This window comes from Protopterus annectens, chromosome 2.part0 (genome assembly GCF_019279795.1).
Source record: "Protopterus annectens isolate FY-2018-M chromosome 2.part0, PAN1.0, whole genome shotgun sequence".
Taxonomy (NCBI): Eukaryota; Metazoa; Chordata; order Ceratodontiformes; family Protopteridae; genus Protopterus; species Protopterus annectens.
In genome coordinates this window covers 633,190,909-633,335,087 of record NC_056728.1, presented here as the reverse complement: position 1 = coordinate 633,335,087, position 144,179 = coordinate 633,190,909, and positions in this window count along the sequence as shown.

The following is a 144,179-nucleotide window of genomic DNA, read 5'->3' as shown; positions in this document are numbered from 1 at the left end:
CTTTTGGCCAAGACAGCCCTGGTTCCCCCTCCTTCTGCATTTAGCCAGGGGCAATCACCACAAGTTACCTCACAGAGTGGACCTTCTCACACAGGACAAGGGATCCCTAATGCACCCACAGCTACAATCTCTGAATCTTACCCTGTGGCTGATAGCAGTCTCATCTGTCACAGACACCTTTACTATGAGGATGTGCTCTCAGCCCAGCAGGATGCCAGGAAACCTAATACAAGGAGATCTTTTATGTCTAAATGGAAAATATTCTTATGATGTCTACAAAGACATTTGGACCCTTTTCAGGGTGATGTCTCTTTGGTACTGTCATACCTGTGTGAACTCGTACAGTCAGGCCTGGCGTACTCCTCTATTAAAGCCCACCTTGCTGCTATTTCAGCTTGTCTGCCTCTGGATCCCCCACTGGCTTCTTGATTGCCTGCTAAACTGTTCTTAAAGGGAGTTTTGCATCTCAGGCCCCCAGGAAACCCATTCCTCCACCCTGGGACCTGAATTACATTTTGAAAATCTTGCAGTGGCTCCCTTCGAACCAGCTTCTAGGGCCTCCCTGAAACACTGCACTTGCCCTGACTTCAGCTAGTAGAGTGTCAGAGTTACAGGCCCTCATTGCCATTCAGCCTTTCCTCATCTTTCACAAGGACAGAGTAAGCCTTAGGACCAACCCTTCCATCATGCCCAAGGTGGTCAATGAGCTATCTTTTAACCAAGCTATTCACCTCCCCACCTTCTTTGGTCACCCTCAGGATGACAGTGAGAGAGTCTTACATTCCCTTGATGGCATAGACAGCCTAGGTTCTATCTGGACAAACCAAACTTATCAGAAAATCAGACCAATTTGTCTCCTTCTTAGAGCTCTGGTGAAGGCTGTCACAAAGCAGACAATTTCAGCATGGATTTCCAGAGCAGTCTCCTTCTGCTATGCATATCATGGGAAATCCTTAGGGTCAACAATCAGAGCACATTCCACTAGGGCTATGGCTTCATCTGGAGCTTTCTTTAAAGGTTTGGACACTGACAATTTTAGAGGCAGCTACATGGACCTCTTTACCAAGCACTACAAATTGGACATTTCCAAATCCAGGGCTGGATTTGCCAGGGCAATCCTGCATGGATTCATAGAAAATATTTCCAGGTGACCACCCTCTTTTTCACAGTGAGCTTTGGCACTCACCCAAGTGTTGAGAATACTGCAACATGAGAATAGAAAGACATAGAATAGTTGTGCAAAATCTTACCGTAACCATAGATGTCCTCTTCCATGTTGCAGTATTCCACCCCCCCTCCTTCCCCTCTTCTTTCTCTTTCCTTTACCGGATGGCATTGGACTTGCACAGTTTCTGGGACTGGGGTCCAACTGGTGTGCTCAGTTCTGAGGTCTGGTATGTGCAAACATCACTTTTATGGCCCACATTCTCTATGCAAATTTCAGATGTCTCATGTACCCAGCACTGACTACAAGCTTTTGTATACTGGCTGGACGTTCGGGTAGTAAGAGAGGAGGACCCAAGTGTTGTGAATACTGCAGCATGGAAGAGAAGGACATCTATGGTTATGGTAGGATTTTACACAACAATTCTTTGTCACAATTTCTATTTTTCTTTGTCATTTACTCCTACCCTTTTCTAAAGATCCCCCCAAAGGTCTAAATGTAAATATGTCTATTGCTTGAGATTGTCACACTTAGAGGAAGAGTGTGACATGTTCTTCCTATGGCCCATGGGCCCTTTCAGACTGCTGCTCTAAATTCAGCCTCAAGAGCCTTCTCCCTGCCACCATGGGAGAATTGGCTTCCTCTCAGATGGGCTGTCCACAGTCTACAAAGTCCTTGAAGAGAACTACCAATAAGTCCAAAAGTGAGAAGTCTAAGGAAAAGGACAGAGATAAGGAAAAAAGAAAAAGAGAGAGATAAAACAATGGAAAAAAAGATATTTCCAAGGATTTGAGAAAAGATCCCCAAGTCAGTCAGATTCTTCTGGCCTTGTTCTGCTGAAAGTTTTGAGAACTTTGGACCTTACACCTTCCTTACTGTCACGGTGTCCATTTGTATAGATCCGATCACTGATGCTTCTGATACTCTTGGATCCTAGTTTCTCTCCTGAGCCAACTCCTCCATGGCTCTGATCCCCCACCTTACCACGGGAGAGACCTCCCCATAAGTCTTCCAGGCAGTCTTTGATGGCTACTTCATTCAGGTCTGTGCAGTTGATGACAATACTTTTGAAAGTGGATGTGGATATAATGATGTGGAAGTTCTTGTGGGCTCATATCCAGCTGGGGGTCACTCCATTCCCCATCTGATTTCTCTTTCTCCTGATATGACTTTCGGATCAGGTGGTAGATCCAAGTGCTTCTTGCGAGGTTCATTTGTTGGAGCTGATAGTGGTGATGTCTTTGACTTCCACAGTGTCTCTTATCCACTCAGCTCCAGTGGTGTTGGATCTTAGGGGTCCCAGAGCCAAGTGCTTGGTATTGGGAGATAGGGATCAGGTCAACTGAGATTGAGCAGTCCTTTCCCCTTGGAGCTTGATAGCTTGGCTCTGGTGTCTGCTTTGGATCCCAACCAGTCCACATCTCATGAGGGTGTCATATATGAGTCATTAGACCCCCCCCCCAACTCCTTCAGGAATGGCATCAGCTTTGGCCTTCAAAGCATAAGAAAGAGCTGTCTGCCTGTCAAGTTTGGATCCATCCTGACCCCTTCTGGCCTCTGGAGATTCCAGAAACCTATTCCTTTGGGAAAGCCAGCTCCAACCAGCCTTGATTGAGCTCATAGGGAAAGCTTTCCTTCTGCTTCTGACTCTTTCCCACACTGTACACAGCAACTATTTTCCCTAATTCCCCATGTGGAGCAGTCCCCAAGGGATGTTTTATTCCTGACTTGGCCCCTTGGTTTCCTCTACACTTATTCACCAACTCAGCTAACCAGATTTTTTCAGAAAGTGGCCTGATGCAGGCATAAGGTTATTTTTATTGCCCCTCTTGGTCTTAACATGTTTTGTTCCTCTTCCTGTGGCTTCATCTGATATAACCATTGGGGGTGCTAGATCCCCTGCTGGATCTGATATCTCACCCATCTGGCAAGCCTCACCCAGATATCAAATTCCTGAGTATGACTCCTTGGTTTCTCTTTTTCCAGTGATGGTAAGAAATTCCAGGCTTTCATCCAGTGTTATTCACATTTTATCCTCAACTCAGACGTCTTCTACCAGGAAGGTATGTAGGATGAAGTGAATGAGATTTTCTATCTGAGCTTCAGCAAAAGGTGTAGATCCTTTCTCTGCTACTTTACCATCTATTCTCACAAACTGTTTTCATTCAGGACCATGCTGCTCCACAATTAAAGTTTGTGGCAGCTATTTCAAATTTTCATGTAGATGAGAGCAGACCCCTATTACATCTCTAAAATTCTGTAAGGACTTTTTGAAGAGTACGTTTTTCCTTCTCCCTCCTGTTCTGCCTTGGTATATTACTTTCTTGCTACAGGCTTTGCTAGACCCCCTTTTAAGCCTGCTTCTATGACACACCTGCATTTTTTTCTTGGAGAACTCTATTTCTGATGACAATTACTTCGGCAAGAACTACTTCAGAAATGCAGGCTTTGTCTTGTAATCCCTCATATCTGATATTTCATAAGTAAGGTTGTCCCTCCAAACAAATCCAGATGTTCTTCCCAAAGTAGCCTGAGAAATCTCTTTGAATTGGACTATTAATCTAGGTACATTTTTTCATAATTTCTCAAATAAAGGGGTGTATCTCTTGTATTTGTTGGATCTTCATCACCAGTTACATTTCTGCTTATATCATACAAGGTATTTTAGGAAATCTGAACAACTTTTTTTTAAGGAGATTACATTCATTTTTTAGCACCTTTATTGAATTGTCACTTAAAACATAGGCAAACATACATTGGTATAAAAGAATACAAATCATGTTAACATTCACATCTGTACAACTATCATAAATCTAACATAACAATTGATCAACTCCTGCCTTCACTTAAACCTCATTCCTCCTCCAAGATATTATTCTTCATGTATTGTTCACACAATTTCCATTTTTTCTGTGCAGTTTGCCCCTACCCTTGTATAAAGATTCCAGTTGCAGTTCTTTTATCTCTGTGATAATGTTCACTACTTCAGATATAGTTAGTTTAGACTTTGATTTCTATCTTCTACTAATTGCTTTTTTGGTATCCACCAGAATTAAACTTAACAAGGCCTTACTATGTGTAGATGAAATCTGACTAACTTTTTGTGTCCTTTTTCTAAGACTAAACTAGGAACCAGTGTCTACAAGGTTACTTTGCCCAGGTGATTGTCCAATTGCATCACATTTGTCTGTAGGCACAAGGGGCTTTCACTGTCTAACAAACCTAAAGCACATTTAACAAGACCGGTAGTAACCTCTGTGGTTTTCTTTTCTAGGGTCCCTATTGATGGTAGTTGTGCTGTGGCCATTTGATCCACAGTTCACATTTCTGTCTCTCATTACAAACTGGACCTGCAGTGTAAGTGAAGGGCTTTGTTTGGTTCCACCATCCTCTGTAATATCCTTCCACAGTACCTGCCAGTGTTTTTGGTAGCTGTGGACTTTTTCCCATAAATAGAGGGTGATAGAAAATATATTGGAAATGAAAGTTATGTACTTCCCATAGTATTAGAGCTGTGTTGTCTTTCATCCAACAGAACCTAACCATCTTCCCTTATTCCCTCTGTCTCCTATCCAAATTGTCACCATCTTAGGCTGTCAGTTGCCTGTACTGGACCTGTTTGGAGCTTTGTCTTACCTGTGGTTGACTAAATTTTGCTGTCATTCCTAGTTCCTTTCTATAAGTGGCACAGATTAATCTGTTTGTAAAGGGGGATAAACTTGATCTGAGGAACTCTTAGGGCAGATGGGTATTATGAGAAGGGGAGGAACTTGAGCCTTGGATCCAAAGTCTGAAAAATGCCAGCATTGGCTCTATTTAGATCCGATATACCAATACATTGAGACAGAAGAAGACAACATGGCTCTAGCATTATGATACATATATTTATTTATTTTATTTATTTTATTTTACATTTGTTAACCGGGAAATTCCGACTGGACCAGGTCCATTTTCAGCGGAGGCCCGGGGAGAAAAGCTCCAACATCAAGTTATACAAATACAGTACATCCAGCATAATACACAAAACAGGTTACATCATGTATGCTGAGCATAGTAATATAACAAGAATTAATAAAAACACTCCAGGTAAAAGATATAGAACATGGGTAAAAAGACAATGTCAGTCATACTTTGGTAAGAAAAGAAAATATATCAAGTAAGATTCTACAGTTAAAAGTACCCTTTCAGATGACCAAGCCTACAGGGGATCAGAGCTCCAGCATATGATCAGAGAGGAATTTGGGGAGTTAATAGTAGTATGGGTAGGGTTATGTGATACAAGGGCATAACCATGAAGGTGCGATTTGAGGGAGTTTTTGAATATGGATGTGGAGGGGGCAGTGGACACAGATAGGGGAAGAGAGTTCCAATTTCTGGCAACGGTGTGGGAGTAGAGCGCTTTCCCTGCATTATTGTTAGCCTTGGTGATGGAGAGGAGAGATTCTTCACTGGATCTTAGGTATCGGTTTGTAGTATAGATAGTAAGTAGGTTGGATAATGAGGGGGGTTTTTCAGGATATTTGAGAATATTGTAGGCTGTGCCCAGCTGGTGATAGTTAAGTAGCTGTGGTAGCTCAAGCCATTTTAGTTCTTTTAGTGCAGCACAGTGATGGGTTCTATAGGTTGAGTTAGTAGCAAACTTGGCTATTTTATTGTAGCATGATTCTAGTTTGTCTAGGTCACATTGTCTGATTTGGGTAAAGATTGGTGGAGTTGAGAGGAGGTGGCTTTGTGCAAGAGTGGCTCTTGCTTTTTGTGTGAGACAGGACTTATGCCTGTATAGGAGCCTAGTTTTTGTGTACTAGTTTTATGGTATGTGAGATGTGAACATCAAAGTGGAGATTATTGTCTATTTCAATGCCCAGAAGTTTGGTGTGGTTAGAAGGGAGATGGTGGTGCAGAGGTTATGGTAAAGGAGAGGGTTTTTTTTTGATCTATTAGGGGTAAATAGTAGCAGTTTTGTCTTTTTGGGATTTAGAATTAGTTGGATCCCAGATATCCATTTTTCTACTGAGATAAAGGTATCTTGAGTGAGTGTGAGGGTGGTGGAGATGAGGTGGAGCAGATCAGAGTTGAATCATCTGCATATTGTATGAGTGTGGCATGTTGTGTAGAGCATTTGAGGTTATTTGTGAAAATAGAGAACAACAGCGGGCCCAGTATAGAGCCCTGTGGGACACCTATGGTGGCTGGAAGTTGTGTAGACAGAGTTCCTTTCCACTGGACTGATTGTTGCCTGTCAGACAAGTAGCTTCTGAACCAGGCCATAGTAGAGGAGGTGAAAGATAATGATGTTAGTGAGTCTAGTAGAATGGAGTGGAGACCATATCAAATGCTTTTGAGAGGTCTAGGAAAATGGCTGATACATATTTGTTATCATTCCTGTGAAGGTTTATATAATTAGTGAAAGATAAAAGGGCTGTGGTAGTGCTGTGATGTGGACGGAAACCGTGTTGTGTGGTAGATAGTAGATTGTGTGTGTTAAGAAATGTCATCACTTGCAAGTGGATGCATTTCTCAAGAATTTTGGATAAGGGGCAAAGGATGGCAATAGGTCGGTAGTTGGAGAATTCATAAGAATTACCTCCTTTATGGAGAGGAATGATGAGATACTTTCCAGAGTTTGGGTATGTATGATTCTAGTATGGAGCGTTGATAAGGATGGAGACAGGATATGATAAGGAGTCACTAGCCATTTTAGGTATGCAGCAGGTATGTTATCAGCTGCTAGTGTGTTTAGTTTTAGGAGGAGTTTTTGATAGTTGAGGTGGGCACTGGTGATAGGCTGAAAGAGGGTGGTGTGGAATAGGTTATGTTGTGACTGAGGTAGAATGTTTTTGGTTATTTGACTGGACAGGGCCAAGATGGATTTAGTAAAATGGTTATTAAATTGAGAAGCTGTGTCTAGGGTATTGTTAGTAGAGAGGGGTGCTGGGGTTGTGGTTTTGCCTGGCTTTAGTAGGGAGTTAATGGCATGCCAGAATTTTTGTGGACTATTTGAATATTTCCTAAGAAAATAGTTTTGTTTGTTTATTTTGGATTCAGCCTTGGCCTTGTTTCTAAGCTGTTGATAGTATTGTCTGGAGCTAGGGGTTTTGTCAGTTTTCCAGATTTTCCAGGCTTTATCTCTAGCTTTTAGTAAGGCTCTGGTGTCTCTATTTAGCCAGGGTGCGTAGTTGGCTTTAACTCTGATCTTTCTGCTGGGAGTTAGACTATTAAGGATGTTAGAGAAGGTTGTATTGAAGTAGTCTACTGCCTGGTCTAACCCCAAGTGTCCGTAGTGGTTCCCAGTTGCAGTGGCTTAGGACAGTATTTAGGTATCGTGGTGTAAGGTTACGGTCATCTCGTACAAATTTGTAGACTACTGGTTTGGGGTGATTGGAGTGTTTCTGGAGTAGGAAGGTGGGGAGATGATCACTTAAGTCATCTGGGAGGCAGCCTACTGTATAGTTTTGTTTGGGATAGTTGGTTAGTGTCCAGTCCAGTATGGATTCTCTCTTTGTTTTCTCATCTATTCTAGTTGGTTCTTTAATTAGTTGAGAGAACCCATATAGATTGATATGTGTAGAGGGGCTGCTGGAGTTACAGGTTGCCCAGTCAGTGTTAAGGTCTCCTAGTAGGATCGCTCCCTGAGGTAGATTCTCCTTTCTCCAGTGTACGATGTTTTCTATTATGAGAGTTGTTGCCTGGAGGTATATAGCAGCATATTATATTAATCTTCTTGGTGTTTCTTCTGGATAGGACAGAAAACAGGACTTCAGCAGTTTGAAAAGTGGGTGGTGTGGTGTGCAGGAGCTGGAGGTTAAGGGTGTTTTTAAAGAGAATGGCTACTCCTCCTCCTTTCCTGTTTGTTCTATCAGATCTAAGTGTATTATACCCTGGGGGAAGAAAGACTTCATCTTGGATACTGGGTGTAAGCCAGGTTTCTGTAATGGCGAGTATATCAGGGTTGTAGTGGGCTATGAATGCATGTAGGTCTGTTAGCTTATTGGTAATACTTCTTATGTTGAGATTTAGGATTAGCAGGTCAGATGTTTGTCTAGCTGAGAGAGGACCTGGATTTGGGAGAATGTCACCAGAGGTTAGCAGAATTTGTAGGAGTGTCAGTATGTGTTTTTTAATATTAATTGTTAGCTTGGTCTATGAGAGTTTTTCTTAGTGTGATGAGATGGTGTAATTTTTGTTAGTGAGTAATATGTAGTTGTAAGATTTATGATTGTAGGGCAGATGTAGAAGTCCGAGTGAGTTTGAGAGGGTGGGCTAGTGTGGGTAGTGTGATAGCAGTTGTGCAACGGTAGATCTGTTTGTAAGGAAGTTAGGAAGGTTAGCGATAGTAGAGCTAGTGATAGGGATGTGAGTGTGGGCAACATGATACTACTTTGAGTGAGAAGTACAACTAGGATTCCTGGTTGGTTGTGTGTGAGGGTAGAGTTGTGTTGCCTGGGAATGTGTTTTGGGAGTGGGACATAATTGGATTGGGGGGTGGGGGAGGTAGGATGAGTGGGTTGGGCTAGTTGTTAGGGAATTAGGGGTTGGACTACTGGTCAGGTGATTAGGGGTTAGAATAAAAGGAGAAATAGTGCGGGCGGGTGGGAATAGGGGGCAGGAGGGAGGAGCAAGCCAGCTTAGGGCGAAATGGCTGGCTAACACCGACTCTAAGTGTTTCTTTAGGCTTTGGTAAGTATGTAATGTTAGCTTAAATTGTAATATGTTCAACTGAAATTTTAACTGTAATTTAATATGTTTGCGTTATAGGCTATGTTATGGGCACAGAGTATAATTTTCTGACATTCTTAAAAGGATATAGAATTAAAGCTGGGGTTAGTTACAGAAGAAACAGGAGAGGAAAAGAAATGCTCTTTTATAGATTTGAGTATTTCTCAAAAGAAACTTGACTTTAGTTGGGGGGGGCACTAACTGGAGAGCAATATACAACTGTTTAGTCCTGGTGATGTACTCATCAGTACAGAGGTTTGACTAAGGAACTATACAGCAGAAATATTTAACACCGACTCTAAGTGTTTCTTTAGGCTTTGGTAAGTATGTAATGTTAGCTTAAATTGTAATATGTTCAACTGAAATTTTAACTGTAATTTAATATGTTTGCACGAAGTTATAGGCTATGTTATGGGCACAGAGTATAATTTTCTGACATTCTTAAAAGGATATAGAATTAAAGCTGGGGTTAGTTACAGAAGAAACAGGAGAGGAAAAGAAATGCTCTTTTATAGATTTGAGTATTTCTCAAAAGAAACTTGACTTTAGTTGGGGGGGGGGCACTAACTGGAGAGCAATATACAACTGTTTAGTCCTGGTGATGTACTCATCAGTACAGAGGTTTGACTAAGGAACTATACAGCAGAAATATTCTAACACCGACTCTAAGTGTTTCTTTAGGCTTTGGTAAGTATGTAATGTTAGCTTAAATTGTAATATGTTCAACTGAAATTTTAACTGTAATTTAATATGTTTTTATAGGCTATGTTATGGGCACAGAGTATAATTTTCTGACATTCTTAAAAGGATATAGAATTAAAGCTGGGGTTAGTTACAGATGAAACAGGAGGAAAAGAAATGCTTTTATAGATTTGAGTATTTCTCAAAAGAAACTTGACTTTAGTTGGGGGTACTAACTGAGAGCAATATACAACTGTTTAGTCCTGGTGATGTACTCATCAGTACAGAGGTTTGACTAAGGAACTATACAGCAGAAATATTCATAAGAAGGCTAACACCGACTCTAAGTGTTTCTTTAGGCTTTGGTAAGTATGTAATGTTAGCTTAAATTGTAATATGTTCAACTGAAATTTTAACTGTAATTTAATATGTTTACTGAAGTTATAGGCTATGTTATGGGCACAGAGTATAATTTTCTGACATTCTTAAAAGGATATAGAATTAAAGCTGGGTTACAGAAGAAACAGGAGAGGAAAAGAAATGCTCTTTTATAGATTTGAGTATTTCTCAAAAGAAACTTGACTTTAGTTGGGGACTAACTGGAGAGCAATATACAACTGTTTAGTCCTGGTGATGTACTCATCAGTACAGAGGTTTGACTAAGGAACTATACAGCAGAAATATTCCTAAGCGGCTAACACCGACTCTAAGTGTTTCTTTAGGCTTTGGTAAGTATGTAATGTTAGCTTAAATTGTAATATGTTCAACTGAAATTTTAACTGTAATTTAATATGTTTGCACGTTATAGGCTATGTTATGGGCACAGAGTATAATTTTCTGACATTCTTAAAAGGATATAGAATTAAAGCTGGGGTTAGTTACAGAAGAAACAGGAGAGGAAAAGAAATGCTCTTTTATAGATTTGAGTATTTCTCAAAAGAAACTTGACTTTAGTTGGGGGGGGCACTAACTGGAGAGCAATATACAACTGTTTAGTCCTGGTGATGTACTCATCAGTACAGAGGTTTGACTAAGGAACTATACAGCAGAAATATTCGCGAAGCGGGCTAACACCGACTCTAAGTGTTTCTTTAGGCTTTGGTAAGTATGTAATGTTAGCTTAAATTGTAATATGTTCAACTGAAATTTTAACTGTAATTTAATATGTTTGCACGAAGTTATAGGCTATGTTATGGGCACAGAGTATAATTTTCTGACATTCTTAAAAGGATATAGAATTAAAGCTGGGGTTAGTTACAGATGAAACAGGAGAGGAAAAGAAATGCTCTTTTATAGATTTGAGTATTTCTCAAAAGAAACTTGACTTTAGTTGGGGGGGGGGCACTAACTGGAGAGCAATATACAACTGTTTAGTCCTGGTGATGTACTCATCAGTACAGAGGTTTGACTAAGGAACTATACAGCAGAAATATTCGCGAAGCGGGCTAACACCGACTCTAAGTGTTTCTTTAGGCTTTGGTAAGTATGTAATGTTAGCTTAAATTGTAATATGTTCAACTGAAATTTTAACTGTAATTTAATATGTTTGTTATAGGCTATGTTATGGGCACAGAGTATAATTTTCTGACATTCTTAAAAGGATATAGAATTAAAGCTGGGGTTAGTTACAGAAGAAACAGGAGAGGAAAAGAAATGCTCTTTTATAGATTTGAGTATTTCTCAAAAGAAACTTGACTTTAGTTGGGGGGGGGGGCACTAACTGGAGAGCAATATACAACTGTTTAGTCCTGGTGATGTACTCATCAGTACAGAGGTTTGACTAAGGAACTATACAGCAGAAAATATTCGCTGGGCGGGCTAACACCGACTCTAAGTGTTTCTTTAGGCTTTGGTAAGTATGTAATGTTAGCTTAAATTGTAATATGTTCAACTGAAATTTTAACTGTAATTTAATATGTTTGCACGAAGTTATAGGCTATGTTATGGGCACAGAGTATAATTTTCTGACATTCTTAAAAGGATATAGAATTAAAGCTGGGGTTAGTTACAGATGAAACAGGAGAGGAAAAGAAATGCTCTTTTATAGATTTGAGTATTTCTCAAAAGAAACTTGACTTTAGTTGGGGGGGGGGGGGCACTAACTGGAGAGCAATATACAACTGTTTAGTCCTGGTGATGTACTCATCAGTACAGAGGTTTGACTAAGGAACTATACAGCAGAAATATACTAATACACTCACTAACATTTGTTTAAGTTAATGCAAGTAAGGTATTTTACTGTCTAGACACTTGGAAGTTAAGCACCTACATTAGTATTTAGTCGTTTTAGTTGCAGGACAAGTGTCTGTGGGTGCCCAGTGCTCAAGAGAAACAACTGAAATTTCTACTGCTTGATATGGGGCAGAGACCTGCTTGACCTGAAGGATGGTTTGGATTACTGAAAGAAAAATAGAAGAAAAATGTAAGAGAGCATTAGGTTAAGGCAGCACATTGTGTGACCAGTCAGATTGGATTTTTGTTTAGCAATAGTCAATAACAAAAACATCAGGCAATGGTTAATCCTGCTTCAGCACCTGATAACATAAAATATTTTCTTATGGCAACATACAAATATAAAATGTAAATATAGAAAGCAGTCCTCTACTAAATTAAGCAAGATACACTTTCAATGTATTTAAAAACTAGTCAATGCAGTTAGACAGAGCAGTGAAATGCAGCATGTGAAATAGCCCTTCTGGCTCTATAATAGTAAACAAGGAAAACAGAACATATCTAGGTGCATATGTGACAGCAGTTCAGTAAGCAGAATTATCTAAAGGCATCCTGCAGTGTTAAACATAACAGAAACATATAGTATAAGCTGTTGTACTAAAGCATTAGGAATTAAACCACAATATACAGCATACCTTGAATGCAAAAACCTTACAGTAGGATGATGACACACCAAGGGAGACAAACAGCTGCTGTTGGATTTGAAACAAAAAAACAAAATGGCACCCTGGGTTTAATTTACCTCAGGTTATCCAATACAGAACAAGAGCTGGAGGAGGGAGGGGTAAAGACTACAGGGAAGGAGAAGGCTAGCCAATGGTTAAATGAACTCTGCAGACACTCACTGTGAAGTGCAAAAGGAATAGAAACCACTCATTGAACCTTAAGAAAAGGTATGCTACTTTGCACAGTCACTCTACTTTATACTATAAAATCAAGGCAAATGTAGACATTATCCAATTTACCCTGACATTCTTAAAAGGATATAGAATTAAAGCTGGGGTTAGTTACAGATGAAACAGGAGAGGAAAAGAAATGCTCTTTTATAGATTTGAGTATTTCTCAAAAGAAACTTGACTTTAGTTGGGGGGGCACTAACTGGAGAGCAATATACAACTGTTTAGTCCTGGTGATGTACTCATCAGTACAGAGGTTTGACTAAGGAACTATACAGCAGAAATATACTAATACACTCACTAACATTTGTTTAAGTTAATGCAAGTAAGGTATTTTACTGTCTAGACACTTGGAAGTTAAGCACCTACATTAGTATTTAGTCGTTTTAGTTGCAGGACAAGTGTCTGTGGGTGCCCAGTGCTCAAGAGAAACAACTGAAATTTCTAGTGCTTGATATGGGGGGCAGAGACCATATATGGGGGGCAGAGACCATATAACTTTCATATCTATATCTATGGTATATATATATATATATATGTATGTATGTATGTATATATATATATATATATATATATATATATATATATATATATATAGATATATATTTATATATATATATATATATATATATATATATATATATATGTATATATATATATATATATATATATATATATATATATATGGGTGTGTGTGTAAATGGCATTTACCTGAGTGATGAGCACATCTGTGCAACAAACAGCCAAAATGCAATGACTGAAAGTGTTAAATACTTAATGCTGAAAAATCTTGAAGCAGTTCAAAACACGAAGTTTAATGCCATACTGTATATTGCTTTAGCAAATACGTTCTTTTGCACTGTTTTTTTACTTCTCTCCATACTGTTTTGTTTGTTATAAGACATTACTACTACTGCTATTCTGTGTGCTAGAAAAACAAAATTTTGCTGAGGGAATGCACTACAGTCTGTGCATATTTGTCTTGCAAACAAGTTAAATTACTGCCTGACAAATTGCAGACTACTTACATTTGTTAAACTTTATGTACCATAGTACAATAAAATACATAGACATAATTACTGTCATTATGCATGTCTCCAAATAAAATCCAAAAAACATTTTAGGTGTAGAACATGGAATGAAACAAACCTATATTTACATTTAGAGATGTGTAATCCGTACTGCATATCCATGGGAAGCTGGGTCCCACATTTATATTCTAATTCTGTTTGTTTTGCCTTATACTCATGAGGAAAATACTGTGTTCTTGTAAAACAAATATGTTTCCTTCTTTTAAACTTACCTCAGTGTCCCCCTGTCCATCACCGGGTCTACCAGCCTCTGCCACATATTCTGAATTATCTCAAGTTTAAAAGTGGGGGCCAGCATGGAGCTTATGAAAATCCTGGGAAGTCATTCCATTGACTGCTTCTGCCATGGAGTTTATACATTTATGACCTGCCCCTTGACATCCCTCCCATGTTGTCCTGTTATGTCTGAGGGATGCTCCCCTCTGTGGACCACATCTCTGTACTAGAAACACCTACATGAATGCCAATCCCTTCTTGCCAGCTCCTCAGATGCCAGAGCTAAGTAATCAAACCATGGGCTGTACTTAGGGCTTTATTCCTCTGTTCTATGACACTGCCTTCCTACCATGTATATATTAATAGAATACTCAGTTTTACATTATGAATCAATTTTCCCTCATATTCAGTCATATTTGAGCTTCACTCACATGTGCAGAATTTGAATCTTCATTCTCTGATCTCAAGTCATTTTGTCTTTTGTATCTCAGTTTCTTTTTTTTCTTTTAAACAATCAAATTATATTGTAAACTACTTTTTTGGAAACACAAACTAAAAGACTGAATACAATAGTACAATAAAAGACAACAGAAGACCACTTATTAACAAATGAAACATTCTCTTAAAATAATAAGCTGATAAAACACCAGTCCTAAGTGAGATCTGGAAATGATAGTCTTAATTATGCTATGAGTTCCTATTGGTAAGGAAATCCCATAGAAGCCAGATCTCATTGGCTTATGAAGGATGTATACATCATTCAATGGAGTCCAAAAATTAGGATAATTTTATTTTAATCTACCTTCCTGCAGCTGTCCATCAGCTGTCACTGGCTCCTCACATAATACTTGACCTACCAGGCCTGCTTTAGCCTCTCCTGGGCTCAACCCTACCTATCTGTGAGGTCAGTGAGGAGATCAGGGACAATGGTGCAATATCATAATGCTGCTGGGGAGTCTTCCTTATGCCCACCATCCTGCAGTAGTCTTGTGAACATAGCAATGGCTGCCTCCAGAAGATAAAAGTGTACTTCCCTACACACACACACACAGTTTCATTACCAACAGGTATACCACTTGCAGAGTGTAGCTCACCCAACTCTTGATGTTATTGCTGAGAGTCTGGGCAGCCTCTCTCCGTCCTTCCAGAATGGATAAACCACCTTCAGCCACTCCCATCAAAATTAGGATATTCATTAATGAGTTTGATGTAATCTTGTGAAAATTTCCAAGAGTTTAATGCTTTGTCAATAAATATCTTCAGTTCTTCATACATCTGTTCATCTAATGTTTGACTATAAAAAAGTTACTCATACAGATATCACGAAGAAAACAATATGACTTTCTGGCTAGTATTTAGCTAAAGAACGTTTTAAATGCAATTCAGCTGGCTGCAGTTTACTAAAACGTTTTCATAGAAGGAGCAGCAATTTAAACCAAATGGGTTTAATTTTGAACAGGTTCCAAAAATATGTAATAGGTCTGTCATTTTGTTTGAGCAGAATTCCTTGTTAAGGGATAAAGTCATGCTAAATGGGGCTAATTTATGCCAAGTATAATACATTATGGCAAAATATTATATATTGATCCTATTCATTCAGTCCATCCAATCTGACATGTGGGTCCTCAAGCTGCTTGACAGATCTGATTTAGCAGCATCAGTGCTCCAGCCTTGAGCTCCTTTAATAATTTTCCTTTCCACAATGCACCACTTCCCTTAGTTACCTCAGCTCTTGTTTGCCACCTCAGCAAATGAACGTGAGCATGCTTTACAGCTGAGTGCTCCACCTCAGATTACTTTAAATTTTATAGATATTTATGTATTCTTCAAGTATTTATCTGTTTCCATGCCCTACAAAGTAATTATTGCTCATCACTCATTTCGTCAGGTAGTTTCAGATTTTCTCACTTTCTTTTTCAGTATTAGGCCATTTCTTGACTCTTCTCTAGTCACCATTATATTATCTTTCTAATATTAAAAACAAAAGCACGGAAACCATATGAGGTGAGATAGATTTAATGATTTAGCGCTTTCGTCAGTTATTCACAATGACTTTGTCAGAATAAAATTCAATGTAGCTAACACATTATATATGACCCCAAGTTCCTAGTTAATCAATTAATCAATAAATTCTGAATCTAACATTTAAAGTGACAGTGCTAATTTACACATCTATACTAAAAACCTATGCTAACTATAACAATTTTATAAAATTGTCTTAAATCATCCTGACTACACATATGTATATGTGTTCTTAAAATCCTACACATACATAACCCATAAAAAAACATACCCTTAAAATCCCAGTAGGTGTTGAAAAATGTTATCGAAGAAGAAACTCTGATTTTAATTTTAAGTAACTAGCCAGGGACATGACCTCATTCAATCCAGGGGGGTTAGTGGCATTTACCCTCAATTGCCACATCAATTCTTTATATTCTAGGAATGTATCACTCGGACCCCCTCTTTCACCAATTTCTACATGCTCTAATACAAAAAATCTGAAATCGTGTTCCGGAAACTTACTAAGATGTTTTGCCAAGGCATTGTTATTATCTCTACCAGTGTCATAAGTATGTTGATAAATACGTGTTCTGAAGGTGTTTTTGGTTTTCCCAATATAGTATATTTCACACACTTGGCACAGTACAATGTACACCACATTCTTGGTGCCACAATTACTTTTGTGCCAAACCCGTACAATACCATAAAATGGTATTTCCACCCTGTCACCTTCCAGTATATACTTACATTGAGAACAATGGCCACACTTTCTTGTAAATCCACCATTTTGGGTACCCCACAATCATTTTTACATTCCAACATGTTTTTAATACAGGTGCTTTTTTTATATACTACTACTGTTTTTCTCCTATCTTATTCCCCACCTGTTCATCATTTCTTAATAGGATCCAGTTCTTATACAAAATATCTTTAATTTGTGAAAACTGGGGGGTGAAAGTCAGAATCATTGCTCTCCCAAAGGTATTTTCATTGTTGTTTACATTACTTCTTATATTGTTCTCATTGTCAACCCGTCCTTGTGGGACTACCTCCATTCCCAACCCCAACAGTGGGAAAAATACCCTGACACACTCTTGTCAGTGACCTCCTTCAATATTGGTCCCAAGAACTCATGTGGGTACCCTATCTTAACCAACATATTTAGTAAAACGTCCCTTTCTTGATAAAACATATCTAACTCACTGACCATCCTTGCTAGTCTAACATCCTGTCCCTTCACCAGGGTTTTTTTGATATATAGGGTGATTACTTTCAAAATGGAGTAGAGTATTTGAGTATGTTGGTTTCCTAAAAATGGTTGAAGTGAATTTCTTCAGCTCTTTGTTTTTGTTAATCCGAATATCAAAATATCAAGATAGTTCATATACTCTAAGTTGGTGTCCATTGTAAACCGTAAAAATGTAGCATTAGTATTGAGATAGTTGCAAAACTCATAATCTTGGTCCTGACTACCTCCCCACAAAATCAGGATATCATCTAGGTACCTGCCATAAAATTTACACAACTTGTACCCATCAATTGGGAAGACCCTGGTCAACTCCCATTGTGTCAACACTATGTTTGCAAACACGGGGGCACAAGCTCCATTAAAATCCTAAATGTGAGTATTCTGTTATGTGATAATGGAGTATTATTGCACAAAAATTTGTAAAACCATTCCACACCTTTAGAATGTGGTATGACATTGAAGAGATCTTTCACATCTATTGTCACCCATATACTGTTGTCACAGTATAGATCCTGCTTAATCTTTCTGAGGCAGTCCCACAAATCTTTTATTATATGGGAACATTTATTCAAACTATTTTTTAACTGGCAATCTAGAAACTTAGCTATAGTCAAGCTCTTCAAAGCTTTTGCATCTACTATTGATCTTGGGGGGGGTGTCCTTGTGGATCTTCAGGATCCCAAATATTGTGGGGATCCTCGGGTTGGTCTGTTCCATGAACTCATAGTCATGTTTCTGAATCTGGTCATTCATCAATAACTCATACAAAGTTACTTCAATGATCCTGTAAGCTATGTTGAGTTCATTGATTGACACCTGTTCATACCCATCACCATACAGATGGCACAGCATACTGCCACATATCTCTGCTGGTCCATCACCACCAACCCACCCCCTTTATCTGGCGTCATGACCCGAATAGATTTATCATTAGAAATCCTTAATAACAAGTTCCTTTCTGCCTCTGTTAAGTTACCATCATCTCTAAAAGATCTCCTTTGTTTACAAACTGCACTGATGTCATTAGTGCACATCATATCAAAGAGTTGCAACGTGGGGTGCAAGGAGGGATTATAAACACTGGTCTTTTTACACTGTGAAACTTGTTTGTTAGAATTAATATTCATTACCACACTTAGGTTTCCTAATATATATACCATAAAGTCTAACAGTGTTTTGTCCACACAGGTATTTTTTGTGGGTACAAAATTAAGTCCTCTTTGGAACAGATTAGCCCACTCCTCAGTGACCTAAACACTATTCAAGTTAAATATTTTAAAATATTGGTGTTCGTTTTGTACTATATTACAAGTATTCAGATTTGTGCCTGTGGCATCACTTTGTGTCTCTACCAATTCCCAGCATTTCCCTTCCCTCTCCTCCTCCTCATCATCCCATATGCCCCTCTCCTTCGCCCATGACCATTCCAGGAACTCCTGGGATATGGCCGACTGTTGTTGAAATTGTGTTGTAAATTCTGGATTCTCTCCGATCTCCTGGGGGGTGAGTCTCTAAAGGGACATTCTCATAGTTAACATTTTCATAATTAACATTGTCATCCTGAAAAATTTCAGTATTGCCCCTTCTCTCCCCCTCCTGTAAAGAACCATCATCCATAACATCCAATAATTCAGGGTTGTTAACAATGTTACCTTTGGGCAGGGGATAAGCCTGCCCCAACTCATATTATTGTCTGCCCCTTTCAAGCTTTTTACTTTTTTATCTTTGATGGTAGAAATAATCTTGTCAACATTAACAAAAAGAGCTTTGTATTAATTGGTTTTCATTGTAAAACAAAGATCTTGCTTAATCTTCTCATCCAACCTAACAGCTTCCTTTAAAACATTAAACTTTCTATCATTGTACTTTAATAGGAGCTCTAAAGCTCACATCCATGTCTATTAAACATTGTCAATAAATCTGTATGGAGTTCAGAGCCATTGACTAAACCATTGGGGAACATCCAGCACCTAAGGCTCTTTGGGATTTGTTCCCATTTCAAGCATTCCCTTAAGTAATGATTTTCAACTTGCAGTTTCCTTAATTTCAGCACATCCTTCTCTAACACTTTTAATTTTTGATCAACAGTACCTTGCATGACAGCCAGCGTTGAAACACCAAAGTCCCAGTGTCCATCTGTATTAATCCAGTCCACGATGTTAAATCCTTGTTGTGGTTCACCACTGTTATTCAAAAAGCTACTCTGAGCCTGTCCGTTGCTCATCATCGCATTTTCAGCATTCCCTGAATGCTGACTGCCAAAATTTGGACTCCTCTGCCCTAGAAGAATACTTGCTGTTGAATCTACTTGTAAAACAAATGTTTCCTTCTTTTAAACTTACCTCAGTGTCCCCCTGTCCATCACCGGGTCTGCCAGCCTCAACCATATGTGCTGAATTATCTCCAGTCTAAAAGTGGGGGCCAGCATGGAACCTATGAAAATCCTGGGAATTCATTCTATTGACTGCTTCTGCCATGGAGTTTTTACATTTATGACCTGCCCCTTGAAATCCCTCCCATGTTCATCTGTTATGTCTGAGGGCTACTCCCTTCTGTGGACCACATCTCTGTGCTAGAGACACCTACATGAATGCCCATCCCTTCTTGCCAGCTCCTCAGATGCCAGAGCTTAGGGCTTTATTCCTCTGTTCTATGACACTGTCTTCCTACTATGCATATATTAATAGAATACTCAGTTTTACATTATGAATCCCTTTTCCCTAATATTCAGTCATATTTTTTTTAAAAACAAGTTTATTGTTTTTAACATACAAGAGAAATATCATAACAATTTTATACAAGTAATTTAAATAGATATGATTATAACATTCAATAAAATAACAAAAGTATTTACAAAGACATCCACTACAATCAAATCAATTAATTAAACTAAAATACCATGCTATTGAAGTTAAGATTTTTTTAACAAGTTTTGTAAAGTATCCCATATAATATAATAAGATGTTTTTCTAATAGTTCTTGATTTTATTGTCATCAATTCCATATGGCACACTATAGTCATAACATTTTTAAATTCATTGAACGAAGGAGATGTATCAGAAATCCAATTTCTGGTTATTATTTTTCTAGCCACTGCTAGAATAGACCATAACAAGGGAAGCTTAACCTTTTTAACACTTTGAGGTACAGGAGTGTTGAATAATATAAGAGATTTAGAAATAATGAAATTATCTGTAAAAAGAGCCTGCAAAAAATCATTGATTGACTTCCAATATTCTTTCAATTTTATACAGTCATAAAACATATGAGCCCAGTCAGCATTAATTTCTACATTACATCTCTTACATAGATTATCTTTATTATTTATTTTATTCATCATCAAAGGTGTATAAAAGATCTATGTAAAAATTTCCATGTAAAAAGTCTCCAGACAATGGAAGAAGTAGTTTTATAGGCAGATTCAATATATATTGTTTATCTTGTTGATTTGGTGAGTCACCATTAATGGAAGTGAAATAATTCCAGTAGGTATCTACACTGTAAAAAGTTTCTTCTCTGATAATTTTATGTATTTTATCAGAAACTTTATGTTGTAAATTTAATATCAAGTAATCAATCAGTGTTGGAATAGATTCTTTAACTGTTATAGACATTAAATCAATTTTATTAATGAGATGTTGTCTAAAGGTCTGAACTTCTAACCAACAAGTTTCTCTCAGATCAAATTCTTGTTTTAAGAAGTCTAGATTTTTAACTTTATTATCAGATAGCAACTGATACTAGTACTTTAGATCGTTATCTGTAGCTGAATGAGTTCTTTCAGAAGTGGATGACAAAAGCATACCTCATGTATACATTATAGGGAATATAATAAAATTCCATTCCTTATATTTAGGATGCATGAATATAAAATTACGATAACTAATAATAATGTTTAATGGATAACTAACTATATATTTTGGTGTAATAGGTGAAGTACAAAATTCTTTTAGTAACCATAGCATGGAGTTATTTACAATCATATTTTTATGTGTTAAGGAGATTTTCATGAAGTGAATACTAATTAGTTCCCAGTAATCTTTCCATTTTGCAACATATGACTGATCTATTAACAAAGTAATAACTTTTATAATAGAAGAGATAGTATATAAGTTAAAGTCTGGAAAAGAAATACCCCCTTGAGACCAGCTATTAGTATGTTTCTTTAATGCAATCCTAGGTTTATTAGGTGCCCATAGGAAATTTAACATTAGTGTATTCAATTTCTTGATAATTATTTTTGTAGGTGGGAGTATTATTGATTGTATTAAGTATAATATCTTGGGGAATATTATCATTTTAATAATTGTAAGTCTCTCTTCCATAGTAAAAAACATATTATTCTAGGTATTGAAAAGATTTTGTATATTAAGAAGACAGGTATTATAATTATTATGTATAATAGATTTACTATCTTTAGTTAATATTATACCTAGATAAGTTATCTGGCCTGAATTTGGTACATATTTACTAAAATCACTAATGAGAACATTTTTTCGTGTATATATAGGTAGTATTTTAGTTTTTTCTTCATTGAATATTAAACCAGAAATACTTTTAAAATTCATCATTTTATCAAATAGAGACTGCATAGAAGAATTAGATCCTGCTGATGTAATTAGAACATCATCTGCAAAAAGTTGAATTTTAGATGTATTTTCATCTATTTCAAATCCCTCTATATCAGTACTATTTCTGATCAGATTAGCCCAAGGCTCCATTATTAAAGTAAATAATAGTGGAGAGAGTGGACACCCTTGTTTTGTACCTTTAAAAATGGGTATTTTTTGTGAGACATATGTTTCTATCTTAATGTAAGCCAATGCTCCTTTGTATAGATGCTCAATTAGATTTACAAATGCATCTGAGAAGTTTGTGCACTTCAGTAAGGTAAATAAGTAGTCCCAACTTACTGAATCAAATGCTGAACTTATATCGAGACTAATAAGTGTTAAATCTTTCTTTCTCCTATTTGCAAAATCAATTAATGTTAGAGTCCTCCTTATATTATCAAAAGTGTTTCTATTTACAATGAATCCTGTCTGATCTATATCTATAATGCCTGGGATGATTGTCTTCAATCTATCAGCAAAAATACTCATAAACATTTTATAATCAACATTAAGTAATGAAAGATATGAAGTACATCTAGTTGGGTCTTTATTGAGTTTTAAAATTGGCGAAATAAATGTGTATTGCCAAGATGGGGGGGTTATTAGCTCATTTTGGGCCAAAATAAAAACCTTATGTATTAATGAGTATATACTTTTAGAAAGAATTTTATATATCTCTGGTATAATACCATCATTACCTGGTGCTTTGTTTGATTTAAGCTTGTTTATTTGTGTAACAACCTCTGTATATGAAATACTTTTATCCAATAGTTTAATCTGTTGTTTATTAAGTTTTTTATTCATGTTTGTAGTTATAAATTCCTTTATTTTATCTTTAGGTTCCATGTTAATGTTATTATGATTAATTTTGTGAAAGTGATTTCTAAATTCATCTAATATTTCTGGTAGACTAGAAACATTCTTCTTTTCCTTAGAGAAAATTTCTTTGATATGATTTTGCTTATTCAACCTTTTTGTTTTGTTTTTAAGTCTATGTAAGTATTTGGGGCTTATTGAGTAAGACAAAAGCTTGTATTTCTCTAAAGTTATTTTAACTTTATGGGTTAAAATTTCTTTGTATTTCTCATTTAGTTTGTTTATTTCTTCAATGACTTTCTTGTCCATAATATTTTCTTTATTATTATGTTTATAAGAGTCTAATTTACTTTGAATATCTAACAATTCCTTATCCCAAGATTTCCTTTTATTATTATACCATCTGATACTTTGTCCATATAGATATGATTTTAAAGCATCCCAAACATAAACAATGGAGACTTCAGGAGTATTATTTATGTCTAAAAATGTTGTACTTCTGAAAGTATATATTCTTTATAGTCTTTTAGTTGAGTTAAGTATGCTGGTATCCTTTTGATCTGAACATTGTAAGTATTTTTTATCATGAACTCAAAAACAATTGAATTATGATCAGATATAGGACATGAAATGATTTTAGAGTTAATTAATTATGTTACCATCTGGTTAGAAATAAAGACTCTATCTATTTTTGAATAAGTTTTATGTCTGTTAGAAAAAAGGTGTATGGTAATGATTTTGAGTCTATCTGATTATTAATATCATTTAAATGATAAGAATTAACAAAATCCTTTAAATGTTTTGCATTAGATGTAATTTTCGTTTTTCCTATAGTAGTAGTATCATTTTCATGTAGGATACAATTAAAGTCACCTGCCAAAATAATATCTCCTATAGAGAATGATATGATCTTATTAAGATGGTATTTCACTGCATTAATACCAATTCCTGGTATCCAATATACATTGATTAATGTATAAGTCTTTCCATTAATTTGTATTGTAATCATACAAAACATTCCTTTATCATCTTGATAAGACTTAATAGTTTTAGGAATGGGCATACTTTTATTCCATAAAATAGCCACTCCTCTTTTTTCTGAGTGTGCTCTGAACTAACCAATACTGTATATTTATTTGTGGCTAATTTATCAATATCTTTTTCAGGAGATGTGTTTCTTGAAGGAATACTAAGTTGGCCTTATGTAAATTAATGTATCTTATTAAGCTTGCCCTTTTACATGGGTTATTCAGTCCATTAATGTTTAAAGAAATTCCTTTTAGAGAAGTCATTTGGCATTTTTAAAACATATAAAACTTATAATCAAAATAACAATTAACAAAATAAATAATGTTATACCTCCTCCTTTAGGTGTACCTTTAAATATAGCTGTATTTATTGAATCTCTTATGGGATTTTGTATAAGATTCAATCTTGTTTGTAGTGACAATGAGCTTACAAAATGTATTGTGGATGTCAGAACTATATACACACAACAGTGAACAAAAGAAAATAATGTAAGGATTAAACCTTGCACCCAGCCTGGAGTTAAAAACTCCAACTTAGAGTAGCACATACTACTCAAGTTAACCCCCTACCCTAAGCAGCAGTACCTCAGCTGCCACCTTATCAATTTAATACTAGTTATTATTAACTTAAATTAACAACTTTCAATTAGATTATCTGGTAAGACAAAGCTACACATTTGATAAATCAGCATCATATAAACAAATAGAAACTTTTAAAAACAATTCATACTGCTATGTACATCTATTTAATATAATACATTTATAATCAAATAGCATTCAAATAAACTTGATATTAGGAACCAAGAAGAGAGAAAGAAATAAAAGAAGTGAGAGAGGTGGAGAGAGAGAGAGAAAAAAAAAAAAAAGAGGGCATATCTACATATTAATTTATTCAAAGTTTGTAAAAATAAGTTCTGATGTTCTTTTAAAATCAATAACTTAGGCTATTATGGTTCAGACATTACATATGTTAAGATGTACCTATTTTCTGTCATAGAAATGCAGTTAACAGCTTCCAAAAGACTTTAAATTACTTGCACCAAAGCTTTTTTCTCATACTTATTATTGCCAGTAAAATAAAATATTATATTTATAGAAATGGTTATAAATCATACTGCATAGCTATGTAAATTCTCAGATTTACTTGCATTATTGTGAAGAAAGCCATCTGTGTTTTATATATCTGAACTGCTGCTTTAAAATATGTCACATGACAACTTCTTCTAAGATAGAGTCATAAAGATATTTATGCTTGTCAGTCAGATAAATCAAATGAATTATAGCAATGTATATGTTTAAATCATAGGTTTTTACATACATTAATATGTTGCAGTCAAGTAAACTTTCAAAAACATATGTATAAATGTTTCACTTTCTATGCCTTCTAAAATATCACATTTGCTTACTATGGGATACTGAATCATTTAAAATCATTATAGCTTTCATATTTTATAAATTATAACATGAATAAATAAGTATTTATAAAAGATAACTCACATTTAAATGTTATAGAGTTCATTTTCCATCGCAGAGTCGCATTTGCAGAAGTTCTACTTCCTGGTAGAGTATTCTTCTTGAATCTGCGATGTGTCAGTGTGAATTCAGGGGTCAAAGTTCAAATTGACTGTATTCAGCTTCTCTGCGTGAATTCTGAGTGTTGAAGCTTTTAAAACAACTCGAGGACACTATTCACAAGGTAACCCACATCCCAAATTGTCTCCCTTAACATTCTGGCGGGAATTTTGATAAAAACAAGTGACTGACATTCATTTAGCAATATAAATGAAGCTAAACAGAGCAAAACCTTCGCGAAGTATTTTACAAGTTATTACAGCCTCTATGAAAGTGAAACTAAACCCACAGTTATTAATATGTAATAGAACTAATTATTTATGCCCCTATTCAATTTTTATACAAATCTTATTATTTACTGTATCAGTATGATCAAAAGCATGTGAATGTACTAATATGAAAGAAAATAGAGAGAGAGAGCAGAAAAAAAAGAGTAGAAAATAAAAAGAGAGTAAGAGAAAAGATAAAAAAATAAAAAAGGAAGCTATAAAAAGTATTTACAGTGGAATATTACTTGCTGTTTATATTAATAAAGATGAATATGAAACATATTATTTACTACTATTTAGTTCTAATTATTATTAATTAAAGCATGACAGATTATTTGTAAACAAGTATAAGCAATAGAATCAAGGAAGTATAATTAGCAATAGCATTTAAACAGCATATATATTTTTTACAAGGAATAAATAATTTATTATTCCATTTATCATATTTTCATTGCACTTCTCTCCTGCCCTCCCCACCCCTTACTCAATACATATTCTAAAAGAATGTCATTATTTAAAATAAAGAAAAGAAGACGAGAGAAAAAAATGTATCAAGTTACTAACCTTGGTTCTCTTTGTCAGAAAGAGAAACATATTGAATGATAGCTTGTTATTAGTTCCTCAGATATTTTGACTGATTATGAAACAAAAACAGTTCTTTGTACACAGAAAATAACTTTGATTAAATCTTTTCAGAATATTTGTGGCTTTCTGAAAATGTAGTAACTGTATTTAAAAGATTAATAGTGAAGAAAAAAAGAGAAAAAAAGAAAAAACATAGAACAAGTCATTTGTTTTTTAGTCTCTTTTTCTTCTCTGAAGTCTTCCATGAAGCTTCTGTTGCCAACCTCTTTAATGAAGGACTAGCCCATTCCATTTCCTCTATTTTATCCAAAATCTTATTTTTTTTGATAAACAGCAATGCAGAGTCTAAGTCTTCAAAAATTTTAGGGCCATCAGGAAGGAAGATTTTTAGCTTGGCAGGAAACAGAAGGTAGGTTTTAAACTGTGCTTTCTTAAGCTCCCTTATTAATGGCAGAAAGACTTTTTTTTTAGTTATTACCAAGGAAGAATAGTCATTGTCAAAATGCACAGTTGTCTCATTAATTTTAACAGGTGCTTTAGCCCAAGCAGATTTAAGTACCATCTCTTTATCAAAAGATGATAGAAATCTAACTATAACTGATCTAGGATACTTTTTGTTAGAGTTAGTATTAGCTATAGATCTATGGGCTCTTTCGATACCAAAAGAAAATGCTTCTGGCAAGTCTAAAGTTTTAGGGAGCCATGTATTTAAAAAAGAAGTAATATTGTTACCTTCAATATTTTCTGGCAGTCCAAAAATCCTAATGTTATTGCGCCTAGATCTATTTTCCAGGTCATCAAGCTTTGTTTGTAGATGTGTATTTTGTTTCAGCAAAAACTCAATGTTGATTTCCTCTTCTTGGATTCTATTCTCCATGTCATTTACAGTCTCTTCTGTGCCTGTAATCTGAGTCTTCTGTTGTTGCAAGTCTATATGTAGCAAGTCTATTTGTTTTGTAGTTTTTTCTATGAAGGTATCAATTTTAGTATCCAGTTTATCCATCTTAGCAGTAAGTTGCTGGATTGTAGATATCAGAGACTGAAGTTCTTTCTTGATGCTGGAATCTTGAGAATTTGTCTTACTGGAATTCATTTCAAACAGAGAAACTGACAGAGAAATTTCCAAGGTGATTTCTGACAGGAATATTATTAAAATTTTCTTTCTTTTTTAGATATTATTCAAGAAATAGATACACCAAACGTATTTAGAAAGAAAATTACTTCATAAATTAATTTTTAAAGTAATTATTTCCTGTCAGTGCAGTGAAATTGCTGGAGCTGAAGAAATCTGCTGCTATCCTGTGTTCATCCTTGGCCACGCCCCTCATATTCAGTCATATTTGAGCTTCACTCATGTGCAGAATTTGAATCTTTTTATTCTCTGATCTCAAGTCATTTTGTCTTTTATATTTCAGTTTTTTTTTCTTTTAAACAATCAAATTATATTGTCAACTACTTGTTTTGGAAACACAGACTAAAAGACTGAATACAATAGTACAGTAAAAGACAGAAGACCACTTATTAACAAAGGAAACATTCTCTTAAAATAATAAGTTGATAATAAAACACCAGTCCTAAGTGAGATCTGGAAATGATAGTCTAAATTATGCTATGAGTTCCTATTGGTAAGGAAATCACATAGAAACCAGATCTCATTGGCTTATGAAGGATACATACATCATTCAATGGAGTCCAAAAATTAGGATAATTTTTTTTTTAAATTTACCTCCCTGCAGCTGTCCATCAGCTGTCACCGACTCCTCACATAATACTAGACCTACCAGGCCTGCTTTAGCCTCTCCTGGGCTCAACCCTACCTATCTGTGAGGTCAGTGAGGAGATCAGGGACAATGGTGCAATATCATAATGCTGCTGGGGAGTCTTCCTTAAGCCTACCATCCTGCAGTAGTCTTGTGAACATCGCAGTGGCTGCTTCCAGAAGATAAAAGTGTACTTCCCTACACACACACAGTTTCATGACCAACAGGTATACCACTTGCAGAGTGTAGCTCACCCAACTCTTGATGTTATTGTTGAGAGTCTAGGCAGCCTTTCTCCATCCTTCCAGAATGGATAAACCACCATCAGCCTCTCACTCCCATCAAAATTAGGGTATTCATTAATGAGTTTGATGAAATCTTGTGAAAATTTCCAAGAGTTTAATGCTTTGTCAATAAAAAATCTCCAGTTCTTCATACATCTGTTCATCTAATGTTTGACTATAGAAAAGTTACTCATACAGATATCACGAAGAAAACAATATGACTTTCTGGCTAGTATTTAGCTAAAGAATGTTTTAAATGCAATTCAGCTGTCTGCAGTTTACTAAAACGTTTTCATAGAAGGAGCAGCAATTTAAACCAAATGGGTTTAATTTTGAACAGGTTCCAAAATGTGTAATAGGTCTGTCATCTTGTTTGAACAGAATTCCTTGTTAAGGGATAAAGTCATGCTAACTGAGGCTAATTTATGCCAAGTATAATACATTATGGCAAAATATTATATATTGATCCTATTCATTCAGTCCATCCAATCTGACATGTGGGTCCTCAAGCTGCTTGACAGATCTGATTTAGCAGCATCAGTGCTCCAGCCTTGAGCTTCTTTAATAATTTTCCTTTCCACAATGCACCACTTCCCTTAGTTACCTCAGCTCGTTTGCCACCTCAGCAAATGAACGTGAGCATGCTTCTCAGCTGAGTGCTCCACCTCAGATTACTTTAAATTTTATAGATATTTATGGATTCTTCAAATATTTATCTGTTTCAATGCCCTACAAACTTATTATTGCTTATCACTCATTTCTTCAGGTAGTTTCAAATTTTCTCACATTCTTTTTCAGTATTAGGCCATTTCTTGTCTCTTCTCTAGTCACCATTATATTATCTTTCTAATGTTTTGGTGTATTTAGGATAATAGTTACCCTGTAGCTTCAGCTGCTGTGATCTTGGATCATACTAATTCAGCTCTAGAGTTCTAGGAGCCAATGCAGTTTCAGAGCTGAGTACTCAGGATGGTGACTTTGACTCCATCATCAGGGCCATTGGGTTCAGCTCAGTTGATGCTGCTGGAGTTATCAGCCTTTGAGACTTCAGTTTGAATTCCCTCATTGGGGCCTACCACCTTCATGGCTTAAGGAGCCCCTCTAGCAGCCATTACTGTTTCAACAAGGGAGGACCAAATCCTGTGGTTGGAGAAGTGTCCTCTGATCTGACAGAGGCTGGATCATCCTTTCTGGTGTTGGGAAGGATAAAAAGCCTCTCCTAAGAGAGTAGATTCACGGACTCCAACATATGTGTTTCCACTGTATGATTCCTTCGCTACCTTTTCTTATCATCAAATGTCCCTTGACCAGAGTTGTCCAATAAACATCAAACCATCTGTTCAAAAGCAGTTTCATTCTTCTGAGTCAGGTGACACCTCCCTTTATTTACCATAGAAGAAAATATGCAATAAGAAGCACTTACATTTCCAGAGTCACCCACCTCAGATACCAACTCAGAGTATCAACATGGCTCCCCACAGTCCCACCAGAGGATGTGTCTTTTGGCAAGATATCTGAGGAGCCTGGCCTATTGACCCCCTTAGGATGAGGCAGTATTGTTTGAGGCTTATGGAGTGGCATCATCTACATTCTGAGTGGTCCCACAGTCTGATAAGTTGGTTGCCTTAGCAGTTTGGAGGTTTTGGCAAGAGCGCAATACCTGTGAAGCAATCCCATGCAGTCTAAACATGATCCTACACATACCTAATGACAAACAACATAAGGCTAAATATCCTGCAGTTAACACCATTATTGTGGCAGCAGCCACAAAAAGAGAGCTGTCTGAAGACTGTACTTCTTTCCATCCCACAAAAGGAGTCCAGGGCAATGGCTAGATTAGGGAAGTGGGTCTGCTCTTTGGGCACTTTAGGGGTTGAGAGCCCTAAACTGCACCATACAAATGAACAGGTTTAGAGATATTTGCCACAACAGACCCTATCTGAAGGCACTTATGACAGAGTCCAAGAAGCAGCTGGAAGCTGCAGCTTGAAGCTACGTTGACTACCATGTCTAGTATCACAAACTTCTTCATGCATCTAATGTTAATGTGATAGATGGAAGGGCCAGGGCTGCTGGGACTGGTATAGCCATGTGACACCATGCATGGTTGTGCCTCTGTGATTTTGTGGACAACTTTAAGACATCATTTACAAATGCCCTGTTTGATGGATCTTCTCAGTTTAGCCCATTTGTGAAAGAGAAGATGCAGTAGTGTGAGCGTGACACTAAGACTCTCTGTCATCAGAGTGGAATTTGAGATTCCACAGGGATCATACTACAGGAACAAGAAAAGACCTTCATCATGCTTGTTTAGTAAGTCTAAGCATCAACAGTTTGACTCACCTTCTGACAGATGCAGCCATAGTAGCCCTTTTCAGACAGAAGACTGCAGAACCCCTGAAGATCTGCCTGACTATTCCACTTTGAAGGAAGTCAGTGGGGGTTGTATTTCTGTCTACCCAGCAGCGTGGCAGCAATCACACAAGACAAATGGGTAAGAGAGATAATATCCTAAAGCTATTCAATCCTACTTTTGTAGCCTTTCCCCAGTCCAGCAACCCACTGCTAGATGTCCCACCTAGTCAGGCAAAAGCCACAGAAAAAGAGATAGCTTCTCCTGTCATTAAACGAGCCATCCAAGAGGTCCTACCAAACTAAAGAGGATTAGAATTTTATTCCAAAGTCTTTTTGGTTCCAAAGATAACTCAGAACTTCAGGCCCATTTTGGATCTCATTCTCCCAAACTAGACCAGATTCAGAATGGTCACAGTGCAATCAATTCTACCCTGTCTGAAGGAGAATTAATGGATATACTCCTTGGCTGTCCAGGATATTTACCTTCACATTAAGACTACAAAAGAGACAAGGAGATTTCTATGCTTCTGAATAGGAGCTAGTCATTATCAGTTCAAAGTCTTACAGTTTTGCCTCACCTCAGCCTCCTGGATGTTCACCAAATGTATGGCTGTCCTAGCAGCTCATCTATGACCCTTGCTATACAAAATTTTCTAGTACCTGGAAGACTGGCTTTTGGCTGCCCCCACAGTTGAGTCTCTTCTGGACACCAAGGATTACTTCCTCAAACTGTGCCAATAATTGTGAATTTCAATGAAACTACAGAAGTTCAACCTTCAACCATCTCAGGAAATGCCGTTTATAGGGTGTCATATGGACACCACTTCATCGATAGTCTTACTTCCACCAGACAAACTTCAGACCTTTCAATAAGCAGTCCAGTCCATACTTCACAACACTTTGCCTTAGCAGCCTTGGTTCTGATAGTATTAGGCTTAATGGCATTACTGATCCTAATAGTACACTTTGCCCATTTCCATGTGAGGATCTTGCAATGGGTTCTTCAAGTGCAGAGGTTACAGAGCATGTTTCCTCTCTCCTAGACTAACATTATAATAGATTAATGCAGAAATTACCTGAAGTTGTTAAAATCTCCAACGATACATTCAGACAAACCTTTCCTTCTTTACTCCCCAGTAGCAACAGTAACCATGGATGCATCCTCCCTTGGGTGGGGGTGTGAGGTATTACAAAGGGACAATGGTCAAAGGTCTATGGACAAACAATGAGGACAATATTGACTTAAGTATCTTGTCATTGAGGGTGGTCCTCCTAGTATTGCAGAAACTACACAACTGCCTTCCCCAGTACGTGATATATAACCAAGTGGACAACATGGCAGTAGTGTGGAACATCAACAAGCAAGGAAGAACCAGATCTTACACTTTGTCACAAAGCAGTGAGGGTTTGGAAATGAGCAATAGTTTTGCACAGTTTTCTAATAGCAAAAGACATCTCAGGAGTACTCTGTTGCCTTGTGGACAGAATTAGCAGAGATCTTCTCATGCTTTGAGAGAGGTTACTCAATCCAGTGATGACCTCACAGATGTTAAGTTACTTAGGGGCAATCTTTGTTGCAATCTATTTCATTACCCCTATGATACCAAATGCAGCAACTACTTTGCCATGATTCCCCTCCAGGGCAGTCACCAAGGCATGCTCTGTCTCAGCAATGGCTCCTGGGCTCCTCTATGCTTGCCCTTCCCGTAATACCAAGATATTCTTGCAAGGCAGTTGTCATCCTCATAGACCTTTCTGGCCCAAACAACAGATAGTTTGTCCTCTGAAACCTCATCTCAAGGAGCCTCCCTGGCTCTTGGAATCAGCTCAAAATCTGATTTCACACACTTCCAGGAAGGCTTACCTACATGTACATAATTTGAAACTAACTGCTTGGTTTTTCCAGTTACAGTGATGGCCTAAGATAACTCCCCCTCTGTGGAGGTAGAATACCAACAGCTTCTCAATAGGATTCTACCTGTATGACCTATCACAGTAAATTAAAGAGATTTATATCCTATGTTTCCCACAGTACATTAACCCAATCTCAGCTCCAGTTTCAGACATACTGTTTTTTTTGCCTTCCTCTGATTCAGGCTCTATATTTATTCTAAAATTAAAGTCCAGTTGGCTGCCATTTCTAGTTTCCGTGGTTGGTTTTCAGGAACATTCACTAGCTTCACACAAGTTTTGTAAAATTTTTCTGAAGGGAACCTTCTTACTAAGGCCACCAATAAGGGATCCAGTCCCCCCCCCCCCCAGATATCTGAATTTTATCTTGGGAACTCTCATTAGACCCCTATTTGAACCAGCTTCTTAAGCTGTGCTAAAATTTCTTTCTTGGAAAATTATCTTGTTGGTATTAATCACTTCATTCAAAATAATTTCTGAACTCCATGCACTATTATCCTCTCTTACATATCTAGTGTTCCACAAAGACAGGGTCTCTTTGAGAATAAACCCATCCTTCCTTTCTCATGGTGGTTTCTGAAATAAATATTTCACAGCCTATTCATTTGCCAATTTTATTCTCAAATTGCATAAACAAAAGAGTATGTATTACGTACCTTGGATGTACATAGGCAGTTGTATTTCTGCCTTCACAGAACTAAACCATTCATAAAAGATGTACAGCAATTTATCTACTTTTCCTCTAACAAACTGGTCAAACGATTTCAAAAATTTCATTTTCAAGGCTATCAGACTGCCTTTCCTTTATGCTACTCACAATAAGGTCTTCCTACCAAACCAAGAGCTCACTCTATGACAGCAGTTGGAAATTCTAGTGCCTTGTTTAGAGCCTCTTCAGTGGATGATATTTTTAAGGCTTGCTAAGAGGTCTCCCATGCATACCTTCAAACATAAATTGGACTGATTCTCCAGGGCAAGAGCATCATTTGTTGTGTCCATTCTGAAGAGTCTCTGACATGACAGATCTCCCTCCTTCCTCCTTACCTATTTTGTAAGACCTGAAGGACTCTTTAGTAGTAGATTATTTTGGTTACTCTTCAGGGATGGTTATCCATACCTAGGTGTTAGGGCATCAAACTGTAGGTAACTAAGGAAGTAGTCCATTGTGGGAGGGATAATCCTTAAAGGAACTCAAGGCTGGAGCACTGATGCTGTTAAATCAGATTCAACAAGTGGCTTGAGGACCCGCATGTCATATCGGATTGACATGAATGAAAGGATATATCATTATGGAATGTACATAACTTTCATTTAGTAATACTTGGGGTAAAGAAGATATTTGAAGGCTGTGCTCTAGCCTTTCAACTGTCCCTTGCTCTATCCAATAAACAAGTATAAACAGGTAAAAAAGACACATTGCTAGTGTCATTATAAATATTAGTAGTACTGTGTTTCCAAGTTAAGTTAAATAGCCATGATGAAATCTTTTAAATTTTTGAAGGGGTAAGGGATGTAACTGGAATAATTTTTGCTATGGTGATGTGCACTGTTTAATTTGTGAAATTGATGTGATTTCATTTGCAATGTATGTGCCAAGTCACATGGTGACACCACTTTGCAGTTCATAACCATGTTATACAACAGTTTACCTTTCAAAAGGAGAATTTTATATATATAGATAAAGGTTTATTTTTAATAACAGTGATATCTGGATTGCACATCAGCAGATAGCATAATTTTAGTTCAAAAGAAAGTTTACTTTTAGGAGATCAGATGATTTAATATGTCCAGTAATTCCCCAAAAAGAGTTATATTTTTTATCTAAAAAGGTAATGTCTGGGAGTTAATCTTTCTGTCTTTAATGGATGAACACAAAGCTGTAAACCAAGAAGTGGGTTTATTTTATTCTTGCTGAGATATCCTGACATCAGTAGAATCTTAATGAGACATGCAGTAGTGCAGCAAAAATAAAGTGGAAATTAAGTCCTTGCTCCTGGGATCCACCAGTTTACTTACATTCAACCCTTAGGTCATAGTCCATACAGATGAGGAAACTGTGTTATTTATCATTCTAAAGTGTTAGAAAGGCACCCTTGCAATCAAGTTATTCAGAAAAATAGAAGAAATGGGGTATAGTAATTTTTTAAGATGGATGACATGGACAAAAGACAAAACTGCAGTTTATCTCATCTATTAAGGTCAGCTTTTAGTTTATCTAAATGATTGCTAAATCTGGAGGTAAGAATTTAGACCTGGTTTATGCTTAATCCCTCAGTATTTAATTTCATTAAGGATATTATTAATGTAGTCTCATATGAGTGTATGATACTGCCAAAGACCCTCCAAGGGAATAATGCTGCTTTTTTAGGTTTATTGTGTAAATAGATGCTTGCTATAGTCCTGAATTAAGCCCAAGTGTTTCAATGAACAATAGGGGTTATGTAACTAAATTAAAAGATCATTGCAAATGATGTATTTTTTGCACAAACTTCAGCAAACTTAAGGTGCATAATAGCATAGTGACCAAACATTATAATGATACAAATTAAGTATACTGACAAGACACAACCTTGACTAGTACTAATGACAATTTTTATTGAGAATAAAGTAAGTCCATTTGTTGTCTGATTAGTTAAGGCACCATTATAATATGAACCAATGGTACTGAAACAATGTGCACAAGTTTGAATGCCTTGCTGATATAAAGTAAAAAAAACTACCTCTTGCAATTCCAACAGTTTATTATCAGGGGTTTAACTTCCCTTAATGAACCCATTCTGAACATTAAACATTATATAACTAGCAATTGTACCAAAATGCTTGGATATAATCATCCTCATGATTTTAATTTCAAGGTTTATTAGAGAAATTAGTGGTAATTTTTAACCTGTGTGAGGTATGTACAGGGTTTTAAGGTGGAGATGTTTTTTGTCTGCATGAAGGACAGATTCTTAATACCATGTTGCCCGATATGATAAAACAGATGAGTCAGTACAGGGAATAACACACAATTTTTTGTAAAAATGAACCTGGGGCTTTCCCCCACTATAACTGAAAGGAAGCTATATGTCTAAAAATATTTAGTAATTGATCAATAAGGTAATCTCTAATTGCAGTTTGCTTTGGAATAAACTTGTTGTTATATATTTCAAAGAATTTATTTCAAATTTTACTTGAGTTTATTATTTGCCCACTCTCACTTGATGTTTTATAAATATGGTAACCTAATTTGATAATATTCACTGATAGTATTGAAGAAGTATGGCCCAATTCCGAATCCTTAGCATGCATTTTCAGACTCAAAAAATAATACATTTAAGGCATTTTCCTGAGTTTAGGTTGTATTTTTTTAGGGTTAACCATTTATCAGTGTTATATAGTTGTGACTCAGTTCATCATTTAATTGTTTAAATGGATATTCAAATTGGCTAGTTCTGGATTAACATGTATTTTTTATATTTGTAGCCAGCCTTATTAAATGACCTCTGAGAAATACTTTGAAAGCCCCATCTGACATTAAACGGTATAGTGTTGCCTTTATTACATACATATACATACAAATATTTCAAGCATGGGCATTAATGCCATTCTAGCTTGCCAATATACTGAAACACTTGTTCCCATAATAAGTATCCAGGCTGTTCTTAAAAATATCTAAACTAGTGCTTGCTTCAATGTAATTTGGTAGTCTGTTCCATGCATCAGCTACTCTGTCAGATAACCAATTAGTACACTTCTCATTCCTATAGAATCTCCTATGTAGGTTGTCTGATGATTCTCTAGTACTTTTTCTTAACCCCAAACATTCCCAGAGGTAGTTGTCACTAAATGCTCTGTATACTTGAATATCTCCTCTTAGATATCTGTAAGAGACACCGTACAAGTTCAGATATTTTAGTCTTTTATAATAACTTAAATTTTCACATCCATGGATACCCTTGGTATATTTCCATTGTACTCTTTCCAGTTTACTCATGCTTGTTTTCTTATAGGGTTTCCATACTGTTATTCCATACTCAAGTTTGGGTCTAATGTAACTAACAAACAATGACTTCATTATTTTTTATGTCCCAGATTTTATAAATATTTTTATACAACCTATAGTTCTATAACTATCATTAACCAATTGATTGATATTATTAGAAAAACTCATAGCTGAATCTACCCATATACCCAGGTCTTTAAATGAGTCTACAGTTTCAATCACTGGGTGCTGTATTAAATATTCACCTTTCAATTTATGCCTACCAAATCTCATATGCTTAGTTTTTTTTATGTATTTATCAACATATTATTCTCCTGTGCCCAAATGGTCAACTTAGTTAAGTTATTTTGCAGACATGCCTTATCTGTAACACATGTAATCAGTTTACCCAGTTTCAGGTCATCTGCATATAGACTGTAGAACACCTCAGATGAAAAAGTTAGATCTGAAAGTTACAATCTAAACAAGTAAGGGACTTGGACAGAGCCCTGTGTGACACCCTGACTGTAACCAAGGATTTTGCCTGTCCAGTTGCTGTATGATACTTGTCATGTCCTATTTGTAAGTCATGCAGCTATCCATCTTATCAAAGAGTATATCAGTACCTAGTTGTACTAATTTATTGATCAGTGTTACATGTATGACCCTGTCAAATACTGAAGTTAAATCTATATAAATTACATTGCAGCATACTTTTTCATTCATAGCTGCTATTATATTGTTATAGAACATCATGTTACAGGTGGTAATAAATCTGTTTTCAACATATGCATGCTGATATATGGTTTCAAGTCCCAACCTATCCAGTTCTGACAGTAACTTATCCAATATTACTTTCTCCATTATTTTTCTACAACATGAAAGTAGACTTAAGGGTCTGTATGACTCTGTGTTTGTCCTACTCCCCTTTCCCTTAAAAACAAGGTTTAATAAGTGCATGTCCAATCTTGAGGAATCTCCCCATATTTATATGACCTAGTGAATAATAGATATAATGGGACTGTAAGTTCTTGCTTAAGTGTTCTCAGGTTATTGTTACTAATTCCATCTCCTCCCTGTGCTTTGTTTGGTACTATTAAAATTATTAATTTCAAATTTTACCACATTAGTTACCAATTTTTCTTCTAATAGGCTAGAGTTGAATTTTTGATGAAAAATTGGACAATTTAATCTATTAAGAACCAAAGAAAATGAGATCAATAAGTGATCTGAGAAGGATCTTTTGACTGCCATTGCAAATTTAGCCACAGGGTAAGAGCGCTACAAATCAAAACTACTCAAAGTGATTACAGTAATTATTGGAGGACAAACACAATGTGAAATCCTTCCTGAGAGGATTTTATTGTATTAATGATCATATGCTTTTATGAGCTCCTCCAGCAATTACAGATATTTGTTAATGTGACATAGTTATTCAAAGAAGTATGGGTATATTTTAGTCATTTGCTCTAAGAAAATAATGTTTTTTAAGTTTGAATGATTGTAGGTAAGTCATTCAAGAGTCTTGATCTGATGTTGTCAATTTTCATTCTCTCCTCAAATGTTGGGTTTGGATCCGACTCAGCTGTTACTATAGCTCATGGCCACCAAAAAGCTCTTGAACTCCTCCCTTAGCCATAATACACCAAACCCTAACATACCTCAGATCTCGTTCACCACTCCTCGAATAAGACATGGTTGCTGTTTTAGCTCTCAAGTTGTGTAAACATACGATCTGAAGTAGGAGAATTCATTTGTCAGCAACCTGTGGGTATGGATCCGATATCGGATCCGAACCGGCATGGTTTATCCAGCTATGGATCCGAGCTCCTAGCTCCTCCCCTCACCCATAATGCCCTACTCTCCCTACATGACCTCAGATCTAGTTTGCCGCGCATGGTAAAGGCTGGGTCGTCAGAGCTCCAAAAGCTAAGTTATAGTATTCTTTATTAAAGGGTTTTAAAATCTTTAAAACTTTAAATTTGAGTGAAAGTTATAGGTTTCCCTTCTGTTTATATCTTTTTTGGGTTAATTTAATATAGTTTTTACCCTCCCCTCACTGGTTCATAGTTGGTGTGTGTGTGTGTTTTTTTTGGGGGGCCTTTGTGTGAGTGTTTTAGTTTATTGTTACTATTTAAAAAAAAAAAAAAAAAAAAATAGTGATGTCTGAGGCCCCAAAGGCTGTTTTTTCAAAGTCCTCCGAGTGTGGCCATAAGCTTTCCCCTGCTGATGGCCACACTTGGGGTTGAACACCTCACTTCAGGGTGTTCAATCTGTGCAGGGTTCAACCCCAGGGCATTGAAGGAGCGGAGGTGCTGGTCTTGGCGGGACTCTTGCCCCGGACTCGGCTTCGGCCCCCCTTGGTGGTCACTGCTGGCAGTCCCTGCCTTGCCTGCTCCCCCTCCTCCACCCGGGATTCAAACTCCCACCAAAGGGTCGGAGGAAAGGGAAGCCAGGAAAAAGGACCGGAGAGAGAAGCACCACAAGCGGCGGGCTGAGACCTCCCGTTCGGCACTTCTCCTCCGGCCTCTCTGGCTGCTGGCTCTCCTCCTCGGCTCCGGTCCCCGTGCTTTTCACCGGAGCCTGAGGATGAGGAGACCTGACCTCCTTCGAGGCTATCGAGGCGGCACTCAAGGCCTACCTTGGTAGCCTAGTCGAGGTCTACTTACAGCCTCTCCGATGCTGATCTGGACCAGATGATGCGAAGGTTCATCCAGGCCCAGATGCAGATGGGAGTGCTCCTGCCTCCCCTCTGGGAGCTTGACCCCTTTTTAAGCCCATTGCTCCTTCTCCGACCCGCTACCCGGGTTCGAGAGCCGGGCAGCCTCGGAGCCGCGGGTGAGTCGGCGCCGACAGTACTGGGTACTTCGGATCCGACCCTGCCCTCGAGTCTGTTGGATCCGACCTCTCGGAGCCTTGGCCCGAGCTTCGGATCCAAGGGACTCAGTGTGCCTTCGGCGCCGTCCTTGTCGAAGTGCACTGGTCCCTCAGATCCGAGGGGCTCGGCGCCGGCTCCGATCTGCTCATCGGATCCGAGGGGGAGCTGACTTTTGGATCCTATTGTCGAGGCTGGCTCCCCCTCGGCCTTTGATGTAGTGGAGAGGGCTCTGTTGATGGGCATCCGGACCCCCGGCCCTTGCTTCGGCTCAGTCCCGCACTCCATCTGCTCTTGGCCAGGCTTCCATCACCTGGCCACTGGGACAGCCCGCTTCACTGCCCCAAGCAGTTCCTGTGGTTCTGGACATTGCTGGTGAGAGCTCCTCGGACAGCTACCCCGAGGAAGCACCTCACAAGCATTCATGTAAAAGGAGGCACATAGACTCCCCCGAGTCTTTTACCGAAGACACTGACTTGGAGGAAGGGGAAGGCTCCCCAAGATCACCCCCTGAGGATGTCTCCTTCGGAGACATCATGGAAATGTTACGGATCAGAGGTGGGTGGTCTGCCCCAAAGTCTTCCTCGGACGAGTCAGTGTTCTTGGAGGCATTTGAAGCGGGCCCGTCTACCTCTTGGGTGTCCCCTCCTGCCGACCCCCTGGTGGACCTTATTACCACCAGGGTGTGGAAGGACCCGGACACCGTGGAGCCAATCCCTAAGAGGCCCGACAGGATCCTTAGCCCCCCTGCTGACCGTGCCCAATGGAGCAAGGGACCCCCGGTAGCTGCCATGTTGTCGGCAGCAGCCTCTAAGAGGGAACTCGCCCAGGAGAGTCCCTCAGTCCATCCCCAGAGCAAGGAGTCTCGCATGATGGACCATTTGGGGAAGCGAATCTTTAGTTCAGCGACCTTCTCAGTGAGGGCGCTCAACTATTTGGCACACGTCATCAGGATGCAGCGCGATCTTATCAAGGAATACGCTGCACCCCCCCCAGAGTCCATATCGGAGGAGGACAAACTTATGCACTCCACCCGTATGGCCACTTTTCGTTCTGTGACTAATACCTCTATGCGGTTACTTTCCCACGCTTCCGAGGGAGCCACTAGAGCTGTGGGAGCGGGCCTAGTCACAAGACAGCAGGCCTGGCTCCGCCACTGCGATTTTACGGAGCCCTTCAAGGCATCATTTGCAAACGCCCCCTTTGACGGTTCTGCCCTTTTTGGCAAGACGGTTCGCTATACCTTGGTTCAGAGCGAGAAGGACGGGAAGACGCTGTCTGCCATCGGAGTCCGCTTCTCTGTGCCCTAGAGGTCCTACTCTAGGAACCAAAAGGGCCAGAAGAAGATGTGGTTCCGGAAGTCGCAGCATTCCCAACCCGCTCCGGACAACCAGTCCTTCCGCGGCAGAGGAGGACAGGGAGGACGCCGCCCTAGGGGCAGAGGGGCTCCCAGGAACTTTGGGTCCAGAGAACCCTTCTCTGAACGGCCCACGCAGCAACCCTGAGGGGTTGCCCGACTGCTCCACTCTGGAGGCAGTCGGGGGACATTTCTTGGAGCACCTAGCAGCATGGGAGTCCATTACATCGGACCACTGGGTACTCCGGATTATATCCAGAGGTTACAAGATCCCCTTTCTTCATGTCCCAAAGTTAAAAATCCTCCCCGATGTTCCACCCGATCAGAGGGAGGCCGCTTCAGCAGAAATTGGCCATCTGCTGAGAAAAAGAGCCATCCAGCTCATCCCCCAGACCAGATCAGATCAGGGTTCTACTCCAGGTTCTTTTTAGTGCCAAAAAAGATGGGGGACCTAAGGCCCATTCTAGACCTGTCCCTTTTGAACCTGTCAGTTCCCAAAGAGAAGTTCCGGATGGTCACTTTGCAGTCCATCCTCCCCCTTCTAGGGGAGAATCACTGGATGTGCTCTATAGACCTCAAGGATGCGTACTACCACATTCGGATGGACAGACGATCCAGGAGGTTTCGGCTGGGAGCCAGTCACTACCAGTTCAGGGTCCTTCCCTTTGGTCTCACCACAGCCCCCAGGGTGTTCACCAAAGTGTTAGCAGTGGTTGCGACCCACCTGAGGCTTCAGGGGTTGCAGGTCTTTCCGTACCTAGACGACTGGCTTCTCACCGCCCAAACAAGGCATCTACTCTCTTTGGCAAGAGACTCCTTCCTTCATCTAGCTCCCAAGCTAGGCATCACAGTAAACATAGAGAAGTCCAACCTGGTCCCTACTCAAACAATAGAATTTATAGGAGCCAGGTTAGACACGAGAAATTTAAGAGCCTTTCTCACAACAGACAGGGTTCGGAATCTGCGACTCCAGGTGCGGGCCATCCTTCACTCCAGCTCAACACCTGCCGAATTGGTCCTGAGGGCGCTAGGGTCTATGGCGGCAGCGATTACTCTTCTTCCGCACGCCCGCTTCAACATGCGGGTGCTTCAATGGACACTTCAGGTGCAATGGTAATTTCTCTCCCCCTCCCCCTGTATCATCCCATTGCGATCAGCAAGGCTTGCAAGCGGTCTCTCTTGTGGTGGCTCCATTCTCCGGACCTTCACAGGGGCCCCTTTGTGCATCTCCCCTCTCGCCATGGTGACCATGGGGTGGGGGCATTCGGATGGTCCAAGGCACGTGGAGCGATTCAGAGACCTCCCTGCATATCAATGTTCTGGAAATGAGGGCGGTGCTCTTGGCGTTGCAAGCACTTCACGCCCTCCTTCTCCTGGGAACAATATTCAATCAGACAACATGTCGGTGGTCTGGTACATCAACAAACAGGGGGGAACCAGGTCTTACCCTTTATGCCGAGAAGCCATGAGAGTGTGGGAATGGGCGATCTCCACCAACCGCTTTCTCATCGCAATGCATATTCCGGGTCGGACCAATATCCTAGCGGACAAGCTCAGTCGCACCATTCTCTCCCCGTACGAGTGGTCTCTCAATTCTCAAGTAGCGAAACGTATCTTCGCACAGTGGGGGACTCCCTTTTGTGATCTCTTTGCCTCTACTTTAAACGCCAAGTGCGACAGTTTTTTCGCTGTAATCCCCCCTCCAGGGGATTCTCCGAGAGACGCTCTGGTGCATGCTTGGCCTCCCGGTCTTCTTTACGCATACCCCCCTCTACCTCTGATGCTACAAGTACTTCAGAAAGCCTCTCGGTTGGGCTGCAGAATGATCCTCATTGCCCCGTTCTGGCCTCGACAGATCTGGTTCCCTTACCTAAGGTCTCATTCAGTGAATCCACCTTGGATTCTAGATCCCATTCCGGATATCACACCCATCGAACCTGCCAACTCCGAACCTGGACAACCTGAAGTTGACTGCTTGGCTGCTCCAGTTCCACTCCTAATCAGGACTCCCGGTATCTCGTCCCCAGTTAAGGCCATTCTGGTAGCAGCCCACAAGCCCTCTACCAGAAAAATTTACCGCAGTAAATGGAAGCATTTCTCCATTTGGGCAGAGCAGCAAGACCTAGATCCTTTCACAGTTCCCCTTCCTTTGGTTCTAGATTTCCTTACTACTCTCTTTAATGATGGCGCCAATAGTTCCACGGTCAAAGTTCAGCTGGCAGCCATATCTCATTACCATGTTGGACACGATTCAGGGCCTCTTATGTCAGCTGTTATGCAAAACCTTCCTAAAAGGCACCTTTTTGCTCAGACCCCCTGTCAAAGAAACGGTTCCCCCGTGGGATCTTTCTTTGGTACTTCAGGCCTTGACCGCTTAGAACGGCCACAGTCGATCTTAAATACTTGTCCTTTAAGACTGCTTTTTGGTAGCCATTACTTCTAAGAGAGTTTCAGAGCTTCAGGCCCTGTCCATGAAACCGCCTTATTTGATTTTTCATCCGGACCGGGTGTACCTAAGGATCAATCCCTCCTTTCTTCCTAAAGTAGCCGAAGCTAACATTAATCAGTCCATCAACCTCCCTGTTTTCTTCCCTAAGTATCAAAACAAAGGTGAATACAAGCTGCATTCCTTGGATGTTCACAGGCAGCTTCGTTTTTACTTTCATAGGACAGCTGGTCATAGGCAATCAGACCAGTTGTTCATTTCTTTTGCCAAATTCAATCTGGGTAAACCAATTTCCAAAGTTTCTTTGTCACGCTGGATTTCTCAGTGTATTCTGTTGGCAAGCCTCTGGGAGGCCCACCGGAGGGAGTCCATGCTCATTCGACCCGGTCTGTCGCTACTTCAGCGGCCTTTAAGACTAGGGTTCCTCTGGATGACATTTGTTCAGCAGCCACTTGGGCTTCATCTCATACCTTTATTACTCATTACAAGCTGGACGTCACTTCTAGAGGTAGAGCATCCTTGAATATCCTTCCATGATGGCCACCCAAGATTCAGGTAGCTGGGGACTCTGTCCACAGGTTGCTGACAAATGAATTCTCGTACTTCAGATTTAGAAGTTATGTACTTACCATAACATTCCATCTGAGTAGGTGGATTCATTTGTCTGCAACCATCCCACCCTCCTATCCCCCTGGCCTTGTCAGTTTCCTGCATAAGGTGTGTTACCCTTTGGTTAGGGTAGTTGGTGCAGAGCAAACTCGATCTGAGGTCATGTAGGGAGAGCAGGGCGTTATGGGTGAGGGGAGGAGCTAGGAGCTCGGATCCATAGCTGGATAAACCATGCCGTTTCGGATCCGATATCGGATCCATACCCACAGGTTGCAGACAAATGAATCCACCTACTCAGATGGAACGTTATGGTAGGTACATAACTTCTAATTTCTTTAAATCTTTTTCATAAATCTTATATATTCAGATATTTCCTCCATTGTTCTATTGCACTAGCTGTAATTCTCATTACCATAATTGGTATTTTCTTCTCTTTTTTGCCCTTTTATATAAGCTACACATTCTGCATAATCTTATTACCATAACTGGTATTCCTATCTTTTATATTTAAAAAAAATGTTTCCTTTCTTCTTCTCTTCTTGAAATTTTTTACAGTAGTCAGAATCTCTGAAAAAGGTCCTTCAGTGTTCAAGAAATATGAAAAATGTGGGGACAAGTTACCTTTGTCAGATGTACATTCCCTATGGGTATACTGTTTAGGCCCTGATCATCTAAAAGTTGATTACAGCATATGCAAAAATTGTAATCCTTGGGCTATTGCTGACTGTAAAAATAAACTCATTCTTAAAAGGGTTGCTTCCTACAGCCTTTTCTGAGGTGGTTTCTGGAGCTCAACCCTCCAAATCCAAAACTAAGGAGACTGTTTTAAAATCTCCCAAACCATCAAGGCTCTTCAACTCCTTCTTTGGAGCCTCCCAAGAAAAAACAGAAGTTGGATCTAAAGACTTCCTCAACAATTTCAGTGCCAGATCTGACAGCTCCTTCTTTGGCTCTGAGCACCTTGACTCTGACATCTTTACCTAGGACTAGGTACTCTCCCACTGTGAACCTAGTACTGTCTCCATTTCTGGAACTCCGAAATTCATAATCTCCATCCTTGGCATCCTCTCAGTCTTCCAGAAGTCTAACCAAAGCCCATGTGGACAAGATGATGAGATTTCTCACAGTGCAGATTCAGATTGGAGTTATCTCAACTCCTACCCCTACATGTCAGGAAGTCCATCCTTCTGTCACTCCAATGATAACTCCTTCTCTGCTCCAACCCATCATTTCAGAGTCCTTGGATCTGAGTCTTCTGGGTCCATCTGGTTTGGATTCGAAGATAGTTTTATCTTTGGATCTGAAGATATCTCTGAGTGCACTGGCTCTGACATCTTTGGAGCTAGATGACTCTGGGAGCTGAAGTAGTCCTGTTAGATCTGAGGTGGTGCAGTTGACTTCATAATTTATGGAGATGTCTCTACCCCTCAGAGCTTCAGTATTGGACTGCTCTGCTCCAATTTCTGCCTCAGGCAGATTAACTTCAGGATAAAGGGATTCAATGGGCAAGAGGCACAGCTTCTCAGCTACATTGCCTTCCTTTTCCCTGGAGCATTCTGCGTTTGAGGTGGTGAAGAAGGTTTTCCTTGCTCCAGCAGAGTGGACAGATCCTCCCCTCTCGGATATTCCTTCTGAATCCCAGATGCCTCTGCACCTTGATCACCATCATTCTATGCCACAGGGACAGCCAGTCCAAAGTTTACAGGTTTCATTATCTCTTCCAGTACTTCACCGGAACATCCCATCAAGGAAGTCCCTAGGAAGAAGAAGTGCAAAAGGAGACACTTGGATTCCACTCAGGAATCAGTCACCAAGGATACCGATTTCAATGAAGGGGAAGGGTCCCCAAGATCACTTCCTGAAGACGTCTCATTTAAAGTCATTCTTGAGAACCTTAAACAGAGAGGAGTTTGGTCCTCCAATAATCCTTTTTCCAAATAATCTTTCGGTCCTCCAATAATCCTTCCCCAGAGGAGTCAGTATCCCTGCAGGCGTTTTGAGCTGGCCCGTCTATCTCCGGGGTTATTCTGCCCACTGATGACCTCATTGACATGGAAAGAACTTGACTCAGTTGAGCCAGTCTCCAAGAGCCAGAATGGACTCTGGCTCCACTGGTAGGTAAGGAATTCTGGAGTAAAGGGGTGCCAGTATATGCTATGGTCATGGTGGTGGCTACCATTAAGGAACTTGCTGAGCAAAGTTCTTTTTTCCATCCCTCAGTAGGGAGTCTAGGGCATTGGACATATTTGGGTAGTGTGTGCATGCTTCAGTGATCTTTGCCCTTTGGTTGGTGAACTATTTGGCACACTTTACAAGACTACAAAGGGACTTGATCAAAGAACTTTCAAAATCTCTTGCCATAACCAATACTGCTGAGGCTCAATCTTCCGTGGCTTCACAGTTGGCTACCCTTCAATCTACTTCAAATTTTTCCATGAGGAAAATCTTACATGCAGTCGAAGGTGCCTGAAGAACAGTGGGTCCAGGGCTTTTCCATCAGGAAGCGTGCTTGGATGCACTTGTGTGAATTTGCGGAGCCCTTCAAATCTTCATCAATGCACCTTTTGACGGCAGCTCGTTGTTTGGCTAAAAAGTGAAGGGCACACTCTCCAGGTGTGAAACAGATAGAAAACCCTTTCTGCAGTGGGTGTATGTTTTTCAACCCCTCAAAGATCCCTTTTTTAAGAATCAATGAGGTGGTCAAAAGATGTGGTTCAGGAAGTCCCAGGGTCCTTTCCTAGATCCATGTGGAGATAGTTCTCCCAGAGGCAGAGAGGGGAACTCAAATGGATGACAACACCCACTTGGCAGTGGAGGCTTACAGAACCAAGAGTCCAGGGACTCTTTCTCTGATAGATCTTACTAGTGCTGTTGAAAAGAGGCCTGATTATCCCTCTCTGGAGGCAGTCGAGACTATCCCTGCACCAGAGAAACTGGTTAGAGATAAAAGATACATGGGTGCAGAGGATTATTTCCAGAGGTTATATAATTCCCTTTTTCCTAACACCTCCACCCGTACACAAAATTCCCAATGTTCCACCCAGTCAGAGGAAAGCAGTGGCACTAAAAATACAAAAGCTGCTAGAAAAACGAGTTATCCAAGAGGTCCTGCCAGACTAGATAGAATCTGGAACTTAATCAAGATCGTTTTTAGTGCTGAAGAAAACAGAGGACTGGAGACAAATTTTGGATCTCAGTGACTTGAACAAGTCAATTTGACACACAAAGTTTCATATCATCACAGTTCAGTCCATTCTGCCCTTTTTGGGCAAGGATGTTTGGATGTACTCAACAGACCTTCAGGATGGGTAATAGCACATAAAAATGAACAGACAATCCAGAAAGAATTGACTCTTCTAGCTGGGAGCCAGTCATTATCAGTTCAGAGCCCTACCCTTCGGCCTCACCATAGCCCCCAGGGTGTTTACCAAATGCATGGCAGTGGTAACAGCTCACTTGAGACTGCAAGGATTCTGAGTGTCTCCATACTTAGGCAACTGGCTCAATACCACCTCGACCAAGCATTTACTAGTGAGAGGAAAAGATTACATACTCCAGACTTGTTCTCACCTGGGGATATCCATAAATTTCAAAAATCTCAGTTACAACTGACTCAAACATTGGAATTCATAGGGGCAGTGTTCAACACGGTATCAGTGACAGCTTCTCTTCCTCTATCAAGGGTGCAAACTATCAGATTCCAGGTCAGGAAAATAGTTCAGAGTACCAAAATTTCAGCCTGGTTGATTCTTCAAGTCTTGGCATCAGCATTAGCTGCCATAATTTTAGTTCACCTAGCAAGATTTCATATGAGAATTCTTCAGTGGATGCTAGCAACACAATGGTTGATTCTTTATCATTAAATGTCAGCCCAAATAAGAATCACTCATGCATGCAAAAAATATCTTTGGTGGTGGATTCAATCAGATCAGGTTTTACAAGGCTGTCCTTTCATTCTACCTCAACTCAAGGCCATAGTAACCATGGATGCATCCCACATTGGGTGGGGGGCACTTCCTGGGGAAGACAGGGCAGGGCAATTGGTCATCTGAAGAGGCCTACATGCATATCAGTGTCCTTTCGGGATAATTGTAGTTCAAACAGACATTATGTCAGTAGTTTGGTACATCAGCAAACAAAGAGGAACTGTGTCTTACACCTTGTGTCGAGAACTCCTCAGAATGTGGCAATAGGGTCTATGTTAAATGTTTGAACATCCAAAATGTTGAACATTACATGGTCGAGACCAAATGTTCGACATTTGGCTGTTCGAACATAAAAAAAAAAATAAGAAAACACAGAAAAAAACATTTTAACAGTGTAGGCAGGGGGCAAGCCCCCCTGCACCCCCCCACACCCCCCTACTTAAATATACCAACTTCGAGACCACACTTCAGTGCAGAAAAGGGAAATTCTCTCTATCTGCACCATACGGTGCCGTTGAAAGTCTATCTTTAAGCACTCAAATTTTCGAACATTTGGCCTCGACCATGTAACGTTCGAAATTTTGAGCGTTCGAAGATTTGACAGGTAACCTGGTAATAGGACATCTCATACAACCACTTTCTGATAGCAATGTACATTCCAGGGAAGTCCAATGTGAAAGCAGACAAATTGAGCTGGTCCATTCTACTACCTCGAGTGGTTTCTCAACATGAATGTGACAGAAATGATTTTCCACTGATGAGGCCAGCCTTTGTGTGATCTTTTTACTTCTCCCCTAAGCAACAAGTGCAACAGTTTCTTTGTCCTAATCGCCCTCCAGGGGAATCATTGAGAGATACTTTGCTCCACGATTGGCCCCCCCAGTCTCCTCTGTGCTTATCTCCCCACTCTCTTGATCCCCAAATTTCTGTAGAAAGCTGCCAGGTTGAAGAACAGAGTCATCCTGATTGCAACTTACTGCCCTTGACAAATTTGGTTCCCCTTCCTTTGCCCTCATCTACTTTACTCACTTTGGATTCTGGATCTGATTCCAGACCTTCTGTCTCACCCAACAGACATGATTCACCAAGATATCTCAAACCTAAAGCTAACAGCATGGTTTTTCCAATTCTGTTAATAACCAGACAATTGATGCTGTCTTCCCCTGTTCATCACATACTTTTATGTTCCCATAAGGCTTCTAGAAGAAAACTTTACAGAAGTAAATAAAAAAGGTTTGTTTTTCAGGCACACCAGAAATACATTGACCCATTTTCAGTTCCTGTACAATATGTTCTTGAATTTTTGGCAACAATTTTTAATGAGGGAGCTAACTCCTTAACAATTAGAGTCCAATTAGCAGCAATCTCTAATTTTCAATGGGATTTGAGAATTCTTCCCTGGCTTCATCTAAGCTTTATAAAGCCTTTTTGAGAGGCACCCTCTTTCTGAAACCTCCATAAAAAGACCCTACTCTACCATGGGATTGAAATTTGATACTGCGGGCCTTAATTAATTAATTTATTTATTTATTTTTATTTTATAAGTCCAAAACGAGGCCCTTGTCAGCAGAAATACAGCTCAATTTATGTTATAAATAATCAATAATGTATAGCACCACTCCACTGCATAACAAACCATTAAAATATATATGCAGGATTAATGCCTGTCATCAGAATGCAACAATACTTTTATAATCCAAAAGCACACCACTATACTACAATGCCGATCATTAACAGTATCTTCGATTAAAAAACGCTTGGCAACAATCACACATGGCTATATATATGATGGATTATTTTATTTACATATACATTTGTTGACCCACATTTAGACAAATATATATAGCATATAAATGTCATAATAATACATTATTACCTATATCTAAAACCAGGTTATCAAAAAGAAGAACAGGACTTAACTTACTAGATAATATAGTAACAACATCATGACAACTAACATGTTTTGTTACCAAGAAAAGAGAGAGAAGATAAAAAAAAAGAAGAAAGCAGCAAGAGAGAGAGCAGATATAAACAGACAAATACTATGGAGGAGGAGTCTATAAGGTTGAGAAAGAAAGGTAAGGGAGGAAGCAGGAGGGACAGAAGAGTAGGAAGAGAAAAGACAGATTCATAGTTTTTTTAAGTTAAAATTCTGAGTTTTTGTTTAAACAGAACAGTAGATGCAATGGAAGTAAGTTCAGTAGGAAGTTGATTCCAGTGTTTTCCAATGGTATTTGAGAAAAGGGAATCACCATCTCCATTCTCCTTTGAGTCAGCAGCTAAATGTGATAAATTCCTGACCTGGAAAACTATCTTTCTAGTGGGTATTAACTCAGCTAGCAGAATTTCAGAACTTCAAGCTTTGTCCTCTAAAACTCCCTACATGATTTTTCATAAGAATAGAGTTACATTACGTACCAACAGTTCTTTCCTTCCTAAGGTGGTGTCAGAATCCAGTAATAACCAGTCCATTAATTTGCCAGCCTTCTTTCCTAAATTTGCAAACAAGGATGAATATATGTTACATTTATTGGATGTCCACAGACACTTGCATTTTTTATGTACACAGAGCAAAAGATTTTAGAAAGACAGATTGATTATTTGTGATCCTTTTCAGATTCTACACTGGGCAGACCAGTTGCAAAGTTAACTCTAGCCAGATGGCTTATGGACTGTATTTCATTTGTTTACAACAAATTGGGTCTCACCTTACCAAAAACCTTTAACAGCCCATTCAACTAGGTCCATAGCAACTTCTTCTGTGTTTCTTTCTAGGGCTTCCATGGATGATATATATGTGTGGGTGCAATCTGGGCTAATCCTCATACCTTTATTACTCATTACAAACTAGATCTGTTCTCAAGGGGAAGAGCAGCCTTTAGCTCAACTGTGCTCAGGAATATCCTTCCTTAGAGTCCACCTGGGAATTTAGGTAGCTGGGGGCACTGTCCCAACAGTTGAGGACAGAATGAAAATTGACATCAGATAAAGAAGTTATGTACTCACCATAACATTCCATCTGTGTTGTCCATTTTCATTCTTACTCAGCTTCCTACCCACCAACTCCCAACCTTGCTCACAATTGATTTCTGGAAGATCGAGAGATTATAAGGACACCACTGTTCTTTTTGTTCAGCTTCAGAGATGGCTTATTCTGTTAATATTTTATATAGTATCGCTTTCTGCTTTTTATAAGATAGCAAATAAGATCTGAGGTATGTTAGGGATCGGTGCATTATGGGTAAGGGTGGAGCTTGGGAGATTTTTGGTGGCCACGAGCTATAGTGACAGCTGAGTTGGATCCGAGGTTTTGATCCGAACCCAACAGTTAAGAATGAGTGGAAATGGACAACACAGATGGAATGTTATGGTAACTACATAACTTCTTTTTTTTAGTGCTTAGAGAAGTCTAATCTGTTGCATTAAATTAAAGCCTGTCTACTCTGTGGATCAAGAACAGGTTTAATATGAGCCTGCTAATATTTTTTATAACAAAGGGCACCACTGGCTATTTGTTTTAGACTCCAAATCAAAATTTATGAAACCCATTTATTTTTAAGGGATTCTATGCAAGATACTAATATACTGATTTCATGCAAACAACATATTAAAATTCAGGTAATAAAGGATATGTCAAAATACTCTTCTCTTCTAGTAAGTATGAATACTATTCATGTCCCTTGACAATATTTGGAAAACTACAGTGATCACTAGATCATTGTTCTAAAATTTAATTTTGCAAAACTAATACATTCATTGCTATGATAATACTGACCAGGTAAATAGGCTGGTCTGTTGACCCTTTTCAGCCATGACCCGGGCTCCTGGGGAACACAGACATTCAGTTGCACACACCTGAGTCTACATAATAATTCCTGATAGTTGTAAAGTAGCACAAAATAGCCAAGTTACAGAATGAAATGTTCATATAAACAAAATGAATAAGATTCTGAGGACAGACATGTAAATTAATAATGGGATTTAGAGAGCCAGATATGCACTGGTAACATGAATGACATCTCACAGATCAACTGCAATAATGCTACAGAGTGTCATAAGAGAAAATTATTCTCATGCCCTCTCTTGTAAATGATGTTAGTACACATGACAAGCTTAATCTGTAAACCCATTAAGACTACTATATCTTTATAGATTTATTATACCCTAGCAATGCCAACAGAATAAAAATGTACACTGAAGAAACATCAAACTACTACCAGTACCTTTTGATAGAATCTAATTATACCAGCTCTACAACTGTTGACAACCAAATTTGCAAGAAACATTTTAAAACAATTTGTATATATTCAGTGAACATTTTCTTTAAAAACCTAGCCCTGAGAAAATTCACTAACTAGCCTTGTAAAAGGAAAATGCTTTTGTGACTTTATGCTTAGTACATTTGTTAAGCTTAAACTATAAGGAGACTGATATTCATTTCAACAAAGTTTCTTTCTCCTTCATTTATTTTCCTTGTTTTTGAAAAAAATCCTCAGTTATTTCAAAACTTGCTTTTATTCCATTCTAAGAGTAAATTGCTTCCTCTCTAATAGATCCATTGAAGATGTTACAGAGTGAAGTTTCTCAACATTCTTTTAGTTGATGTTTTCCTTATCTTACATGTATCACTCTAACTCTTGTCAGTTCAAACTTTGACAAGTTAGACACAACTGCACTCTGCTAATACATCTGTTTATGGAAAATCCCCACTAGGTTTTCACCTATCAATTTGGTAGCATTCGAAAGACATGCGTGTGTAAATGGGCGTGCCTTCGTTGAAGGTTGGGCATCGAGCTGGCACCTCGGCGTTTTGTAAAAATCTACTGCCAATCATTAGCAGACCGGAGTTTCACTGTGGTGACCCCTTACCGGGAAAAAGCCAAAAGAACAACATTTAGCATACTTTCCTTACAGAATTGAAGAAAACTCTACTCTTGACTAAATCTATATTTAGTCTTGTAACACATGGTGTGCATAACAGAAACACATGAACAACTCCATACACTGTCATAGTCCACCCTCCACCCCCTGAAGCTTCAGATATTAACATTGTTTAACTTTACCTGTGTACTCCCAAGTTTGCTGTGGCATGTTGTAACTGGAATCACAGAAGTGAAAGTACATATTAGTTCTCATTTCATACTTACACCCAGGATGTCTAGTCTACCATGCCAGAGCTGCTGCCACTGGAATGACAAGAGCCTCTGGATGGATAGTGTTACGTTTTTCCTTTAGAGCCTTATCCTTTTGGCTAAGAAAACCACAGCATGGTTGCCAAGGTCAAATTCCAAACACGCACACACATCCACCCACCAACCCACTCACACACAGAAAAAGCTCTCTACTCTAGTACTGTTAGAATTACAGAAGTGAAAGAATATTGGCTCTCATTTGGGATTCAAACCCAAGACCTCCAGCATATCATGCTGGTGTCATTGCCACTGGACAAACAAGAGCCCCTGGACAGATGAGTTTTAAGTTTTCCCTTTAGAGCCACCTCCAACATGGTGATCAAGGTCAAATTCCAAACCCGCACACAATGAAAGCCCACTGCTTTGGCACTGTTAGAATTACAGAAATGAAAGGATAATATTAGCCCTGAAAGGAATTCACCTGCAGGTCTTCTTTCTGATTCTCACCTTCTTGCAGTATCGGCATCTTGTTCAAATCCTAATTCTTCTGTCCCCCTGCTTGGATTCTCTCTGTCACTCAAGCATTTAGGATTTGGGAGCAAGGGAAATGGTTTCATTGACACCGAATAATTTAGACCCCTCTGACTCGTGTAGGGTCCAGAAACCATGTCTTCCTTACTTTGCTGACAGGAGTTCTGTTGACTGAACTTTCTTGTCTCCTCTTAAGCTGGATCTACCCCCATATACTTTTTCGGGCTAGCTGGAAAAAAATAGAGACCACTGAGTAGAGATGTTTGTATCTCTCCCTAGCCTCACAACTCATTATGACTGGAACAGACTTACTCCTCTTTTATCTAGCATAAAATAAGTAGTTATTTTTCACAAATATCCTGGTATCACAATGTTCAACATCTTTCCTTGTGATATAGTTTTGTTAGAAGCATCTCATTCTGCTGGTATGACTACATTTTAAAAGTCAGCAAACTCAGCCAGCACTCAAAATGTGAGCTTTAAAGTAAATTATAATTATTTATTGAGCAATCAAATATATCTCATAACGAAATAAGGGCAGTAAAACAAATAGTGTTTAAAAAGTACCAGGTCACACTGTTCAGTATATACTATTGCATACATTAACAAACAGGCTGTCACTGGATGATTATAAATGTTCGTTAGAACCTGGTGAAAAAACACCCAGTCTAATTATCCTATTATTCTGCTTTATATCCAAAATATTGTGGCATCCTGCTTTCATATTCCTGCTTGCCTGATTTATATTAATCATACAAACATAGAATGTGCTATGCATGCAATGAAAACCCAAACAGTCAAGGGATAACTATAAATGCTCATTGAGACCAAGTGAACATAACCCACCTAGACTGATTATCCAAATGTTCTCCTTTTTATCCAAAATGTTATGCCATCCTGCCTTATTATTCCTAACTCCCTGAATTTTATCTAACACAACAAACATAAACTATGCAGTAGGATGTCTGATTGTATGTTTATATAAAGCATTAGATATATGTTTGTTCCTAATGTCACTAAGATGTTCTGTAATACGTATTTAAATTAATGTGAAGTTTGTTCCACATAAAAAGTGGAAGATGTACACGTAACTAAAAATGTAATCCAGTCTGTACTACAGTTGTCAAATACATTAATATCAAAGACCTTAGAGATAGTAATACTTGTAAACTGCTTGCTTTTCAAAAGCCATTTACACAGTGAACAGTGACCTCATGGAATGCAACTCATCAAAATACCCCTACTAATCATAATTTGATGTGGGGTAGTGTAACTAGATTTCTTCTTGTAATGATTAAATAGACCACCCAATGTTTTGCCTTTTCTAAATGAAAAGAGACATCTAGATGGCAATATGTTACATAATTTGTCATCTGATAACAGAATATTTCAATGTTTCTGTATCAAATCTATAAACAAGTATGTGTTACGGCCATAACTAGTAATCAGTCTAATGATACTCTCACCCCTAGATTCCTTGTTTTGGTATTGTAATAATTGAGACTGGTCCTGATTTTGTACAAAGTTACTAATTTTTGGTTATATGAGTCTTATTATAACCCGATGACAAAATCTGGTAACCATGTCTCTCTGCTGTTGTTCAAAAACTTGATCAGATGAACAAATCCTCTAAATATGTAAAAACTGTGAGTTGGGAATGTTACATATAATGTCTTTAGAGTGACAACTAGAGGCATATAACATAGTATTAAACTGGGGGGTGTTTACGACAAATCTTAGTATTTAAAGTCCCATCAGCTCTCCTAGTAATATCAACATACAACAACGAAATATGATTAACATCATATCTGATGGTAAATTGAATGCCCATTTGTTCTTATTCAAATAGTGAACAAATTCATTCAAATAATCCAGATCTGGCCCCCATACCATCCAACAATCATCTAAGTACTTTTGGCACATATCTATTTCATCTAGAAACACATTATGACTAATGTCCTATATAGTACATTCTTCCAGGTAGCCCATGAAAAGGTCAGCATAAATAGGGGCAAATGATGCCCCCATAGCTGTACCCTTTAACTGTAAATAGCACTCACCATTAAAGTAAAAAACATTTTTATTAAGCACATGTTCTATTATACATAACAGGAAGGTATAAAACCCAGGACTATACAATGGAATATGATGATCCAATGTCCAAGTCTCTAGTAATGTTCAGAAACTCAGTAGTATCCTGAATCCTGGATCTAACCCCCTGCAATAATGGCTTAAGATATTTGGTGAGATAAGCTGACAATGGTTCAGTTAAAGAACCATTCCCTGAAACAATTGGTCTACCTGGGGGTTTATTAAGATCTTTCTGTATTTTAGGCAATGGGTACAGATGCTGTGTAAAGGGTCCAGAACAGTTAAATTGCAGGCCACATCCTTGCTGATAATACCCTGCTCTATAGGTGATGAAAGAATTGTATCTATATCAGCTTTAAAATTGTAGGTGGGATCAATCAACATTTCAGAATAAAAGCGGCAATCAGATAGTTGTTTCCTGACTTCAGCTAAATACGTAGACCAGTCCATCCCAACTATTGCACCTCCCTTATCAGCTTCTGTTATGTACTCATAAAAAATAATCAGGATTGTTAATGCATATCTTCCCTTAACAAATCCATATTGTTTAACATCTACAAAAGATAAATCAGTACCTGTTATACTCAATAATTCTATTAAACATCTATTAAAACACTTCCCCAAAATGGAAATTAAACTTATAAGTCTGTAATTTCCAATACAATTTTTTTTCCCTTTTTTAAATACAGCTGTAATATGTGTGCTCTTCCATTCTTTTGGTATGTATCCTTGTTCCAAAAATGTATTAAACATACTATAAAGAATTGGAAGCAAATCTTAATAACAGTATATTAGTTATCAAGTCTGCACCCATTGAGGAACACTTATTTATTTTTGATAATACCATAAGAATTAGTTCTCTTGTAATGGCCGAGCATACTCCCCTAACTTTTATTTCATCAAAACATGATTGTAAATCAATAGCATCATCATAATTTTGATGCAAAAAAATTGAATTCATTAGATATAATCTAAGGATCAGTTATATCACAATATTTATTCTAAATGAGTTAGATAGAATAGATTCCTTCTTCAACGAACTAATAGACCTACAATATGCTTTCTTATTTGATGCATCATTAGCAAATCTAAGCTCATATTTATTTCTTGTTTTCCTAATCTTTGATCTTAAAGTCATGTAAGTTTTATTATAAGCTTTCTTATTCCGTATCGCTGAATATTTTTATAGGTATTAAATTGTCTCTTCCTTTTCAAGAATCTACTTTATTTATTCCAACAGAGATTATTTGTTTTTCATTTGTTGACAAAAATGCTGTTAATTTAACATTGTCTGTTAATAAATCTACTAATAGCTGATATTCCTTCTCCTCTAAAAGAGATTCTAATTATTGTTTCAACATTATGTATTTGTTGACTGTAATCGAGTTTACTCTTAAATTTTAGAGTCATTAACACAATTTTCCCAAAATTTAATTAATTTTAAGCCATACATTGAAAATGTTCTCATCCATTTATTAAACATAAATGCTTTGTAAACATATAAGCAGATAAAGACTGTGAGGGAATTATTTCACAAAAGAATTTCCAATAACTCAACTATAGTCATCACTGATCTTTTCATGTGACTCAGAGGAAATGATTTCAAATAATTTATACCAACATTAATTATGTATCAGCAATATTTTTAACACCATCCAGTTTCAGTCCTGGTAAGATTGACACAGTAATCAAATTTCTATCAACCTTACACAATTGTCTAACAACAGGTTTTAGCACTTGATCACTCAAGATCAATATTTAATTTTTTAACTTCTTCAGATAAAACACACGCTTGATTAACATTTATAATAATCGATCCTAATGGTTCCATCATTTCATCACAACCACCACTTACATTCCTATTTTTTCATAATGTACTATTTTTTTATTCTGTAATCCTACCTTATCGCAGTCAGATAACTCAAAACATTTATTCTGTGATATCTGTTTCATATCTGTTAATTGTCTGTCAGAGGCATTCTCATGATCTTTCCTCAAGTTTTCAAAAATTACATCTGGATACAAACAGGTCTGTCTGTTGTTGCCAGAAAACATCTTACTCTCATCAATGTCTTATTTCCTTATCAGTGTTATTTTCTGATACAAGTAAATTACTTTCTTCTATATTTCCAAACTATACTCCCAGTACACTGTCATCAACCTTGTATTGATCATTTACACTTAAATTCTGTAACTATAACTCGTTATTAGCATCATGTCCATCAGTCTATTATGGAAAAGACCTAAATAAGTTATGAAATTTCCTCTCTTTTTTCACTTTATTAAAAAGATACTTATTTTTCTCTTTGTAACTTTTACTACCTTAGAGGAAGAATATTTTTGGTAACTTCTCTTGACTTGTTTGTTTTGTAGTTATATTTGTAAAGTGGACTCCATCACTCTTGTATTCCCTTTCTTTACTGGCATTATAATCTACTCTTCATTCATTAAAAAAATATTTTACAGAAGTCAATGCTTTGCCTAAATGTCAAATACATATCTCCTCTTCCTGCCCTGATTTACTTTCTAGTATATTTAAAAGAAGATGAAGGTTTTGACTGTTCAAATAGAAGTTTCTATCAGTTTCTCAAATATAAACTGTACACAAGGTACAATGAGCAATGTATCATCTAATACATAAGAATTTAATGTGTCTATCTCAAGTAAAGTTTCTCCAGTGTATCAAAAACTTCAACAAAATTAATAAAAACGCTCACACATTACTTTGTTTCTCAAATAGGCAGTCTGTCCACCCATACTCCTGAAATCATGGTAATAGTTAACACAAAATGCTTGCTCACTTTGTGTCTGCTTAAGCAGACTCCTTTTAAACAAGTATATTGCCTGTGATAGGCTGATAGACAATCACTCCCACTTAGACTATCAGGAAACAAAAAAATAGAATCAAATAACTGGGTGTTCTCCACATCTTGAAAAAGATGAGAGAGAGCACCTAAATAAATAAAAAGTCCTATTCTTTTTTCTTCTTTCCTACAACTCAGCAACACAACAAAACCTGAGATACACTCTCTCAATTAACAGATCATCCTGTGGAACACCTGTCCAGTTACTTATTTGTACCTTTATACAATTAAAGTAGTTTACTACCTCCAACTTCTCTGTTACTGCAGAAAATCTTCATGTTTTCTCTTATAGATCTACTGTTTTCTGTAGGATTTATTTATCTGATGCCTCATTCTCTGTCATTCTTTTCTTCAGGTCTGTTTCTGACTTCTTCAAATGTAGCAATTCATTAGAATGATTATTTACTATTTCTATTTTTCTAACAATTTTTCATTTGTTCTTATGTAGTCTTCTAAAATCCCATTTATTTTAAACAAGTCTGAGTACACTTGTTTTTTTTTTTTTTTCTAGTTTGCTGGCAGCCATCTGTTGCACTGACTCTGTACATAGGGCTGCTTCCTGATAACCAGCCTTGAGTTTCTTTTCTTTTTCTATTGATTTTTTTTATTTTTCCCAGATATTTTCTTTGCTGGCATCCAGTATATCTGCTAGCAAAGAACCACATTTACTCCAAAGATAGAACATTTACTGGCTTTTGTAATACTTGCTTAGCTTTCACATTGAGAAATGTTTAGTTATTGTGCTTCTCAGTCAGCCCCCATCTTGGAAATATAACAACAAACCTTCCTAATTCAATCTCTATCCTACACTCCCTCTCTACACAACACATAGACATCTCAGTCCTGAAACATGAACCCCCACGCTTCACCTCTAGCTTCTACTTCAAAAAATAATAAGCAAACAAATTGAGAAGTACATTGATGAAAACACACTTGCCCCCATGGGTACAGACTTCTGACTTGATTTATTGTACTTTGCAAAGATCATATACTTCCCACCATTCACCATCTGTACAACTTTTTACTGTCCTTCAGAACTATGCCTACACTGTAGAAACAAGCAATAGTAAAAGTTGTTCCTAAACAGCCCAGACCTGAAAGCCCAAATGACTGTAGGTCAATTTTAATCCTACCCATCCTACGGAAAATCTTTAAAAAACTAGTTATCACTCAACCTGCAGAATATAACCAAATATGCAGTGTCAATCCCTCACACCAGCATGGCTACAAGGCTACCTATAGTACTAAGACAACTCTATACATCCTCACCAATGATATCCTCATAAACATGGACAAGGGACTTTTAATGGGGCAATTTACATTGATCTGACCAAATTCATTGACTTAGTGGACCACTGATGTCTACTAACCTGCCTTAGTTCAGCTGGAATCAGACGCAGCTCTTTTCAATGGTTTAGCATCTTCCCAGACATGAAAGACTTTATAGTCTATATTGGAACCTCCTTCTCTCCTTCTTCAGTCGTAATCAAAGGAGTATCTCAAGGATCCATCCTATCCTCTCTTCTTTTCTCCATAGTTTAATCATCTATTCACCTCTCATAGCTCAATATCATTCTATACACAGATGACATCATCTACAGTCAAGATGTCATACTCTGTCATCAAAGCAGAACTTCCAGAAGGCTTTTCCCATTTTTCTGACAGGTTAAAAAGAAAGTTATACTCAATACCAAGAAGGCAAATCTATGATCTTTGGTACCAAACAAAAACTTTCCACCATCCCTGCTGAATGGGCCATTCGGCTTAGCAACTATCTGCCGTTATACATAGCTATTAATTTCAAATGTCCAAGTATCTGACTTAACCAAAACCTACATTTTAAACATAATATCTCTGCCACCATATCAAAAGCCATTTCCCTTATTCACTAGTCTAACAAGACCACCTAATTCATCTCCCTTGCTGTCAGAGCAGCCCTAGGGGAAATGAAGTCTGATGAAAGAACTACTGTATGGCTTCTCAATAATAGCAAATGACTTCCCTCCATACCACTGTTATCAATATATGTTGATATTTCTCTTGTTGCAAAAGAGAACATTACTGCAATGTCCTTCAAAAAATTAAACTACTCCCACTTAGACAAAAATACTCCCCACTTCTAGCCTCCCCGAACTATAAACTCTTATACCTACAGCCCTTCCCCTTTTTGCCAACAGGATAACTAAAATATGTACTGCCTAGAATTTAAGATCACATTCACAAGAAAACTTCTTTTCTTCTCCCAGGAATAAACTTCACAGTACAGACCACAATTTTTCAACATAAGTCTCCCATTTGTGAATCACTCACTCTTGTCTTACCAAGGCTTCCTTAGTCAAATTAAAAAAATATGAATTGTGAAGCCTCCCATCAACAAAAGTAGACTAATCTAAATGTATTCACCCTTCCTCTAGCCTGATATTTTCTTCATGCTACACTTCTGTTATTCTACCAATGAAATCTCCCCATTTATCTTTCATTTCTTATGTTTCCCACCTTCCTTCCCATGTTCCTTAACTTTTCCTCCCTTATACTTTACTTCACCCTACCAACCTTATTTTATGCATTATATATATATATATATATAGTGACTAATACCGTTGCATCTGAATTTTGATCCAGTTATGTAACCTGCATAATAGTTTAAATGTTGATAGTTGTCCTTTAATTATACTTCTTTATTTATACATGTATTTTAGTTATAGTGCTGATTGCTTGTAAAACATGCTTTACTGCTAATCAGTATGCACTCTTTCATTTGAAAATAGAAGCTTTGTTATATGGATGTGGATAATAAGATACAAGCAGTTAAAATGTTTTTAGTCCCTTTAGTCTTATACACAGATCAGGCATATTTTTATCAACCAGAGGAGAAGTTGTGGATAGCAATTTATTATCTGGATTGGGAAGATGGTAAGAGTCAAGTGGGATAAGCTGATTCTTCCAGTAGAACAGGGCAGATTGGGTTTACCCAATTCTTCCAGTAGAACAGGTCAGATTGGGTTTACCCAATTTGAAGGGGTATTTCAGAGCTACATAGTTAAGATTCCTATACATAGTGCAAGCAGAAAACTATATTTCAAAGTGGAAAGGGATGATGATGAAACGGGGGGAAGCTCAAGAAACAAGGAGAGACTGGGATTTTGGATGCAGGCCTTTAAAGAGAATAATAATATTTATTTATTTATTTTACATTTGTTTACTGGGAAAGTCTGAGTGGGCAATAATTGCCCATTTTCAGTGGAGGCCTGGGGATAAAAGCTCTACATAGTACAGCATGTTACAAAAACATTCAAATATCAAAAGCATACAACATAGTAATAAAAACAAGCTAGTTTCTAAAGTTCTGTACAAAAATATTCAATGTTGTCCTTTTGAGGAACATTTAAACAATACACAGAAAGAAAATACAGGTGGATAACATAAGATTATGATACAATTTGGAGCATCAAGTTTGTTTATACAAGAGAAGTATCATGTAAAGCACCATTTACCGAGAAAGGACTGGCTGTTTATTAGGTTGGTCAAGGTCTTGACAGTTACATATCCAATAACTGGATGGGTAGGAAGTCAGCTGACTTTTGAAGTTAAGTTTGTATTTTGCATTCTGATTCTCTTAGGGAAGGAATTCCAGAATTTGGCAACTGCACATGAGTAAAGGGAGTCACCAGACATATATTGCTTTTGGATATTTCTACTAGCATTTTATTTGTGGATCTTAGTTGTTTGTTTCTGTAGTGAAAAAGTAGGTCTGTTAGAGCTGGCATTTTATTGGGGTGGTATACTATTTGATGTGCCATGGTAATGTGATTAAAGTTCAATAGGTTAGGTAGTTCTAGCCAGCCTAATTGATTTGGGGCTAGACAGTGATGGGATCGATATGGGGAGGTGATAGCAAATTTTGCTATCTTGTTGTAGCAAGTGGTTAATTTGTTTTAAGTCACCTTTGTTTAGGTTGGTTAGAACAGAGGATGTGTATAGTAGTGAGGAAAGTAGGTGAGTTCTGCTGTGATGGCTTTACTGTCAGAGGACAGATAGTTTTTACACTGATAAATGGTGCCAAAGTTTTTGTGAACTTTAGTTATAGTCTGGGCTATATGTTTATCAAATTTCAGATTTTGGTCAATGATTGTTCTTAGTAGTTTGGTTTGTGGCACTGGGGTGATGAGGGTGTTGTCCTTAGAGGATATTTGGAAAGGGGGGATAGGGTCAATAGCCTTTGAGGGTTGGAATAGCATAAGATGTTTTTTGGGGGATTTAGAATAAGCTGTGTATTTGACAGCCAGGTTTCTATGGAAAAGAAGGATTCCTGTTTTTTTTTTTTTGTAAGAATTTGGAAAGTGGGAGCTGAGCAGAGTAGTGTGGCATCATCAGCATATTGTACCAAGTGTGAAGTGTGGCTGTGTGTAGGTTGTTTGTAAACAAGGTGAAAAGCAGGGGTCCTAGCATAGACCCCTCTAGTACGCCTAGAGTAACTGGAAGGAGGGGTGATAGGGAGTCCATCCATTTTACTGCCTGCTGGCAGCTGGAAAGGTAGTCTTTAAACCACAGCAGAGTGGAGTGATCAAGACTGAACTCAGAGAGGACAGTGAGAAGTTTGTTATGAGAGACCATATCAAATGCTTTAGACAGGTCTAGAAAGACAGTTGAGACTAGATTACTTAGGGTCCATTGCTGACTGACAAAATTGGTAAAACTGATGAGAACAGTGATGGTCCTATATTGCGGGCAGAATCCATGTTGTGTTTTTCCAAGAAAGTTGTTGGCTAGGAAATAGTTTAGTATCTGGGATTGAATACATTTTTCCAATATTTTAGACAATGGGGAGTGTATGGTTATTGGTCAGTAATTGGAGAATTCAGTTGAGGTACCACCTTTATGTAATGGAATTATGTGAGAGATTTTCCAAAGGGAAGGTACTGATTGCTCAGCATTGGATTTGTTAATTATAATATAAACAGGGTATGCAATGGCTTTGGCAGTGATGCGTAGGTATTCAACTGGGAGTTTGAATGCTGCAATGGTAATAGGTTTTATTGTGGACAGGTGTTTATAGATGAAACTGGTTGGGACTGGTTTGAGTGAGAAGAGGTTCTAGTTGTTTGGGAGGTTATGTAGATCTGGGAGACTAGTAGAGGAGGAGGGGTAATCAATTTAAGAATTGAGTTGTTGAAGTTGCAATGTTGATGAAGATGTCATTTATGTTTGGGTGTGGGGTACAAGTTTTATTTGGTTGTAGAATTGTAATGGCTGCCCAGAATTTCTGTGGGTTTGAGTTGTATTTAGCTTGGGTGTTAGAATAGTGTTTTTTTATCATTCCTTATTTACTTTTTTGCTTTATTTCTTAGTTCAAGAAATAATTGTCTATTTTAGTTAGTTTTATTATTACAGCAGGTGTCCCAGGCCTTGTCTCTTTCTTTTAGAAGTAGATGAGTAGTTCTGGTGAGCCAGGGGGCATAGTTGGATTTGGTCCTAATGGTTCTTGGATGGGATAGTTGATTAAGAATGTCTAGAAAGGTAGAGTAAAAGTTGTTAACTACCAAGTCCAATGGAAGGTAGGTGAGTGGGGGCCAGTTGCAGTAATTTAAAGCTGATATGAAGTCTTCTGATATGAAATTTTTTGTGTTGTGTATTTGTTGGAGGGATGCTTTTTTGTGGGTCTAATGTGTTGTCTTAGTAGAAAGGTGGGGAGATGATTGCTTAGAGTGTTGGATAGAGTGCCAAAGTGTTGGGCTGAGGAAGGATGGTTGGTGAGGATCCAGTCAAATAGTGGCTCTTGTCTGTAGATTTATCTATACAGGTGGGTGGGTTGTGTTAGCTGCCTGAAACCATAGAGATTAATATGCTTGGATTGGAGGGGTGAGTTAAAGGAGGACCAGTCTAGATTAAAATCCCCATAGGATGACTTTTTCTTGTGGGAGGGATTGGGATGCCCAGTGGATTATGGCTTTAAGTGTATTAGTATTGTCCCCAGGAGGTGTGTGTGTGTGTGAGTGTGTGTGTGTGTGTGTGTGTGTGTGTGTGTGTGTGTGTGTGTGTGTGTGTGTGTGTGTGTGTGTGTATCTATATCTATATATATATATATATATATATATATATATATATATATATATATATAGTAGGTTTACATGTTTTAGTTGGTTAATTCTCACCTTGGGATAAAGGGTCTCTGCAGTCTGAAATTTAGGGATGTCCATATTAATAAGGTCAATGGTGAGGTTAGTTTTGAAGAAGGGTGACGCCACCTCCTCTCTTATGTAATCTTTCCTAAGTATATTGTACCCAGGTGGAAGTTTTTCATTGTTTTTGTTGTATTGAGCCATATGTCTGTATGGAGTACTAAGTCAGGAGTGTATAGTGAAAGAGTAGCACAGAGCTCATCTATTTTGTTCCAATGTTAATGCTAAGGACTAGTAGGTCTTATGGAGGTCAGGTGATGTATGCTTAGAATTGAAGGGGAGGGGGGGGGGGTAGTGGGGGTGCCTGGATTTGGATGGATATCCCCAGTGAGTATCAGTTGAGATGTTAGATTAGCAAAAGTCGTGAGGTATACGGAAGTAAGTAGGTTGTACTGTAAACTGGGGTGACTTTAGAGCAGTAGTGATAGATTTTAAATGGGGCTAGATCTACCATGGAATGACTGAATATGGCAGGTGAGATGTGGCAGAATTCTGAGTGAAGTACTAGGTAGTCAGGTATGATGGGAGACTAAAGATTCAGGCTGAGGGAATGATGGTAGGAGGTAAGTATGGTTCCTACGGGGAGGGATATTATGAGTGCGGTTAATAGGAAATACATAATGATTTACAGAGATAGGAGTATGTTTGGGTTAGTGTTAGTGGCTGTTGTAGGGACTAGGAAGTTTAGCTGTAATTTAAAGATTTTCAAATTTGTAGCTAGATACAAGTGAAGTATATTATCCTTTTTATGTGTAAAATTGATAATGATTATTAGGAAGATGGTGTGATAGTTACTTAGGGTCTGCAGGCAAAAGACGGTGGGCAAGGGGTGAATTAGTTGGTTAGTGTTTGATTGTATGGGATGGCAGAAGGGGCGTGTTAAAATGAGAGTTGTGATTGGTGGGGATAATTGTAAGAGCAGTACTGGGTGTGGTTTTCATCTTGGGATGTGAATGGTTGATGTAAGGAGATGTAAATGTGAAATTAGAGTGGTTGGCTATAAATTAAATGAAAGGGGGTGTGTGGGAATGAGGGTAGGGTAGGGGAGCAGAGTGAGTCTGAGCATAACAAGGGTGAATGGAGCAGGTAGGACCCTGTCACTACAAATAAAAAAAAAATCAGTAAGTCTTCCTGGGAGTTAAGTCTTTCCTATAGAGTGTTATTCAAACAGACTCTATCCAGGATTTAGTAATTTATGTGGGGGGGGGGGTCTGCTGTTAAAGAAGTTATGGCTAGTACTATTATTGCTCAGTCTCTATTAACATGGATCTGTGTTGGCTGCATAGGTACCGAGGAGAAATAAGGGTGCGAGGGAGAGCTAGCAGCTAAAAAGGGAGCTGGGCTTCATTACCGCTGTTTTGATAGCTGTAGGGGCTTGGTCTATTGCTGTTAACCCATTCACTAGTAAAAACAAAATATATAGGTTGTATCTGGGCTGTTCTGGTGATGTGCTATGGTATACTATGGAGCACTAGCATTTACAGCTTTGTCTATATCATTTAACAAAGAGGTTAACATACATCACCTCTTTAAGTTCTGCAGCACGGGAAACTCTTAGCTTATCCAGAGGGCAGGAAGTACTTTCTGTAGTCTGGTTGTATTGAATACTTTGTGGCTGGGCAAATGCACATTTTACACCTAGAATGAAAGAGAGAGTGGAAAGAGTTCATTAAATATGTAGCTTGCAATCAGTACACAAGTTAAGTTGTATAGTTGCTCTCTATAGTTAACTACTGTAATAGGAAGAGAAGTAAGAGTGAGAGGGGGCCGTTTAGCTTACAGCATACAAGTTCAAATCAACAGAGGGGTAAGAATCAAGCAGATAGTTTAAATTCTCAACAGTAGTCTAAATATAGTGCTAGGAGGAGCACTAAGAAAGAGAGGGGTAAGGTTACCTTACTGAATATAGGTTACGTCAACAAAGGGAAACACTGAGCTGACTGAGTGAGGTTGAATAAGTTAAAAACACTGCGTAAAATTGCCAGGCAAAGAATACATCAGTTATTTTAAGAACAATTCGATATTACATGAATTAACAATCCTAAACAATAGTCTGCACACAGACCGTGCCGGATATCAATTTAATTCTATCTGGTTTATTTAAATCACATAATGGAATGTTCTCAGTCAGTGTCCACTATCCACATAGTTACTCGTACTGCAGTTATTGTAGACTCACTGATAAGATATAAAATAAGATTAACCACCTTTGATATCAGATACACCAAGACAATCAAAGTCAACCACAATTGTATATCACAGCAACACGAATTTATTGAATAAAGTAAGCGCTTTCACGTCTGCCAGGACGCTTCATCAGACTTAATAATTACAACCATTATTTCATTCATTTAAATAGCCTACATCCTCCTATCACAAAGCATATATCTGCACTCATCAATAATACACAATACTATTGGTGTGTGTATGAAAAAAAGCACTCTTGCATTAATAAGTATAGACATATGTAAGATACTAATATATATAAAATACTGACATATGTAACAAATGTTATACACTTCAAAAGCATTAATAAATTATGTACAAGCATATAGAAAAGTACATATAAAAGACTTATATTAAAAAACGTATATTATAAACTATCATAAAAATGCTAACCATCATAAAAATACTTCGCTTACAACGTATATGTTAAACCTAGTGTTTCAATGGTCTATCTACAAGAAAAGGTCTCAATGAAATCTTATCATTGAGACCATGACCTCTATCTGCCGATAGTTTAGTAATCCATTTGATCTCTTCTTTTTCTGTTTTGTTACGTATACATCCCAATCTTTCTGTAGTGAAAATATGTTCTATTACCATAAAACTAAAGGAATGTGTACTATCATATTGCATAATATGATTAGCCAGGGCATTGGTCTCATTCTCTCTATGAATAGCATAGACATGCTCCCTTATACATTCCCTAAGTGTTCTATTGGTCATGCCAACATAAAAACAGTGGCATTTCTTACATTGACTAAGATAGACCACATTTCTAGATTTACAGTCTGCATAATGTGAAAATTCATACTTCTTACCAGTATCAGGGTGTATAAACACATTTGAGTTCTTTACAAAAACACATTGATTGCAAGTGTGGCAAGCATAGGTACCTTTCCTTTGTGAGATTACCCCTTCGCTCTTGTTCTTATCGTAACATAACAATCTCTTAAGTGACTTGGTATTCTTATAGCTAAATGCCGGACTATTACCTACTACATTAGCAATCTTGTCATCTAACTGTAGAATATTCCAATGTCTTTTAATAATATCTACAACTGAAGTATTGTTATTAGTGTATGGAATAACTATCCTTTTTCTATATTGTTTATTCCTATTCCTTGCAGTGTTGGTAAATGCATCTCTATGTATGTAAGGCAAACCTATCCCTTCACGTTCCACTTCATGTAACCCTTTAAGATCTCTTCTATGATACCCCCTATCTAAAAATTCTTTCTCTATTCCTATAATCGCTTCAGAGAACACTGAATCTTTACTAGTAATACGTGAGTATCTGATAGCTTGGTTTTTAACTATATTCCTGTGTATATGTGGAGGGTGCATGCTATCCCTGTGTAGAATAGCATTCTTCCTGCAGGATTTTCTGTATATCTCTGTACTAAGGATACCATTCTCCTTTTCCAATAACACATCTAGAAATAGTTATTCCATACACTAATAACAATACTTCAGTTGTAGATATTATTAAAAGACAGGGGTAATCTTACAAAGGAAAGGTACCTATGCTTGCCGCACTTGCAACCAATGTGTTTTTGTAAAGAACTCAAATGTGTTTATACACCCTGATACTGGTAAGAAGTATGAATTTTCACATTATGACAGATAAAACCCAATACAGGGTAAAACGAAGAATAACCAACAAAACAATTCAGACCACTGCAAAACGAATCCACGGAGAGCCAGTATGTTGTAGAAGAAACTTTAATTAAGACTTAGTGCTTTCACCAAACAAACTGTGGCATCATCAGAGTCAATTTTGTACAAAAAAAAGGAAAAGGAAAAGGAAAAGTTTATTTGTTCCCCCGCACAACACAGAAATATTGAATTTTGAGAGGATGATAGAATGGGAATTCAGGAGAATTTGTCTCCAAAAATATCTTTGGGATGACAATATTGATGAAGGAGAAAGACAGGTCTTGACTGAGTTGAGACTAGCAAACAACACTAGATGTATGAAGCCTGACAAAGGTGGGGGGATGGTACTTATGTACAAAATTGACTATTTTGCTGCAATGATGAATTTATTAGATAACAAAACTGTTTATTGTAGAGTTTCTCTAAATGAAGTCAATACAGCTTACAAAAAGATTGATTTATTTTTGATGGATGCCTTGTCTCAGGGTACAATAATTGAAGATGAATTTTATTATTTACAGGTTAAGCATCCCATTATGCCAAGTATCTTTGGTATACTGAAAGTGCACAAAGGAGTGGATCCCTTATCATTCAGGCTGATAGTGGCCGCTAAGGGCTCTAAGACTGAACCTCTGGCTTCCTTTGTGGATGTGGTTTCCAAACCAGCTTTGCAGGATGTACATCATATCCTGAGAGATTCTTGGCATTGTCTGGAAAGGTTGGGAAAAATTGAAGTTAAGAGTAGTTTATATAGTTTTCTCACCATTGATATAGTCAACTTATTTTCAGTGATTCCACATGGGGAAGGATTAGATATGTTTTTTGAAAGCCTGAACACAAGTGATAAGATTGACAAGAGCAGAACAAACTTGTTGCATGACTTGATGGAGATGGTCCTACATAACAATTTTATGAAATTTGAAGGGGAGTTTTTTAAACAGTGTTCGGGGGTGGCAATGGGTGCCAAATGCACCCTGACCTTTGAAAATCTAGTGTTGTTGGCTTGGGAAAGGTCATTTGTGTTTACATCGATGTTCAACTCTAAAATTGTTCTCTACAACAGATTTCTGGATGATTTACTTATTTTGTGGGGTGGAGATGAAAGTGAGGCACTTCAATTTGTGAATTACTTGAATGGAACTACAACATTTTAAAAATTTACCCACACTTGGAGTAAGGAAAGCACTAATTTTTTGGATATTATTATCATCAAGAATGGGGATGGTTTATCGAGTACAATTTTTAGGAAGAAGAACTATTCAAATTCGTTACTTCATTTTAATAGTTGCCATCCCTTTCACCAGAGGAAAGGGGTGGCAAAGGGTCAGATGGTTCGTACATCTAGATTGGTTAGTGACGAAGGAATGTTCAGGAAGGAGATGTATAAGTTAATTGGGATGTTATTGGATCGTGGGTATCCCTTGAATTTATTATTGAAAATCAAGAAAGAGGTATATAAAAAGAGGAGAACAGTATACTCCCCTATTTTAAGAAAGTGTGTGACTAATGAAGGGTCAGAGAGGGTTACAGAGGTTGTGAGTTCCAGTGAAATTGAGATGATTGATAAGGATCCAGTCTTTGTTTTACAGTTTAGTGAAAAAACTTCTGAAATGTGCACTACAATGAAGAGTTTATGGGACAACAGTTTAAGTGTGAAGTTAAAGACTATTATAGGGCTTGAACCTAGAATTGTTTTTAGTAAAGGACCTAATTTGAAGAGCATTCTTGAAAGGGTCCCTAAATTAGTTAGGCTCATGATGGGTAAATGTGGAACATGTAGGGCATGTAGGTTTATAGCGGAAGGGCCTTACATCTGTGTGGCAAATTATGGATGTACTTTGGCATGTCCGGGGGCATGTAATTGTAATAGCAAAAATATTATTTACATTGCTTCATGCACCTCTTGTGATGCATTTTATGTTGGAATGACCACACATAGATTAAGGGACAGGGTGTTGGAGCATGTTAGATGTGTGAAAAACAAAGATGCTCACAATGCCCTATACCTGCATTCTGTTAAATGCTCTAGTTTCAAGAAGTTTTTGTTTTTTATTATTGATCGGGTGGTCACGGACCAAGGTGGTGACATTGGGAACAAAGTTGCTCTTCGTGAAGCAGAGTGGCAACTTAGGCTAAATGCAATGAAGCAGCCTGGTTTAAACGATTGCATTTCATTAAAACCCATTTTGAGGCAAAAATCATATATGATATAAGGGCTACAATTTATTGTAATGTTTTTTGTTAATTATTAAATTTATATTTATTTGTATAACTATCATTGTGTGAATGTAAACATAATATATAATATACATGGTTTAGAGAATTTTAATGATTTTAAAAGACATTTTATGTTGAGTATAGTAACTGTTTTATATTTTAGGTACCAAGGACTGGTTTAGTGGTAGTGTTTGTTTAAGGACGTAACAGGTTCAATTAATTATTGAATTACTGTTTCAATTAATTCACTATTTAAACCTGGTGTCCTTTGATTGGAATTTATGACTCTGATGATGCCACAGTTTGTTTGGTGAAAGCGCTAAGTCTTAATTAAAGTTTTTTCTACAACATACTGGCTCTCCATGGATTCGTTTTGCAGTGGTCTGAATTGTTTTGTTGGTTAATTTTCACATTATGCAGACTGTAAATATAGAAATGTGGTCTATCTTAGTCAATGTAAGAAATGCCACTGTTTTTATGTTGGCATGACCAATAGAACACTTAGGGAACATATAAGGGAGCATGTCTATGCTATTAATAGAGAGAATGAGACCAATGCCCTGGCTAATCATATTATGCAATATGATAGTACACATTCCTTTAGTTTTATGGTAATAGAACATATTTTCACTACAGAAAGATTGGGATGTATACGTAACAAAACAGAAAAAGAAGAGATCAAAGTTGTTAACTACCAAGTCCAATGGAAGGTAGGTGAGTGGGGGCCAGTTGCAGTAATTTAAAGCTGATATGAAGTCTTCTGATATGAAATTTTTTGTGTTGTGTATTTGTTGGAGGGATGCTTTTTTGTGGGTCTAATGTGTTGTCTTAGTAGAAAGGTGGGGAGATGATTGCTTAGAGTGTTGGATAGAGTGCCAAAGTGTTGGGCTGAGGAAGGATGGTTGGTGAGGATCCAGTCAAATAGTGGCTCTTGTCTGTAGATTTATCTATACAGGTGGGTGGGTTGTGTTAGCTGCCTGAAACCATAGAGATTAATATGCTTGGATTGGAGGGGTGAGTTAAAGGAGGACCAGTCTAGATTAAAGTTCCCATAGGATTACTTTTTCTTGTGGGAGGGATTGGGATGCCCAGTGGATTATGGCTTTAAGTGTATTAGTATTGTCCCCAGGAGGTGTATGTGTGTGTGTGTGTGTGTGTGTGTGTGTGTGTGTGTGTGTGTGTGTGTGTGTGTGTGTGTGTGTGTGTATCTATCTATATATATATATATATATATATATATATATATATATAGTAGGTTTACATGTTTTAGTTGGTTAATTCTCACCTTGGGATAAAGGGTCTCTGCAGTCTGAAATTTAGGGATGTCCATATTAATAAGGTCAATGGTGAGGTTAGTTTTGAAGAAGGGTGACGCCCCTCTTTTATGTAATCTTTCCTAAGTATATTGTACCCAGGTGGAAGTTTTTCATTGTTTTGTTGTATTGAGCCATATGTCTGGGAGTACTAAGTCAGGAGTGTATAGTGAAAGAGTAGCACAGAGCTCATCTATTTTGTTCCAATGTTAATGCTAAGGACTAGTAGGTCTTATGGAGGTCAGGTGATGTATGCTTAGAATTGAAGGGGATGGGGGGGGGGTAGTGGGGGTGCCTGGATTTGGATGGATATCCCCAGTGAGTATCAGTTGAGATGTTAGATTAGCAAAAGTCGTGAGGTATACGGAAGTAAGTAGGTTGTACTGTAAACTGGGGTGACTTTAGAGCAGTAGTGATAGATTTTAAATGGGGCTAGATCTACCATGGAATGACTGAATATGGCAGGTGAGATGTGGCAGAATTCTGAGTGAAGTACTAGGTAGTCAGGTATGATGGGAGACTAAAGATTCAGGCTGAGGGAATGATGGTAGGAGGTAAGTATGGTTCCTACGGGGAGGGATATTATGAGTGCGGTTAATAGGAAATACATAATGATTTACAGAGATAGGAGTATGTTTGGGTTAGTGTTAGTGGCTGTTGTAGGGACTAGGAAGTTTAGCTGTAATTTAAAGATTTTCAAATTTGTAGCTAGATACAAGTGAAGTATATTATCCTTTTTATGTGTAAAATTGATAATGATTATTAGGAAGATGGTGTGATAGTTACTTAGGGTCTGCAGGCAAAAGACGGTGGGCAAGGGGTGAATTAGTTGGTTAGTGTTTGATTGTATGGGATGGCAGAAGGGGCGTGTTAAAATGAGAGTTGTGATTGGTGGGGATAATTGTAAGAGCAGTACTGGGTGTGGTTTTCATCTTGGGATGTGAATGGTTGATGTAAGGAGATGTAAATGTGAAATTAGAGTGGTTGGCTATAAATTAAATGAAAGGGGGTGTGTGGGAATGAGGGTAGGGTAGGGGAGCAGAGTGAGTCTGAGCATAACAAGGGTGAATGGAGCAGGTAGGACCCTGTCACTACAAATAAAAAAAAAATCAGTAAGTCTTCCTGGGAGTTAAGTCTTTCTTTTGAGTGTTATTCAAACAGACTCTATCCAGGATTTAGTAATTTATGTGGGGGGGGGGTCTGCCGTTAAAGAAGTTATGGCTAGTACTATTATTGCTCAGTCTCTATTAACATGGATCTGTGTTGGCTGCATAGGTATCGAGGAGAAATAAGGGTGCGAGGGAGAGCTAGCAGCTAAAAAGGGAGCTGGGCTTCATTACCGCTGTTTTGATAGCTGTAGGGGCTTGGTCTATTGCTGTTAACCCATTCACTAGTAAAAACAAAATATATAGGTTGTGTCTGGGCTGTTCTGGTGATGTGCTATGGTATACTATGGAGCACTAGCATTTACAGCTTTGTCTATATCATTTAACAAAGAGGTTAACATACATCACCTCTTTAAGTTCTGCAGCACGGGAAACTCTTAGCTTATCCAGAGGGCAGGAAGTACTTTCTGTAGTCTGGTTGTGTTGAATACTTTGTGGCTGGGCAAATGCACATTTTACACCTAGAATGAAAGAGAGAGTGGAAAGAGTTCATTAAATATGTAGCTTGCAATCAGTACGCAAGGTAAGTTGTATAGTTGCTCTCTATAGTTAACTACTGTAATAGGAAGAGAAGTAAGTATAGGGGCCGCTTAGCTTACAGCATACAAGTTCAACCAACAGAGGCAGAATCAAGCAGATAGTTTAAATTCCTCAACAGTAGTCTAAATATAGTGCTAGGAGGAGCACTAAGAAAGAGAGGGTGGCAATACCTACTGAATATAGAAGGCCAACAAAGGGAAACACTGAGCTGACTGGAGGAGGCTGAATAAGTTAAAACACTGCGAAAATTGCCAGGCAAAGAATACACTGCTATTTTAAGAACAATTCGACATTACATGAATTAACAATCCTAAACAATAGTCTGCACACAGACCGCAATGATATCAATTTAATTCTATCTGGTTTATTTAAATCACATAATGGAATGTTCTCAGTCAGTGTCCACTATCCACATAGTTACTCGTACTGCAGTTATTGTAGACTCACTGATAAGATATAAAATAAGAATAACCACCTTTGATATCAGTTAACTTACAGCAAAATGAAATGCCTTGTCTGCAGCAGAATACATCTGAATAAAATAACTATAACAGGAGACCTTTATTGGTCTAGATGCAGGTATGAGGCTAGCAGACAAACATCTACAATAGTTGCATGTACAGTAAAACCACCATATAAATTACCAGATATTTGCTTCTTGGGAGAAGTGGTTCTTGTCTTTACTTTACTATATGCAATCTGTATTAGAGCTTAAGTAGAATACATCAATGGAAGAGGTCTATTACCAAAGTAATGTTACACAAGTCACCAGTGTTACTGCTCACACATCACTGGAGAACCTGGGCTGAGATGTATGGAATAAAGATGGCTCAGGACGCCAACTTTAGGTTTTTAGATCACGCTGAGCATTATGGGTAAGGGGGAGGTTCACAAAGGGTAGTAGGACTCCAATGTAATTCTATCTAGGACCCTGTCGCTATGAATATACATGGAAAAAAAAACAGTAAGTCTTCCTGGGAGTTAAGTCTTTGCTATAGAGTGTTACTCAGACTCTGTACAGGATTTAGTAATTTATGCAGGGGGGGTCTACTGTTAAAGAGGTTAGGGCTTGTACTATTATTGCTCAGTCTCTATTAATGTGGACCTATGTTACCTGCACAGGTACTGAGAAGAAATAAGGGTGTAGCAGGAGTTAGCAGCTAAAAAGGGAGCTGTGCTTCAGTACCACTATTTTGGTAGCTGTAGGGGCTAGGTCTATTGCTGTTAACCCGTTCATTAGTTAAAACAAAATATAAAGGTTGGATCTGGGCAGTTCTGGTGATGTGCTGCGGTATACTATGGGGCACAAAGAGGATAACATTCATTGTCTCTTTAAACTCAGCGGTAGGGCAAAAATCTTAGCTTACCAGTGGGCAGGAAGTAGTTTCTGTAGGTTGGTTATGTTGATTGCTTTGTGGCTGGGTAGATGCGCTTTTTACACAACTCTTTAAATTCCAAGGCAAGGCAAAAATCTTAGCTTATCCAGAGGGCGGGAAGTAGTTGCTGTTGGCTGGTTGTGTTGATTACTTTGTGGCTGGACAGATGCACATTTTACACATCAACTCTTTAAATTCTATGGCAGGGCAAAAATCTTAGCTTATGGAGATGGCAGGAAGTAGTTTCTGTTGGCTGGTTGTGTTGATTACTTTGTGGCTGGGCAAATACGTGTTTTACACATCAACTCTTTAAAGTCCGCAGCAGGGCAAAAATATTTGCTTATTCAGAGGGCAGGAAGTAGTTTCTGTAGGCTGGTTGTGTTGATTCCTTTGTGGCTGGGCAGAAGCATGTTTTACATATCAGCTCTTTAAATTCCATGGCAGGGCAAAAATCTTAGTTTATCCAGAGGGCAGGAAGTAGTTTCTGTAGGCTGGTTGTGTTGATTACTTTGTGGTTGGGCAGACACACATTTTACACTTCAGCTCTTTAAATTATAATAACAATACAGAATACTATATCCACAAAGTACCAGAAAGTATTCTAAGAACTAAGCCAACACTGGATTGGAGAAAGGAGATTCTGCCAATAGGGATGACTGAAATTAGGGATATAGACAATAGGCAAGAGGGGGATGGATTTTATTGGAGAAAACTGGCAAAGGAACCAAGCTATTGGGAGCAAATAACTAGAGAAAGAAAGATGACAGAATGGGAAGACGCCAAGAATTTATTTGGACTGCATGTTAGAGATTGCCTTCCCTATCAGGGATTGATATCAGAGAATACACAAAGAGAAGGAAATAGGGGGGCCTAAATGAAAGACCAGCATTGGTAGAGGTTTTGGTAGAATCTAGAACAGAAACTGCCATTAAAAAGGAAAAATTAGTAGAGCAAATAAAATAATGCATGATAACTATAAGAATCAGAAGAGCTTAGAAAGGATTGGGAAGAGAGATTGGGTAAGCAATTCACAAAGAAACAAAGGGAGGATATATGTATGTCACCCAAATACGCAACAAAATCTACAAGATTTAGGAATTTTGCTTAGAAATGTTTGCATAGATATTTCTATACCCCAAATAGACTCTAGAGAATTTTTCCTTAGGCAGACAGCAAATGTTGGAGGTGTGGTAATTGGGAGCATTTTTTTATTTCTGGAATTGTGGTGGATTGGTGGAATTTAAGGATTCCCTGCAGGATGCACTGTTGGAGATGCTGGGTGGGCAGATTGGTCTGATGAGGGAGATGATTTTTCTGAGCTATAATACAGAATCAGAACTGTCTAGGCATGGTAAGGCCTTGCTGTGTCTAATAACAGCGGCTGGTAAAAAAGCAATTACTAGAAAATGGAAATCAAAATCTACACCAGCTATACTAGAAGTAGTGAATATAGTAAAAGAGGTAAAACAACTGGAATTGAGATCTTTACAAAATGGTAGGAGCAAACTACATAGGAAGAAAATGTGAATTGTGGGAAAAATACATACAAGGGATGAATGAGGTTTAAAAGGCAGTAGGACTTAAATGAGCTATGTAATGTATGAAAAAGATTGTGTATATTATAAGTGATGTATAATGTTTGCAACTGGGAGTGAAAAACTGGAATGAACAGAGTGTATTCATTTTATGAAAGCACAAATAAGCAACTTCACTGGTGCTCCTAAACAGGATTTGTTAATTGAAAGGACACATCAGATGTATGCTCCAAACCTGGCCATAAGAAAGCAGCAAAGACATATTAGTATAATGCAATCATATCAGCAGGAAGAGTTGATTCTGACAAAATTCTGGCAGAAAGGAAAAGTATTAAAAATTGGAGACAGAAGAGTGTTTATTCACAGCATATTAGGCAGATGAAAAGCAAGTGTATTGAAGCAATCAGCAAATGACAAGAGGCAGGTATGAGATTCAAGCCGTCCTATCCAGCTCTCTTCAGAGTATTTTCGTCTAGAGGATCAAAGCCATTTTTGATGCAGAACAGGCCAAGGAAGGAATATAAAATGTTTACCCAACTTAAAGTGAGCCAGCAAGCAGAAGGGAACTCAGCTTCTCATTCTTCTGACAATAAAGCTCATAGGGAACCTTTGCCACTGAAACATTTTCCAAGGTTCCAAAGGAAAATGCTTGACAGACAGAAAAAAAGCAAAGGAGTTGACTAGAAGAATCAGGAGTACCTTGGACTTGAAACAGTCTAGTGTTGACAGAGATTATCAAGAAAAAGACCAGCAATGCTGAAAATGAAGAATAGATGTGGGATTATAAATCATTATTCACATTTGTGATTTTGTGAAATATGACGTTAAAAATAAAAGTGGCAGAGGAAAGATCTGGATTTTTGTTGATTTTGCTAAACTTGTGGGTGGGCTATAAAGCATATACCCAATATTGTATCTTTAATGTTTAGAAGCACACTAAAGGAAAAAAAGAATTACCTGTTAGTAAAACAATTTGTGTTCTTAGTATTTATAGAAAACATTTCATGGTATAAATTGCATATTATATTATAAAGCAGTTTTGCATAGTGTGCAGTCACTGATATTTTAATGTGGGGAGTTATTTTCAGTGACTGCTGTATGTGTTAAAGAAATTAAAGTAAATAAGTACCCTTTTAGTTGTAAAAATATAGGTTTTATAGTATAGTAAAAGAAATGCTGAATAGAAGAAGCATTTTAAGTTAATATGATGTGATCTTGGGCTACTGGGTGTGGTGTAAAATGTCTACTGGTCACATGTAGAATTAAGATGATAATTTTACTTGCTTTTACAAGGGTGGATGTCTTGATTGTTGTCCTTGCTTAAGCTCTAAACAAAGTATTTTTGAAAACAAATAGGTTTAAAAAATAAGACAAAATTATGAAAGCATGAAAAATGCTAAGCTGATTGCATCGACAAAGATATTACCTTGTTCTTTTTCCATTAGTCAAAGAAACAGGATCTAAAATTGCAGTGAATGAAGTCACAGGTACCACAGAAATGAAGCAAAAAATAAAAAAAAAACTGACTTCAAAATTCCAAACACAATTATTTACAATGCAAAGCTTTTGGGTAGGACCCTTCTTCAATGCATATTCAAAAAATGAACAAACTCAAACATTTATATAGAAAAATAGAAGTTAAAACATGTCACACAGCCCCAAATCAAAAACCAGATGCACTTAAACAATTAAAAGACTTTCCAATGCATTTAAAGGCATATACAATTTAAAAACATAAGACTTGAATAAATAAGTGCAATCATTATGTATAACAGAAGAAACTCATTTATATTGCATCTATTTTTTAACCAAAATAAGTTTAATATGAACTGATGTATTAATACCAGGTAAAACATCTGCTTGCAAACAGATAATCCAGTTTTATTCTTTTATATCTAATGTGTTGTTCAAATAACCTACTCTGGCACTTCTACAAACTACTTATATTACGCTGAACTTAAAATTATGATCTGTGTTATGCTCTGCAATATGTCAGCTAAGGCATTATTTGGAACATTTCTACATATAGATGAATGATGTTCTCGTAATATGATCTTTAAGCTTCTGAATACATTTACCTACATAAGCTGAACATTTCTCACAGGTAGCCAAGTACACTGTACTTGTGGTCGAAAAACAATGGAGGCTAGCACTCGAAAATGTCACAAACAAGCAAAACAAGATAGTACCAGTGGAGTAAAAACACGGCTCCTCTTCTTTTCACAGCTTTATTAGTGAGAATGTCACAGAACACCACAACAGCATGAAATTCCACAAAACAGCTCCAAAAACATAAACGCTATGTCTCCACACCTGCGTTTTCGTTTATGATGGATGATGGAAGAATGGTTTATAAGAATGATGGAAGAGGAATGGGCAAAGTTTAGTGAATTCTCTGATTTGGGAATTTTGTTTACACAGCCTCTTAAATGCACATTCAGAAAAGGAAAAAACTTGAAAAATTTCTTTGAAAGGAAAATTAAGGAAAATACAACCACCAGGGAGAGAAAGGGTACGTTTAAATGTGGGAGGTGCTCCCAGTGTCCATTTATTTGTAATAAGGACACAATGTATATAAAAAGTAGAGATATCCTAGTTCAGAGCAAACAATATGCCAACTGTCAGACCAAAGGAATAATTTATTTGAGTATATGTAAGAAATGTGATGCATTTTATGTGGGGAAGTCTGAAAGAAGACTAAGAAATAGAATGTATGAACATAACTATGAAATAAAGACAAAATGTATGAGTAATGCCCTATTTAAACATAAAACTAAATGTGAAGAAGCTGATTTTACTTTTTTGTGCTGGAGATTGTAAATAAAGACATCCGGGTGGACCCTGGGAAGACACCATCGAATATAAGGAACTGCTTTGGCAACTCCAGCTAGAGGCTTACAATTCACCAAGGCTTAATAATTATGTGTCATTAGCCCCAGTATTAAAAATTAGGGCAGCAAAGCTTTGATAGGGGAATGGATACCCTATGTTCTAAAAACATATTAAAGAGAATGCATCATTTTTGAAGTATAACTAGGCACAATATGTATTAAATTATTTTTGTTTATGTAGTGTTTTTAGGGGTTGAACATGAGACTGTTTTCTGACAATAAAAATGTTAGGAGGCTTTATTTCAAGCACTTTAAAATTTTGAGTGAAATGTGGGTATTTGTACACTAGAGGGAGTAATGAATTTGATTTTTTATACATGAATTTTTTATACATGAATTTTATATGTTTAATTTATTGAATTTTAAATAAAAGGTTCTGTTTTATGAATTATTTATGGGGATGAAATGGAGTGGTAATGATAGTAAGGAATCAAAATGAAATGAGTTTGTTTTAACTTAATAATAAGAAGGCACTTTGTTGAAGGTAGTAGTTTTAGTGGGATTGTGTCAGCAAAAATGTAATTAAGATTTTTTATTGTATTATGAGTTCCAATTACTCAATTAGTAAAAGTATTTAAGCTGAAGGGAAGAGCAAGCATTATTCTTTTGCATCTGAGGAAGTGAGTCTAAACGAAAACGCAGGTGTGGAGACATAGCGTTTATGTTTTTGGAGCTGTTTTGTGGAATTTCATGCTGTTGTGGTGTTCTGTGACATTCTCACTAATAAAGCTGTGAAAAGAAGAGGAGCCGTGTTTTTACTCCACTGGTACTACCTTGTTTTGCTTGTTTGTGACATTTTCGAGTGCTAGCCTCCATTGTTTTTCGGCTTGGTTTCGTTATGGAGGTGGAGGAAGGCTCTACGGCAAGTGTGGATGGAGGAATCAGATTGGGCAGACCAGACAGCACGGATAGATTGGATAGGTTATCTAATCAGTTGACGCAGCTGTTGGAATTGCTGGCAGGAAACAGTCCTGCTTCAACAGGTACTATGAGCGGTTTACCAAACAACCAAGAGGCTCTCCCTAGGAGAGAAAGAGAAAGAAACGGAGGAAGGAGTGCTATTTCCAGTCCTGATCGAGGCGAAGGGAGCCAGAACATTGGCCCAAGCCACGGTGTGTTACAAGGGATGTGGGGATTCCAACTATTTTTTCGGGGAATACGGAGGAGGATGCCTGCCCGCCTTCCACAGTGAACAGTAGCGATAATAGGGTGGTGAGGCGTAAAAACTTTGGAAACATACCTAGAAGTTACAGTAATGTTACAGCCAGTAACAGGACTGCAGGTAATTTAAATGGAGATAACGCTGTACATCTCAACAAACCTAATGTGGACTTTGAAAATGTTTATAATTTTAAGTACAATTTTAAAACTAAAAATGCATATAAAGTGCCTTTAAATGAAGTTAATTCAACTTTTAGATATAATTTGAGAGTGTTTGATGAAATGTTATTTAAATTTAAAAACCTAGAAATGGAAAATGCATATTTAAATGAATGTCTAAGTCTAAAAATTGTGCCTAAGGGTCTGAGGGTTTGCAGGTACCCAAACAAGGTCAGGGTAGGCAGTGAATTTCATGTTGAACTCCTGCATATTTTTGATGTGTGTGGGTTTGAAATTCTTAAAGCTATTATTAAAGAAAATATTAGGGTTATGGATGACTTAAATAAAAGAATAGAAGAGGTGAATGAATGCATCACTAAGGATTTACTTTTTTCAGTGGAAGACAACCAGGTTAAATATCAAAATACGCTGAGGAATATTGAGAAGAGTATGAATAGTATTTTTGAGAGGAAATGTAAAAAGCTCGATAGGGATATTATGGAGTATAAGGAAAAGATTAACTACCCAAAACCTAGGGATTTTTTTCCACAAAAGTTTAATATTGTCCATAACCAGGAAAACTTGGATGAAGAGGACTTTGTAGAAAGTGGGGAAAGGGATGTTAGTAGGGAGGAAAATGAATACCCAGAGTTGAGGAGATCTGAAAGAATTAAAAACTATTATCAGAGGAACCCACAAAAAAACTACCAGGGGGGGGGTACAACACCAAAGGTACCAGAACAAGAGCAGGCCTTACAGAGAATGGTAGGGCGTTTAAGTGGGAGTGTTGAGGCCCCTCATAGGGTAAAACAAATAGTTAAGGAGGGAATTGTGTGGAAATCAGAGAATTACAATATTTATAATTATAGTGGTGTAGAAATTTCTGATGTTCATTTCCAACTATTTACTAAGGGAATGAAATTTGTGCCCAATAGGAAGGCAGACTTGAATAAAGTGTTAATTGACCTTAAAATGTTTACAAGGAAGAAAAATCTTGAACTGATGTTCCATGAACAAAAGGACAACAGTAATGTGCAGGGGAACCTTAGGAAAAGAAGTGTGTTTAATCCACCCTTAAACCAGCAACTTAAGAATTTTGAAATAGTGATGGAGAGGAAATTAAGGAAAGTACTGATGGACAACAGGATAGGATATAATTTAACAAAGGAAGAGAATGAGTTATTGTTACAACTTTCCAGAGACCCTACCTTAAGAATATTGAAACCTGATAAAGGAGGGGGGACTATAATCATGGACCAAATGTCCTATGAGGCCAAAATGTTAGAACTATTAGGTAATGAAGAGCGATATGTGAGATCTTCCATAAATGAAATTAACATTGCAAACAGGAATGTTTATCTAAAACTGTATGATTTATTGCTAGAAGGGTAATTGATTTGAGCACATTTAGATTTTTAAATGTGGAGAAACCTAAGGTCCCCAATATATTTGGAATACCCAAGGTTCATAAGGATGAGGAGAACCCACCCATGAGACCTATAGTCTCTTCAGAAGGATCTGTTACGGCCCCATAGCCAAATGGTTAGATTGTAAGTTAAAGGGGGTAGTAAAGGAAGGGACAGGTGTTGTTAAGGACTCATGGGACTTACTTCGGAACATTAAGAAGGAATTTTTGACGAAGGTATAGTTTTTATAACCTTGGATATAGTGGACCTTTTTTCATCCATTCCATACAAAGAAGGTTTAGAATGGTTTGAGGAGGCATTGATTGATTATGGGAAATTTACACACAATGAATTTTGCCTAATATTAACATTAATGGATATTGTACTGAAAAGTAATTACCTACACTTTGAAGGTGAGTTTTTAAGCAGACAAAGGAATTGCTATGGGTGCAAATTGTGCACCCATATATGCCAACATTATTCTGGCAGCTTGGGAACAAAAATATGTTTTAAACTCCCAGTTCAAAAGCTGCTGGAGAATGTACAAGCGGTTCCTGGGCGATATTTTTTTATTTTGGGTAAGGTCGGATGTAGAGTTTGAAGCTTTTTACCAGTACATTTCCCAAACTACAACCTTTCTGTCATTTACTTACTCAAAGAGTGTAGACTGTCTAAAATATCTGGATATTTTTGTGGGGAAAGGAGATGGAATTTTATTCAAAGGTATTTAGAAAGGACAATTATTCTAACTCCTTTTTAGCCTATGAGAGTGCACATCCCCATCATCATAAAGACGGAATAATCAAAGGACAGTTTGTTCGAGGTTGTCGAATGTCCTCTAGGGACAGTGACTTTGATGAAGAATGTAATAAACTGCATGTGATGTTCATGGATAGAGGTTACCCGAGCAGTTTAATTGGGGAAATTGAAAAAGAAGTTAGAAAAGGAAGACTGGACAAATATCAGCCCATTTTAGGGAAGGATGAAGTTATTAAGGATGTGGATGAAACTGAAAAGGTTAGTTTTGAGGTGAAAAACAACTTTATATTGGATTATAGTGGGCAGGCAAGAGTTATTAGAAGAATGATGGAAGAGGAATGGGCAAAGTTTAGTGAATTCTCTGATTTGGGAATTTTGTTTACACAGCCTCTTAAATGCACATTCAGAAAAGGAAAAAACTTGAAAAATTTCTTTGAAAGGAAAATTAAGGAAAATACAACCACCAGGGAGAGAAAGGGTACGTTTAAATGTGGGAGGTGCTCCCAGTGTCCATTTATTTGTAATAAGGACACAATGTATATAAAAAGTAGAGATATCCTAGTTCAGAGCAAACAATATGCCAACTGTCAGACCAAAGGAATAATTTATTTGAGTATATGTAAGAAATGTGATGCATTTTATGTGGGCAAGTCTGAAAGAAGACTAAGAAATAGAATTTATGAACATAACTATGAAATAAAGACAAAATGTATGAGTAATGCCCTATTTAAACATAAAACTAAATGTGAAGAAGCTGATTTTACTTTTTTTGTGCTGGAGATTGTAAATAAAGACATCCGGGGTGGACCCTGGGAAGACACCATCGAATATAAGGAACTGCTTTGGCAACTCCAGCTAGAGGCTTACAATTCACCAGGGCTTAATAATTATGTGTCATTAGCCCCAGTATTAAAAATTAGGGCAGCAAAGCTTTGATAGGGGAATGGATACCCTATGTTCTAAAAACATATTAAAAGAGAATGCATCATTTTTGAAGTATAACTAGGCACAATATGTATTAAATTATTTTTGTTTATGTAGTGGTTTTAGGGGTTGAACATGAGACTGTTTTCTGACAATAAAAATGTTAGGAGGCTTTATTTCAAGCACTTTAAATTTTTGAGTGAAATGTGGGTATTTGTACACTAGAGGGAGTAATGAATTTGATTTTTTATACATGAATTTTTTATACATGAATTTTATATGTTTAATTTATTGAATTTTAAATAAAAGGTTCTGTTTTATGAATTATTTATGGGGATGAAATGGAGTGGTAATGATAGTAAGGAATCAAAATGAAATGAATTTGTTTTAACTTAATAATAAGAAGGCACTTTGTTGAAGGTAGTAGTTTTAGTGGGATTGTGTCAGCAAAAATGTAATTAAGATTTTTTATTGTATTATGAGTTCCAATTACTCAATTAGTAAAAGTATTTAAGCTGAAGGGGAAGAGCAAGCATTATTCTTTTGCATCTGAGGAAGTGAGTCTAAACGAAAACGCAGGTGTGGAGACATAGCGTTTATGTTTTTGGAGCTGTTTTGTGGAATTTCGTGCTGTTGTGGTGTTCTGTGACATTCTCACTAATAAAGCTGTGAAAAGAAGAGGAGCCGTGTTTTTACTCCACTGGTACTACCTTGTTTTGCTTGTTTGCTACACTGTACTTGTGGTATTACAAGTGACCAAACAGTTAAAAATATATCAGTTAGTATTCACTTTCTGAATATGCTCTGAAGAAGGCTCTTACCTGAAAGCTTTGCATTGTCATAAATTGTATTTGTCATTTTGAAGTCATTTGTCATTTTGAGTTTTTTTTTCATTAGCAAATGTTTTGAGTGGCAGACAAGAACTCTACAGCTGAATCCAATTATCCAGGGGAATTATTTATATTCTGTTCTGAGTGAAATTTACAAAGATTACTTTGTGCATCTGCAAGGTGTTAGCTGTTTTTTTCATTGCTGACTGCTTTAACATAGAAATAAACTGTCTGCAGGTGCAAACAATTTTTTAAACAAGAAACATCTTTATTAAATTATCATTTATGACTTAGGCAATCATACATTTATATAAACGAAAACAAACCATATTGACATATTTTTAGTTGCAGACATTATATATCACTTATCATCTATCCAGCCACTATCAGTCAAACTACATAGCTCATTGAAATCCTGCCTGATTTTAAACCTCCTTCCTCCTCCTAAATGTTATTCTGCATGTATTGTTCCTACAACTCCCATTTTTCTATGTAATTTGCTCCTATCCTTTTTTAAAGATCCCGTTTTCAGTTATTATATCTCTGTTACTATATTCAATACTTCTAATACATATGGTTTAGACTTTGATTTCTATTCTGTAGTAATTGCTTTTTCAGCAGCCACCATAATTAGATTCAGCAAGGCCTTACTATGTCTAGGCAATTCTCTGATTCTGTATCATAGCTCAAAAAATAATTTCCTTAGTTATACCAATTTTATCACCCAGTATTTCTGACAGAGTAGTCTGAAAGGAATTTTTATACTCTGTCAACTAATTACACTCCTAAAAATATGTTCCCAATTACCTCTTTCTTCTCCATTACACTCCCAGCATTTGCTATCTACCTGAAGAAAAATTCTCTGGAGTCTACTTGGGGTATAAATATAACTATGCAACACTTTCAAGCAAATATCCTAATTCTTTTATACTTTGTTGCATATTTGGGAGTCATACACATATCCTCCATTGTTTCTTTGTGAATTACTTATCTAATCTCTCTTCCCCATCCTTTCTAACCTCCTCTGACTGATTCTTATAGTTATCAGGCAATATTTTATATGCTCTTCTGATTATCTCTTTTTTAACAGCAGCTTCTGTTCTAGATTCTACTAAAAACTCTACCATTGCTGGTCTTTTACTTAGGATCCACCTTTTTTTTCTCTTTGCCTATACTCGGACATCAATCCCTAATAGGGGAGGTAATCTCTAGCTGTCAGTCCAAATTAATTCTTAGCCTCTTCCCATTCTATTGCCATTCCCTCTCTAATTATTTACCCCAATACCTTGGATCCTTTGCCAGTTTTCTCCATTAAATTCCAACCCCTCATGCCTATTGTCTGTATCCCTAATTGCAGTCATCCCTGGGTTGGCTTAGTTCTTAAAATCATTTTTGCTACTTTTTGAATATAATATTCTGCATGGTTATTGTTATTCTCCTTAAGGATTTGCATCCAAAATCCCAGTCTTGTTGTTTCTTAAGCTTCCTCGCTGTTTCACCATCATCCCTTTCCACTTTGAATTATAGCTTTCTGCTTGTGCTATGTATAGGAGCCTTAACTGTGTAACTCTGAAATACATCTTTAAATTAGGTAATTTCAAACTACCTTGTTTTATTGTCAGGATCAGCTTATCCCACTTGACTCTTGGTGTCTTCCTCTCCCAGATAAAATACTTCAACTCTTTATTAATTGCTATCCAGAACTTCTCCTCTGGTTGATAAAAACATGCCCAACCATGTATAAAACTAAAAACATTTTGACTGCTTGTATCTTGCTATCCATATCTGTAAAACAGAGCTCTCAATTTCTCAGTTTTTTGTATTATCTTTTGTTTAGTCTCTTCCTATATAATTATTTTTTCCTCTTTTATCATTATTGGAGCTCCTCTTTCAATTAATATAAGTACTTCCATTTTCCTTTGTCTTTTTTATTTGCTTCTTCTTAAAAATTGTTACTAGATCAAATCAAAGGTCTTAATCCAGTGATCCCCTATGCAAGAGTAAGAAAAAGCATATCAGTTTTACTTGCATCATGATCTTTTGTCCAGACTTTTCTTTTTTTTTACATTGCAGTGCCTACACTTCTTAAAATTGAACAAGGAGGATGAAAGAAGAGAAAAAAAAAACAGTGGTTCTTTTAGCATCATTATTACACTTGAAAATGAATGAGAAAGCTTTACAGCATGCAGGTTGTGTCATGCATTTTTAAACTACTAATGTTAAAAACAATATTTTGCTTACTTACAGTTAACTCTTTCCTTCCTATTCCCCTCTCCTAAATGTTCTTGCAAACATTAATGACACAAAGTAGTGAATATGCTTTGTAGTGCCTACAAGTATAACAAAGTCAAAGAAGTCCAACATTTTCAGATATTCTTGTTCTGTCATGTTTCACACATATAATTAATGCTTTGTAATCCCACATTTATTTGTTAATGTCCACGTTGCTGGTTTTCTTCCTGTTGGTCTCCATCTCCCAAATCCAGTCTCTACTTCATTTCCAGCAAACGTCTGGTTCTTCTTGCCAGCTCTTGTGCTTTCTTCTGCGTCTCAAGCATTTTCCTTTGAAACACTGTAAAAGGTTTCACTGGCACAGACTCTCTATGGGCTTTATTGCCAGAAATGCAAGAAGTAGAATCTCCTTCTGTTTGATAGCTCACTTTTTGTTGGACAAACTTTTGAATTTCCTCCTTAGCATGTTCTGCAGCAAAAAGTGGATTTTGACTCTCCAGGAAAGAATATTCTGAAAATAGCTGGATACAGCACCTTGAATCTCATACCTGCTTCTTGACATTCCAATTACTGGAATGAATTTACTCCTCTTCTGACTGATGTACAGCAAGTAATTATTTTCCACAAACGCTTTACTGTCTCCCACTTTTAGTACTTTGTCATTCTGCCTCAATTTTGTCAGAATTAACTCTTTCTGCTGGTAAGACCATATCTTTACTATTAAAGGTCTAGGTTGCATTCTCATGGCCAGATTTGGAGCATACACAAAATGTGCCCTTTCAATTAACAACTCCTGCTGTGGAATTCCAGTCTAGTTGATTATTTGTGCTTTTATAACACAGTCTGTTCCTTCTAGCTTCTCTGGTACAGCAGAAAATTAGAATCTGCGATGGTGCAACAGTAGCATTGTTGCCTCACAGCAAGAGGTTCTCCCGTTCGATTCTCGGCTGGAGTACAGGGAGTGCCTTCTGTGTGGAGTCTGCATGTCCTCCCCACAGTTGGGTGGGTGTTCGAAAGACATGCTTAAATGGGCGTGCCTTCATTGAAGGTTGAACGTCGAGCTGGCACATCGGCGTTCATGAAAATCTCCTACCAATTATTAGCAGACCGGAGTTCCGCTGTGGTGACCCCTAACTGGGAAAAGACAAGCAACAACAAAGCTCTGTCCTCTATTATTTTTTAAATGTCTCTTCTTGGGCAGTCTTCATTCTCAGCCAACCTTTTCTTTATTTTGACCTCTGATTTTTGTGGTTTTATCACCTCATCTGAATATTTGTTTAAAACCTCTTCCATTTTTTCCAGCCGTTTTGTTGAGTTGATATATGCTCCTTTAGTGATTTGTTTATTTTAATCTGCACTGAATAAATTTGACTTATTTTTTCCTCTAGATTACTAGAAGTCATGTCTTCACCAAAGCTGGAGCTTACACTACATTTTACTGAACAGCTACAGAATTCTTCCCAGTCAGTGTTTTCTCCACACCTTTCGTGATTGATTTTCTTTCAGGTTCTCTAGATTTCTTTTTTGCTGGCATCCAGGCAGTGCACTTACTATCTGGTTACTGGAATTTATACAAAAAGATAAGTTCACTATCTCTCTTTTCTAAGTTTCTGTTTTTCACACTAGGAGAGCTGAAATTAAGCTGTTACTTAGTGTGCAGGCATCTTAGAAGCCCCAGGTGCAAACAATTAATCTTGAGAGTTCAGAGCATTCTTTGTTGAGAGATATGCAAAATTTAAAAGTACAACTACAAGCAGTGCAGTGAAAAATAAAGTTTGAAATTATGGGAATGGAATAAGAGAAAGTAGCCTCCCCAGCAGCCTTAATACTTTAATGTATTTAATAGAACAGTGCATAATTCAGTTTTGTTTAAAGATAGCCAGTGCACTTTTTCTTAAGGCTAAAAGTCACTGTTTTCTGAAAGCATACAAGCTGTTTTCACATAAGGGAGAGGAATAGAGTTAAAAAAAGAGCAAACATCAGTCATGCCCTGTTCCATGGCAGGGACAACAAGAACTCCTCAGTGGCAGTCTGGGTGGTTTGTGACTGTGTACCCCAATCCATGGCCATCATCTCCCATACAGTGATATAGGTTTTCTGGTGATTATGAACGATTATGTCAGTGACCCTTCACTGGATCTGATGATCTGCTCTGCTGTGGCAGCATTTATGCCAACACCAGCTCACACCACACATGGTTATGGAAGGCCTAGTCACTTTTATCTATCTTTAGTATACAGTATATTTTCTCACATTGGACATGCTACTGCATATCTGTCTCATCTTGGCAGAACTTCTGCAATTGTTTATTTTATTTTGGCACCATGTCATGAGCTGTAAATGTGGACACACAGCTGCAGTCAGTGAATGAACATATCACATATGCTTCACCATACACCTTTACCACAACACGCCATAATCCACGTCCTCATAGTGTCTAAGTATGACAGTATGAGGACAGACTGTGCAGTGGCATGCACCCCTTCATCAGCCTATGCATACCTTTGTCCACTTAAACTCAGCCATCACATGCTCCACATAAGTTCCTAAAATCACACCTGATAAACTTATGGCTGTGCAACTGTGACACTCCTGGTTAATACTAGAGTCCGTTTTCTTCATTCTATCTCCTTATCTCTGTACTTTTCTATCACACATTCATCCCTCACTGTACCTATCTAACATACCTTCAACACATAGGTTCATAGGTTCATACTAGGCTATCTGCCCTAGGGCATTTATAAGCCTAGCCAGAGTATGTTTGGCTTTCGCCACCCATTTTAAATTAATTTTGCTATGCCCTTTTTCGAGGTTAGTATACTGTGCCTCTGTCTAACAGTGACACAGAAGTGATACCCGGGGTAAACCTATGATCTCCCATCCACTCATCAAGATTCCTCTTGAAGAGAGTCAATGAGGGACTCTGCCTAACCTGGACTGGGATTTTATTCCAGAGTGAAGGGAGCCTCTGGGTTATGAATCTGTCCCTCCAGAATGTCCTATTTATTTCAGTGCTGAGGTTCAAGTCTCTTGAGCGTGTAGCTCGATGGGATTTGGAATTTTTGAGGTGCAGCATGTCCCTTAATTCCGGGTTGGACATGGCTTTATACGTCAGGCGCAGGTCGCCTCTGAGCAGGCGGTATGCCACTGAGTAGAGCTGGAATTTCTTTAACCGGGCAGCATATGGCATCTGTTTGAGCCCTTTGATCCTCTTGGTGAAGTACTTTTGGGGTCTTTCCAGTTGCTGCAGGTGTTTGGTAAGGTACATCCCAAAAGGGGCATTGTACTCGATTATGGGCCTGATGAGGGATGAGTAAAGAGGCACGATGACCTCCCCTAATCTAGATGTGAATCCCTTCATGATTAGGTGGGCTATATAAAATGTTTTTCTAACCACTTTGGCCACGTGGTTGTCAAATGAGAGATTGCTATCAACTTGGGTCCCCAGGTCCCTAATTACTTCTTCTGTACTTAATGGATTACCACCTATGTGGTAATTTGTGGGCACTTTGTTTTGCCAAAGGGGATGACTATACACTTTTTGGCGTTTAGCTTGAGGCCATGTCTCTGGCACCAGTTGTCTGTTTCTATGAGGCCCTTTTGGAGGATGCTTGTGTCGGCTGGAGAGTCGATTATGGCACCCAGTTTGCAGTCATCTGCGAACTTGGTCAGCCACAGTCCTTCTGTGTTGGCCTGTACCTCCGAGAAATATATACCGAACAAGAGAGGTCCCAGGACTGAGCCTTGTGGGACGCCACTTGTAACTGGTTTGGAGTCTGACATGGCTCCAGCAATTCTAACCATGTGGGTTTTGTCCTGGAGCCAGTTTGCAACCCATCTAGTGACATAGGAGTTTATATTTAAGCTGGTGAGCTTATCTATAATGCCCGAGTGGGGTATTGTATCAAAGGCTTTTGCGAGGTCCAGGTAGGCTGTGTGGACCACCTTCCCTTCGTCAATGGCCTTGGTGACTGTTTCAAAGAAGTCGACCAGGTTTAAGAGGCAGGATCTGCCCTTAACAAAGCCGAACTGGGTAGGATCTAGTGTCTGTAGGTCCCCAATATCTTTATTTAAGAGGTCCATGATGATCCTTTCCATAGCTTTGCAGACCAAGCTAGTCAGGCTTATGGGGTGATAGTTTCCAGGGTCCGTTGAGGCACCACCTTTGTGGAGAGGGACCACTGTTGCTGTATGCCACTCTTTGGGTACATATCCTGTAGTAAGGCTGAGATTGAACAGTAGTTTTATGTTTGGGTTTAGCTCTTCTTGGAGTTCATGTAGAACACAGCCTGGGACACCGTCTGGTCCCATTGATGCTGTGTTTTTTGCTTTGGAGAGGGCGGCTCTTACCTGAGCATCTCAGATGTCAGGAGGGCAGCACTCTGCTGGGATAGATATTTGCCCTTTTGGTGGGGAGGGGGGGGAGAAGTTTGCGCTGAACCTGTCAGCTAGGATGTTGGCAATGTCTGTGGGTTTGGTGTATTTTTTGTAATTTTGGACTAATTCTGAGCATATCTGGGAATTCCCACCCAGGTTCCTAACATAACTAAAGAAAGCCTTGTGATTATCCTTAGTGTTCATTAATTCAATAAGATAAAGGAAATGTGTTCATGTTTGCACATGACTTCAAGTTAAAAACAGTGTAATTTACCAGTATATTACTTGAAGAATGTGCACGAAGGCTTTCCCTTTTAAGAATTAACTGGGTTCACTAATTTAGGTTTTAATTAATTGATTGTTAGATTTTTTCTATATAAAGAATGTTAATTGATTTTCATTTTGTTTCAGTCTGATGAAGGTGAGGCACTGATCCACACCGAAAGCGCTTACTAATAAATGCAAGTTTCTTTTATTTTATTGTCAGTTTGCTGGCTCTCATTGCGTTCATCCTCACCTACTTTTCAGTAGTTTGGTTTCTTGTTTTTCATTTGTGAGAGTTTTACTATATGGCGAGTGGAACCAGAGCAGTTTCGCAAAACCTGTTTACACAGGAAGACAATATTGACGGTAATCAGAACAATTCTGCTGGCGACTTAACCATGCTAGTACAATTACTTTGGGAAGGGTTGAAACTTTAACCCAACGTGTCAAGGCTCTTGGTCTGAACCCACCTAATGATACGAGGGGAAGTCTTGATGCAGTACCTACCAGGAATCGGAACAACATTGGTTTTATTAATGCAACGACGAGCCAACACAATGCACCAATTACCAATACTTTGGAAGATAATTCTGAACCTGCAGCACCACTTGCGCCAATTTCACCAACAAATCAAGCAAGTGTTTTACCATCTATGGGTACTTTTCTTAACAATAAATACAGCTTTAATACTAACAATGACAACAATGCTCCCTTGGATGCAATAGAACAACAGAGGGAGAGTTCTTTCTCTGATCAAATTAACCTTTTCGACACCAAGCTTTGCAGATGTAGGAAACTCCAACTGGAGGTCTCGTATTTACAAGAGTGCATTACCAAAAAATCATACCCAAAGGCTTGCGTCAATGGCGTTATCCAGCTGGATTAATATATGATTATTTTTTAAAGAATTGATCCAACTTTTTGACAGGCAAGGTATGGAATTTTTACAATCTCTTATTAATTATTACAATCAAGAAATTAATAATCTTAAGAGTGATTTAGAAATTTTGGAACATACCATAGTGACTCATGGTGACTTTTCCCGTTACAAATATGACTATTGTAGAATATATACAAGCATACAGGCAACTATGGATAAAATGCTTGCCACTAAAAAGACGAAAATAGCTAGAGACTTGTATGATTATTCGAATAATATTGCTTATCCTTAGCCTCCATCTAATAGTAGCCCTGATAAAAATGACATACATAATAATAACAGGGTTGATGGAACCCACGACCAAGGGCAAGCTCGTTCTTTCAACAATATTAGTAACAATGAAGGTAACGGGTTAAGATGTAGCGAAAGAATTATCAATCACAACAACAACACTAATGATACTAATGCTAATGATAACTACCATGATTGACCACACGTGGTTAACCCCAATGATGAGCAAAACAATAGTGACCAGGGTTTTCGGACCGATCGGTCTGGTCAACAGAACAATCGACGGACCAACCGCAATCAAAGGAACAGGAGGAAACAAAGGAGGTGACAGTTTCAAACCAGGTGTATGGTCTTGCTCCTTCCATACATGTAAGCATGCAAGGTGACTTTAAAATCTATAACTATACAAACCTTGATATTCAGCAAGACATGATTAATTTTCTATCTAAAGGGCTAACTTACGTCCCTGGTAAAAGGATGGATTTAGCCAAAACAATCATTGATTTGAAACTGTTCGTATGCAAATTAAACCCAAATTTGCTCATGGGGGCGAGTTCAACTGAAACCAGTTCTATCAGGGTTCCTAGTTTGTTTAATCCCCCCCCCCTTCACCCTAGACTATGCCTTTTTGAAAAGATTTGTGAAATGGATCTAAGGGCTAGCTCTGAGAAAAAGCAACATTTATCAACAACTAAAAACATCCTCAGCACTTCTGAACAGGATTTTCTCCATCTACTTAATGACTGTAACATCAGGGTCATGAATCCTGACAAGGGAGGAGGGCTTGTGTTTATGGATAATTTCATTTACGTTGAAGCAATGCAAAAACATCTTAACACAAATGTTTATGAAAGAGTGTCCCTTAACAAAGTCAACCAGGCATATAGAAAAATTAAGTCAATATTGGATGACTTGTTTTTAGAGGGGTCTATAGACAAGGACCTATTTCAATACTTGTCAATGATTGCACCCAAAACACCTGCCTTATTTGGTACTCCTAAAATACACAAATCTCTTAATAGTCCCCCATTTAGACCTATAGTGGATGGTAGGGGATCCATCACACACAGTTGTGCCAAATATATTGATTCTATTTTAAAACCATTGGTTGATAGTGAGCCTCAGATATGTAAAGATTCTTGGGGTTTTTTAAGAACCATAAACAGACTAGACTATCAACTTGAGGCATGCTTTATTACCATAGACATCAAAGACCTCTACATAGTTATCCCCCAGAAAACTGGACTTAAATGGATCAGGGACTTTTTGGTCCTAAAAAAAGTAGAGGAGAACACCATATATGTAATCGAAACCTTATTGGAAATAGTTTTGACAAACAATTTCATGGTTTTTGAGGGAAAACTGTATTTGCAGAAGTCGGGTGTAGCAATGGGGTCACCATGCGAGGGTAGTTTTGCCAATGCCATCATGGCATATTGGGAAAATGAGTTACTATTTCAGAACAGTCTTTACCAACAGCATGTCTCCTGGTATACAATATACCAGGATGACATGTTCTGCATTTGGAGAGGAGATAAAACCCTTATTCCAACCTTTATTCGTAACATTTCAACCATGACAAGTTTCCTTGAGTTTACATATAACATTGATGATACTTCGATTAACTATTTAGACATTCTTTTAGTGAATGACAGATGTAAACATAGGTACATCAGTAGGATTTATAGGAAACCTACACATTCAAATACCTTTTTGCATTTTTCAAGTAATCACCCCTACCACCAAAAGAAGGCCATTATAAAAGGTCAGATGGTTAGGGCAGCCCGAATGGTGTCTGATGATGATGAGTTTGTGACTGAATGTGAAAACCTGCAAGGCATGTTTATGCATAGAGGCTACCCTGCTTCCTTGATTGTTAATATAAAGCAAGAAGTTTGTCATAAAAGAAAAAACGGATACTTTCAGCCTTTACTTAGTGGGTTACAGCAGTAGCCCATGCCAATGGAATCTTTATTGGATAACAAGAATAATAGGGTTTACATGACCAGCTTCTTATCGACGTTTTCCCTAGATTATCAGGGATATTATAAATAAAAATTGGAACGTCATTAGAGAATAATTAACATTGATTAAAACATTAGGTGAGAAACCACGTATTACGTACAGGAGAGGGCTTAACTTGAAAGCATTACTTGAGAAAAAGACAAAAGTCCCTAATAGTAGGGTTAAAGGTATGTTCAAATGTGGTACTTGCCCTCAGTGCAAACACATATTTGAAGGGACTAGATGTATAATTAACAACAAAATATACATGATTGGTTCGAGATTCAATTGTGATAGCAAAAGTGTGGCTTATGCAGCCTTATGTTGCCAATGTAATGCATATTACATTGGCAAAACTGAAAGGAAACTCAAGCAGCGCATGTACGAACATTTTTATGCCATTAACAAGGGGGACATTAAAAACGCTTTGGCTAAACACATTTTAGAATACCCTGGACATATTTTTAAATTTTTAGTGTTACAACATCGAGATAATGACATTAGAGGAGGCTCTTGGCAGATTTTACTAGAAATTGATGAGCTTATTTAGCAAATAAAAACAGGGGCGTCCATTCCACCAGAGCTGAATGAAAATCTATCTATTAAATGTGTTTTGAAATTGCATGCCCTAAAGATTTGATTATTTGACAGGTACTGCTTTTTCTAGTATTTATACATAATGTCATATACAATGATGTATTCATATTTATCCATTATTAATTATTATTACTTATTTATATCTTATTAGATTATTAGGTTTGTATATTTATATATATACATATATATATATATTCATTTATTAGTAACTACATCGGCGATAGATATTTATACATAATAATTAACTAATTGACTTTTACTATATATTTATTTTAATGTACTAACTAATTTATAGTTAGTTTCATTATTAATTTTGCTATTGCTAGCTTAGTCAACTAGCTATAAGGCTTGATGTAGTTTTTATTTATGGCAACTATTATGGATTTTTTTAATTAATATGTATTGCTGCTTTTTAATTTTTAACTAATTCAACAAGATAAAGGAAATGCGTTCATGTTTGCACATGACTTCAAGTTAAAAACAGTGTAACTTACCAGTATATTACTTGAAGAATGTGCACAAAGGCTTTCCCTTTTAAGAATTAACTGGGTTCACTAATTTAGGTTTTAATTCATTGATTGTTAGATTTTTTCTATATAAAGAATGTTAATTGATTTTCATTTTGTTTCAGTCTGATGAAGGTGAGGCACTGATCCACACCAAAAGCGCTAACTAATAAATGCAAGTTTCTTTTATTTTATTGTCAGTTTGCTGGCTCTCATTGCGTTCATCCTCGCCTACTTTTCAGTATTTTGGTTTCTTGTTTTTCGTTTGTGAGATCCTTAGTGTCCTGTGCAATTTTTCTCTCGAAGCTGGCCTTAGACGATTTTATGAGTGCCCTTAGTTTTTGGCTAATACTGATCAGAGATGCCTTCCCTTTTTGGGATTTTGCTCTCTCATGTAGTAGCTTCCTCCTTCTATTGTATAGTTTGTTTATGGCTGGGGTCCACCAGACAGGACGTCTGCCTTTGGAGGATTGGGTCTTGGTTTTATTTGGGATTGCATGATCCATGCATTCCTGAAGGTGTTCATAGAATGCGTTTATAAAGAATTCTGCTGTCTGGGCCGTATTTTCCACAGGCCCGGGGGCTTTGAAGGATTCCACCTCAGTTTTGAGGAGTGTGAAATTTGTTTTAGAGAAGTTTTTCACTGTGGTTTTCTGGGCAGGGTGTGGGGTTGGGATGTGAATATCCAGTGAGATCAGTTTATGGTCTGATCTTACCAGTGAGGGATACACTTCTGGTCTGGAGCATAGAGTCCCCATGTTGGTGATGATCAGGTCCAGTATGTTTTCCCCTCTTGTGGGAGTGGTAACAAGTTGTTCCACAGCATTTGAGTTTATGAATTCTAGAAACCTTTGGGCTAGGGTGTTGGAGCTAGAGTAATGCTCCCAGTCTATGTTTGGGTAGTTGAAGTCGCCCAATATAATGGTGTTTGGAGAGACCTTCATATTTTCCAGTGTTCTCAGGAAGGCCGAGTGGGGTTCCTGGGTTTGGGAGGGTGGTCTGTAGCAGGCTATAAACTGGAAGGCAGTTTTACCCACTGTTAGTTGCACATGGATAGTCTCTGATGCTTCGTGCTTTGCCACCAACCTGGAGGTGTGGGTATCTTTGATGAATATCGATACTCCCCCTCCTTTTGTGGTTCGGTCCAAGTTTTGGGGCTGAAAAGCATGGTATGAGGTATAACCTGGTAGTGCTGGGGTGTTTTCGGGAGCCCTGAACCAGGCTTTTGTTACTGCACAGATATCGATGTTCTCCATGCTAAGGAGAGTTTCAAGTGCGTGCATCTTGAGGTTTAGACTTCTGGCATTGAGTAGCATTACTCTTAGTTTCTTATCCCTTGTGATACCTATGGAGGTGGGTTTGTCTTTTGAGCCTTGCCTAAAAAAGGCACTATGGGGGTAGCAAGAGCCTTTGCCAATATCCGAAAGCCCAGGGGTGACAGGTGCAAGCCGTCCCTAGCGAAGCATCATGGCTTGTCGAGCATATCATCCCAGGCTGACAGGCATTGGATCCCCTTTGAATGACACCAGTACTTAAGCCAATTGTTGAAATTGATCATCTTGTCTTCATATTGTGGCATCATTCTTGGTGAGGGTAAGATGCTACTCAAGGTCAGGGTCATACCGGCCTGGGCTACATGCTCAGAGAGCTCCTCTATGTCTCTTTTCATGTAGTCCAGGGAGGTACGTCTCAGGTCATTCACACCAGCATGGACAATGACTGAGTCATATTTGTACTTGCCTTGGAGTGACCTGAGTGCTTGTGTTATGTGGTGGATCCTAGCGCCCGACAGGCTGCTCACTGTGACCTTCTCCTTGTTCAGCCTGGTGAGCGGGACGTCAGTGTGCCTGACGAAAGAGTCACCTATTACAAGTGTATCAGGTGTGTTGTTTAGCCTTAAGGGCTGTGACTGTTCGCACACTGGCTTTGTGAGATATGTGTTGCACGTGTTTTGTTTTGGGGTAGCGGTTGCTTGGGTGTCTGCTTTGGAGGTCTCTGCTGCTTAGGCAGATCTTTATTTAGAGCCTCCGAGTATGTTTTTGTGTGATTATGTGTTTGGTTTGCTGTCGTGGTAGGTCTATTTGAGACTGGAATTGTAGTGAGTGTGGTTTCCTTCTCCTCCTGACTGGTTATGACAGTACTAAGTTGAGAGAGCTTAGCCTCCAGTTTGGCTATATGGTTGCATCTCTCACATGTGTTGGAATTTGTTGGGAGGAGGAGAGGGCTGTCTGTGTACATGAGGCAGTTGTAACATTGCCTCAAGATTCTCAGGTTCACCAGCTGGACTGGAGAGGAGATTGACAACTGACCTTTGGACATGCTAGAATAATATTGGGAATTCCTTTATAATTGAAAACAAGGGCCAATGGGGAGTGAGGGTGTAGTTCTTTTAATTTTTAGTGCTGACTTATATAATTGCTTTAGTGAGCAAGTGCCAGGTAACTTAAGTGCAATGTTTTACAGGTAACTTAAGTGCAAAAAAGACAAACAGTAACTTTCTTTCAAGTGAAACAAGGAAATAAGTACAGTAAGCAATGCAGATATCACTAGGGATCCACAGAAGCACTGAGAAGCCGCGTTGTAGGTGGAATTAGCATTTCAGGGAAATAACAAGCAAACAAACAACAAGCATACAAACAAAGCTAGATTCAGCAGGCCTGGATCTAGTCTATGCTACAGCAAACAAGGTGTACCAATTTCAGTAAGAAACAGTTCAAATATGCAGGCACTATAAACCTTTAACCAGAAATTCACAGCTCAGAAGGGCAGAGTCCAGCCTCTCCTCCCACGAGAGTGCAGACCACGAACCTTCTTAATGTAAAATAACTGGCCTGAAGCCCAAGTGCATAAACCAGAACTAATACACTTTAGGAATAACATACATTGAACTCTCAATCAGCAGTTCCCAACTTAGAAGGATGAAAGCTACCAGTCCTGCCACCACAGTGCATGCCACAAAGCTTCCTAACGTAAAACAACTGGTCTGAAGCCCAAGTGTTTAATCCAAAAGACTTAGAAAGATAGCTACACTTTAATCAAGTTACTACCAAGCAGTAATAAATACTATTGAATACTTTAAAGAATGCCTGGATTAGTGCTCAAGTTATACAAACAAAGCTAGATTCAGCAGGCCTGGATCTAGTCTATGCTACAGCAAACAAGGTGTACCAATTTCAGTAAGAAGCAGTTCAGATATCCATGCACTATAAGCCTTTAACCAGAAATTCCCAGCTCAGAAGGGCAAAGTCCAGCCTCTCCTCCCACAAGAGTGCAGACCACGAACCCTCTTAATGTAAAATAACTGGCCTGAAAGCCCAAGTGCTTAAACCAGAATTAATACACTTTTAGAATAACAGACACTGAGCCCTCAATCAGCAGTTCCCAACTTAGGAGGATGTAAGCTACCTGTTCTTCCACTACAGTGCAGACCACAAACCCTCTCAATGTAAAACAACTGGTCTGAAGCCCAAGCGTTGAAACTAAAAGGCTTAGAATGAGTTACACCAAGCAGTAATAAATACAACTGAGTAATTTTAAGATGATGCAAAAGCAAAATAAAGTAGGAAGAAACACAAGTACAGTAAAAGCAGATTATTATTTTTTTTTTCAGAAAAGTAGCAAAAGCAGTAGTAAATACAATTCTCATGCAGTGCAAGCTGGCACAATTGAATATGTAGCAATATTAGTCCACACACAGTTTGAAAAAAATGTAATTAAATTAAAAAGGACTAAAAGCAAGTGCAGAAAGGGTTAATTAGGTAGAATGCGGTAAAGAGATGGGTCTGGGGGAGAGTCTTAGATCAAATCTACAGTGGGGCGGGCACTGCAAAAGCCACCAAATTTGAACTACAACCAAGAACTGGGAGGGGGTGGGGAAAAACAGTTTCAACACAGATGTGAGGAATGTGCAAATTATAAAGCCAAAAAATATATACTGTTCTCTCTCTCTCTCTCTCTCTCTATATATATATATATACACACAACAGATATCTAAGCAAACAATTTAGCTCTATAATACAGAATAACACAGAAAAGTATACTCAGCTCTATATATTTGCAGATAGTTCTGTAAGGCTGTCTCTCAAACTAAGGTTCCAGTTTGAATGCAGATTGTTAATTAACAGGACACACAACACTAGCTCAATTATATAGCTGAAGACAAGGCAGGAAATGAGGGGGGTGGGGAAAAAGTTTCAACACAGATGTGAGGAATGTGCAAATTATAAAGCCAAAAAATATATACTGTTCTCTCTCTCTCTCTCTCTCTCTCTCTCTCTATATATATATATATATATATACAACAGATATCTAAGCAAACAATTTAGCTCTATAATACAGAATAATACAGAAAAGTATACTCAGCTCTATATATTTGCAGATAGTTCTGTAAGGCTGTCTCTCAAACTAAGGTTCCAGTTTGAATGCAGATTGTTAATTAACAGGACACACAACACTAGCTCAATTATATAGCTGAAGACAAGGCAGGAAATGAGGAAGGTGGGGAAAAAGTTTCAACACAGATGTGAGGATTGTGCAAATTATAAAGCCAAAAATATATACTGTTCTCTCTCTCTCTCTCTCTCTATATATATATATATATATATATATATATATATATATACACAACAGATATCTAAGCAAACAATTTAGCTCTATAATACAGAATAACACAGAAAAGTATACCCAGCTCTATATATTTGCAGATAGTTCTGTAAGGCTGTCTCTCAAACTAAGGTTCCAGTTTGAATGCAGATTGTTAATTAACAGGACACACAACACTAACTCAATTTTATAGCTGAAGACAAGGCAGGAAATGAGGGGGGTGGGGAAAAAGTTTCAACACAGATGTGAGGAATGTGCAAATTATAAAGCCAAAAAATATATCAATTTAGCTCTATAATATAGAATAATACAGAAAAGTATACTCAGCTCTATATATTTGCAGATAGTTCAGTAAGGCTGTCTCTCAAACTAAGGTTCCAGTTTGAATGCAAATACTTCTTCTCTCCTCACATCTCTGTTAAGTATATCCACCTCTACCTTTCTGGCTGTTCTTTTAACAGCTGCAAAAATTTAAAACAAAATGTAATAACTCCTTCTTTAAAAACTTATATTGCATACTGATGCTGTTGTTATAAATTTTCATGTCATGTGTTATATAATACTAAAATGTGTATTCATTACTTTACTGTATTGGGTGTATTCTTAATTATGAACATTATTATGTGTGCAGATGTTATTTGTGGAGCTTTTCTCCCCGGGCCTCACCTAAAAAAGGACCCATGTTGACTCGGACTTTCTCGGTAAATAAATGTAAAATAATAATAATAAAATAATAATAATAATGTACACTAGCCCATTATCAGTTAACCTGTTGTCCATTCCCACCTCACATTATCCACTATGTGGCATTTAAAGTATAGATATACTGACAGTATGTACTGCAACATAGTCCTCTAAGTCAGTGCTACATAACAGAGGTCTTAGTGCTCCCTCACACAGTCTCATAACCACTTAATTGATAGAAAAATGCTGCCTGCATCTCAGACCCAATCTCTGCAGGTAGCTACTGAGTCCATCCAAAATTTTCACTTTTAGGTAGTCAATATTTACACTTGTATAAGGCCAGTGTCCTTTACCATATCATGTTACATCATTCTGTAGTCTGTAAATTACTATGGTAATGTATTGCAGTGCTCTATTGCAAACCTTCTTGTGACTCCCACTCCCTGCCACTAGGTAGATGTGGAGTAATCCCCCCAACAATACCAGAACATTAGTAAAGTCAACCCCACAGTTTCCTTATATGGCACTGTTCCATAGAAACTTACCAGAGCTGCTGTAGCATTGTCTTTCCACTCTGGAGCAAATTTTTCTGTATCTACTACTATTCATTTGCTCTTCAGAAAACTTCTGTGGCTCAACAAACACTGTAATAGCTACAGCTGTTTTTATCATGCAGTTTCGAGCTTGTATAAGGTCAGTTATTCTGATGAAGCAATTAAGGGCAAGTGTCTCTGAATTGCACATTAAATGGAATGCATTCCAGCCCTAGGCTGCACTCTGCACTTGAGGACTGTACCTGAATATCCACATATATAAATAACTGCAAAGTACATTGTGCATGTGGTGGTGGGGGGCAGTGACACTGCTTTGGGTTGCATGAGGTGTATATATTATTTAGGTCAGCATGTCATTCACACTTCAAACACAGCCTTGGAATGCTATCCATATATGCACGACTATATGGTGGCATAGGCACTGTCATGCTGCCATTTTTGTCCTTCTGTGCACCTTATGGGATCTTTGCAATGTGTGCCAGTGTGATTATGCTACCATTTTCTTCTAGAGCGTAACCTATGAAGAGGCCATCATTTATGTGTGAAAGGTTTCCTAAGTGCTACAGTAAGAAACAAAAATCTTTCTGTATTTTCTGGAAGGGGACCACTGGGAGCACCTGCTAATGGCTATTACGAGTGTCCCCATTAAAGCGGGTGTCTGGCAATACCTTGTCAGGGTTGTTAATTATGCCATAGGCATCACCTGCTCTGATGAGCAGTGCAGGTAGAGGTACTTTGACCTGATGATGCATTACTATTACCTTCTTAGTCAATAGGAAGAAGACTTTAGAGAACGTGCACCAGAGTTTTATAGTAGGTAGTAATGACAGATGGTTATTTTTTCAACCATATGCAGGACAAATGAGTCCTGGAGATCTTATTTTCATGTTTTTTAGCTCATGGTGAAATACAGGGCCACAGGTTGATCTACTGGGAATACCTGAACAGACTCTCCAGGCACATGAGTATGTATAAATGTATATATTTTAGGTATCTGCAATATTATATATTTTTGAGTGTTGATACTTTAAGCTTATTGCTTTTATTTGCCAACTGTAACATATATATTAGCAATTCAGGATGACCTATTTGACCAACCATCTTATATTTGGGGATTGCCACTGATGACATAGTAATGATGAATGGCCTGTGGGTGTTCCACAGCCATGCTGAGTGCCATACTCTATGTCTGACCTAAATGTTTGCCCTCCTACAGTCCATTTCCATAGCTATACCTGTGATCTGCTTGCCTAGCAGTATTCTTCCACTCTCCATTCAACTCCCTCACCCACTAGTGCCATTTATACTGGTGGCTGTCTTATTTCATGTTACATTATTGCCACCAGATGTCTTTGGCCCATATTTATGACATTTAGCTTATGTTTCTGTGTCCTCATAGCATTGTCATCATGATGCCATGCACATTGTCTAGCAGGTTGTCTGCCACCTAATTACAACTGTTTTGGACACAATCTGTGGCATCTGAGTTTTTTTTTTTTTCTGGTTAGCTTCTGTGGACTCTGCCATCACTCTTTGAAACCAACACATGATTTATATGACATACAGACAGAGAAGTTGGTTAAGCAGTATTTAATATTTGCTTTTGGGGCACACTACCTGCTGTGATTATTTTGGGTGTTGGAGGTCTACTGCATTTTGTTTGCCATTACATAGACATCAGCATTTTACTCCTACAGGTTATTCCACACAATGTCTTGCATATTGGTAATCATTTTCACTTTTGTGTCTATCTCTGTCCTTTTTATATTTTGTGTGCATTTTTGTTTCTCTCCATTTATGTTCCTATATTGTACAGTTCCCTTCATGTCTGCGGATGTGGTGCAGCAGTGAACACCACAGCATCCACTTTCCTTGCCATCACCAGATTGCTCTGTAGCTGACTGTAGGCTAATCTCATCTGGTGGGGAATTGTAGGGTCACCACCAGTGGGTCACAATATGTCACCCAGCAGAAGTTGGGGGCCTGGTCACCGGCTTGATGGACTTGTAGCAAGACATCTGGATTGGCCACTTGAAGTATATGCTCCTACAATTGGCTGACTCACACAGCTGACTGGCTATGTTATTAGGCCACTACTGGCTGTGCTTAGCCATGGGGGCAGTCACAAAGGTGACTGACCACTCGCTGGGTGCAACACTAAGCAACATGGCAGTCAGCTGACACCTGTCCTTGTCCCCACCACTGTGTTCCCATTTCTTGTGTTGCACTTCTCTGCCCAGTTTGTGATGCAGTACTCCCTATCACTGATTTTCTTCCCTGTATCTGCCTGTCAGATTCTCTCCTCTCTGTTCTTGTTTGTGTCAGCATCTCCTCTGGTGGGATCTGTTTTTTGTGCTTGTCTGTCTGCATCTATCATCTCAATACATCCTCTTTCCTGTTCACACCTTCCCTTGCTACTTTCTCTCTCTACCCTTCTTGAGAAATTTAAAAATGAGCATCTGTCCTCCCCACCCAAAAAAAATTGCTTCCCCTCCTGTCCCAGTCTTGCCTTCCACTTCTCCTACTTTGTGTTCCCCTGATTGATTTTTTTCCCCTTTATTACTTTTCTATACACCCATTTCCATTCTATTCATGACAATAAAATAGTAGGGACTTTGCTATGTAGCCCTTATCAGGGATCCTAGCTGTCCTTCTACTGGTATGTTGAAGAACGTATGAAAATGCATCATAGCAGGCATACTACATGCATGTATGCTAATGGGCACATTAGGTTACAGTATCTACATTATACAGTGCTGGTCACTACAAGACCTGTGGATTTTCATCACCAAATTCTCGCATTAGTTTAACTCTATCACACATCTCCCAAATACATTGTTAATCATCTCTGGACTGCATTTAGCTAATCTAACTACACATTTTTTCCTTTATGTGGCTGCAGAGGTGAATTTTCTGAATCCCAGCATATCTCTTTATTTGCCACTTATATTTTCTCCAAGGAAGTCTTTGGGCATCTCTACAGCCACACTATACATAACCCAAAAAGTTGTGCATTTTCTAATTAATGGTACTACTTACTATTACAAGCTTGATTTGCCAAGACACACAGCTTGTGTCACAAACATTAAAATAGCACACAATTCTCAAGAAAAGAAAACTCTTTTACTTATATAATAGTCCTGCTAAAATAATGTGAATTTAAGAAGCACATATCCTAAATAACACAACAAAAGTTTACATTGCAGCTGTTTGACACTAGAACAAGTATATGTTAATTACCCCCTGTACTCCTGACATAGGGGCTACACCCTTCCTGCTACTTACACATACTGACTCTAAGATCAATGTACCTCAAAGTAAGGGGAATTCTCTGGGATAAAGCAGTCTCAGAATTAGTATTTACATAGTCAAAATCACTGTTCAGACTTTTGAGTGCTGAGTGCCAATGAGCCAAATATCTGTCTTGATCCCAAAGGATGATATTCAAAGAAATTGGATAAGAGATGCTGTTTCAACAGGCCTTTCACAAACAGTAACGGGGTTGCTTTAATAACTGAGAAACTGTGTGATATAAAGATGCCTACAGAGGTTCAGACTCAAATGGGGATATTGTAGTCTTTCACAAAAATTATTTTACTAGATCATACTGCTTTACCTAGGCACCTACATTGTTTACACATTGTACTGATTAAATGGCAGCAAGATTTCTTACTGTATCTTGCCCTCAAGAGGGCAGCTATGAAATCTGGGCATTCTTCTACAGTACTGTGACCCACGTTCAGCCTCTAAGTACTTGAATTAATTAAAAAAAATATGAAGTTCTCTTCAAGGGGGTACCCCAAGCCATATCCTAAATAAACTACAAGAAGCAACCTGAATCAAAAGTTAATCCCCAAAACTTTGGAGTTGGTTTGGTGAACAACTATGCCCCGAGGTTGATAAATCTTCACCACACCATTTTTAAACACCTTCATTAAATTATGATCTAAGACATGGGCACACATATGTTAGAAAAGAAAACCAACCATATTAAAATTTTTTCCATTTACATACATTATACATCACATATCTTTACTTTGTAGCGATCATCAGTGCAACATTACATAAATTGCTGAATTCCTGTCTTCCCTTTAACCTCACACCTCCTCCTCTTCCTGAATATTATTCTGCATGTATTGTTTACACAATTTCTATTTATTTCTATGTAATTTGCTCATTTCCTTTTCTAAAGATCCCTCTTCCAGTTCCTGTATCTCTTTTTTAATATTCAGTACTTCAGATACAGTTGGTTTAGTATGCTTTATTTTTGGCAGCAAACAAAATTAAACTTAATAAGGGCTTATTATGCCTAGACAATTCAGATCCTGTGTCCCAGTTAAAAGAACAATTTCCTTAGTTACAGCCATTTCCTCTCCCAATATTTCTGACAGAGTACTCTGTAAGAAATTTTAAAAATCTACCAACTCATTACACTATCCAAACATATGTTCCCACTTAATTTCTTTCTTCCGCATCACACAACCATTTGCTATTTACCTGAGGAAAACTTATTTGAAGTCTGTTTGTGGTGTAAAAATACCTATGTAAATACTTCCAAGCAAAGATCCTAAGTCTTCTGGATTTTGCTGCATACTTGGGAGCCACGTATATGTCCTCCAATTGCTCTTTTGTACATTGCTTTTCCAGTCTCTTTTCCCAATCATTTCCAACCTCCTCTGATTGATTCTTATAGTTGCCATTCAGTATTTTACATGCTCTACTAATTATTCATTTTTAACAGCATAATCAGTTTAACATTTAACTAAAAATTCTAGCAGAGCAGGTCCTTCACTTAAGATTTCCCAATCCCTTTCTCTTTGCCATTGCTCTGATATCAATCTCTAGTAGGGAAGGCAGTTTCCAACCTGCAAGATGAATGTCATCTTGACCTCATCCCACTCTATTACCTTTTCAGCTCTAGTTATTTGCTCATAATATCTTGGTTCCTTTGTCAGTTTTCTCCATTAAATTCCAGATCACTCTTCCCTATTTTCTGTACCTCTACTTGCAGTTATCCCTACTGGCAAAATCTCCTCTCTCCATCCTTGTTCATAGGTTCATAAGTGTGTACTAGGCTAATGGCCCTGGAGCCTGTACAAGCCTAACCCATAGGATTACCCTGGCATTGTGCCACCCGACCTTAGTTCCCAGTGCCTCTGTCAAGTAGAGCCACTGGAGTGATCCCCAGGGTGAATTTTCTATTTCCCATCCAATCATCAAGATTTCCATTGAAGAGGGCCAATGAGGTGTCTGTTTGACATGTATGTGAAGTCTATTTCATAGCATGTAATCACAAATGCAGTCACCATCAACCTTGAAGAAAAATGCTGTAAGGTACCAATAAAGGCTGTCCTCCTTATCGAATGTGTATACTCCAAACAGTGATAACCAAGTTACATACACAAACTTTTATTATGAACCAAGCAAAATAAAAACAGATTTAGCGCTTTCAACTCCCAAGACGGAGACTTCATCAGAATCATCTTTCTGAATGATTCTGATGAAGTCTCCATCTTAGGAGATGAAAGCACTAAATCTGTTTTTATTTTGCTTGGTTCATAATAAAAGTTTGTGTATGTAACTTGGTTATCACTTTTTGGAGTATACACATTCGATAAGGAAGACAGCCTTTATTGGTACCTTACATCATTTTCTCTTCAATGTATTTCATAGCATGGGCAGTCTCTGGGTTATGAACCTGTCCTTCCAGTACGTTCTGTTGATTGTGGTAATGAGGTTGAAGTCTCTGGAGCATGTGGTGTGGAGGGATTGGGATTTCTTTAGATGTAGCATTTCTAACAGAGCTGGGTCAGACATGGCTTGTAAGTCAAGCAGAGATCGCCTCTAAGTAGGCGATATGAGACAGATAATAGTTGTAGTTTTTTGAGTCTGTCCATATAGGACAAGTGTTTAAGGCCTAGGATCCTCTTTGTGAGGTACTTTTGTGGCCTCTCCAGTTGTTGCAGGTGTCTAGTGAGGTACATGCCAAATGGGGCATTGTACTCGATGACTGACTTAATAAGGGAGGAGTAGAGGGAGACAATGACCTCTTTCTTCCTGGATGAAAAACCCTTAGTAATGAGATGTGCCACATAGAAGGACTTTCTGACCACAGTGGCAATGTGGTAGTCAAAAGAGAGGTTGCTGTCAACCTGTGTTCCCAGATCTCTTATAACACCTTCTGTGTTCAGTGGACCACCATCAATGTGGTAATTCATGGGAACTGGCTGGGTTAGTTCATAGAATACTTTTGCTAGTTTATAAATATAATATTCTATATGTTTATTATTCTCCTTAAGGATCTCCATCCAAAATGCCACTCTCTCTTTATTTCTTGAATTTCTCCCTGCTTCATTATCATCCCTTTCTATTTTGAATTATAGTCTTCTGCTTGTGTTATTTATATCGGCTTTAACTGTGTAGGTCTAATATGTCCCTTCAGATCAGATAATCTTAAACCATCTTGCTCTATTGGAAGGATCAATTTATCCCATTTAACTCTTGCCCTCTTCCCCTACCACATAAATTCCTTCAACTCTTTATTAATTATTGTCCACAACTTCTCCTCTTGCTGGTAAAAAAATATGCCTGACCCATATATAAAACTAAAGGAACAAAAAACATTTTCATTGCTCGTACCTTACTATCCATATCCATAAACAAGATCTTCCAGTTTCTCAGTTTTTGTATTATCTTTTATTTAGTCATGTATCCTTAACTGCCATAACAGAACCTTTTTTAATCCATACTCCTAAATGCTTATCGTGTTCCCACAAATGTGGGTATTACTAAACCAATTCATGTGCAGGTACATAATTTACAGCTATAGCCTTTGTTTTATCTTCACAAATTTTATATCCTGAAAACACCTGAAACTGTCTCAAAATGTTACAGAGCACTGAGATGTCCTTTTCTGGATTTATCAGGTACAAAATAATATCATCTGCAAATAAAGGCACGTTTGTTGATTACCATACCAATTATAACCTTGCATTTCAGAGGCCTTTATTTTCTTTGGCAAAGGCTCTAAATATAAAGCAAATAATAAAGGGGAAAGAGGACACCCCCTGCCCTGTTCCATCGTTCAAGCACAATATATCAGAGACGAACCCACAAACTTTAATTCTTGCCTCTGATACTTCATATGACCTCCTAATTAATCTTATTATAGTATTGCAGAATGCAAATTTTTCCATTGCCCTACTCATAAAATCCCAGCTAACTCTATCAAATGCTTTCTTTGCATCAAGACTCACCAACAGCAACAGTATTTTCCTACATTCTGCTTTCCTCTGGATCATCATTGTTCTGTTAATGTTGTCGAATGTTTGCCTCCCCTTCACAAAACCACACTGATCCATATCTATCGATTTTGGAAACTTCTTTGACATTCCTTTAGCCAGTGCAGACTTAATTTAAAATCATGGTTTAAAATTGAAGTGGGTCTTTACTGATTTAGGTAACACAGCCACCACAGTTTTCTTTCAATATTTTGGTGCTTTCCCTTGTTTTTAAATACTAATAAACAAAATCTTCTAGATGTTTATCCCTCCTAACTTCCAAATGAATACCATCTGTCCCTTGAGGCTTTTCTTAAGATTGATTATACATCATTATTTTTAGCTTACCTCCTGTCTTAACTGTTAGTTGTTGAGCATCATCTATGTCTAACCTTGGCATAATTAAGTCTTCCATATTTCCATTTGTGCTCTGTCTTGACTTTCACATTTATCTGCTTTGTACACATTTTCATAAAAATTCCAGAATATGTATAATACCTGAACATGATATCTAGTTATTTTTCTTGTTATGGACTCTCAAAGGTTGGTGACAACCCTTTCTACTTTCTGTTGTCATATCATTTTGGTAAAAGTTTTTGTGTTCTGAGTTGTCAAAAAGTAGTCGCTTAACAGCAAGCTTTCTAAACTTCTTTTTAGCACTCTCCATTTGCACATTTTCTTGTTCTGTGAGACTTCCATTGTTCTGTGATATTTTAACCCTTGTCAGCCCCTCTAAGAAATTCCTATTACTTATTAATCACATCTCTTTCTTTTATTTTTACACTAATTTTAAACTCCATTTTCATTTTATCCCACTCACTAGCTATAATGTCTGAAGATATTTCTATCTTCCCTAATAATTCTCAAATAATTTCCACTACCCATTCATTAAATTCATTTCTTTTTAACAGGTAGGTAAGAAAGCACCAGTGTTTCACTTTTACTTCATTACCCTGCATTTTTATCTTAGGTTTTATCAGTGCATGATCTGAAATAGTTATTGGATGTGTGATGAAGCTTTCAGTTTTAAATGCACGTTCCTGTGAAATATAATTTTATCTAGTCCAGCTCAGTACCTTGGGGAATAATATGTACATTTTATCCTAGTACCTATTACTGAATTCACATCTTCCATACCAAATATTTTCATATTTTTTCAGATATCTACCCTCTTTTGTTACATTTTCCCTTTCAGGTCCCCCTGATACATTCTCATCATTGTAAATTAATTTCCAAACTCAACCTAGAAGTAATATTCCTTGCTGAAAGCTAATTCTCTCCATTTTTTTTAAATTTCTATAACAGCAGGTTTGGGTTGAATATAAATACACACCTGCATAATCCTCTTCCCTTGCCAATAACTCTGTGCTACCACAAATTGCCATTATTGTCTTTTTTCCTCTTCTGTCACTATTGGAACCTTTATAGCAATTTGTTTAATTACACCCCTTTCCATTTGTTCCTGATATTCCGCTAAATATCCATTCTGAAATCCTTTCTTTGTCAAATTCACATGCCCACTTCTTTTCAAATGTGTCTTTTGCAGCATTGCTATTTTCACTTTGCATTTCTTAATATAATTTAACATTCTTTCTTGTTTGTCTAAATCTGTAAGGTCATTTAAGTTACAGGAAAATATGGATACCTTAGCCATTATAATAAAAAGTTATTGTTCCTACCTAGTATACATGACAGCTTGTTTGAATGTGTATTTCCAGTTTTTGTTTTACATGAAAAGACTAATATTTGGAAGGCTGATCTTTTATACAGTTATTTCCTCTCATCTCCACTTGATCCTATAGTCACTTTCTTCAAGACTTTTTGTTTAATGACAACCATCACACAAAAAAAAAACTAAATACATTTTCACAACACCCTCTTCCCACATTAACTTGGAATAAACACAATAAACTATATACATCTTAAAAAATGAACTTTAACCCCCAGAGAGGAACAACTGTACCAAATCGACAGCTGCACTGACAGACTTTACCTGTCCTAAAATTAAGGTTATCCATGCTAAAGGAAATGCTACAACCTGTGTTCCCACTTACACTTATTGCGTCTATTCTTTTCTTATCTTTATTCCCCTCCCAGATGTAAAAAAACAGCTTGTATGCTTTCAGAAAACTTTAACTGTTTGCCCTAAGAAAATGTGCACTAGCTATCTTTAAATAAAACTAAATTGCACACTGTTCGATTAAATGCATTAAATATATACACTAGCTCTTATTTCCTTCCCATAATTTCAGACTTTATTTTCCATGGAATTGCTTGTCATTGTACCTTTAAATTTTGCATTTTCCTCAGCAAAGAATGTTCAGAACTCTTTAAAATTAACTGCTTGCTCCTGCATGCTTGTTTCCATGCAAAAGTAGTCTGCAAATACTCTTTGTCAATTTCATTAAGAAAAGACTTTACAAATGCCTTCAGCTGTAGACTTCTTGATGCTCACTTAACATTTGGGAATGGAAAAATAAAAGCAAGCTAATATATCTGCAGATGTGAGAAACTTAGCATTTTTCATGGCTTTCGTCATTTTGTCTAATTTTTCAAGCCTACTTGCTTACAAAAACACTTGCAATAGCTTAAGCCAAGAGCATAAATCTACACATTCACCCTTGTAAAATAAAATATCTTATTTCTACATAAATTATAATTAGTGCACTTTTACACCCCACCATATCCCAGCAATCCAATATCACACAGCACATTCACACTAAACTTGCTTTGTCAAGCCTTTCTACACTTATCTTGTTATACTGTAAAACTTATCTTACTTGCAACCAATATAGTCTACTATAATTGTCAAATTATCGCCAAGCTTGAGTTAATTGTACCTAGAAGGTATTTCAGCACTAACAGCCCTTCCCTTCTCACAAACACTAGCTTCTGCCTTTGCTCCCAATATCTGGGTGTGCTTATTTTGAGCAGTTCCTAGCACTTTTTATAAACTCTAGGTAATTTACGTAAAAGGTATTTTAGTGCTAATTGCCCCTTCCCTCCTCACTAACGCTAGCTTCTGCCTTTGCTCCCAATATCTGGGAGCACTTATTTGAGTAGTTCCTAGCACTTTTTATAAACTCTTCTAGCCACTGTTGAACTGACTGAGAACACTTTGTTTCAGTGTATCACTCTCGGATATAACTTGTAGCATTCGATTATACCAAAGCTTTAATTAGTATAATGCTACTCTTAATGTGTGCCTGTAACTGATCAACTTACATGCCTTATATTTAACAAGCACCACTTTTAGTTTTAAACTCACCGCCTACAGTGTAAGAAATTAGATAATTTAGCAGAGCCATCCCTTTCAGAAATAAAGCTTGCAGTTGAGAAGGCTTGCCACTTGGTTAAAGCTTGATGGATATTTCTTTCATGGTCTTGTGTAATTAAGTATTCCATACGATTCTTTGATAACAAAGGACTGTTCTGTAAATTATAGTGTCGCTCATACTGTTCAGATATAACAGTTAGGCAATTATAGAATAAGTAGATTGTTCTCTTTCTTCTTGCTGTGCATGGGCAACATTGTTACATAGCTTTCCTCACTAAGCTAGTTATGCAATTGTGTAAGTTGTGAGTGTTTTTTTGAATGAGATCCAACTTACTGTTGTAGTTTTTGCTGAATTAAGTTGCCCTATTTGACCAACTATATTTATGCTAATGTTATTACCTAATGTTATGTAAACCTGGATTCAGATACAAATGTGCAGTATAAGTGTGTCTGCCAGTTAGGTATGTACTTCACTAAGATTACCTGCCTAAGATATTTACTTAATGTCATAATTATATATGTGCAATGAAATCAACTTATTGATGTACATGCCTGACTATTACACTATGGATATAGTTCTGCATATCTAGAATGGTTAAGCTATGACCTCTTTAACTAAATGTTCCTACCTGATTTAAGCAAAGAACTACATAGCCTGTAGCTTTTATTTGAGTACCTTATTATCGAAGGATTGTTTTTATGTGGAACTTATTTGCTCAAAGTACTTTGCCTGAACTACTTTTTTTTTTTGCCTTTTACTTCTTGACATCTTTTTTCTTTCTTTCCCAGTAGTACCTAGCTATCCAACTTGCTTATGCTGCAGTAAAATTTAAAAACTTCCTGCCTGAAGACTAAGGACCCCTTCCAAGTTTCCAGCTGCATCACAATACTGCCTCCCAACCCTGTACCTTTTCAAAAGAGGAAGCAAGAAAGTATGTGCTATCTTACACCTGATAATTAAGTCTGTTTGTAACTATTTTTTCAGGTGGTTTAAAGTACGCTTCCAAGCCAGGATAGCCAGCAGCCATACCCCCTACCTACCTCATAACCAGTATGCTCCCTAACTGTCTATTCCTACAATATCTTAGACCAGACATTATCCTTATTAAACGTCTGTTGTAGTAATTTATCTGCCCACCAGGTGGTACCCTTACCCAATCCTACCTTCCATAGGTCCATCCCTCTGCCTCACAGTGTAATTACCTATACTGCTGATGTGGAAATCTTGCTAATAATCTTGCCCACTTTAGATTTCTCCTACTTGTTGCACCCTTTGTTCCTAGTATTTCTCTTCATCTATTTCTTTTATCTCTACACTTACCCTTAACTATACTTACCTTCAATAGTCAGTGCTTTGCTGATTGTTTCTATTTCAGCTTCTTCCTCCTTCTCTTGTCTCTTCCCACCTTGTTTGCCCTGCGGGCTCACTCCGCTCCCCTACCCTATCCCCAATACCCACCCACCCCCAGTGGTCCTAGACTTATACTACTAAACCACACCCTCCTCTCCATCCAACAAATAAGATACTTCCTCCACCCTAGATAATTTCACCATACTCATACTGCACACATCTTATCACAAGCCCCCTCCTGCAGTGTTTTTAACATCCACTTATACCTCTGTATACTTCCTTAAACCTTTCTTACCTTGCTTATATTTCCCTTAATTGTAGTACTCATGCCTACCACTACTAGCTCTACACTAACTAAACTACTACTCAGCACCATACTTTTATCTGTTCTAACCTCAGTCTATGTCTTAACCTCCTTTGAACACCTAACTTATTCCCAATTTCACTATCCCACCAAAGAGCCATATATATTCACACCATCACCCATAATAATATAAATATATTATCCACACCTGCATACTTACTAGCAAAGTACCACAGACTGGCCCACCTTAAATACAATAGCCTAATATTTAAGAAAGTTCAGTATCAAATTAATAGCATACATTATCCTTTGCTTATACTAAAAAAGCATTCCTTACAAGATGGAGACATCCATCCTAATCCTGGCCCAGCCAATATCCTAACCACTGAATCTCTTACCACTAAATGCTCTACTCCACATGCACCCAAAAACCCTAACTCACTCCTGATAGCACACCTCAATATTCAGAGTGTTAATAACAAAGTTTCCCATATCTATGCTCTCTTAGATGTACACTCTTTTGACATACTATGTTTGACAGAGACTTGGCTAAAACCAGGAACCCAGGATAATGAAATCCTCCCACTAGGATACAATATATTGTGACTAGACTGTAAAAAGAGAAAGGGAGGGAGTAGCAATTCTTTTCAAGGATTGATTACAAGTCACTTCTTTACCTTATAACCCACCTAAAGACAGTTATGCAGAAGTTCTTATTTCCAAAGTACAATTAAATTCTAGTAAATCCATATACATCTTCTGCATCTACCTACCTCCTGGAAACAATATATGTACACTTGAAGATATTCTTAGTTGGGTATCATTAACCTCCCCACAAGAAACTATAATCCTAGGTGACTTCAATATTGACTGGAAGTGCATTAATACTGACCATGCTACTTCTTGTATTAACCTACATGGCTCCTCTCAGACCATCACCTCCCCAACTAGAATTAACAAACCAACCAAAAAAGAGAGCACCTTGGATTGGATCCTTATTAATAACGACCACCAACCTTATAAAGTAGGTATCTAGCCTAATGATGTCAGTGACCACTCTTTGACCTACATAATCAGGCAAAAGATTGATATCTCTCACCAAGCTTCATATACGGTCAAACAAACATTTTAACCAAAGGCTATTCCAAGCTGAACTTAGCTCTTGTGATTGGTCTCCCCTAAAAACTCTCCCACTTGAAGAGACTGTCAAGCACTTAACTCTAAATTCGTAAATATCCTTGACCAACATGCACCAAAGTGCACTATCAGAACTAGGTCAAGACCAACCCCATGGCCCTCTAAAGCCACTAGGCAAAAAACTATTACTCAGAAATAAAGCCTGGACTAGGTGGAGAACTATGAAAAACATACCTGATCAACAAACATTTAGACAAATGAGAAATGTGACAAAAAAGCAATACTTACAGATAAAATAAACTTTTACTGTAAAATACAGCAAACACACCTAAACAATCCCCAAAGATTCTGGGCAAGTATCAATAGTCTGTTACACCCAGGTCACTGGAGTACACCATCCCCAACTGGTGCTAATCATGAGACTCCCAACCAAACTGCTAATGCCTTTAATACCTTTTTTACTGAAGCCATCCAATCTCTAGCCAGCCAGCTAACCCCTGACAGCTCCAGCCTTTCTAGCCCCATTTCTAGCTCTATTCCTACTATCCTATTACAACTCATCTCTACTAATTTCATCTACAAACTCATTCTAAAACTTAAGCCTTGTACTCCTTCTGCTGACCAGATTCCAGTTCAATATCTGCAAAAAAGCAGCTAAAGCAGTAGCTTATCCTATATCCATCCTAATAAACAGAACCATTAATGAGGGAACCATCCCAATCATCTGGAAAATCTCACACATTATCCCCCCACATAAAGGAGGCAACTCCAATGAATATTCTATCAACCTATAGCCCTACTATCCCGCTTAGCAAAAATAATGGAAAAATGCATTCATCATCAGCTTCTAGACCATTTACTACAACACAACTTACTAGCACAAAGCCATCATGGCTTTAGACCATACCATAGTACCACTACAGCCCTCTTATCCTTCACTGACACCATTAACAGAAATCGCAATAACAAAGCTCTCTCTTCGGCTCTATTTATTGATATTTCAAAAGTTTCCGATATGGCAAACCACACATTGCTTATAAATATTCTCAAATCACTTTCTCTTGACACTCTAGCTGTACAATGGTTCAGCTCTTACCTGAGCGACAGACAGCAAGCTGTTATGTGGGGAAAATAATCTAGCATCCCACCTGCCAGTTACACTAGGTGTCCCCCAGGGCTCCATTCTAGGTCCTCTATTATTCTCTATTTTTATTAATGATCTCTGCAAAGCTACTCCTCATGCAACCTGTATACAATAGGCAGATGATTCAACAATAATCTGCACAGCCAAATCTTCATCTGAACTACAATCCTTAACTCAGAAAATGTTTAACATAGTAGAGTTATGGTTCTTAAAACACTGCCTCCTCCTGAATCCTAAAAAAACTAAGCTCCTGCTCTTTACCCCTACCCGTAAGTATACACCTATAGATTTCTCTGTTATTTCTAATAATGGTACCCTCATATCCCCTGACACTACCACCAAGCTCTTAGGAATTACTATAGACAACAACCTTAACTTTGACTCCCATATTAATAACACTATAAAAACAGTTAACAGAAAAATGGGCTCCCTGTACAGAGTCAAATCCTTCCTCACTCCTATAGCAAGATATACTATTGCCCACTCACATCTAATCTCAGCACTCCTTTATGCCTTACCAATCTATACTAATCTGTCAAAACATAATCTTCTCAAACTAGCTACCTCCTATAACAACATTGCCAGATTTGCCACTGGTAATCCCTTCAGAACCCATCACTGTATGAATCTAAAACATCTAGAATGGCTTGAACTACAAAATCAGCTTCAATATAGCCAACTTACCATTGTACATAAGATCCTCAACCACCCTAACAATACTCCAATACTCTCAAACCTCATAACCCCCTATAAAAATCTTACTAACTTACGATCATCAAATAAATTGTTAGTTAGCATAAGTAAGTCAAACAACATGGCAGGTGATTCTCTGTTCTCAAACACTACTGGGAAAAACTGGAACCTTCTACCTACTGAACTTTCTCTTCCTTCCCTATCTCCCTACAAAGAAAAAACTGAAAATACTCCTCAGAACAAAATGGTTATGCCCTTGCAGCAACCCTGACTAACCTATCACCTCTGCTATTCCCTCTACTCTCCCTAATTGAGTTCATGTTCTTTATTGCATATGTAAGCAGAACTGTTAATCAGAAACTGCTAGGATTGACTTTATGGGAATAGTATGTTCTATATTTTGTAAATAGTTATTAACCATTGTGTTCTATATTTTGTAAATTATTAACCATTATGTTGTAAAATGTATTTCAGTATTCTTCTATGTTACAACCCCATGATTAATACAGGGATTTTTTGAAAAACGTCACAGGAATGCTTTTTTATTCAGATCCAGTATGCACCCAGTATGCACCCAGGCTATATTTTTAGAAATCTTATCAGGGGGCAGGGAATGCGAGCCTCCAGATTGAATCCCTCATTGGCTGGCTTCCAACAGGAGATGACTAGTTTAGAAAAGAAGCTGTTGGATAGAGAATCTACTATTGATGAACTTAATAGACAGTGGTCTGATCTTGTAGATCTTCGATCGACCAAGGCATGACCATATTTCAGACTGTGCTTGGTAGTGGATCATCCCAGTGTGGCTAACAGTGGTTGTCATACTAAAATTCCGCTGTTTTACACAGGTGATTTTAAGCAAGTAACAGATTTATTTCATCAACACTGGTCTATCCTACTAGTTGATCATGAGATAAGTAATATTGTAGGTAGTCATCCTAGATTTCGGTTTAAGAATCATAAAAATTTAAAGAGGCTTTTATGCACTGATAGGGATAACACAGGAAGGCCATTATATGGCCATACTGAGCCATGTGGGTCCTGTAATATCTGTGCATACATTAATGTTTCTGAGGTCTTTTACCATCCAGACCTACATAAAGAATTTCGCTTTAAGGGGATTACTAACTGTATGACCCCCCCCCATGTAGTCTATTTGGCCGAGTGTGGAACTTGTGGGGCATTTTATGTAGGGAAAACTAACAGACCCTTATGTGTTAGGATGAGGAAACATATCTATCACATTAAAAAAGGGTCTCCCCACAATGCACTCTCCAAACATGTAGCTGAGTTTGGGAATACCCGCACATTTAAATTCAAGGTGATTGAGGTTATTATACCGAGTATTAGAGAAGGGAACATTATTACACATACTGAATGTAGGAAGACTTGCTGGATCATTCTTTTACGGGCAAATAGAGGAAAAGGTTTGAACAAAAGGGCCTCCATCAAGCCCATTTTAAAAAAAAGGAGGTTGTGCAAATGAAGCTTATTAAATCTAGTTTTTGTATTTTTATGTACTGAGGCTATTGGATTTTTCTTTATTTTTTAATGTTTAGATTTTTTATTTATTGCCTACCTGTTATATTTAGAGTGTTTTTTTTTATGTAAAATCTTTGATATGTTTAACGTTTGATATATAATGTATGCGTCCACATATATTTGTATACTATGGCTCTTTAATGATTGATTGCTTAATTAATTGATTATTTAATTGATACTTCTGAGTAAGAAATTTTTTATATATATATATCAGTTTTCTGCTCACTATTTGGTCTGATGAAGCTCCTAATCGAAAGTGCTTACCAGTTTGTGTTTTTGCAATAAATTGTGGATTTTTATCGCCTTGGATTTTTTTGAATATTCAGCTTATGATTGGACATTTCAGCCTCTAGCCGTGTTTCGCTCCGCAGTTATTTTTCTTTTTATGTTTATATATTTTTGTGCTATGGAGGATTTACCTCGTGGGGTTCTGGCCGTTTTATTATTACATTTTTGTATGTTAACTTTATTGTAACCTAAGCATTATTTTCATCAGTATTTGTCTTGGAGCTTTTCACCCCAGGCCTCTATGGAAAATGGACATATATCCAGCTAGACTAGCCTGGTCAACAAATGTAAAATAAAAAATAAATAAATAAAATAAAATAAAAAAGTATGTGTTTACTTTAAAATCTGTAACACACTGTAACACTACAACAGTTACTAAAAATACCCCCCCACATTAGAAATACCCCCAAATATACACTACAGAAACCTCTTTACTATATAACATTCACTTTATATCATGAAATGTTTTATACAAAAACAATAAGAACAAAAATTGTATTACTAACTTACTTTTTCCCCTTTTAGTGTCCTTCTAAAGTGGAGTATATGCTTTACATTAATTTTCAGCCACTTTTTCTTGTAAAGCCATATTTAACACATGATTTATACTTTATAGTCTTCCATTTATTCACTAATTTTAGTGTTGCTGGCCTTCTTCTTATTAATCTACATTTCCGACCCGAGACTTGATTCAAGTCCAGGGTACATCAGATTTTCAAGTCAATTCCTATTTTTTTTCCTGTCTGTTTCTCAAGCATTTTTCTTTGGAACATTGGAAAAGACTTCACTGGCAGTCTCTCTATGAGCTTTATTGTCAGAAAAATAACAAGCAGAGTCCTCTTCAGTTTGCTGGGTCAATTTTTATTGGGATAAACTTTTTCATTTCCTCCTTTGCCTGTTCTGCATACAAAAATGTCTTTGATCCTCCAGGAAAAAAATATTCTGAAAACAGCTGGATACAGCAGCCTGAATCTGACACGTACCCCTCAACATTTCCTGATTGTTGTGTTAAATTTGCTTCTCTTATGCCTGCTGTACAGTGAATAATCATTTCTACACTCTGCTTTCTCCAAATTTTAATACTTTTCCTTTCTGCCATAGTTTTGTCAGGACTTACTCTTTCTGTTGACAAGATTGTATCTTTACCAGTACAGGTCTTGGCTGCTTTGCCATGGCCATGTTTGCAGCATACACTTGATGTGCTTTTTCAGTTAACAAATGCTGCTGTGGAATAAATACCAGCTCAGTTGCTTATTTGTGCTTTTGTAAAAGTAATACAGTCTGTTCCTTCCATGTTCTCTAGTACAACAAAAAATATCAGGCTTTCTTTGCATGCTCTGTCTTTTAACAGCTGTTCTTGAGAAGTCTCATACTCAGCCAACCATTTTCTTAATTTCTACTTCTGATTTTTGAGTTTTCTCAGTTTAACTGAATGGTTAATTAAAGTGTCTTCTCTTTTTACAGCCTTGTGTTGCCTGAGTGGATATATTCCTTCAATGTTTCATGTATTTTAATCACCTCTTTGCACATTTGATTTGTTTTTTCCTCTAAATTACTGGAAGCCATCTCTTGCACCAAAGCTGAAGCTTGAGCTGCTTTTTCGGTGAACAGCTACAGGATTCTTCCCTTACTGTATTTTCTCTTCACCTCTTCTGGTTGATTTTCGTTCAGGTTCTTTAAATTTCTTTTTGTTGGCATTTTACCCATAAAGACAGTTTCACTGGCTCCCTCTTCTCAGTTTCTAATTTTTGCACCGAAGAACTGAAACTGATTAGTACGCAGCCATCTTAGAAGTCCCCTTACCTCACCATTCTAAGACATTTTCTTAGAAAAGTTCTAAGAGAATGTTTTCTGGTTTGATATTTTGAAAATACCTTGTTGGGGGTAGGTGTGTCTTGTTCAGTACCTATACAGACATCCAGTTTGTGCATGTAGTCATAAAAAAATGACAAAATACCAACAGCATTCTATAGTCATTGTTTTTTAAAACTACTTGAAACTTTAATATCAGGACTGAATGTAAGTATAATTAACTGTAAAACAAAAATGCAGGGAAAATGCACCAGTTCACTTTAAGCATTCTAACTTACTCAATTTATGGAGAGATACTCCACTGTTCCCATTGTTCCACTGAATCTTTCACATCATCACACCATTTATATGATTCCACCCATGAATGAACTGCATTACTGCTGCATTACTGACTTCATTCCACCATATGAACAGACAACATTACTGATATGATGCCAACCTACGAACAGAAAGCATCACTGACTTGATTCCCTCCATGAACAGACAGCATCACCAGTCACCAGCACGATTTAACCATATGAACAGGCAGCATTACCTATAAATACACAGATCCTGCATTTTAAAATCTTCCTCTGGTATACCCACAGTGTGCAAGAAAAGTTTACAACAGATGAAATTGTATTTTCTTGTCAAATCTGAAACATAGGCAGAAATTGGTTGCATGTTGTATGAGTCCCCACTGAGTAATCATATTAATATAATTCCCTAGAATCCTTAATCTTACAGATTTTTTTCAGGTTGCCAAATTCCAGGCAAAATTTATTTCACCACATACGTAATACAATACATACGGACAAGCCTAGCTACAGGTCTCTGGGATCTCCCAGGCAAGAAGAAACAGTGCATTTTCTCTGTCTTTATCTTATCCTTAGGCTACTCTGTCAATATGAAGACTTACTTCTTCTTGAAATTGGCACAGCCCATCTCCTCTACCTTCTCTGGGATTTTCATAGAGTGCACATTCTTTCTGCAACCTCAAACAGGTTTCTAATGGATTATGTTTTGCTTCTGTGAGTCCAGGGCAGTGTTTAACATCCCCAACATCACTTGTTAGTTCATGTATGCAATTGGAGTGTTCACATCTCTTCCAACTTCTATGTCCTCCATGAACTATTTCCCACATACTTTGATCATTTAAATTTAGTTTCACTAATTCTCTCTTGACAGCATACGAGAAATAATTTCTCAAGATCCACTTTTGGTAATTTCTCCAGACAGGTGCAGACATCAAGCTGCAGCTGAAGGCCTCTTAGGATTCAACAAGGGTCCACATAATTAGGTTATTACTGTGATGACCCACCACTTGACCAGTTATCAAGGAGCCTCAATCCTTATCACTGGCAACAGTGGGGGAGATTCATTGAGAGGATGACAGGTACACACACAGTATTTCCAGATGCAGCTCTCTGCATCAAGTGCAATTTCCCTTAAGAGCACACAGAGACCACAGTCAGTCCAGGTCTGGTTTCTTCCTCTTTCTCCAGATCTGCAATAAGACTCCTCACTGGCACAGCTATAGATTTGAGATCTCAGCTGAGTGACCAAACCAAGACCGCCAGCACCCTCTCTGTCCAAACAGTGCTTTGTGTCTCTGCACAAGTAGCTGACAAACACACTCTTTGAGGTTTGATTTACACACACACACACACACACACACACACACACACACACACACACACACACACACACACACACACACACACACACACACACACATACACACCTGGGAAAGGCTGGTACAGGTTTACTAACTATGCCCCCTTCTGCCCAGACTATAAGATAGTTATTACTGCCACCAGTTACTCCTTATCAGTTATTTTAAGGCCCTTAACAAAGGGTGTCCAATCTTACTGTGTAATATTAAAATTAGCACAATTGGTAGTTTGAACAAGAGCAAGGCTATTAGAAGTAGCCCACACAGTGTCACCAAATAAATATGCAAGCACTCTTAAAACTTAAATATCTTTACACAGATCAGCCACAATGAAAGGATTAAATATATTTAATAATAAATAAAAGAACAAGACAATACTAAATATATATTCATAGTGACATCAGAATTCAAAACAGCAGGAAATATTTAAAACAACATTGCAGGACAGTTTCAAATAAATAAACATCTAAACTAAGCTTCACTATATTCTGTCTGAATCTAACAGAAAAAGAAGTTATGTTCTTACCATAACGTTCCATGTGAGTTGTTCATCTCACCTTTGTTCTTACACACGGGTTCGGAGCCAATCCCTCGGCTCCGAGTCGGCCACATTCCAAGCTCTGCACCTAAGAGAAGCTCGAGGCACAGTCCCTATCCCATGATCCCCTGCTGCTAACCCTCAGATCTAGTTTGCAAAGAAACCAGACAACAAAATATACCTGCCTACACATGCATACGCACCAAAATTACCTATACACGTATATACCTAAAAGGTAATGATAGATACAGGCAAATATGTTATACCTGACTGACTACGCACGCATACATAGGCACAGGCAGTCACAGAAAACCATGAGAAAGACAACCAGCCATGAGTCATACCTGTTCCTCCAGAACATGGAGGGGGAAGGAGGGCGGGAGTGTAAGAACAAAGGCGAGATGAACAACTCACATGGAATGTTATGGTAAGAACATAACTTCTTTATGTGAAGTTGTTCGATCTCGCCATTTGTTCTTACACACAGGTAGCGTCCCCAGCACCCTAAACCCCGGGTGGCTCATGGGAGAACATTCCTGAGAACAGTGGAACCAAAGGAAGTCCTGTCCCTGGAGGCCCTGTCCACTTTGTAATGAGTAATAAAGGTATGAGGTTTGGCGCAGGTAGCCGCAGCACAAATGGTATCTATAGGTAAACGAGCCGCATGTGCCAGAGAAGTAGAAACAGCCCTAGTAGAATGCGCTTTAACTGTGAGGGGAGTAGGCTGATTTGAAAATGAATAAACAAAGTTTATGCAGTCTGAAAGCCATTTGGATAGCGTGATTTTTGTAAATGCAAGTCCTTTCTTACTATCTGCATGAGACACAAATAGTTGGTCCGATTTTCTGAACTCTTTTGTTCTGTCCAGGTAAAATCTCAGTTGTCTGTGTACGTCCAATTTGTGAAGCATGTATTCCATCTTATTGGTATGGTTCCTGAAAAAGGTGGGAAGTTCTATGGACTGATTAAGATTCGATTCTGAGGAGACTTTTGGTAGAAAGGATGGATTAGTACGTAAGGTGACCCTGTCTGGATGAAATATCAGATATGGTGGTCTCATTGACAGTGCCTGTAGCTCCGAAACTCTGCGGGCTGAAGTGATTGCCACCAGAAATAGGGTTTTCCAAGAAAGATATTTCAGCGGGCATGACGAAGCTGGCTGAAATGGCGATAGCATGAGTTGGGATAGCATGAGGTTTAAATTCCAAGGAAAAACTGGGCTCCGAATAGGTGGTCAGAGATGATAAGTTCCCTTCATGAAAGCCTTACAAAGTCTGTACAACATAATTGTAGCGCCTCCTTCACCCACATGAAAATTAGATATGGCAGCCAGTTGTACCCTTATGGTGGATGTTGAAACCCCCTGGTGAAAGAGAGTGGATAGAAATTCTAGAATCTTGTGAATAGGAGCAACCAAGGGATCTAAACCTTCTTTGGAGGCCCAACACGCGAAACGTTTCCACTTGCTCTTATACAATTTTCTAGTGGAGGATTTGTGGGAAGAAATCAGAATATGTTGTACTGCTGGAGACAAAAGATCTGACCTGGCTAAGCTGGGAAGCAGAGCAGCCATGCTGTCAATTTGAGGGACGAGAGAGGGGGTGAAGAACTCCTGACAAGTGGGTTAGCAGGTCTGGCACTGGGTCCAAAGTCCAAGGTTCCTCTATTTGGTGAGGAAGGGGAAACAGATTTGTCGAGGCCAGAATGGTGCTATCAAGATGATCATCCTTTCCAGACCTTTGGCTTTCTGTAGAAATTTTGGGAATAGTGGAACAGGAGGGAAGGCATATAGGAGACCCGGGGGCCAATCGTGTACAAGTGCATCCCTGGGGGCGCCCCCCGGAGGGGTGAAATAGCTTCTGTATTTGGCATTCAAGGGGGATGCAAAAAGGTCGCAGCAAGGCTGGCCCCATCTGCGGAAAATCCTTTCCGCTACTTGATTTTTGAGGGACCACTCGTGAGGCAGCAGGATGGCTCTGCTCAACCTGTCCGCTATTACATTGGATGTCCCCAGGATGTGCGTTGCTATGAGAAAGCGTCCGGTGGACACAACCCATTGCCAGATCCTCAGGGCCTCTCTGCATAAGGGGTAAGACCTGGTTCCTCCTTGCTTGTTTATGTACCAGACCACTGACATGTTGTCTGTCTGAATTGCAACTGTTCCCGGAGGTAAGTAGTCGTGAAAGTGTTGCAACGCTAGGAACACTGCTCTTAACTCTAGGACATTGATGTGCAGTTTGTACTCCATTTCCGACCACTCACCTTGAACTGTTCTCCCCTGAAAAAGTCCCCCCCACCCTATCAGGGAAGCGTCCGTGGTCACTGTGGCTATAGGGGGAGGAAGAACAAAGAGGCGGCCTATCGTAAGTTTGTGACTGTTTATCCACCATTGAAGATCCCATTGGCAAGTTTCCATGAGTAGGATGTTGTGTGACAACGGTAGCTGTTGGTAAGACCACTGTGCGAACAGTAGCCACTGGCGGATCCTCATGTGCATTCTCCCTAGGGGGACCGAGATAAGGGCTGCTGCCATCATGCCTAAAACTTTCAAGACCTGTGTGGCTGGGTCTCTTTTGTTTTCTAGGAGAATAGAAATCTGTTCTCTCAGGGCTGAGACTCTTGGCTGGGGAAGTCTGATCAGGGATAAGGTAGTGTCTAATTCTGCTCCTATGAAAGATATATGCTGTGAGGGCGATAAGACAGATTTTTTGAAGTTCAGAGTTATGCCTAAATGGGAACAGAGATTGATTGTATAGTCCCTGGCTTGCAATAGGCGATGCCTAGTGGTGGCAGTTAGGAGTCATTCGTCTAAGTATGGAAACACCCGGAATCCTAGCTGTCTTATGTGGGACGCCACTACTGCCATGCACTTGGTGAACACCCTGGGGGCTGAGGTGAGGCCAAAGGGCAGAGCTCGAAACTGAAAATGACTGGCTCCCAGCCGGAAGCGCAGGTGATCTCTGGATGGCCTGGCCATTTTTATGTGGTAGTACGCATCCTTGAGATCTATAGAGCACATCCAATCGTTCATTTGAAGAAACGGAAGGATCGATTGTAGCGTGACCATCTGGAATTTTTCCTTCTTCACGAAGGTATTGAGTTTGCTGAGGTCCAGTATTGGCCTCCAGTCCCGTTTTCTTTGGAACTAAAAAAGAACCTTGAGTAAGTTCCGGATCCTATTTGGTCCTTCGGGACTGGCTGGATGACTATTTTTTCTAACAGCCTTTGTATTTCTATGGCTGCCTGATCCCTCAGATTGGGAGGAACATCTGGGAATATTTTTTGGATGGGAGGATTGTTTAAGATAGGGATGTTGTATCCTCTGGTTATTATGCTTTTTACCCAGAAATCTGAAGTGAGTTTTAGTCAGGCCTCTGGGTATAAAGCCAAGCGACCCCCGACTGCCTCCAGAGCAGGACAGCTGGGCCTCCACTCAGGAGTGCTGGAAGGGCTTACCAGGGACGCTATCCTTGTCGCCCTGGTTCTGTGGACTCCCTCTGCCGCCTGGGTGGCATCTTCCATTCCTTCCCCTGTCTCTGCCTCTGGAGGGGGTTTCACTAGGTGTGGATTGGAAAGCTCCCTGAGTCTTCCAGAACCACATTTTTCTACCTCTTTTCCCTTTGGGGTATGGTCTAGAAGGGGCGGAAAAACGGACCCCTACGGCAGACAGGGTCTTTCCTTCTTGCTCACACCTAGTGAGCGTCTCCTTCACTTTGGGCCCAAACAAGGAGGAGCCATCAAAAGGGGCATTAATAAAGGAAGACTTAAAGGCTTCCGCAAAGGAGCATAGATGCATCCAGGATTGTCTCCTCAGATCGATCGCTGAAGCTGCAGCCCTACTCAATCCTTCGGCTGCATATGAAATGAGCCGCATGGATGAGTTAATGATAGAGTTTAGGGTATTGAGATGTGCTGTCACCTTGTCTGAGACAGCAGCATCTGTGGTACCCTGTAGAGTATCTCCCAATTCTTTGAGGAGATCTCTCTGAAGACGGGTAAAATGAGTGAGGAAGTTCAGCGATCGCATGGAAAAAGTCGCTGAACTATAAATGCACTTCCCGTACCTGTCCACTGTCCTGGAGTCCTTGTTAGGAGGATGAACAGAGGAAGATGCTGCAGACATTTCTTTCTTGGTGGCCGCCGCCACCACCATAGCATCAACTGGGACTCCCTTAGTGAGGTACGCCTTATCCTGGGGGGCAGTGATGTACTTATTGGGCCTCCGAGGGACTGGTTCCAATGTGTCCGGGGACTCCCATGCCCTTCAAGCTATTAAATCCATTAACTCGTCGAAGGGCGGAGTTACCCAGGAGGTGGAAGGTTGAGCGCCAAAAGCCTTCAGTGACACTGACTCATCCTTAGTAGGGGCAAGGGACTGCCAGTCGCCCCTCTGTTTGAGAATTTCCAGGATGTTGGCGAACGAGACATCCTCCGAGGAGGACCGTGGGGACCCCTCTGACTCATCCAAGTCGGTATCCGATGTCAACGATTCCTGTGGGGAATCAATGTGCCTCCTCTTGCACAACCTCTTCCTTGGGACATCATCAGAGGGGACATCTGGTGAAGCTTCCGAGGAGCAGGGTTCACCCTCTGGGGTTGACTGAGGCTTTGGGTCTCTATGCTTGGCGGGAACCAGTGGTGCAGAGACAGAACATGGACCTTTTGGGGAGGGAGAAGAAGAAGAATCTGATGATGTGAAAGTCCTACCAGACAAGACCTTCCTCATGGCTTCGAAGGCACCGGAGCCATGGGCCGAGGGTTCCACCGGTTCTGAAGAAGACGGTAGTCTCCCCGGGCCCAGAACCATGGGCTCCGATCCAGAGGACAGAGCCAAACTAATCTGGCACTGAGGGGAAGAGACGGAACCAAAACTTCGGTTTGACTCTCCCCCCAGAACCGAGGAGAGATTGTCGGCTCCGAGAACCCTCGATGGGTACTGAGGGTGTCGAGGTCAGTGGAGCCGAAAGCACTAAAGAAGACTCCGGCCCCAGAGGATCAATGATCATCAGATCCTCGACTCCCGGCTCCGATGACTCGATGGGTCTCGAAGGAACATCAACAGATGGGACAGGAAGGGCCTCAAGCTTCAAAACCAACTGGGACGAAACCGCAATCAGTTTGGATAAGGCCGTGTTCTCCATTAGTTTCTGCACCACTCGATCCACATCGGTGTCATAGACAGTCTGGAGGAATGGGTTGAAGGGGCCGAAGAGGTCACCGAGCGAAGGATCGATGAAGGGAGTACCTCTGACACTGGCTCCAAGACCTGGACCTCGACACGAGGCAGCATCTCGGTGCTCGGCTCCAAGGTCTGTGGAGCCAGCAACCGAATCTTAGAAGAGGTACTCAGAGCCGATGACCTGTGCTCCGATACCTTCGAAGACTTTGACCCCTTTGAAGACTTCGATGACTGGTCTGCCTTTTCCAATGCCTCCTGAAACTCCGGCTTCAGGAGACCTCTCTCAACCAGTTTCCTGGTGCTCTCCATCATCACTCTGCCACTAAACGAGTTGCAGATAGAGCAATCCTCCTGAAGATGGAGGGGGCCCAGACAGTAAACGCAGGAAACATGGTTATCGGTTATGGAGATTTTCTGTCCACACTGGCAATGTTTAAAGCCAGATTTGGCTTTTCCCGACATTTTTAAGCCCAAAATAGCAAATACAACTATATGTATAAAGTATACAAAACTACCACTAACACACACAATAATAACTTTCAGTTAACTGGTGAAAAGAAAAGGAATTACCAGTAAAAAATTCTGACTGAGCCCTGACAGAAAAAAGGAAAAATGGCCTAAGGCCTAGGAGCAGCCGCTCCCACAACAATCTAACACTAATTTAAAACAAGACACGCACCAACACTACATTAATACTAGTACTATGTAATCCTAACAATAAAACTCAACAATTCTAACTATTTTAGTAAGATATATATATATATATATATATATATATATATATATATTTATATAGATATGAAAAAATATGAAAAATACTGGCCCGAGCTCTCACTCGACGAAACCTGTTGCAGCGGCAAACTAGATCTGAGGGTTAGCAGCAGGGGATCATGGGATAGGGACTGTGCCTTGAGCTTCTCTTAGATGCAGAGCTTGGAATGTGGCCAACTCAGAGGCGAGAGATTGGCTCCGAAGCCATGTGTAAGAACAAACGGCAAGATCAAACAACTTCACATTTATACTATAATATAATAACTTACTAATAGAGCAAGGCAGATGTGGTGAATGCTTCTTATTGTTGTCAGGGCCAAGACATAATGCAGAATGCTCCATCTCACTAAGAGACTTATTAAAATAATATCTCAAATATTACTGCTGGAATAGCTTGCAGAATGACATCACTTCTTGTCATCTGACGTCTGGTCCCCAGTCCAAAACCCCCATTGCTGAAGCTAGCAGTATTTAGCATCTGTCTGCAAAAATGTAAAGACTAGGACTACTCCTCAGATCTCAGGCAGATGCTGGAAGCCATAAAACAATTGCATCCCTTCATGCTTTCAAGACTAGTAATTAGTTCACCCTAAAGACAATACAGAAAGTTTCCTGGTACAGACATTGTGTCTCTTGCGGCACTGAAAACTGAAAGATACCATATTTTATGGTCTAGCCATAAAGTAATTTGATTTCTGTTATTTTTCAGAAGTTAGCCTCCTGTATTCCAGTTTCCACTGTTGAAATATATACATTTGAACAGTTACAATAGTGCATGCACATTTCTGTTCTCTTCCAGTACAGCACACTGTGGATCCATTTTAAATACAAGCATTTTACAAATACCTTTTCAGCGCACACACGTCTGTACAAGCAATTTGATATACACATGACATAAAGTTCTAATACAGTTGTAACACAAGCATCTTATATAAATTGTTTCGATATTCACCAATGACATACAATTATTTACAAAATTCCAGCTAGCTGTGCTAGCAGTACCTCTTTTTGTCACAGTTACAGCTTCAATTAGGAATAAAGACAAGCAGTCCCGATAACTGATTAATATTTTAAGAAATATTTAAGGTACTGGAAGGGCATTTGGCAAAGAAATGCTGTTATCTAACCTCACCATTACGAGAAGTCCTACTAGCACTGTGTATTGCTGAAAAAACTGTGGAAAAATTAATGGAACTGTGTGCCTCACTTGCCCCCCCCCCCAAAAAAAAAATAATAATAAAAATGTGTATGTTGACATGTCCCTGATCTGTGTTGACAGGCTGTAGTAGTACCAATTCAGAAATGTGGGGGGGTACTGCAGCCATAAAGGAGCTTATTTAAAATGAAGCAGATGACCTACTTTGGCTTTCTGGCTTTGTCTCATTATTTGGAGAGGCAACAGCAGCATTTTATGAAGGGTTCACAATCTATACTGCTTATCTTGACATTGCCAAGACTTCTGGCATTATTCCACATAGGGAATAACTGACAAACTGAAAGCATTAGATGTGAAGCTCGTATGTGATTCAACAAGCAAAGCATTGGTTTAACCAAAATAATGCAGCAAGTCAGGTTGGGAGGTTACCATCTACCCAAGCAAGGGGTGGTTACCAGTGGTGTCTCAACAGGGCTCTTTATTGATGCAACGTTTTTTGAATTATTTTTCTCACATACAAAGTAGGAAATAGGCTATGGATAACCAGATATTGCTACCATTTAACATGTATTTATTTCAATAAAAGTTAACCAAAATTCTTCAAGATGGTCCATTAAAATATACATCTGTTGCAACAGTAATGACCCCACCTTTAAGTCAGTAAATGAAGCATAATGAGAGCTGGCAAAAAGGACATTAATTATAACTGAATAATACACAGTCAAATCATAGAAAACAGCACTGCCATTACAGAGATACAGGGGCAACAATAGGTCACAATTTAAGCTTTGATCAGTGTGTAGCTGTCAGTGTTAGAAAAGCATATTCTCCTCTCTGATTAATTTAAGGGTATGTCTAGTAATTTCAGAGATATCACTGTACCATTTATAAATGAAAGGAACAAGTGACTCCCAACTACAAAATCATATGGTTAGAAAACTATTCAGAATGGCGTCAGGAATTGTCATTTTATTCTGTTACTTACAAGATACTAAGAGGTGACTTCTGCTTAAGTTACAAGTCAAAGTTTCATCTGGTATCATTTGAAAGTCTGGACCTAGAACACACCACTGGGGGAGCTAACATCAGATCAGGGAACATAACACTGAAATGAATATCAATAATAGAAAAAAATGACAGATACATTACCAGTGCTTTCCAAGATCAATGAATAAAGATTCCCTTATGTTCAGAAGTCAGTCAGTAGCTTCCTTTAAAATAATGGGAGTGCCTCCTACTTCACACATATCAACTCTTATTATCTTCTGTAAATATCACCTTAAATTACTATACCACTACTTTGTTAGATTTATAATTTTGACTATAACATTTAAAGTAACATGGTAACTGGTAACAGAAGATCCGCAACACACATTATACTCTTAAGTGCACAATCAGTGACAGGTCTAATAAAAAATGGTAGGAATGATAGAGACTTTTTGGAACTGAAAAAGATAAGCACCTTTAAACTCTAGATCTTAGAGACCCATGTCTGACTTTACTTTTTCCTCTAGGTCTTTATACTAAAAGCAGTCCATGAAGATGTCTGCATCTGGAATAGCTTGTCTTCTTTCATATCACTGCTGATGTCAAACACTGGCAAGTAATGGGCAACAGTACTGTATCCAGTCAATAAATAGCAGTACTATGTGTAAGCAATGGGTAACAGTACTGTATATAAGCAATGGATAACAGTATTGTACTTGATTCAAGAGAAGCATTATGACAAAAGAGATGTAAAGGCAGTCCCTGGGTTAAGGACGAGATCTGTTTTTTAGTTTGTCTTTAAGTCAAATTTGTATGTAAGTCGAAACATGTACATATGTTTCTTATTAAATGTCACTTAGTGAAATGTTTGCCTCAGTCTAGTATTTATTTTACTTTTCTTTGCATATAAAACACTTTAGTAATGCTTCCAAACTAAAAAAATCTTAATAATAATAATAAGGAAAAATTAATCATAGGCACTAAAAAGCTTATAATTGCAAAGTATCTTGCAAAGGTAAGGGAAAACAGCTCTTGTACTTAAAGCACCTAAACAGACATGTCCAAGGGTCAGCTTCCAGTGATTTCTCATGTCCACCTGGTGAATCTGGGCATACTGGGGCAATGTGGCAACTGCCTCATGTACACAGACAACCCTCTCCTCCTACCACCCAACACTGCAACCTGCGAGAGATGCACTTACATAGCCAAACTGGAAGCAAAGCTCTCTCTGGCCAAGATTGTGCTAGACAGTCAAGAGGAGAAGGTTAACACCTGCACTACACCTCAAGCAACTCATAGCCCTTCAAAACCCACACCATCAACACCCACACATAGCAACACTAAACCCACATATGCAGAGGCCCTTAACATTAACCTGCCCAAGCAACAAGGACCTCCGAAGCTGAAACACAAACACCAGTCACAACCAAAGTGACACATAGCTCACAACACCAGTGTGCCACCCAACAACAGCACCTAAGGCAAGACAATGTACCTAACACTTTAGTCATAGGTGACTCTATAGTCAGGCACATTGATGTCCCACTCACCAGACTGAACAAGGAGAAAATTACAGTCAGCTGCCTGTCGGGTGCCAGGATCTGCCACATAACACATGCACTCAAGTCACTCCACAACAAGTACAAATACGACTCTGTCATTGTCCATGTTGGAGTGAATGACTTGAGATGTACCTCCCTGGACTACAGGAAAAGAGACATGGAAGAACTCTCGGATCATGTGGCCCAGGCAGGTATGACCCTAGCCCTGAGTAGCATCCTGCCTTTGCCCAGAATGATACCACAGTATAAAGACAAAATGATTGACTTCAACAATTGTCTAAGCTTCTGGTGTCATACAAAGGGGATCCAGTATCTGTCTGCCTGGAAAGACATGATCGACAAACTACAATGCTTTGCCAGAGATGGTCTGCACCTGTCACCCCTGGGATTCAGGTTACTGGCTAAAGCTCTTGCCACCCCTATAGTGTCTTTTTTAGGCAAGGTTCAAAGGACAAAACCACCACAGTAAAAGATACAAGCATGCAAAATCTGAAGGTAATGCTACTCAATGCTAGAAGTCTAAACCTCAAAATGCACTCTCTCGAGGCACTCCTAAAAATGGTGAACATCGATATCTGTGCAGTAACTGAGACCTGGTTCAAGGCTCCAGAGAGCACCCCTGCAATACCAGGCTACAACTCTTACCACACTTTTCAGCCACAAAACCAAGACCGAAACACTAAAGGTGGAGGAATATCCATATTTACCAAGGATATTCACACATCCAGGCTAGTTGCCTAACACAATGCAGCTGAAATTCTCCAGGTGCAACTAACACTAGGTAAGACTGAAATCCAAATTGTAGCTTTCTACAGATCCCCCACCATGCTCCAAGATTCTCACTACACCTTTCTAAACATACTGATAAATATTAAGATACAACCAAACACCCTAATACTGGGTGATTTCAACTACCCTGCCATTAACTGGGAAAACTACTTGGGTACCAACACCTTTTCCCAACGGTTCCTGGAATTCATAAATTCCAACGCCCTGGATCAACTAATCCATTGTCCCACCAGGGGCTCCAATATCCTAGACCCGGTCATTACCAACATGGGAGACAGATGCTCCACACCAGTGGTCACCCCTTCATTGGTCAGGTCTGACCATAAGCAAATCACCCTGGACATCCACATCCCACCCCCACCCCCCAGTAAGGAAACCCCCGTAAAAAAACTTCTCCAAAGCTAACTTCATGCTACTGAAGTCAGAAGTGACAAACTTCATGACACCCATTCAGATGGGATCTGAAAGTTTGACTGCTGAATCCTACACTAAGGCACTGTACGAGCACATCCACTCGTGCATGAATCGTGCCATCCCAAATAGAACCAAGATGCTCTCCTCCAAAAATGGAAGCGAATCTGGTGGTCCCCTGCTATAAACAAACTATACAACAGAAGGAAGAAACTGTTGCAGAAAAGAGGAAAATCCCAGGATGGAAAAAACTCCCTCACCAGCCTCAGTAAGAGGCTGAGCTCCCTCATAAAATCCTCAAAAGCTAGTTACAAAAATAAAATTGCCAAAGATTCCAAAGACAACCACAGGGCATTCTATAGTTATGTCAAGAATCTAAATGGCAATGCTCAGATCTGCTCTGAGCTACAACAGAATGGCATTAAATATACTGATCCCAAGAATATTGCCAATATCCTGGCAGATCAATTTAGTGCCAACTTCACCCTCCTCTCACCCTTTAAAGGGCCCATCTCAATACCAAAAGATTGCCAAATTCTGGTAATCATGGCTACACAGGTAGAAACCACACTCTCCAAAGCTAAGAATACAGCATCCATGGGACCAGATGACATCCCGGGCTGTGCACTACATGAACTACAAAATGAACTGGCACCTCACCTAAGTGTCATGTTTAATCATATCCTCACCTCAGGCTTCGTGCCCACTGAGTGGCACACAGCTAGTTATCCTACTCCACAAGGGGGGATCCACCTTGGATCCCGGGAACTACCATCCCATTAGTCTGATGAGCCTGATCTGCAAGGGCATAGAATGCATTATCATGGAACTTATAAAGAAAGACATTGGCAACCTTCAAACACTGGACCCCACCCAGTTTGGGTTCGTGAAGGGCTGATCTTGTCTCCTGAACCTGATTGACTTCTTCAAATCAGTCTCCAGAGCTGTGGACGAGGGTAAGGCAGTCCACACAGCCTATCTGGACCTTGCCAAGGCCTACGACACCATCCCCCACTCTGGAATCATAGATAAACTTACTAAGCTGGGCATAAATCCCTATGTCACTCGATGGGTGGCCAACTGGCTTACTGACAGAACCCAGACAGTAAAAGTAGTCGACTCCAAATCCAGCTCTAGACAAATGACAAGTGGAGTATCTCAAGGTTCAGTCTTGGGACCACTCTTGTTTGGCATCTACTTCTCTGAAGTACAGGCCAACACTTAGGGACTCTGGCTAACAAAGTTTGCAGATGACTGCAAACTGGGAGTCATTATTGAATCCCCAAATGATGTGGATACTCTACATAAGGGTCTTACAGAAATAGATGCCTGGTGCCAGAGTCATGGGCTCAAGCTTAATGCCAAGAAATGTACAATTATCCCCTTTGGAAAAAAACATATACCCATGAATTACCACATAGGTGGCAGTACACTAAACATCGAAAGTGTGATGAGAGACTTAGGGACACAGGTGGACAGTGGTCTCACCTTCGATAACCATATCGCCACAACAGTCAGGAAATCCTTCTATGTGGTACACCTCATCATTAAGAGCTTTTCATCCAGAAAAAAGGAGGTCATTGTCCCACTGTACTCATCCCTCATTGGATCCATTATAGAGTATAATGCCCCATTTGGTATGTACCTCACAAGACATCTGCAACAGCTGGAAAGGCCGCAGAAATACCTCACTAAAAGAATCACAGGCCTAAAGCAGTTGTCATATGCTGACCATCTAAAAAACTCCAGCTATACTCTGTGGCATATCATCTACTCAGAGGTAATCTCTGCTTAACATACAAGGCCATGTCAAACCCTAAGCTGTTGGACATGCTCCACTTAAAGAAATCCCTCCCAATCCCTCAGAGCCATACGCTCCAGGGATCTAAACCTTGTCATCACAATAAACAAAACATGCTGGAGGGATAGGTTCCTGACCCAGAGACTCCCCATACTCTGGAACAGAATGCCCATACATGTCAAGCAGAGTGCCTCCTTGGCCCTCTTCAAAAGGACCTTGATGATTGAATGGGAGATAGGAAATTCACTCAGTCGCCCTGCTAGACAGGGCCCAGGGAAGTAAATATTGTGGGAAGAAATATCCAGGGAATTGTTATGGCTAGGCTTGTATAGGCCCTAGGGCCGATAGCCTAGTACCAACCTATGAACCTATGAGCCTATAAATATAATACTGTATACTGTAGCTATGCTTTCTTACTTCCTATGAGCTATGCTTTCTTACTTCCTGTCAACAAAGCTGGTTTAAGGCATCTTGTTATTAAATGCAGTGTTTATGAAGACTTTTTCACACAGCCCCACACACAAACACACACACACACACACACACACACACACACACACACACACACACACACACACACACACACACACACACACACACACACACACACACACACACACACACACACAAAACCATACCTCTCAACTGTACAGATTTTTGCAGACCGTCCAGATTTTTGCCTCATATTTTTGGTCCATTTTTCATAAAATTGTGGTTGTTTAGCAAAAGTAGTGGCAAATCATTAAAGACTGAAGTTAGAAAATAATGACAGACATTTGAATTTCAGAATTCATACCTTTCAGAAAATTTGTGTTAATGCAAACCCTAAATTTCTAAGTTTGTAAGAGCAATATTTATTAAAATTGTCCCTATTTTGGGGCATTTGTCCCACTTTTATTTATGGCTTTGTCCAAATTTCTTGCTTTAAGAGGTTTATAGGTATGACACACACATACACACACACACACAGTTTTGGGCATCTTTAATGATTTAAATTTTTTCACGTTATTTCCGACATTGCAGCAGCCCATTTGTATCCATGGGTTGTCCACATGTCGGATGTATGTAACCCAGAGACCACCTGTATTGGTTATTCCAATCATACTGACTTATGGGCATTTGTGTGGGTTTGTTTAATGGTGTTATATATGTCATTGTTGGTATTTTTTGTTATGGTTGTGCCTTTTTTTGCTGTGTATATTTTATGCTGGTGGTGTGAGTCATGCTTTGTACTACTTTTGATGTTCAAGTTTGGCTTATTACATTGCATTGGAAGTGATTGATTTGGGGAACATTTTTGTGCTTGTGGAACATGCTTTATTTGTTATTAATCTGTAGTATCATGTATGCATTTTATACTTCACTGGTTAAGGTATAGTAGTTTCTTTATGTAACACTTTTAGTTCATAGTTCACTATAGTGTAGCTTGTCACTGTGCTTTTAATTAATGAATGTCGAAATGCTTTGTTTAATTATGTACCTCCATTTCCCCATTCAATTTTTGGAGGTGAAAGCTCTTCAGTCACTTTCTCATCCTTAAGGCCAGCGTTGATCATCAAGATTGAATTCTCATCTGTCATGGAGTACATGCACTCTCTCTCCTAATGACGATCCCTATGTCAGCCTCACCCATAATGATGCATATATGACAACCAAAGGGTAACACACCCTATGCAAGAAACTGACAAGGCCAGGGGATAGGAGGCGGGATGGCAGACAAATGAATCCACCTACTCAGATGGAACGTTATGGTAAGTACATAACTTCTAAATCTGAAGTAGGAGAATTCATTTGTCAGCAACCTGTGGGACAGAGTCCCCAGCTACCTGAATCTTGGGTGGCCATCATGGAAGGATATTCCGGAGCGGCAAAGGATGCTCTACCTCTAGAAGTGACGTCCAGCTTGTAATGAGTAATAAAGGTATGAGATGAAGCCCAAGTGGCTGCTGAACAAATGTCATCCAGAGGAACCCTAGACTTAAAGGCCGCTGAAGTAGAGACAGACCGGGTCGAATGAGCATGGACTCCCTCCGGTGCGGGCCTCCCAGAGGCTTGGTACGCCAACAGAATACACTGAGAAATCCAGCGTGACAAAGAAACTTTGGAAATTGGTTTACCCAGATTGAATTTGGCAAAAGAAATGAACAACTGGTCTGATTGCCTATGACCAGCTGTCCTATGAAGGTAAAAACGAAGCTGCCTGTGAACATCCAAGGAATGCAGCTTGTATTCGCCTTTGTTTTGATACTTAGGGAAGAAAACAGGGAGGTTGATGGACTGATTAATGTTAGCTTCCGAAGCTGCTTTAGGAAGAAAGGAGGGATTGATCCTTAGGTACACCTGGTCCGGATGAAAAATCAAATAAGGTGGTTTCATGGACAGGGCTTGAAGCTCTGAAACTTTCTTAGCCGAAATAATGGCTACCAAAAAAGCAGTCTTAAAGGACAAGTATTTAAGATCGACTGTGGCCACAGGTTCGAAGGGGGGAGCGGTCAAGGCCTGAAGTACCAAGGAAAGATCCCATGGGGGAACCGTTTCTTTGACAGGGGGTCTGAGCAAAAGGGTGCCTTTTAGGAAGGTTTTGCATAACTTAGCCGACATAAGAGACCCTGAATCATGTCCAACATGGTAATGAGATATGGCCGCCAGCTGAACATTGACCGTGGAACTACTGCCGCCATCATTAAAGAGAGTAGTAAGGAAATCTAGAACCAAAGGAAGGGGAACCGTGAAAGGATCTAGGGTTTCCCGCTCTGCCCAAATGGAGAAACGCTTCCATTTACTGCGGTACATTTTGTGGACCGCTACCAGAATGGCCTTAACTGGGGACGAGATACCGGGAGTCCTGATTAGGAGTGGAACTGGAGCAGCCAAGCAGTCAACTTCAGGTTGTCCAGGTTCGGAGTTGACAGGTTCGACGGGTGTGATATCAGATCCGGAATGGGATCTAGAATCCAAGGTGGAATCACTGAATGAGACCTTAGGTAAGGGAACCAGATCTGTCGAGGTCAGAACGGGGCAATGAGGATCATTCTGCACCCCAACCGAGAGGCTTTCTGAAGTACTTGTAGCATCAGAGGTAGAGGGGGGTATGCGTAAAGAAGACCGGGAGGCCAAGCATGCACCAGAGCGTCTCTCGGAGAATCCCCTGGAGGGGGGATTAGAGCAAAAAAACTGTCGCACTTGGCGTTTAAAGAAGAAGCAAAGAGATCGCAATGGGGAGTACCCCACTGTGCGAAGATACGTTTCGCTACTTGAGAATTGAGTGACCACTCGTACGGGGAGAGAATGGTGCGACTGAGCTTGTCTGCTAGGATGTTGGTCCGACCCGGAATATGCGTTGCGATGAGAAAGCGGTTGGTGGAGATCGCCCATTCCCACACTCTCATGGCTTCTCGACATAAAGGGTAAGACCTGGTTCCCCCTGTTTGTTGATGTACCAGACCACCGACATGTTGTCTGATTGAATCGCAATTGTTCCCAGGGGAAGGAGGGCCTGAAGTGCTTGCAACGCCAAGAGCACCGCCCTCATTTCCAGAACATTGATATGCAGGGAGGTCTCTGAATCGCTCCACGTGCCTTGGACCATCCGGCCCGCAAAATGCCCCCCCCACCCGAGGCAGGAAGCGTCCATGGTCACCATGGCGAGAAGGGGAGATGCACAAAAGGGGCGGCCCCTGTGGAGGTCTGGAGAATGGAGCCACCACAAGAGAGACCGCTTGCAAGCCTTGCTGATTGCAATGGGATAATACAGGGGGAGGGAGAGAAATGACCATTGCACCTGAAGTGTCCATTGAAGCACCCGCATGTTCAAGCGGGCGTGCGGAAGAAGAGTAATCGCTGCCGCCATAGACCCTAGCACCCTCAGGATCAATTCCGCAGGTGTTGAGCTGGAGTGAAGGATGGCCCGCACCTGGAGTCGCAGATTCCAAACCCTGTCGGTTGTGAGAAAGGCTCTTAAATTTCTCGTGTCTAACCTGGCTCCTATAAATTCTATTGTTTGAGTAGGGACCAGGTTGGACTTTTCTATGTTTACCGTGATGCCTAGGTTTGGAGCTAGACGAAGGAAGGAGTCTCTTGCCAAAGAGAGTAGATGCCTTGTTGGGGCGGTGAGAAGCCAGTCGTCTAGGTATGGAAAGACCTGCACCCCCTGAAGCCTCAGGTGGGCCGCAACCACTGCTAACACTTTGGTGAACACCCTGGGGGCTGTGGTGAAACCAAAGGGAAAGACCCTTAACTGGTAGTGACTGGCTCCCAGCCGGAAGCGAAGAAACCTCCTGGATCATCTGTCCATCAGAATGTGGTAGTACACATCCTTGAGGACTATAGAGCACATCCAGTGATTCTCCCCTAGAAGGGGGAGGATGGACTGCAAAGTGACCATCCGGAACTTCTCTTTGGGAACTGACAGGTTCAACAGGGACAGGTCTAGAATGGGTCTTAGGTCCCCCGTCTTTTTTGGCACTAAAAAGAAACTGGAGTAGAACCCTGATCCGATCTGGTCTGGGGGGACGGGCTGGATGGCTCTTTTTCTCAGCAGATGGCCAATTTCTGCTGAAGTGGCCTCCCTCTGATCGGGTGGAACATTGGGGTGGATTTTTAACTTTGGGACATGAAGAAAGGGGATCTTGTAACCTCTGGATATAATCTGGAGTACCCAGCGGTCCGAAGTAATGGACTCCCATGCCGCTAGGTGCTCCGAGAAATGTCCCCCGACTGCCTCCAGAGTGGAGCAGTCGGGCAACCCCTCAGGGTTGCTGCGTGGGCCGTTCAGAGAAAGGTTCCCTGGACCCAAAGTTCCTGGGAGCCCCTCTGCCCCTAGGGCGGTGTCCTCCCTGTCCTCCTCTGCCGCGGAAGGACTGGTTGTCCAGAGCGGGTTGGGAATGCTACGACTTCCAGAACCACATCTTCTTCTGGCCCTTTTGGTTCCTAGAGTAGGACCTCTGGGGCACAGAGAAGTGGACTCCGACAGCAAACAGCGTCTTCCCGTCCTTCTCACTCTGAACCAAGGTATCGCGAACCGTCTTGCCAAAAAGGGCAGAACCATCAAAGGGGGCGTTCGCGAATGACACCTTGAAGGGCTCCATAAAATCACAGTGGCAGAGCCAGGCCTGCCGTCTTGTGACTAGGCCCGCTCCCGCAGCTCTAGCGGCTCCCTCGGTAGCGTGGGAAAGTAACCGCATAGAGGTGTTAGTCACAGAACGAAGAGTGGCCATACGGGTGGAGTGCATAAGTTTGTCCTCCTCCGATATGGACTCAGGGGGGGATGCAGCGTATTCCTTGATAAGATCGCACTGCATCCTAATGACGTGTGCCAAATAGTTGAGCGCCCTCACTGAGAAGGTCGCTGAACTAAAGATTCGCTTCCCCAAATGGTCCATCATCCGAGACTCCTTGCTCGGGGGATGGACTGAGGGACTCTCCTGGGCGAGTTCCCTCTTAGTGGCTGCTGCCGACAACATGGCATCTACCGGGGGTCCCTTGCTCCAGTGGGCACGGTCAGCAGGGGGGCTAAGGATCCTGTTGGGCCTCTTAGGGATTGGCTCCACGGTGTCCAGGTCCTTCCATGCCCTGGTGGTAATAAGGTCCACCAGGGGGTCGGCAGGAGGGGACACCCAAGAGGTAGACGGGCCCGCTTCAAATGCCTCCAAGAACACTGACTCATCCGAGGAAGACTTTGGGGCAGACCACCCACCTCTAATCCGTAACATTTCCATGATGTCTCCGAAGGAGACATCCTCAGGGGGTGATCTTGGGGAGCCTTCCCCTTCCTCCAAGTCAGTGTCTTCGGTCAAAGACTCGGGGGAGTCTATGTGCCTCATCTTACACGAATGCTTGCGAGGTGCTTCCTCGGGGGGGCTGTCCGAGGAGCCCTCACCAGCAATGTCCAGAACCACAGGAACTGCTTGGGGCAGTGAAGCGGGCTGTCCCAGTGGCCGGGTGATGGAAGCCTGGCCCAGAGCAGATGGAGTGTGGGACGGAGCCGAAGCAAGGGCCAGGGGTCCGGATGCCCTCAACAGAGCCCTCTCCACTACATCAAAAGTCGAGGGGGAGCCAGCCTCGACAATAGGATCCAAAAGTCGGCTCACCCTCGGATCCGATGAGCGGATCGGAGCCGGCGCCGAGCCCCTCGGATCCGAGGGACCAGTGTGCTCTGACAAGGACGGCGCCGAAGGCACACTGAGTCCCTCGGATCCGAAGCTCGGGCCAAGGCTCCGAGAGGTCAGATCTGACAGAATCGAGGGCAGGGTCGGATCCAAAGTACCCAGTACTGTCGGCGCCGACCCACCCACGGCTCCAAGGCTGCCCGGCTCTGGGCGCTCAGAACCCGGGTAGCGGGTCGGAGAAGGAGCAATGGGCTTAAAAAAGGGGGTCGAGCTCCCCCCCTAAGGGGGGGAGGCAGGAGCACTCCCATCTGCGTCTGGGCCTGGATGAACTTTCGCATCATCCGGTCCAGATCAGCATCGGAGAGGCTGTAAGTAGACCTCGATGAGGCTACCGAGGTAGGCCTTGAGTGCCGCCTCGATAGCCTCGAAGGAGGTCGGGTCTCCTCATCCTCAGGCTCCGGTGAAAAGCATGGGGACCGGAGCCGAGGAGGGGGAGAGCCAGCAGCCAGAGAGGCCGGAGGAGAAGCCCGCTTAGCCGGCGGGGCCAAAACGGAGGTCTCGGCCCGCCGCTTGTGGTGCTTCTCTCTCCAATCCTTTTTCCTGGCTTCCCTCTCCTCCGACCCTTTGGCGGGAGTTTGAATCCCGGGTGGAGGAGAGGGAGCAGGCAAGGCAGGGACTGCCGAAGCAGTGACCACCAAGGGGGCAGGGGCCGAAGCCGAGTCTGGGGGCAAGAGTCCCGCCAAGATCAGCTTCGACCTCCGCTCCTTCAATGCCCTGGGGTTGAACCCTGCACAGATTGAACACCCTGAAGTGAGGTGTTCAACCCCAAGGCATCGAACGCACCGGGTGTGGCCATCAGCAGTGGAAAGCTTATGGCCACACTCAGAGCACTTTGAAAAAACAGCCTTTGGGGCCTCAGACATCACTATTTTTTTTTTTTTTTTTTTTAAAAATAGTAACAATAAAATAAACTAAAACACTCACACAAAGGCCCCCAAAAAAAACACACACACCAACTACGAACCAGCGAGGGGAGGGTAAAAACTATATTAAATTAACCCAAAAAAGATATAAACAGAAGGGAAACCTATAACTTTCACACAACTTAAAATTTTTAAAAGTTTTAAAACCCTTTAAATAAGAATACTAAGACTTAGCTTTTGGAGCTCTGACGACTCAGCCTTCACCATGCGCGGCAAACTAGATCTGAGGTCATGTAGGGAGAGCAGGGCATTGTGGGTGAGGGGAGGAGCTAGGAGCTCGGATCCATAGCTGGATAAACCATGCCGGTTCGGATCCGATATCGGATCCATACCCACAGGTTGCTGACAAATGAATTCTCCTACTTCAGATGCTTTGTTTAATCCCTGATTTATGGGTTGAGTCATGATTTTTTTTTCTTTTGCTCCCATTCCTCTGGTTAATCATCTGGCTTACCTCCGTTTCCCCATTCAATTTTTGGAGGTGAAAGCTCTTCAGTCACTTACTCATCCTTAAGGCCAGCATTGATCATCAAGATTGAATTCTCATCTGTCATGGAGTATTGGGGATTTCTCTTTAAGGGTCAGGCCATTCCTTTGCATGCACTCTCTCTCCTAATGACAGACACGCAACAAGCATAAGTAACAGATGTGTTTCCCAGTGTTTCAGCCACTAGTCAGACTTAGGACTTCTGATATGTAGTCAGGTCTTTATTCCTGTATACTGATGGGGCTAAATTTTGTTTTATTTATTTGATTAATTTATTTATTTTACAAGTTTCTCATGGGTTGTCATGCTTTGCTTACTTCACCGTTTTTTCCATTTTTTGTAATGATTTGTTCTTTTTATTTACAGATGGCTTGTTTTAATCTGCAATTTTTTCAGTGAGTTTTTCTAATTTTGTATTTTTTTGTCACTTTTGATGCAATTTTTGTGTAGCTTCTCAAATTTGTCATGCTGTTTATGTATTTTACTTCTTCAGCTGTTTCTTATTTTTTGTGCTTACTTTTTAGTTTGTTGCCTTGGTCTGTTGGACATGACTATAAGATTCATAACTGCAAGTGGTTGACCACAAATACTGTATACTACATGTTGCAATTACTGATTATTATAAATACATTAATATTTTTTTGTAAGGGATTCCTTTTTCTTAATGGAGTGTTATAACAAGTTTACAGCTGAGCCTATCACATAATCACTGAGATCATTAAAAGTCACATGTCCTCACAGTGGATCCCCTATGTCAGCCTCAGCCATAATGATGCATACATGACAAGTAAAAGCTTGTTGTAAGGCTCCAAAATAATGCTGGGGGCTGCAAAAATAAACAAATAAATAAAAGACTGTTTTGAATTTGCCAAAAATAAGTTTTGAGTCATCCACTCATCCCGTCTATATAAAAAATGTATATATAGTCATATAGATGCATATACCTACACACACACACACACACACACACTATATATATATATATATATATATTATTTTTCACTTCATTTTTTTGTATTTTAGTTGTTTTCATGATTGTGTTGTGTTTTTCCTTGAAAGTTTAGTTGTGTTTTTTTCTGAATATATTGTACTTTGTCTTTATAGTATATGGGGGCCTGTTGATCATTAAAATCTATGGGATTTTAAATTTGGCTTGGCTTGATAGCATGAGGTAATGAATGTGGATATAGTTTTGGATCACAGAATCAAAATGCATATTTTCTTATATTTACATTTTACACTATATGTGCTTTTATTCCACTTCATGAGGTAATGAATGTGGACATAGAGGGGATTCAAGGATGGGTCAAATATACACACACGCAAGTGAGCACGCACACACACACACACACACACACA